This window comes from Panthera onca, chromosome C2 (assembly GCF_046562875.1).
Source record: "Panthera onca isolate mPanOnc1 chromosome C2, mPanOnc1 haplotype 2, whole genome shotgun sequence".
NCBI classification, from domain to species: Eukaryota; Metazoa; Chordata; class Mammalia; order Carnivora; family Felidae; genus Panthera; species Panthera onca.
The window spans coordinates 158,493,835-158,637,703 of NC_138347.1; the positions used below are offsets into that span (position 1 = coordinate 158,493,835).

At 42.7% G+C, this 143,869-nt stretch overlaps 4 protein-coding genes, 1 long non-coding RNA gene and 1 other non-coding gene across 13 annotated transcripts; 3 read left to right on the top strand and 3 right to left on the bottom strand.

Annotated features, from left to right (window-relative positions):
- Positions 1–257: 257 nt before the first annotated feature.
- Positions 258–13,694, bottom strand: ZNF445 (zinc finger protein 445). 3 transcript variants are annotated; one of them, XM_078432546.2, is made up of 6 exons: positions 13,260–13,694; positions 10,642–10,810; positions 10,213–10,289; positions 9,804–9,930; positions 9,201–9,311; positions 258–7,683 (listed from the first exon to the last, which is right to left on the bottom strand). In XM_078432546.2, exons 1-6 carry the CDS (start codon positions 13,692–13,694, stop codon positions 5,525–5,527), a joined length of 3,078 nt encoding a protein of 1,025 aa, XP_078288672.1. In that variant the 3' UTR covers positions 258–5,524. The 3 variants fall into 3 exon arrangements, with proteins under 3 accessions (XP_078288672.1, XP_081646268.1, XP_078288673.1); XM_081790142.1 differs by lacking the exon at positions 10,642–10,810 and having other exon boundaries at positions 13,260–13,387; XM_078432547.2 differs by lacking the exons at positions 10,213–10,289; positions 10,642–10,810.
- Positions 13,695–13,747: 53 nt separating this feature from the next.
- LOC132682842 (zinc finger protein 852-like) lies at positions 13,748–88,697 on the bottom strand. 2 transcript variants are annotated; one of them, XM_081790143.1, is made up of 6 exons: positions 88,475–88,554; positions 81,965–82,056; positions 81,535–81,661; positions 78,737–79,468; positions 43,918–43,974; positions 13,748–13,834 (listed from the first exon to the last, which is right to left on the bottom strand). In XM_081790143.1, exons 2-6 carry the CDS (start codon positions 81,977–81,979, stop codon positions 13,821–13,823), a joined length of 945 nt encoding a protein of 314 aa, XP_081646269.1. In that variant the 5' UTR covers positions 81,980–82,056; positions 88,475–88,554; the 3' UTR covers positions 13,748–13,820. The 2 variants fall into 2 exon arrangements, with proteins under 2 accessions (XP_081646269.1, XP_078288678.1); XM_078432552.2 differs by lacking the exons at positions 13,748–13,834; positions 43,918–43,974 and having other exon boundaries at positions 77,288–79,468; positions 88,475–88,697.
- Positions 88,698–94,486: 5,789 nt separating this feature from the next.
- LOC132682843 (uncharacterized) lies at positions 94,487–107,296 on the bottom strand. Of its 2 annotated transcripts, XR_013549971.2 has the most exons (4): positions 107,187–107,294; positions 103,928–104,052; positions 102,090–102,238; positions 94,487–94,807 (listed from the first exon to the last, which is right to left on the bottom strand). It is a non-coding gene; the product is annotated as an uncharacterized LOC132682843 (long non-coding RNA). The 2 variants fall into 2 exon arrangements; XR_009611883.3 differs by lacking the exons at positions 102,090–102,238; positions 103,928–104,052 and having other exon boundaries at positions 107,187–107,296.
- LOC132682839 (zinc finger protein with KRAB and SCAN domains 7-like) lies at positions 107,215–134,231 on the top strand. 4 transcript variants are annotated; one of them, XM_078432549.2, is made up of 8 exons: positions 107,226–107,574; positions 107,862–107,943; positions 109,098–109,638; positions 113,976–114,144; positions 115,610–115,701; positions 116,005–116,131; positions 118,198–118,929; positions 134,121–134,231. In XM_078432549.2, the coding sequence occupies exons 3-8, from the start codon at positions 109,216–109,218 to the stop codon at positions 134,168–134,170; spliced, it is 1,593 nt and encodes a 530-aa protein (XP_078288675.2). In that variant the 5' UTR covers positions 107,226–107,574; positions 107,862–107,943; positions 109,098–109,215; the 3' UTR covers positions 134,171–134,231. The 4 variants fall into 4 exon arrangements, with proteins under 4 accessions (XP_078288677.2, XP_078288674.2, XP_078288675.2 ...); XM_078432550.2 differs by lacking the exon at positions 134,121–134,231 and having other exon boundaries at positions 107,227–107,574; positions 118,198–118,425; positions 118,749–118,858; XM_078432551.2 differs by lacking the exons at positions 118,198–118,929; positions 134,121–134,231 and adding an exon at positions 117,235–117,889 and having other exon boundaries at positions 107,215–107,574.
- Positions 125,596–134,112, top strand: LOC132682838 (uncharacterized). Its single transcript, XR_013549970.2, has 5 exons — positions 125,596–126,273; positions 127,392–127,495; positions 128,905–128,995; positions 130,551–131,047; positions 132,198–134,112. It is a non-coding gene; the product is annotated as an uncharacterized LOC132682838 (transcript).
- Positions 134,232–134,298: 67 nt separating the features above from the next.
- ZNF660 (zinc finger protein 660) lies at positions 134,299–137,161 on the top strand. Its single transcript, XM_060638036.3, has one exon. The coding sequence runs from the start codon at positions 134,299–134,301 to the stop codon at positions 135,292–135,294; it is 996 nt and encodes a 331-aa protein (XP_060494019.1). The 3' UTR covers positions 135,295–137,161.
- The last annotated feature ends 6,708 nt before the right edge of the window (positions 137,162–143,869 follow it).

Here is a 143,869-nt window from a genome sequence, read left to right on the forward strand (position 1 = left end):
ATTCCCTCTGGTAGCAGCAATTGGGTCCAGCTTGCGGTTCTGTCATCATAAGGTCCTCCTTTTGATTCAGACCAACACCAGCCCCAGCACTGATCTCTGCATATATCTGAATTCAGCCCCACAGGTGCTCTCTTCCAATGTCCTACCTTTTTATAATTCTGTTCCTGCTTTGTAGCTTGCCCTGTGTAGGTGGGATAAATACTGTGCCCCCAAACAGATTCAGATGTTGAGACAGAGGGACACCACACACATCAAGATGTTATGAGAAAGTTTATTATTCACATAATGTGGCTCTCTGGGAAGAGCAAGACAGGCACCCCAGCCAGTCAGTTGGCCTTGATTGCAAAGAAGGGCAAGTGACTCTGATTTTTATTGTGGTTAGGGGTGTGGGTTTCCAGGGCAATGGTTTGCATAAAGTTCACCTCAAGTGTTAAGACAGTGCCTGGGTTTCCTTACCAGGTGGCCCAGATGTGAGGCAAAATGGGGAGGGCTTGAAAGCTGTCAGTTGTCAAACATCAAAAATGGGGTCGGACTCCATTACAGCCCCCCCTCCCTCCCCGTCCTGGGGTGGTACCAGGTTTCAAGTCACTACCTCCATGAAACATTAGCTTTTATTATTTTTTTTTTTTTGGCTTTTTACTTAGATATACCTACTGAACACAATTCTCTTTTTCTTAAAATAATTGGTATGGTTTTTGACTCCTGACTATAACCTGGGTGATACAAGTTTCTTTGCTATTCTTAACAGGGTTATTAGGATTAACGTAATATGCGTGGCAGTTGGGCATAAACATTTACTCCCCTTCCTTCATTTACCTAATAAAATGGAATGGCTAAGCATCTCCACCCACAGGATCCCATTTCTTAAACTTTTCTTTTTTTCATTTCCTAAACTCTTGAGTCTAAAGCTTTTGACCTCACTCGCTAGACTTAGGCCAAAAAGGTTAAAGAAAACAGACCTTATAATTTCCTATAAACTGACTGTCTTGGAGACGTGTCAATACATGGAGAGCATCCTCCTTCTTTTTAACTGATGTGTAGTGATTCCATCACAGATGGGACCAGAACTGTTCGACCTTTCCTTTACTAGTAGCCATTTGCGTTGCTACAGAGTTTTGTGGGTAAGGAAACGGGAGCCCTTGAGAGATTAAATGGCTCACTCTAAGTAACATTTCATAAACGGTAGGGCCAGGATTTCTATAAAGTCATGAGATAACAGAGCCCGTGCTTAAAAACACTTTTATTTTTAAGTATTTTAAGCAAACAGTTAAAAAAAAAAAAAAACCCACACTATCCTGTTAATCAACATGTTGACCCATCTACATCAATATTTAAAATGAAATAAAAACACAAGTGAAACTTCCATGTACCCTCCCTGATTCTATCTGCAAATCCCACCCTGGAAAGGCAGAACACGATTTTCACACAACATTTTAATACATGATTTTATACTCATCATATAATTTGAATCCACAGGAATATATTATTGTGCAAAACAATAACAACATTGTTTACCATATGCCAACAATGCTTACATGCCAGCCACTAACCAAAACACTTTACATGCATTATTTCATTAATCATCCCCCCTCCCCAAATTACCTTGTGAGGTTGGCAACTACTATCCCATTTCATTAAAAAAGTGAAACACAAGTTTAAATAATGTGCCCACAGATACACATTTAATTTGACATAAATGGGGTATACTGTACATAGCTTCTGCAACTTTCTCAGCATTTTTGATTTACCTATGTTGAAAGATGTAACTAGCTCTTTCACATTCACTTCCCAAAGTGGCAAGAACCACCCCTTTTATTTTATTTTGCTTTTCTGTTGAAGGAAATTTTGGTTTTTCCCACTCTTGCTACCTAAACAGTACTGCAATAAACAGTTTTACACAGATGTCCCTCCCCATGTGAAGTTCTTCTAGGATTTGTCCGGGAGTGAAGCTGCTGGTGACACACACAACTTTACAAGGTTTTGCAAGCTGCCTGGTACAGGAGCTGTTACAATTTCCACTCCCACCACAGTCAGGTCCTGCTGTCCCACACACATGCCCATGCAAGGGCTTACAGAAACCTGTCATCTTGAGGCGTGTGAGATGGTACATATCAACTGACACTTCCTGTGCTTTCCTCTCTGTACATGCCTCTGTGTGGGCTGATGGTCTGTCAGTGAGGCCGGGATTAACCACACTGAACAACCGATTCAAAGACTTTCCAATACCTACTCTTTTCTGGGGGTTCCCGGCCCTCTGGCTCTCCCCAGCCCCAACTTCACTTCTTCCCAGGCAGTAAGAGAAAGCAAGGCAGGGTTCAAAGAAGACTGCATGTTCTCTAGGGCGAGACGGGGTTCGACTTGAGAACTGGTGGCTGGGCAGTCAGAAGCTGTCAACGGGAACTGCGCCGCTGAGCTGCTAACTGCTGTGCCGGTGGGGGACCTCCAATCAACACTGCTCACGGTCCCTTCAAAACACTCCAATTCTGACTTAGCTGAACTAAACTCGGTCCCATATTCCTTAATAGAGGTAATTCTGTGCAAAATCTCCTCGGCATGGCAAACAAATAAGCACCCAGCTCTGGACTCCCGAGTACCCTGTCTGGCTGCAGTGGCAGGCATAACTCCTGGAAACTTGGACAATACTTGCAGAGTAAGATACAGGCACAAGGAGAGGTGGGACCAGGGGAGAGGCCTTAGATGGATGAGGGGTAGGGAGGGCCGGGCCTTGAAGGGTGAGGACCTGGGAGAGCATGGGTAGGGTCTACACTCGTGGAGAAGGGAGTCAGCACAAAGCAGGCTGGTCCAAGGGTGTTCAGGGGCACGCAATGAAGTTAAATCCAACACTGATTACACCAAAATGTTTAGCAGTTAGCTCTAAGTAGTAAGACTTTTCTCCTTTTCCTTTTACTTCATCTGTATTTACTAATAATTCTAGAATAATCATGTATTACTCATATAATTAATATTATTTAAAAACTCAGGTTATTAAACAGACTCCATCAGCACAACCCCAAGATATTAAAGTCTTACCTCAGCATACAGGATTTCTGTTGATTTTTACTTCTTTGAACATTTCAAATTGTGGTGTGAATGTTTAAAAGTAAGTATGTCTCACTTTATAAAAATGGCAGTAGAAAACCCCTATTGGGGCATGAACTCTATGAGGTGACAGTGGCACAAGGAGTTGGGGGAGGGTGGTGAAAATACGAACAGAAAAGGGTATTACCTTGGTTGTAGCACCAACTGATTTCAAGCTGAAACTGATATGGAGCTGCAGTTCTGGGAGGGCTCTGGTTCCAGATATCAGCTACCTAACCCAGAGCCCCGTATACCAAGTCCTCTTTTGCCACTTCTAGGATCAGGGAGCTTGATTACTCTAATTTTACACACCCGACAGTAGATGAAGATGTTCAGTGACTTGTCCAGGATCATTTTGCCAAGAAAAGTCACACTGAGCCTGAACTCAGATCTGATAACTCCAAGGCCCTTCCCATGACCCTGGGCCCTCAGTACATGGGTCTCTGGTCCCTGCCCAGCCACTTCTAGAGCCAGTTTTTGCTACTTTACCAGTGATGGGACACCCAATTCCAGGCCAGAGGCAGCTGCTGCTGTAGGAAAAGGATGAAGAGCCAAGATGACCAAACCTTCCTGAATACAAAGCTGAATGGGGACCAGAACACAAAACAAGGATCTGCCGCAGTTATCTCCCTCTTCCCCACCCCTGCCTATTCCATGTGACATCACCACAAAGCATCAAAGCCTTCATTTTCACCCGCCTACGACAATCCAGAAAGGATAAGAGTACTTGTACTGTACTGAAAGTACATTTTTTAGGTTCGTTTCTTCTTACTATAAGAAATGGCCTGTCCACCAGGTGTACCCTGACACACAGCAGTAAAACATAGTCTGGGATGGTGCTCTACTATCAAGTGAGATATTTTATTCTTATATTCATAATGTGAGCTCTTCAATAATCAGAAGTAATGGCTACCTACATACATTTTAGAAAAATCAGTCCTTTACCCTTACACCACCAGCTGATTCTTGCTATGTGCTTCAAGTCAAGTTGGCAAATGAGATGGGGGTGCCTCCCCCCACCAGACCACCTTTCCTCCAGAGGGCGTCAGTCATGTGAACTGGTACCTTTGGGTTGAACCTCATGCCAGCACCGGATCTGACATGAGAAGAAGGCTACATGAAGGTTAGAGGGTCCCGTAGTGTCCCGTACAGATGCAAGTGCAATAATTAAACATTTAGAATTGTTGATGAGAGCTGTAAGTCTTGTAGAAAATTCAGACATTTTGAGGGGAAAGGAGATAGTCCCATTCATGGAAACTGGCAGCAGGGATAACTAACTGCATGAGTCCTCGGGTCTGCGGTTAACCCTTGTAAATGTTAACTCACAGAGTACATTACTCCTCAACTCAAAACTGTCCCAAAGCTCCCGACCTCCATACCTCCCTGTGAAGCAGCTCCGGCCCCTGGGGGGACTCCATGGTGCTCACGCCACTTGGCCCACCAGCTCTCTGGGGCCCCTTCTTCTGCTGGTTCCCTTGACTCTAGCCCAAGGGCCTCCCTACTATTCTCCAAGATACCAGACAAGACCCCACCTCCTGTGCCTGGACCAAGTTTCACCTCTTCAGTTGAAGCCCTCTCTAACTAGCCTACTTAAAATCGCAACCCACCTCCTAATCCAGCACTGCCTCTCACTCTTCTCTGATTCATTCTGTCCACAACACATATCGCCATCCAAAGCACTATGTATCTCATTCGTTCATTGTCTGTAAAGATCCAAGACAGCAGATTTTTTGTCTATTCCAGTCACTGCTGGGTCTCTAGCACACACAACAGTGCCTGGCATATGGAAGGTGCTCAGCACATTTCTGTTGGAACACATGGCCCATTGCTGACCCTGCAGACTGTGGGTAGAGACAGCAACGGGGCACTGGGAGAGCCCCATTCTCCAGGTGATTGAGTCCAACCCTGCTCTCTTCCACGTGCCACTGAGACAACTGTATGCCCGTGGCATATCTCCAAAGCCAGGCGTGAAGGCCAAAGCTGCAGCCAGAACTCCCAGGAGGCAACTGGGGAGACTAGGAGTTCTTGCTGTTGCTGCTGCTGCTGCAACTTGTGAGATCAAATAGAATACACACCACCACAGTATCCAACTGGCCCCTTCCCAGCAGCTGCAGCCCATCACACCATAGACATTTCATCAAACAACACAGGGCAATGGTATCTGCCTTTAGACTTATACCTAAGTCTGGGGGAGCTCCAGGCCACTGTGCAAAGGCCACTCCTGGGGCCCAAGCCTCCAGAAGGGCCCCCCAAAACAGGTTGCTGCTCTTCCCCAGCAGGTAGGAAAGGAAATGCCTTGAGTTTTTGACCTCAGGATTCTCTGCCACCAGCTTCAAAACCAGAAAGGGCTGGACCCTTTGTGAAGGCTTTTTCCACACTGCCCACAATTAAGGGTTCTCTGGCAGGGCAGCTAGGAACCCCTCTCCCCCCACTGTCAAAACCCAAGCTAATCTCTAATATGGTTTTTCATATGCCGAGCCAAATTTGAAGACCACCTGAAGGTATTCCCACACTCTCTGCATTTGAAGGGCCTCTCTCGGGTATGAAATCTCTTGTGGCTAATGAGCTGTGAGCTTTTGTTAAAAGTTTTCCCACAGGTGCTACATTTGTGGCACTTTTTCCCAATGGGTATGTTCTGGAGTCCGGTGAGCCTGGAGCTCTGGTCACAAGCTTCCTCAGAATCTTCAAGTGGCTTCTCCCCACTTGGTTTTAATTCCTGTAAAGTCACCCCTGTGTCCTGGCAGGAAGATAATGCAGCCAGGCTGCATTCAGACTGTGCCACTCTGGTGTGTTTTCTTTGATGAATGCGGAGAGTATGTCTTCCAATAAAATCTTTCCCACACCACTGACATTTAAAAGGTCTCTCTTTAGTGTGGATTCTCTGATGATTAACAAGGCGATGTTTTCTATCGTAAGATTTCCCACACAGATTACACTTATAGCGCTTCTCTCCACTATGTATTCCCTTATGATCTACAAGACTTCTTTTGCGTGTAAAAGTTTTCCCACATTCTTGGCACCAAAAAGGTTTCTCACCAGTGAGGATCTGCGGCTGCAGATTTGGAGTGTTTTCACTTTCGTGGCACTCGTACCGTTTCTCCAAAGAGTGAATCCTCTGATGTCGGGAGAGGTTAGAACTCCATCTGAAAGCTTTCCCACATTCCCTGCACTTATAAGGCTTTTCTCTGGTGTGAATTCTCTGATGGATGAGGAGGAACGAGTGATTGCGGAAGGCTTTGCCACACTGGCTACATTTGTAGGCTTCCTCTGTACTGCTCGGAGGAACCTGGAGCACTGTGTCCTGACTTGAAGACGGCCCATCCTCGGGTCTTCTTTGAATGGCATGCTGCTTCTTATGAGCAATAAAGGCTGACCGATGGGTAAACTCTTTTTCACATTCACTGCATCTGTAGGGCTTCTCACCTGTGTGAATTCTCTGATGATCAATGAGAGATTTCTTCCGAGTGAATGTTTTCCCACACTGCTGACATGGAAAGGCTTTCTCCCGAGCAGGGGCACCCTGGGGCTGACCGCAGCTGGAGGCCAGTCTGAAGTCCTTACGTTTGTCTTGATCATAGAACTTTTCTTCCTGGTGCATTCTCATATGACGGGTGAAATTTGATCTCCACCTGAAGGTTTTCCTACATTTGGTACATTTATAAGGTTTCTCCTGAGTGTGGACCCTTTGATGTTCAACAACATACGATTTACAGTGGAATGATTTCCTACACTGACTGCAGTCAAAAAGCTTCCCCCTACTCTGGTCTCTCAAATGATGATCAAATCCTGAGCCACAGGTGAGAGCTTCCTCATACTGATTAGACTCAAGAGATTTCTGCTTCGCATGGGTTTCCTGGTGTAGGCGGTAGGCAGACAGGCGTCTGAAAGCCTTGTCGCATAAACTGCATTTATAAGGTTTCACTCCAGTGTGAATCTTCTCGTGTCGCACACAGTTTGAGCTCCACCTAAAGGCTTTCCCACACACCCTGCATTTAAATGGTTTCTCTTGAGTGTGAAGTCTCTGATGACACGCGAGATGAGAGCTATGACTGAAGGCCCTCCCACAGTCACTGCACTTATACGAGGTCTCCACCATGTGAAGATTCTGCCCACGCTGGTGATGTGGGCTAAGGCTAAAATCTTTCCCATGTACATCCTTTGCATTCCCTTTTAGTCCAGCATGAATTCTCTGATGGAGGCTAAACCCGCCAACGATGCGCCTGAGCCCTTTCCCATATTCCTTGTAATCATAGTGGTATGAACTCCCTCTGAAGTGTCTGCCACAGCCATGTTTTAGGGATCGCTTTCTTCTGGGAACCCTCAAATACGTAGCATGTTTTAAATTAAGACTAGCACTTCTTCCTGACTCTTCAGATTCTTTTGCTGTCCTGTGACTGAACTTGGTCTCTTCCTTCTTAACTCTTGATTGTATGGGGCTTCCACACTGTTGCTTTAGCCTGCTCTTCTTTTCAAGAGATTCTCTGAGCCTGATTCCCTCAGAAACACTCATCACACAACATTCTGATGGCACAGCAAAGGTTTCTGCTTCTTCCAAAGGTTCATGTTTTAAGACGAACTTGTTTGTTTTAATCTGGAGCTCACCTCCTGACACAAAATAAAACAAACGACAGTGTACTTTTTCCCCATACTTGGAACTGCAGAAAGCACCGAAGGACAAAAAAAAAAATGCCACAATCTTGGGTGGTGAGGCTTTTGCCTGACTACCAATACCTTTACCAAAGAATCAGGGAAGGCAAAACATGGAAGAGTATTCCAGATGACAGGGAAGGGAGGAGAAGCAAGGTGGGCACAGAAGCTAGACATATGCAGAAATCACATCTAGTTGAAAAACAGAGCTGAAAAGTGAGTGTTAAACAGCAAAAGAGGGGAGAGGAGTTCTGGCATAAGAGGGTAAGAAGGTCCACAAGAGCCCAGGGGAGGGATCCATGGAGGACTGGATGAAAGAACTGAATGTCAAGCCTATCGCAGGGGCAAAGAAGAGAAGCTGGAGTGGAATCAGGGCTCTTCATAGCACAAAGGGACAGGCACGGGCCTACGGGCCAGCAGGAGTGCAGCAGAGGAAGAAGGAGGACCATCACTGACTGGAAAAGACTGCAACAGTGAAGCCCTCCAGTGGGCAAGAACACTTACTGAAAGGGTTTCTGGGGAAGGAGCAGGGCCAGAAACAAATGTCTAATAGGCCAGTCTGGAGGGGGGGAAGCCCAGAAACCCAGCATTCCTTAGCATCACTGTTAAGGATCTTCCTTCTAGCAAACATCAAAGTTCCCTCTGACTTACTTGGTATAAAAGACTTTAAGAAAGAGAAGAGTTGGGGCACCTGCGTGGCTCAGTAAGTTAAATATCTGACTTGATTTCAGCTCAGGTCATGATCTCATAATTTGTGAGTTCAAGCCCTGTGTCGGGGATTCTCTCTCTCTCACTGCCCCTCCCCCACCCCTGAGATAAATAAACTTGAAAGAAAGAAAGAAAGAAAGAAAGAAAGAAAGAAAAAGAGAGAGAAAGAAAGAAAGAAAGAAAAAGAAAGAAAGAGAAAGAAAGAAAGAAAGAAAGAAAAGAAAAGAAAAGAAAGAAATAAAGAAAGAAAGAAAGAAAAAGAGAGAGAAAGAAAGAAAGAAAAAGAAAGAAAGAGAAAGAAAGAAAGAAAAGAAAAGAAAAGAAAAGAAAGAAAGAAAAGAAAAGAAAAGAAAAGAAAAGAAAGAAAGAAAGAAAGAAAGAAAGAAAAAGAGAGAGAAAGAAAGAAAGAAAGAAAAAGAAAGAGAAAGAAAGAAAGAAAGAAAGAAAAGAAAGAAAGAAAGAAAGAAAAGAAAAGAAAGAAAGAAAGAAAGAAAGAAAAAGAAAGAAAGAAAGAAAGAAAAGAAAAGAAAAGAAAAGAAAAGAAAGAAAGAAAGAAAGAAAAGAAAAGAAAAGAAAGAAAGAAAGAAAAAGAGAGAGAAAGAAAGAAAGAAAAAGAAAGAAAGAAAGAAAGAGAAAGAAAGAAAGAAAGAAAGAAAGAAAAGAAAAGAAAAGAAAAGAAAGAAAGAAAGAAAGAAAGAAAGAAAGAAAGAAAGAAAGAAAAGAGTAGATGTGAGAGAAGCAGGATCTGGAGGGTCTCTGGAACTCACCTTCAGGGGCAACACCTGGATTCCCCTTGGGCTGAGCTCCTTGGACATTCAGGCCCCATGGCTCCCTTGCCTCCAACCAGGAAATCAGAACAGGTTTGGTGAATGGCCCCACTGCAGAAGAGAAGGGAATGAGATGAGATGGAAGGGTGGATGAATCACACAGAATTACTCTCCAGGACCCTCTCAGGCCTCAGGTCCTGGCAAGGATGAGGGAAAGGCCAGGGAAGCTGGTGGAAGAAGCTAGGACAGGAGGCCCAGGCAGCCATTTCCAACAGCTCTGAACAGAGATAAAAGAGGCTGAAAGAAGTCACAGCCAAAAGGATCATTAGGATTCTCTGGAGGTGGGAGCCACGTGACAACTCACTCAGTTAAATCAACCAACATTTTTTTGGATGTCTAACTAGGAACTGGACATATATGACTTTTAATCTTAACAATAATCCTGCATGACAATCATCATTATCACCATGCTTCAAGAGAAGAGACTGAGGTGACAGCGAGCCAAGATCTAAGTCCAGGTCAGGCCCCTGTCTAGGCACCATAATAAAAACTAAGAAGGCAGAAGTAAAAGTGGGTAGAAGTATGGGGAAATTAATGTCTTACCCAGAGAAACCATGTTCCCATAATTCTCCAGCATCACATCCCTATATAAGTTCCTCTGAGCAGGGTCCAGCCATCTCCACTCATCCTGGGAGAAGATCACTTCCACGTCCTTGAATGTCACAGCCTCCTGAAAAACACAGTCCTATGTCCAAGAGCCGGTCTACAGCTCCCGGCTTTTGTAAAGGGGGAGGCTCTGAGGGAGAACAAGATGGATCTGGTAAGGGTGAAAAAGAAGAGCATCACGCAGCAGAAGAGCTCTGGGCTCAAGGGGGACAATCTGGTCTCTAGGACATAGGTCTCTGGATGTGAGGTCACTGGACACAGAGACTCAAGATGAGGGGGAGCCTCAGCAGCTCCATTAGGCAGCAATGCTGGGATGTCACGAAGGACCAAAGGTCCTGTGGCTCACCTGAGGCTGGGCTGTCAACAGGTCTCCTGGGCACCCCTCTCTTTGGGAAAGAGCAGGAGCCTGGGCAACAGGAGGCTCTGAAGGAGAAGAAAGAGCCATGAGAGAAGGTAACCCAGCTCTTGGCACCCCACTGAGTAGGCCTACTCTTCCCCCACATAGAGGACTCCTGGGCCCACGAGCAGGTATGGACTATTGTTAAATATCCATTTCACATTTCCCCGATGTCCACTGAGGGCTGGGGGGTGAGCAGTGCGGGGTACAATGGGAGGAGGAAAGGCTAGGTGGACATGGGTCACAGAAGGCAAAAAGGACACAAGGCTAAGGGCCAAGATAGAAAGGGATTCTCATGTGAGGACAGATGGTGAAATGACAACACTAATCTGGGATGTGTGGCATATGGCTGGGGTCTTAGAGCCAGATGGCGAGTACCGGATTGCCCAGCCAGGAAGTCACACACTCCTATTTCATAGGGAGGCTCCAGGTGGTCCCCAAGAGTAGAGCTGCTCCTGAGAGGTGAAGCAGGGGGCCATATCTGTGAGGCTCGCAGGGTTCCTGTACCCATCCAACGCACATCTGGGCTCTGGGCAAGGGCTGGGTCCTGGTGAGAAGAAAATGTTGTGAGAGAATCCCCATGGGAATCAGAAAGCAAACTCAGAGAAGAGGCCACATGGCCAATCTTTAGGGGCAGGGACCCAGGGAAGGGCAGGCCAGGCCCTTTCTTATCTGTAAGTAGAGGGAAAAGGAGGAGGAGAAAGCCCAAGGGGGACCTCCTCACCCCTCAGCCTCCCTGGCCTCTAATGTGGACCATGAGGGAGACAGGTGGAGTCAGATTCCAGCTACAACATAGGAAACACCCAGCAAGGCAATGCTGTCAGGCCTCAGGTGCTGCAGTGACTCCTCCCCACTAACCCTCAACCCTACCCCTGGTCTGGAACTTAGAAATGAGAGAGAAGAGATTTATCCCTGAGTTAAATTGATAATGGTTCACAAGAAAGATGCAGACAGATAACATCTCCCAAGTATCAGGGACTGTTCTAGGCAGTGATAAGCAAAGTGACTTCAAAGGACAGCTCCCAGACATTAATCTGATTGAGATGGTAAGTAACACTACCAGTGAGGCAATATTACTTGTGAGGGTCAGCCATGGGACCATAAAAGAAGAAGTCTCAGATCCAAAAAATGACAGTGCCCATCCAAGCAAACACTTGGAAAGAGCCAATTTGCCCTGGGACTTCAAATGGCTCCAGTCTCTGAGGCAAGGCTATCCCTGATGGAGAAATGAGGATAGAAAGCTTATGGCTAATGCACTGTAAGTTTTTTCTGGTTCTCTGGCCAAGACACTGACTACACTGCTACAGACGAATCTTAGCCTGAGGCTGTTAAACATCTTAAAGATGATGAACCTGGTCCTCCCAAACCCTACCAAAAAGAGAATAAAGAAACAATACAACGATGGAAGCACACAGCCCAATGAGTTTAAGGACAAACATTATCGGGCCCTAGTTGCTCAATTCTTATGAACCATAGGGTGATTCTGTAATTTTATGTGCATCTTGAGTTTTTCTGCTCACTTTTCAGAATTTAGAAGGTGTTCTCCCAGCCTGTTTTGTTTTCTAATTTCTAACTACTTTCAACCAGGCAGACCCTGTCTGCACATTTGGCAATGTTTTCATGGATTTTCGAATTCTAAATGAGTTAAATGTAACCAAGCTACAATTATGTACCTACTATGAACCTTATTTGCTTTAATAAATTATTTTTCAGTCCTTTTGAACATCTTGGTGTTTCAGCAAAAATGATAAATGCTCTTTTAGATTTTTAAAAATAGTAACCAATGTTACGCAAAGAGCTTTCTTTTTTAATACCTTGTATTGATTTATTACCATTTACTACTGGTAGATGTTCAGTCAGATGTGTTACTCAACTGACTTAATTTTCATATTATATTTGGGGGAAGAGTATGCCAAATACGTTTCAAATATCTTAAAGGTGGGGTGCCTAGGTAGCTCAGTCAGTTAAGTGTCCGGTGCTTGATTTCTACCCAGGTCATGATGACAGTTTGTGGGATTGAGCTCCACGTCAGGTTCTGCACTGTCAGCTTGGGATTCTCTTTCTCTCCCTCTCTCTGTCCCTCCCCCACCTCTCAAAATAAGTGAATAAACATTTTAAAAAATCTTAAAGGTAACTTTCATTTATGCATGCATCATATATGTAGACTTACACATATTTTTACTGAAAAAAAATTTTAAAGCCTATAAAAATGATAAATCCTCTTTAAAAAAAAAACCCTCAAGCTACAGGAAGCACTGAGAGGCTTGCTTGTGTGTAGCACAAGGGGCACACAGAGCTCACTTTAACTGACTGGCTGCTCTATTGCCAGCCCTAGAGCTCTGTTTCCCAGGTCTCAGGCTGGAACTGGGGACATGGTAGGCACTCAAACAGACACTGAACAAATTTGTTTGCATATCCTTTTCAATAAAGTGAGGCTCTGAAAGAATGTGAGCAAGAACAATGAGGCTGTGGAATAAATCTTCCAATTTCCCGGCCCTGGGCTGACCCTCAGTACTCTTCTTACCCTTGACCCCTGCAGAGAATAAATCCTCAAAATCTTACTAAGAAAGAAGGAACAATGTTATGAGTGCACTGCATTTATAGGTCTTAAAAGGCACACAGAAGCCAAGAGTCCTGACTCTAACAAGCAAGAGACATCACCCCCGCTTAACCGGTCAGTATCCAGTCAAATTGGGTCTGTGGAGATAGACTCCCATAATCTAAGTTACTGTGTCCAAAAACTCATCGCTGTTATCTCTGGATACTTTCTGACCCTCTTCCTGGAGCTAACTGTCCTCTGGAAGGGCGAGAAGGGCTGCTGCTAAAAGGTCCTTGGACCAGAGCCCAGTTCTCTGCTGCTCAGGTGCCGTGGGAATGAGAAGGGAAGACTTTCCCTGCATTCCTCAGTGCTGAGCGTTCAGAGGCCCAACCCAGTCCCTCTAGACAAGCTGGCTCACTGACAGGCAGAGTTCACTGAGTACTATACACTTGCTCACCCTCAGCCTCCATGGTGTCCCATCGACATCCCTCTGCAGCTCTTCCAGCAGGGCCACGGCCTCCCCACCACTCTCAGGGTGATGCAGCTGTACCCAGGTCCGGAGCTCCCCAGGCAAGATGCTAAGGAATTGCTCCAGCACCAGCAGTTCCAGGATCTGGGCCTTGGAGAGAATGTCAGGCCTCAGCCACCAGCGGCAGAGCTCCCGGAGCCGGCTCAAAGTCTCTAGGGGCCCAGAAGATTCATGGTAGCGAAGCTGTCTGAAGAGCTGGCGGAACAGCTCCTGGCCAGAACGGTTGAGTGTCTGTGGCCTGGCAGCCTGCGCTGAAGTGTAGCCTTCATCCTCTTCTTCCTTCTTTACCATCTGAAGCCGCCCTTGTTCCCTTGAAGCCCGGGCCTGAGCTGGATGGACAGCATACCACCTGCCTGGAGGCATCACTCCTGTTCAGGGTCTACCCAGCAGAGTGCAAACCAAGTCTATGTTAGCTGTGTCGCTGCTGGGACCTCAGGAGTAGTTTTTCAGCACAGTGGTGGGCAACGTCATTTGCTGGGGCATCAGACATCACTGGTAAGAGACTAAAATAACAAATATTAATATTCAGGAGGATGAGAATGATGGTGCAGTTAGATCCTGGTAGCCAGGATCATTTTTGGATGTGCAAAAAGAGGGCACATGACCGTTTGCATACTCGTGCCTGCCCATATCAAGCAGACCACAGGGCTAGATTGTCACATTTTGGGGTAAACTAAGATAATAACCACACTGATGAAGGAAAAAAAAAAAAAGACCCAAATATGGAAATGAGAAATGAAAGAAGAAACATACTACTGACTACTGGAATTTTTAAAAGATAATTTTTGCCAATAAATTAAATACATTACATGAAATTGACAAGTAGTTACAGTAGTTATAAAACACAAACTACTAAAATTGGTTCAAGAAGAAACACAAGATCTGAATAGACCTGTAACAAGTAAAGAGATTAAATTAGTAGTCAAAACTACCCATAAAGAAAAGCAAAGACCCAAATGGCTTTATTGCTGAATTCTCCCAAATATTTAAAGAAAAAAATAATACTGATTCTTCATAAGCTCTTCAAAGACACAGAAGAGAAGAACACGTCCCAGTTCATTCTAGGAGGCCAGTATTACCTTGATACCAAAACCAGACAGACAAGTATCTCTTATGTATATAAATGCAAACATTCTGGACAATATACTAGCAAAATAAAATCCACTAACATACGAAAAGAATTATATACCATGACCATGTGAGATTGATCCTAGGAATGCAAGATTGTTTAACATATCAATAAACACAAAACAAAAATCACATAATGATGTAAATAGGAGCAAAAAATTTTTTTTTACAAAACCCAAACTTTTCATGACAAAAGCAATCACTAGAAATAGAAAGGAACTTCTAATTCTGGCAAAACACCTCTATGAAAACCCACAGTTAACATCAAACTTAGTAGTTAAAAACCAAATGTTTCCCCCCAAAAAGTGAGAATAAGACAAGGATGTCCATTCTCAACTCTTCTCTTTAACACTGTCCAGGAGGTTTCTTAGGCACTTAGGTAAATAAATAAATAAATTAATTAATTAATTAATTTTTAAAAAGGGGGGTGGGGGGAAGCTTTCAGGGAAAATGGCTGGAAATAGGAGGATCATGGGCTCACCTAGCCTCACCTCATCCCACAGATACACCTGATAACACCCATATCAGTGTAAATAACCCAGAAAACAACTGAAGACTAGAAGCACAGATTCTCCACAGCTAAATGTATAGAAGAGGCCACAATGAAGAGGGTAGAAAGGGCAAAGACATGGACAGGAGGGAACATGTGGGGTGGACAAAGGACAGGAACAAACCCCAAACCAGGCACCCCAGGTACAGAGGACCTGTACTGGGAAGACAAGTCTGCACAATATTTGACCGTGAAAACCAGAAGGGCTTAATTTCTCAAGTTCTTACAACCAGTGGTACTTAACACCTGGAACTTTAAAAATTAGCGGGATCAACTCTGGGAAGGGCAATGGGAAACTAAGTCTCTGCCCTTAAAAGGAAAGCACAACAAACAGCCCCACTGAGATTCGGCAGAGAAGCAGCAGTTTGCAAAACACCTCGGGTATACATGAAAGAGATTTATTTACTAATCTCAAAAGCATGTGCTGGGGGAGCAGGTATCTTTAGGAGGCTTCTCCAAGAACAAAAGAGCTGGTAGGAGCCATTTCCCTCTCACTCCCCACAACGTACATACAGGGACACCTGCCGGAACCAGCACAGTGTGAACACTCTCCACCTAGCTTGTTAACAGTGCCGCCATCTCCTGTAACCTACCCCCTCCAACAAGCCCTCAGCACCATTACATCCAAAGTGGTACCACGAGCCTGGCAGTGTGCAAGCACCCCCAAGGGGGGCCAGCACCAATCCAAATTGACTCCTGCCCAGCAGAAAGGGGAAAACAACCACACACATTAGTCTCCAGGGCCCCAGCAGTGGGCCGGGGGCAGACATTTGTCTGGCAGCAGGCCTCACCTACTGATGAAAGCTTCTCAGGGAACAACACAGGGAGAGTACCCTGCAGTTTGGTGCTACCACAGCTCTGGAAAACACATGGTCTAACTTAATTCAAGCCCAAGATGGCCCTTGACAGGCCCACTAACAACACAGGATACAAACCGTGCCCACAACAGGCAAAGAGAGCCATTGCAGATGCTGGATAGAAGGCAAACATGGCTCAGCGACAACAGTAGGGAACATCTAACACACGTAAGAGATATATTTACAATGCCAGGCTCTGGTGAATAAGGTACACTGTGCTGCAGGGTACTATAGGACCTCTTCTGTATAAGGCCACTACTTCCAACAGGAAGAGACATAGGTGACTTTACTAATATACAGAAACAGACACAGACACCTAGACAAAACAAGGAAATAGGAATATGTCCCAAATGAAAGTACAGAACAAAATATCAGCAAAAGACCTAAACAAAATGGAGATAAGTAATACGCCTGATAGAAAACTAAAAGTAATAGTCATAAAGATACCCACCAGACTTAAGAGTGGAGGACCTCAGTAAGACCCTCAACAAACAGATAAAAAATATAAAAATGAACCAGAGATGAAAAACTCAATAACTGGAATTAAAAATACACTACAGAAAATAAAGAGTAGACTAGAGGGAGTAGAAAAATAGATCAGCAATTCTGAGGATAGAGTAATGGAAAGTAACCAAGTTGAACAGGAGAGAGAAAAAAGAATAATTAAAAATTAAAGTAGATTAGGGAATTCAACAACACCATCAAGCATAATAACATTTGTATTATAGGGATCCCAGAAGGAGAAGAGAGAGAAAAGGGGACAGAAAATGTATTTGAAGAAATAATAGCTGAAAACTCCCCAAATCTGGAGAAGGAAACAAACAAAAAAATCCAGATCCAGAAGGTACAGAGAATCCCCCCCAAAATCAACCCACAGAGGTCCACACCAAGACACCTAATAATTAAAATGGCAAAGACTAATGATAAAGAAAGAATTTTAAAAGCAGCAAGAGAAAAGAAGACAGTTACATACAAGGGAAACTCTGTAAGGCTATCAGTGGATTTTTCAGAAGGGAGTGACATGATATGGTCAAAGTGCTGAAAGGAAACACTATGCAGTCAAGAATACTCTATCCAGCAAAGCTATCATTCAGAAGAGAAGGAGAGAGAAAAAGTTTCCAGACCAACAAATGAATTCATCAACTAAATCAGCTTTAAAAGAAATGTTAAAAGGCACTCTTTGAGTGGAAAGGAAAGACCATAAGCAGGAGTAAAAAGAATAGGAAGCAAAAACGCAGTAAATTAAGTGTACCTATAAAATTCAGGCAAGGGATTCACAAAATAAAATGATGTGAAGTATGGCACCATATACTTAAAACATGGGTTGGAGAGGAATAAAAATTTAGTGCTTTTAGAATGGGTTCAAACTTAAGCAACCACCAACTTAACATACAGCACTATATACATAAAATGCTATATATATACACCTAATGGTGACCACAAATCAAAAACTGACAATAGATATGCAAATAACAAAGAAAGGGGAATTCAAGAATATCACTAAAGAAAGCCAGCAGACCCAAGAGAGAAGAGAGCAAGAGAAGAAAGGGACAGGGAAGAACTGCAAAAAACAACCATAAAACAAGTAACAAAATGGCAATAAATACATATCCATCAGTAACTACTTTGAGCGTAAATGGACTAAACGCTCCGATCAAAAGACACTGGGTGACAGAGAAGACAAAAACCCAAGACCTGGGTTTATATGCTGCCTACAAGAAGACTCACTTCAGACAAGAAGACACATGTATATTGAAAGTCAAGGGATGGAGAAGCATTTATCACCCAAATGGAAGTAAAAAGAAAGCCAGGTAGCGATCCAATGCAATGAAATAACATCCATATCATAGGAGTCCCAGAAGAGAAAAAGGGGCATAAGGGTTATTTGAACAAATTATAGCTGAGAACTTCCCTAATCTGGGGAAGGAAACAGATATCCAAGTCCAAGAGACACAGAGAACACCTTTCAAAATCAACAAAAACAGGTCACCACCATGATATATCATAGTGAAACTGGCAAAATACAAAGATAAAGAGAGAATTCTGAAAGCAGCTAGGGACATACGGGCTTACCCTACACAATAGACCCATAACGGTAGTAGCAGACCTGTCCACTGAAACTTGGCAGGCCAGAGGGAGTGGCAGGAAATATTCAATGTACTGAATAGGAAAAATATGCAGCCAAGAATCCTTTATCCAGCAAGGCCGTCATTCAGAATAGAAGGAGAGATAAAGGCTTTCCCAGACAAATAAAAACTGAAGGAGTTCATGACCACTAAACTAGCCCTGCAGGAGATCCTAAGGGAGACTCTGAGTAGAAAGCAGGAAATATTACAAAGGACCAGAGACATCATCACAAGCATGAAACCTACAGATAACACAGTGGCACTAAATCCGTATCTTTCAATAATCACTCTGAATGTAAATGGACTAAATGCCCCAATCAAAAGATATAGGGTATCAGAATGGATAAAAAAAACAAGATCCACCTATATGCTGCCTACAAGAGGCTCATTTTAGACCTGAGGACACCTGCAGATTGAAAGTGAGGGGATGGAGAGCCATCTACCATGCCAATGGATGTCAAAAGAAAGCTGGAGTAGCCATACTTATAACAGACAAACTAGATTTTAAACTAAAGCGTATAACAAGAGATGAAGAAGGGCATTATACCATAATTAAGGGGTCTATCCATCAAGAGCTAACAACCGTAAATGTTTATTGTCCCCAACCTGGAGCACATATATACATATCAACTAGTCACAAACATAAAGAAATGTATAGATAATAATACCGTGATTGTAGGGGGCTTTAATATTCCACTTACAACAATGGACAGATCATCTAGGCAGAAAATCAGTAAGGAAACAATGGTTCTGAATGACATGCTGGACCAGATGGACTTAACAGATATATTCAGAACTTTTCATCCAAAAGCATCAGAACACACATTCTTCTCGAATGCACATGGAACATTCTCCTAAATAGATCACATAGTGGTAACAAAACAGCCCTCAACAAAAATAAAAGGATTGAGATCATACCATGCATATTTTCAGATCACAATGCTATGAAACTTGAAATCAACCACAAGAAAAAATTTGGAAAGTCCCCAATACATGGAGGTTAAAGAACATTCTACTAAAGAATGAATGGGTCAACCAGGAAATTAAAGAAGAAATTAAAAAATACATGGAAGCAAATGAAAATAAAAACACAACAGTCCAAACCCTTTGGGATGCAGCAAAACCAGTCCTAAGAGGAAAATACATTGCAATTCAGGCCTATCTCAAGAAACAAGAAAGGTACCAACTACACAACATAATCTTACTCCTAAAGGAGCCAGAAAAGGAACAGCAAATAAAGCCCAAAGCCAGCAGAAGAAGGGAATTAATAAAGATTAGAGCAGAAATCAATGATATAGAATTGAAAAAACAACAAAAGAACAGATCAATGAAACTAAGAGGTGGTTTTTTGAAAGAATAAGCAAAATTGATAACCCCCTAGCCAGACTTCTCAAAAAGAAGAGGACCCAAATAGATAAAATCACAAATGAAAGAGGAGAAATCATAATCAGCGCCACAGAAATACAAATAATTATTAGGGAATACTATGAAAAATTATATGCTAACAAACTGGACAATCTAGAAGAAATGGACAAAATCCTAGGCACCCACATACTACCAAAACCCTAATGGGACGCAACAGAAAATTTAAACAGACCCATAACCAGTGAAGATATGGAATCAGTTATCAAAATCTCCCAACAAATAAAAGTCCTGGTCCAGATCGATTCTACCAGACTTTTAAAGAAAAGTTAATAACTATTTTTCTCAATCTGTTCCAAAAAAATTAAAATGGAAGGAAAGCTTCCATACTCATTCTTTAAAGCCAGCATTATGGTGATTCCCAAACCAGACAGAGACCCCACAAAAAAGGAGAATTACAGGCCAATATCCCTAATGAATGTGGATGCAAAAAATCTCAGCAAGATACTAGCAAATCAAATTCAACAGTATATTAAAAGAATAATTCACCATGATCAAGTGGGATTCATTCCTGGGCTCTAGGACTGGTTCAATATTTGCAAATCAACCAACGTGATACATCACGTTAATAGAAAGGATAAGAACATATGATCCTGTCAAGAGAGGCAGAAAAAGCATCTGACAAAATACAGCATCCTTTCTTAATAAAAACCCTCAAGGAAGTTGGGATAGAAGAAACATATCTTAACATCATAAAAGCCATATATGAAAGGCCCACAGCTAATATCATCCTCAATGGGGAAAAACTGAGAACACTCCCCCTGAGACCAGGAACACAACAGCGATGTCCACTCTCACCACGGTTGTTTAACAGTGTTGGAAGTCTCAACCTCAGCAATCAGACAACAAAACAAAATAAAAGGCGCCGGAATTGGCAGCGGAAGAGGAGGAGGAAGGGGAGGAGGAAGGGGAGGAGGAAGGGGAGGAGGAAAGGGAGGATGAGGAGTGTTTAACATAGTGTTGGCAGTCTCAGCCTCAGTAATCAGACAACAAAACGAAATAAAAGGCAACCAAATTGGCGGCGGCGGTGGTGGTGGCGGCGGTGGCGGAGGAGAGGAAATAGGAAGAGTAGAAGGGGGCGGAGGTGGAGGAAAGAGAAGAGGGGGAAGATGGGGAGGAGGGGGAAGGGAGGAGGAGAGGAAGAGGAAGAAATATGCAGAAACTGTTAGAAAAGGAGGATCAAAGATGTGGCGCCTAGCTGGCTCAGTTGGTAGACACTCGATGCTCGGTTATAAGTTCGAGCCCTGCATTGGGTAAAGAGATCACTTAAAAATAAAATTAGGGGCGCCTGGTGGCTCAGTCAGTTGGGCGACTGACTTCACCTCAGGTCATGATCTCATGGTTGGTGGGTTCGAGCCCCGCATCGGGCTCCCTGCTGACAGCTCAGAGCGTGGAGCCTGCTTCCGATTCTGTGTCTACCTCTCTTCACCTCGCCTGCTTGTGTTCAGCCTCTCTCTCTCAGAAAATAAATAAATGTTAATAAAAAAATTTTAAGAAAAATAAAAATAAAAAAAGTAAGTTAAAAATTTTAAAAGCTACTATGACTCATGAGTGATATAAACATCCATCTAAAAGGTCTAAGAGAATCAACTGAAAAACTTAAAATATGATAGGTAATTAAGAAGCTGAATGTCGGGGCACCTGGGTGGCTCAGTTGGTTAAGTGTCCGACTTAGGCTCAGGTCATGATCTCATGATTCATGAGTTCAAGTCCCGCATCAGGCTCTGCACCGACAGCGTGAAGCTGTCTGCTCCAGATCCTCTGTCTTCCTCTCCCTCTGCCCCTTCTCAGCTTGCTCGCTCGCTAGCGCTCTCTCTCTCTCTCTCTCTCTCAAAAATAAACAAACATGGGGGCACCTGGGTGGCTCAGTCAGTTGAGTGTCCAACTTCGGCTCAGGTCATGATCTCGCGGTTCATGAGTCCAAGCCCCACGGCCGGCTCTGTGCTGACAGCTCAGAGGCTGGAGCCTGCTTCAGATTCTGTCTCCCTCTCTCTGCCCCACCCCCGCTCATACTCTGTGTCTCTGTCTCTCAAAAAATGAATAAATGTTTTAAAAATTTTTTTTTAATTTTTAAAAAGCTGAATATCAATGTATAATCAATACTTTTCAAACATAACAGCAACAACTATTTAGAAACAGAACAAAATACCAACAACAACTAAAACATAAAATACCCAGAAATAAAGCTCTTAAAAAAATGTACACAACTTTAATGGGGGAAATAGTAAACTACCAAATGACAAAGTATATCTGAAAAAGTCTTAAGCATATGAAATCTAGTATTTCCAAGACATTTCCAAGACATCAATTCTTCTTAAATTAATTGAAAAGTCTATAAAATCATAACAAACCCAATATAAACTTTCTTCACAGCTGATAAACATCTACAAATTACAAAAATTAGTAAAGGTCAACAATAGTGAAGACAACCTTTTATTTTAAAGGTGGGAAGATTTGTCCTACCATACAATTCAGCTTATTATAAAAATATAACAATTAAAAGTGAGTTATTATTGAAGGAATACACAAACTGCAAATAAAAGGAATAGCACAGAATCCGAAGACCTATATGCACACACTGATCTGGTATATGACAGTAGTGGCATTACAAGACAGTGGAAAAGGACAGACATCAATGACTTGCCTAGGGACGACTGGCTAGGGAATAAAAATAAAAGTACAATTACACACAAAATGAATTCCAAAGACTTAACTTCAAAAACAAAAGAGTAAGAACCTCAGAGTAAGCAAGGATTTCTTAAGAAAATAAAAGGAAAAGTGTGATATATGACTACAATATTTGAAACCTCTTGACCAGAAAAAAGAATAATAACAAAACAAAAAACAAAACAGTGATAGAAGCGTAAATGCATACAGCCACCAGGAAAGGTAGTGTGAAAGTCTATAGCAAAACTATGAAGTCCCATTACTTCGGCTACAGGAATTTCACTTCTAGGAATCTCCCTGGAAAAACACTTGCAGAGGTAGATATACAGACATTCGCACAGGTGTTCACTAGAGTACTCTTTGTAGTAACACAATATTGGAAATAAATGACTTGTTCATCAATAGAAATAAATAACAGTGTGGCACTTCCTAGGATGAAATATCTAGTACAACAGTTTAAAAGACTGTACTGGACCCTTAACATTACTGTTTCACTGTCTGCTGGGTGCTCAGACTGTGTGGCCAAGGTTAACAGGCAAGTAAATGCTACTCACACAACAGGCCAGAGCACGATTCTAAGTTGCTAAGAAGAAACAAAATACACACCTGACTCAAGTAGTACAAAACTTACTCACAAGAAGAGAAAAGAGAAAGAATGCACAAGATTCAACCTCTTGCAATCCATTGCCTTCCCCATGCGCAGCAGATCACTTTCGCAGGCAACGTGTTTAGGACAGTGTGGAGACAAGCACTACACCTAATGCTGCAGTAGGACCCTCAACCCCTTGCCGGTGGGGTCTGAAATAAAGAAAGCAGGGGTAGGCCTGAGGGTCACTGACACATGCAATAGGCAGAACAAAGGGGTATACATTAAGCAAGAACAGAGAAAGATAGTCCTTCAGAAGGCAATAAGCCCAGAATGCTCTTTATCTCTGGGGGCAAGGAAATGTCCCCAGCTCAAGGCTACTCTAAACGCTGTTATGCAAGAGAGGAGAAGCTGCTCTTGACCGCCTTGCCCATCAATAACAAAACATGTTAAGATATTAAAAAAAAAAAAAAAAATCTTAGGTATAATTGTAGAAAAAATCTAAAACCATATATACGTCTAAGTGTAAGTACGTGTGATGTACATAAGTACTCAAAGGAATTTAAGATGGCTTGGGCGATTCACAAAAACTCTTACTGAATACAGGAGCGGAGAGTTTGAGTAGTAGTTAAAGGAACCTTTAGTTTATGTGTAGTTATTTCATTTTTCAACATAACATTTGTGTACTACGCCTCTCTCTTTTCTTTCTTTTAAGAATGCATGTAGAAAATGACGATTACAGGGGTGCCTGGGTTGCTCAGTTGGTATCTGACTTCAGTTCAGGTCACAGTCTCATGGTTCATGGGTTCGAGCCCCTCATCAGACTCTGCTGTCAGCTCGGAGCCTGGAGCCTGCTTCAGATTCTGTGTCTCCCTCTCTGTCTGCCCCTCCTCCACTTGTGCTCTCTCTCTCTCAAAAATAAATGAACATAGAAAGAAAGAAAGAAAGAAAGAAAGAAAGAAAGAAAGACTGCAAAAATGCCAAAATGTTAGAAGTGCTTAAACTGGTGTGTCTGAAATCTGCCTCCCTGTTACTTTACTCATTATATATTTTGTCTTGTCCCATTTTCCTAAAATAATAAGTAAATTATGGGACAAGGTTTAAAAATTATAGTTATTAACTAGTTAAGACTTAAAATAAAAATAAAGTACAGCTGGAATATGCACAAAAACTTTCTTAGCCTTGCTGCCAGAGTGTTCTCACCCATTATCTTCTCCAGAAAGTGGGATAAAGGCTTTCCCTTCCTATTAACCAGTGTTCCGTGAATTTCTACATGTCACTTTTACGATCATCAAAGTAATCAAGAATTCTCTGTACCAAACACACTAAATGAGTATCAGGCAGCTCCCAGGACACAGGGACAGGCACTGAGGGGGAGAGGCAGCAAGCCTTGAAGGGGTACTGAGAGCAAATGGTGGCTGCACTCAAAAACTGCAAATGGAAAAACCAACCAACGTGACCTTAGATCTCCTAAAAATTACGAGACCAACCTAAGACATGACCCGGCAAATAAGAGAATGAAAAGAGCAAAATGCTACCCCTAAACACAACATGCAAAAGAAAAAACAAAGACCAAGAATGTTAAGACAAAGAGACAAAACAAAAAGAGTCGACAAAAAAGGTGAGATAAACAGCCGGCCTAGGTACCTCTTGTAAAGGGTCCCATAACTGAGTGCACCAAGTCACAAATGATGTTCACCGTCCCCTGAAACCATCCTCCATCTCCTGCGACCATTAAATACATTTAAAGAAATCACTCCCTTCACTCCGAAGCCATCCCCTACTTGGTTATAAACCAATACCTATTCGCTATCTCCCAGACTCAGCCAATGCTGTCAGGACAGAGAAAAAAGAGTGACTAACCACAGACGGAAAGAGCTCATGCCAGAAAGCAGGCTGCCATCCAGCTAACACACAAAAAAACTACACTCCTGTTCTCAGGGCATGAAGAGTCAGTCCAGTCAAGAACTACATTAGGGATCATGCATGCTGAGGAGTCAGCTGAAGTTCTGGCAGAGAAGTGAAGCTTTGATGTGGAAAAACAGTGGAGAAAAAGAAGTAGTACTGGAGAAAACAAAAGCAAAGGAAAAGGAGGGAAATGATAAAGTAAGTGGCTGAAGGCCTACAGACAGACCTGAAGACCAGCAACAACAAAAGAAGGCTGAGCCGAGCAAGAGGGACAGGCTCCAGCCGTGCTGAGCCCCAGCAGCAGAAACAACTGCTCAGAAGGCAGCTGAAAGTCAGAGGAAGAGGGACAGAGACTTTCCCCAACAAACCTGCCGAATAGACTGGAGAAGAGCAAGAAACCCAAGTAGGAAAGGACTAGAAAGCCGCTCACAGTGACCAGAAATCTGGCAGTGAGGCTAAAGAGAATGAACTTGAGCCCAGAGACAAATGTTCTGAAGGAAGGCACCCAGCAGGAAATAGAAATGGCAAGACCGATCTCAGGAAATGGAGATCCACAGCACAATTAGCGCCAAAAATAAGCCTCCAAGCAGGCCTGTTCTAAAGCAGCTGCTACAGAAATGTCCAAAGAGGCCAGCGAAGTATCTGGACACAGGTGATGAGAAGACTAGCTGACAGGAAAATGAGGGCGAAAGCCTAGGAACCTGGCGAGGGGTTCCAGGCCTTCAACTGGGGAGGAAGGGTTGGCCCAGCCTCTGCAACCATGAACACGGACAAAGCTAAAGACCTGGAAAGACCCAGGGCACAGTAGAGACATGGGGGCCAGCGAGCTGAAGCTGCCCAGTTAAATTCAGGTTTCCTAATGCCTCAGGGTTTCTCCACGTCCCAACCAGCTTTTTTTTTTTTTTTTTTTTTTTTTTTAAATTTTATTTATTTTTTTTTCAACGTTTTATTTTATTTTTGGGACAGAGAGAGACAGAGCATGAACGGGGGAGGGACAGAGAGAGAGGGAGACACAGAATCGGAAACAGGCTCCAGGCTCTGAGCCATCAGCCCAGAGCCTGATGCGGGGCTCGAACTCACGGACCGTGAGATCGTGACCTGGCTGAAGTCGGACGCTTAACCGACTGCGCCACCCAGGCGCCCCGCAACCAGCTTTTGAGAACAGAAATAAAACTTCACCCATCCCAGGCCTAGGAGGCAACCTGAGTTGATCGGGCCTCTTCTCCCAGAGCTTCATACCTTAGGCCCAGTCTCAATCCTGCAATGAAAATGGCTTTGTAAAAACGGGAAATCCCAAACAATTATCTGGGCATTTTTCAGGGACAGTTTCCTTTTTTGTCATTTTGCTTCTTCAGCTCATACATGACGTATTTCGTTTTCTTTTAAAATCCTCATTTATGGGGCACGTGGGTGGCTCAGTCGGTCGGTTAAGTGCCGGACTTCGGCTCGGGTCATGATCTCACAGTTGGTGCGTTTCAGCCCCGCGTCGGGCTCTGTGCTGACAGCTCAGAGCCTGGAGCCTGCTTCAGATTCTCTGTCTCCCTCTCTCTCCCTCTGCCCCTTCTCAGTTCACACTCTGTCTCTCTCTCTCTCAAAAATAAATAAATGTTAAAAAAAATTTTTTTTAATCCTCATTTAGCAGTCTCTTATTCCCGTGTTTTTCCTACCAGTGTGAGGGCACATACGCTTCATTTTATACGCTGATAAGGAAACAAGAAAGACTGCTTCCAGTACATACCTAGAGTGTTACAGTATACTTGAACCCGTACATCAGTTAAGAAGTGAGCTCAAACCTAGCGCCCAAAACTTGGTTTCTCAGTATCATTCTCCAATAAACCGTCAACATGGAGAAAGGAACGAGGGGTCTTTGGAGAAGTGGTGGTCTCGGGGGCTGGGGAAGGGAAGATACAACAAACACAATTAACGTATGGGGCCAGAAAGTCAGGGAGAGACACCAAAAAGGATGTGGACACTTTAAGGGGAAGCAGGAGCCACTGCAAAGAGCCCCCAAGGGCCAAAGCTGGAATAATTTAAGCAACGAAATAAGTACCGTTAGCACCGCATCATAGCCCAAAGGATATGTATCCGACATCACACAGATACAAATAATTGAAGAAATAAAACAAAGGGAAAGAAGGCACAACTCTTCCTCAGGAAATACTCCAATTATTACCTGGAGAAGGAATAACAGAAATCAAAGTCACCACTAGACCATTACAGTGATAAGATCCACCAAGAAGGCTAATCCGTGGGTGAACAGTAAAGAAAAGCAGGATATTGCCACGCAAGGTCTCAAAGTATCTTCCCCCAAATAATCACTGGTTACAAAGGGAAAGTAATCACTCTTTACAGTGGTGACACATGGAAGACACCACTAGGTCAACATCAGTATCGACAGTAGTAACACACAGCAACATCATCCTCAATTGAAGCAGGAAAAAACATCTGACAAAACCAAAGTGAGAGTCATTCTAAAAATACCCATACAACGTACTTGAAAAGTGTCAACGTCATGAAAAACAAGGAAAGATGGAGAGCCTGTCACATATTGAAGGAAAACAAGAAGACAGGGCAACTACAAGGAATGGTGGAATGAGGGATTCTAGATGGGATCCTGGAACAGAAAAAGGTCATTAGTGAGAAACTGCTGGACTCTGTAAGTCAAGTCAGCAGTTTAATGAATAGCATCGTACACTGTAAATTTCTGAAGTTTGAGGACTTGTACTATGGTTATGCAAGATATTAACTCTAGGCAAACTGACCAAAGAATATAAGGGAACTCGGTACGGTTTCTGCAACCCTCTCTAAGTCCACAACTATTCAAAAGAAAAAGGGTTTGGTTTTTTTGTTTTTTGTTTTTTTAAATATATACTTATTTTTGAGAGGGGGGCAGAGAGAGAGAGAGGGAGACACAGAATCGGAAGCAGGCTCCAGGCTCTGAGATGTCAGCACAGAGCCTGACACGGGGCTCGAACTCACGGACCTTGTGATCGTGACCTGAGCCAAAGTTGGACGCTTAACCATTTAGGCCACCCAGGCGCCTCAAGAAAAAGGTCTCGGAATGGAAGAACTGTTATCACTTTTTTCTGATGTATTTCTATCTTAGGTTAAAAAAAAAAAAAAAAAACAAAACCGTGGCAATCAAAGATATTAAATATTGTTATTCTTATCTCCAATTTAGATTCATTCTTTTATTAACAGTATTTACTGGGTACCAGCTATGCCCCAGGCACTAAGGACTACATATCGAATAAGGATACCAAAAACAAAACACCACAAGAAACCAAAACAAATAAACAAAAAACACCACCGCCTTGCAGAGCTTACAGGAAGACAGAAAATGAAGAAAACACATGGCATGTTGGATAGGCATGTCTGGTCCGACACACTGTAATAAAACAAGGAAGGAGGGTAAGAGGTGTAAGATCAGGCAGAAGTTTGAGCTCAAAAATCCAATCTTGTAGAGCATCTCATGATTCACCTGGGGAGTTCTTTCAGAGCGTTTCTGATACAAAAATCCTGAAGACTGACAAATAAGGTAAGTTATGGTTACTATACGTTATGTATTTCTACTCCCAAGCAACTCTCCGACATCACCGAATGCCCTTGCACTGATACAGCCTGGACACGAGGAGCCTCAGAAAACTTCAAGTGGCAGACTTAGTATTTGTGATGCTGTTGTCAGTTTCCTTTCTAAGTATATACTGAGGGTTTACCTTCAAAACATTCCCGTCATTTCGACCTACAGTAAGGACTACATTTTTAACCAAAATTTGTCTGCCTTTCTTCAGCATTAACACGACAGGTAAGAGCACCCCCATTCATCAGACCCTCAACACACACACACACACACACACACACACACACACACACACACACACACATACACACACGTGTAAGCGGATGCAAGTTCTCCGAAATCCCTTCATCAAATTATGACTAAAACCACTCACTGACATTTCCTTGCAAATAATGTACTAATACTAATGCGTTTTCACTTCTGCACTACATACAGCTCGAAACAGGGTGTTCTTTCCTGGCCACCACTTGTAACTTAGAAGGGGACCGACCATTCTCTGACTTCTTAGGCCTATGCAAGTCAGAGACAGTACGGTGGTTTTAAGAGCTGTACCTTATCTTTAAAAAACCCTTTTTGTTAAAAATAAAATCTTTAAAAATGTATATTGAAACAATTAAAACTCCCTTTTATATGCTACACTTTCATTTTGAAAAGAGGCAATCACCCTAATACACAAGATTCTGCTATTTTCCTGCACAAGCGTCACTTTGTGAGCATTACAGCTTTGTGTAGTGTGTACTAACTACGGAAAATAAACTGCAACGAAAACGTTTCCTTTTAATTATCCTCCCAGAAATTATGTCTCGGTGGCGTCCTAACTAACGCTAGCACCAATTTTGACCGCTATGTGAACAAATGCATTCCGCCGGTTGAAGGTATCATAATTTTCAAAACGCAAGGGTATGAATGTACTTAATGCCGCTCAATTTTGCCACACTTGAAAATGGTTAAAGTGGTCGATTTTATTGTGCCCTCTGGTAAGTATTATGTAAATTTTAGCACAGTACTTTTGCATCCCAATAATACTAAGTTTTTAAAGGCCACAGTACGATCCCATTTCGAAATGCACATGCACCCGTGTATGAATGTGCATAATTGTGAGCAAATTTTAAACTGTCAGGAAGCATCCAGACGAAACTATTTGCAGACTGCGGTTATTCTCACTCTTCTGGCTCCCACCCGCGTCATCTAATTGTCCCTAATGAGTACGCTTTGTTTGCATAATTGGGAGAAAGGATAAAGCACAGAAGCCATTACTCCCAACTCTCTGCCCGGGGCTGCAAAGCGCTTCCAGCTACACTCCTCACCGCAGCGGGGACCGGATCCCCGCCCGGCCAGACCGCCCGCCCCGGGCGCCGCCTCCAGGCCGGGCCTCAGCCAGCACCCCCGACCCCTGAGTCTCACCCCGGGCGGGGCCGAGCGTCCCCGCCGCCCTCCCGAGCCGTGCACCCTCACTGCCGGTCGCCACCCCCCCGCCGCCTCCGCCGCCCCCGCGCCCCGCCCGGCGGCTCACCTCCCCAGGTCCCCGGACAGCCAGTCCTCCAGCCACACCACCCGCCCAGAACCCGTCGCTCAGAGACCAGCTCTCCGTCGGCCCAGGTCGCGCAGGCGCGCCGCCGCCCCGCCTCTCGCGGCCGCTCTAGGAAGCTGGGAGGGCCAACGTCTCGCCTTCTCCCTGGCGCCAGCGCAGTGCTCAGCTGCCTGTGAGCCGCCTGACCTGTCCTCAGCAACCCTGCCTTCCCCTCTGGGCGCCTGCCCTCCACTCTCCAATGCCCTGTCAGGCCCCGGCGCTCTATCAGTCTTGCCCAATTTGCCCACATCCCCTCCAGCGTCTCTGTGAAAAGAACAGCCCTGCCTTAGTTTAAAGCTAAGTTCTCTTTTCTGCTTATTATGGATCTTTGATAAGAAATACAATTGCTGAGAAGTCTGTTTTGCTTGCTGTTTGCTACGAGCATTGTGAAACCTTTCCTGAATGTAACTCACTATGTAATAGAGTAAGTTGTGAAACTTCCTAAATGTAGTCTGGTGTGTAATAGAATAAGTGACTGTACATGAACTAACCGGCATTTCTCGCTTCTGTAAACCTAGTTGCTTAACACATCCCTCCCCTTCCCCCTTCCCCCTTTTTCTTCCCGCCACAAGTAACGGACAAAGCCTTCCCGCCAAAGGACAGTCAAAGGACGCCCAATCAGAGAACAACAAATGTCCTTACTTTAAAACCAACTAATCAGGCCCCTCATAATTTGAAACCTCCCCTGTGCTATTTGTCTCTGTCTATAAAAACGCTGTACCAACCCTGATCAGGGCCTCTTAGCGTCACCGGCAACGAGTGCGCGGAGGTCCAGGTTCGAACCTGCAATAAACGACCCTTGCCGCTTGGCTTTGACTTACGACTCTGGTGGTCTCTTGTGGGATCCACGACTTCGGGCATTACATTTGGAGGTCCCACCGAGATTTCCCCTGAGCCCACCAGACTTCTGGTCAACAGGTCGTATCTGATTCCGATCGATCGGTAAGTAAGCCGGCTCTAACGTTCTTCCTTTTCTCTGATCTGTGTTTCTTCTCTGGAGAACCGGTTCTGTCTGGAAGCTGGTGTGACCCTGGCGGACGCGCTATAGGGCACCCAGCCGGGGTCAGTTGGAGACGTCCACTGACACAGGGGGCCTTTCTGGCCCATCGGGGGGGGGGGGGGCTTTTTGGCCCATCAGGACTCTTTTCTGTGGGCCACTCACGCCCAACGCGCTTGCGAGTTAACCACTTTCACTTTCTCTACGGACTTCCAGTTTCTCTGTATAAATTAGTCCAGAGTGCTAAGAAACATCTCTAGGCGCCTGAAAAACCAGTAGGCATGCCCATTGTTACCCGTGTTCTGATGTGATGTGTGTCTGTGTGTCTGTCTGTTAAATTGACTGGAATGATTGTTGGGAGTCAGGGGCACGCGCCTGACTTACCCTATGTGTAGTCCCACGGCGTAAGCTACAGGATTCGAGTGGGCTCTAACCCGATTTCCGCGGCGATCCTCATATGGCTTAAGGCGGTCAAAATTTTTGATCCAAGCAGGGGGTTTATACCTGCCCGCCTATGCTAAGAGGCACCTAAGTTCCCACGAGGGACACGGACAGGCGAGTACGCGAGTACTTCTGTGTCAGTCTAAATGTATTGTCACCCCTGGGCCCTTGTAATTACCGCCATCCTAATCATAATTTTCTCTGTGGGGCTGGCCGAAACGGCACCAGAAAGTCGGAACCGCTGCGAAAGATTCTTGTTAGTTTTTGTTTTTCTTTCATGGGTCGGATGCTTTATTGGAATTAAGTGTTTTCTCGGCTAATCAGAATTCATTATTCCATCCTTTGTTCCTCTCTCTCCTTCCTCAGCTCCCTGCGGCTTTTCCTCCCGCCCCTCCGCCCGGGGCCCAGCCAAGCCTCCGGGAGTCTCACCCTCAGAGGTCGCCTGCACAAACTCCTCCACTGCTAGTTTCAGCCACTTCAGGGCCCCCTCCGTGCCACCCCCTGGCCAGCGGCACCCCCCCGCATCCGTGCTGCCCGTGCCCCCTTCCCTTCTCCTCTTCCTCAGAATCATAACATGGGCCAAACGCAGAGCACCCCTCTTTCCCTCCTCCTCACCAACTTCAAGGATGTAAGAGCTAGAGGACACAGCTTAAGCCTAGACATTCGCAAAAGAAAGTTGATCACCTACTGCCGCTCTGAATGGCCCACCTTTGGGGTCAATTGGCCTACAGAGGGAACCTTCTGCCTCCCTGTGGTCCTTAAAGTAAAATCAAGGATTTTCCTACCAGGGAAAGAAGGTCACCCAGATCAGAGTCCCTGTATTCTGGTGTGGCAAGATTTAGAGGAAAATCCACCTCCTTGGATGGCCTCTTTCTTAACAGCAGGGTCATGCCAAATCCTAGCGGCTAAACCTATCAACCCTCCCAAGCCGCTAACTCCAACTGCACCCCCTGTCCTCCCCGACAGCCAAGATTTACTTTCTCTCGACCCTCCCCCTTACCAGATTCCCCCCTTTATTTCACAAGCTGCCCCCATCCCTGCTCCTGACCCCACTCCCCCTGCGCCGGCAGAGCCTCCCATAGCCCAGCCGATGGAAGAACTAGAGAATAGGGAGGCTCAACCCGCGCTCATGCCTAATGGGGCGAAATCCAAGGGCCAGCTGGACGCACCCATAGGCGGGCCCCACATGAGCCAGGACTCCGCCTTCCTGACTCCACCGTAGCTTTACCCTTACGGGAAATAGGGCCTCCTGATGATACGGGGAACCCCCGACTTCAATACTGGCCATTCTCTACCAGTGACCTGTATAACTGGAAAACCCAGAATGCCCGATTTTCTGATAACCCTAAAGATTTAATAGCTCTCCTGGACAGCGTTATGTTCACCCATCAACCCACCTGGGATGATTGTCAGCAACTCCTCCGAATCCTGTTCACCACCGAGGAGCGAGAAAGAATTCAATTGGAAGCAAGAAAGCTGGTGCCTGGAGATGACGGCCAACCCACTGCTAACCTTGATCTCATTAATGCAGCTTTTCCCTTGACCCGACCCCCACAGGGTGGCTGGGACTACAACACGGCAGAAGGTAGGGGACGGCTGCGCATTTATCGCCAGACTCTAATGGCGGGTCTCCGGGCTGCTGCACGCAAGCCCACTAATTTGGCAAAAGTGTATTCAGTAATACAAGGTAAGACAGAGACACCTGCCGCTTATTTAGAAAGATTAATGGAAACCTTCAGACAGTATACCCTCATGAACCCCGAGGCCCCCAAAAATCAAGCTGCTGTTGTAATGGCCTTTGTAAATCAGGCAGCCACTGATATTAAAAAGAAACTCCAGAAACTAGAGGACCTGGAGGGAAAACAGATTCAGGACTTACTCCGCATTGCCCAGCTTGTCTATAATAATAGAGAGACTCCAGAGGACAGGCAACTTAAAGCTACCGAAAAAATGACCAAAGTCCTGGCCGCTGTTGTCCAAAAGCCCCTGGATAAAGACCAATGTGCCTATTGCAAAGAAAAAGGCCATTGGGCCCGAGAATGCCCTAAAAAGAAAAAGCCACATCATAATCAAAAACTGTGGCAGCCAAAAACCACACCCACCCTCGTCACTCAAGATGCAGAATAGGGAAGATGGGGTTCGGATCCCCTCCCCAAACCTAGGGTAACGCTACAAGTGGAGGGGAACCCAGTGCAATTCCTAGTCGACACAGGGGCACAACATTCGGTCTTGATCAGACCCCATGGAAAAATTTCTAAAAAATCTTCCTGGGTCCAAGGGGCTACCGGAATAAAAAAATATCCCTGGACTACCCAGAGGACTGTGGACCTAGGAAATGGAAAGGTCACCCATTCCTTCCTAGTCATCCCCGACAGCCCCTGCCCCTTATTAGGAAGAGACTTACTCACTAAAATGGGGGCCCAGATTCATTTTATGCCAGGGGGCCCCCAAGTGACTAGCCCTCACAACCAACCCATGACCATACTTGCTCTAAGATTAGAAGATGAATATCAACTCCATCAGGAGCCACCCTCGCAAAGTCAAAACATAGAGCCCTGGCTCCAGCAGTTTCCGGAAGCATGGGCTGAAACCGGGGGTATGGGGTTGGCTAAACATCTCCCAGCTCTATTCATAGAGCTGAAACCGGGGGCAGATCCAGTTCGGGTCCGACAATACCCAATGTCAATGGAGGCCAGAAATGGCATCACGCCACATATCCGTCGCCCCCTAGACTTAGGCATCTTGCGTCCCTGCCATTCAGCCTGGAACACCCCCCTGCTGCCTGTACGAAAACCTAACAGTGCGGACTACCGTCCAGTACAAGATCTAAGAGAAGTTAACCGCCGAGTCATGGACATACACCCAACAGTACCCAACCCCTATACCCTCCTAAGTGCCCTCAGCCCAGAAAGACAATGGTATACTGTCCTTGATTTAAAAGATGCTTTTTTCAGCCTGCCTCTGGCCCCCAAAAGCCAAGAGCTCTTCGCCTTCGAGTGGTCCGACCCTGAGAGGGGCATAAATGGACAACTCACCTGGACCCGGCTCCCCCAAGGATTTAAAAACTCACCCACCTTATTCGATGAGGCACTTCACGAGGATCTGGGTGAGTACCGGAATCAAAACCCCGAAGTGACTCTCTTGCAGTACGTCGACGATCTTTTAATTGCCGCTGAAACTGCCGAAGCTTGCTTGCAAGGCACCAGGAACCTCCTCCGGACACTTGGTGCCCTGGGGTACCGGGCTTCAGCAAAGAAGGCCCAAATTTGCAGGTCCGAGGTAACCTACTTGGGGTATCTGTTAAGAGAAGGCCAGCGGTGGCTCACTGATGCACGGAAGGAAACCGTCCTCCGCATCCCCCGACCCACAACGCGAAGGCGGGTGAGAGAATTCCTGGGATCGGCCGGGTTCTGCCGCTTGTGGATACCTCGGTTCGCCAAGATGGCTAAGCCTCTTTACCTGGTCACCCGAGAATAGGCGCCCTTTGAGTGGACCGAGGAAACTGAGCAGGCTTTCCAACAAATTAAACTCGCCCTGTTGTCGGCGCCAGCCTTAGGGCTCCCCGATGTCTCCAAACCCTTCCATCTCTTCGTAGATGAAAACAAGGGGGTAGCCAAAGCGGTGCTGATGCAACTCCTTGGCCCATGGCCCAGGCCCATTGCCTATCTTTCAAAAAGACTAGACCCAGTAGTGGCTGGCTGGCCCCCTTGCCTCTGTATGATCGCTGCTACAGCTCTAATGGTAAAGGATGCTGATAAGTTAACTATGGGACAAGAGTTACATGTTACAACCCCTCATGCCATCGAGAGAGTCCTCAAACAACCTCCTGACCGATGGATAAGTAACGCCCGACTGGTTCACTACCAGGGACTATTATTAAACCCCCTCAGAATCATTTATGCTCCCCCCCGAACACTAAACCCTGCCTCCCTGCTACCAGACCCGGACTTAGATACCCCTCTCCATGACTGTGCTGAGATATTGGCACAGGTTCATGGAGTTCGGGAAGATTTACAGGATCACCCTCTACCAGACGCCGAGGTTACCTGGTTCACTGACGGCAGTAGCTTTGTACATCAGGGTCAAAGGTACGCAGGGGCAGCAGTCACAACTGAAACTGAGACTGTTTGGGCAGAGCGTTTGCCAGCTGGCACCTCTGCCCAATGGGCTGAACTTGTGGCCTTAACCAAGGCACTGACTCTGGGAAAAGACAAGAGACTAAACGTGTATACCGATAGCAGATATGCTTTTGCTACGGCCCACATACATGGAGCTATATATAGAGAGAGGGGACTGTTAACTGCAGAGGGGAAAACTATCAAAAACAAAGAAGAAATATTGGCTCTTTTAAAGGCACTCTGGCTGCCTAAACGACTAGCCATCATACATTGCCCAGGCCACCAAAAACCGATCACACCGGTGGCCATAGGAAATAATTTGGCTGACCAGGTGGCTCGAGAGACAGCCTTACAGGTGGACTGTGCTTTAATGACCACCCTACCAGACCCCGGTTCAGCTAGTTTACCAGAAAATCCCGCCTACACTAAAGAAGACCTAAACTGGATCCAAAAATTACCTTTAACTCAGTGCCTTAACGGATGGTGCAGAGCAGCAGACTGTAGCATAATTCTCCCAGAAGAAATGGGAAATAAAGTCTTATCCAAGATGCACCGAGCCACTCATATGGGCACCAGAAAAATGCAGGACTTAATAAGACATGCTAGGATCACCATTAGAGACTCCAGGACAAAAATTGAACAGATAGTTGCTAGCTGTAAAGCTTGCCAACTAACTAACGCTACCAACCACGGGAAAAACCCTGGCTCCAGGACCCGCGGAACCAGGCCGGGAGCCTATTGGGAAGTAGACTTCACTGAGGTAAAGCCTGGAAAATATGGATATAAATATTTATTAGTGTTTATAGATACCTTTTCAGGATGGACAGAGGCCTTCCCCACCAAGCATGAGACTGCGCAGGTAGTGGCAAAGAAAATGTTGGAAGACATCATGCCCAGGTACGGATTCCCTACCCTAATAGGATCAGACAACGGACCAGCCTTCATTTCAAAGGTAATACAAGGGATAGCTCAGTTTACTGGGGCTGATTGGAAACTACATTGTGCATATAGACCCCAAAGCTCAGGACAGGTAGAAAGAATGAATAGAACTCTAAAAGAGACCTTAACTAAATTGACCATGGAGACTGGCGCTAATTGGGTAGTCTTACTCCCCTACGCTCTGTTCAGGGTGCGGAACTCCCCTTACAAACTGGGATTAACCCCCTTTGAAATCATGTATGGAGTCCCCCCCCCCCCATAATTCCCAACCTACAGTCTAATGTGTTAACTGAATTTGATGATCATAAACTTCTTATTTCCCTGAGGGAACTCCAGCACACCCACCAGGAAGTTTGGCCCAGACTGAGAGCCATTTATGAGACCGCCCCCCCCCCCCCGAGCCCCATCACTACCGACCCAGAGACTGGGTATACGTGCGGAGACATAAGCAAGAGACCCTCCAGCCACGGTGGAAGGGACCCTACATTGTGATCCTGACTACGCCCACCGCTCTCAAGGTGGACGGGATTGCTACCTGGATCCATTACACCCATGCTCGACCAGCTGATCCCTTTGCAGTTTGAGAAGACTTCGTGTCGGAAGCCAACACAGCCTGGACAGTTGACCAGAGTAAGACCCATCCTTTAAAATTAACTCTGCGCCGAAGACCCAGACCAGCTCCTGACCCATAATGACCAAAAAAAGAACACTCATCAGCATACTCCTACTCACTTTCTACGGACTGATAAGTATTGCGGGCAACCCTCATATCCCCTATACCTTAACGTGGGAAATTATTAATTTAGAAACACATGAAGTCTATAATACCACCACTAAATCAGATACCCCCTTAAATTCTTGGTGGCCCGACCTATATTCAACCTAGAAGATGTAGCTGTCTCCATGGGATTACTCCCTCATCCCTCTGACCTTATCCTTACCCCAGGGAAACGCCAACGCCGAGCCCCTGCACACGTATATGGGTATAGACCTGGGGAACGAGAAAGTCTAAGCCAGAGGGGATTTTATGCATGCCCAGGGTTCAGACTGAACGCTCGCACCACATGTGGAGGAATTTTAAGCTACTACTCTAAGTCCTGGAGTTGTGTTACTACCAATGATGGAAGCTGGAAATGGAACGTAAAACCCCATTATATTGACATGAAATTTGCTAGCCCCTGCCCCAAACACAAGCTATCCAGAACCTCTACCTGTAACCTTGTCCGCATTAAATTTCTAGAAGATGGAAAAAAAGATACTAGATGGACCTCTGGACTTAGTTGGGGAATCTATTTATATTGGGGGCCACCCTACTATGCAACTGTTATTCAGATAAAACTAAAGGCAGAACCCAAGACTCTACCAACCCTAGTAGGGCCAAACCAATCAGTAGGGCCCCCGAATAAGCCCGATCCTACCCAACAGCCCACAGATAAGAGCACTAATCCTCCCAATTCTCCATCCACTCAAGCAGTCCCTATAGTCAGGACTACTTCAAAAAAAAAACCCCTCCCACACTCCCTCCCACAACCCCTCCATTAACCCCGGGGGCCCGTCAAAAATTCAAACCTCATTTAGAAATGACCCCTTATGGACAATGATAAATTCCACTTATCAGGCCTTAAACCATACGAACCCTAAGGAGACAGAAGCTTGTTGGCTATGCTATTCTATACAACCTCCATTTTATGAGTCAGTAGCAATAGTAGGAAACTATAGCACCGCAAACAACTCAGACTCTTGCAATTGGGGACAGAGAAGACCCGGCCTCACACTACCAGTACTTACAGGAAATGGGACATGTATAGGAACAGTGCCAACAAAATATAGCCACTTGTGCATAAATAACAGAAATATATTCAATACTTCAGAAAATTGGATTATTCCACCAGATAACTCATGGTGGCTTTGTTCTCATGCGGGATTAACTCCTTGCCTCTATAAAGATATGTTCAATCAGTCAGAATTCTGTATAATGGTAATTGTGTTCCCAAAAATCATATACCACACAACTGAGTATGTAGACCAGACGTGGATAGCACCCAAAAGAGTAACTAAGAGATAACTCATCACTGCAGGGGCTCTAACTCTAGCCACCATATTTGGACTCGGGGCCATCGGAACAGGGACAGGGATCTCAGCCTTAACAATACAAAACAAGGGATTTAGTATACTTAGAGAAGCAGTTGATAAAGATATAGAAAGAATAGAGACTGCCATCACTTCGCTTGAGAAGTCCCTAACCTCCCTCTCGGAAGTAGTTTTACAAAACAGGAGAGGATTAGACCTGCTGTTCTACAGCAAGGTGGTCTCTGTGCGGCACTAGGAGAAGAGTGTTGCTTCTATGCTGACCACACAGGAATAGTAAGAGATTCTATTGCCAAGGTCCGAGAAGGGCTAGCCAAACGAAAAAGAGAAAGAGAACAGGAGGCTGGGTGGTTTGAATCCTGGTTCAATGCGTCCCCATGGTTAACTACCCTGCTCTCCGCTTTACTCGGGCCTCTGGCCATCCTGCTTCTCGCTCTCACGTTAGGCCCCTGCATCATAAACAAAATTATTAATTTTGTCCAAGACAGGTTCAATGCTATACAATTAATGGTCTTACGAACTCAGTACCAACCACTCAAGACATTACAAATAGAAAACTAAAGATCCAAGATTGGCTCTTTAGGCACAAGAAAAAGGGGGGAATGAAAAGAACAGCCCTGCCTTAGTTTAAAGCTAAGTTCTCTTTTCTGCTTATTATGGATCTTTGATAAGAAATACAATTGCTGAGAAGTCTGTTTTGCTTGCTGTTTGCTACGAGCATTGTGAAACCTTTCCTGAATGTAACTCACTATGTAATAGAGTAAGTTGTGAAACTTCCTAAATGTAGTCTGGTGTGTAATAGAATAAGTGACTGTACATGAACTAACCGGCATTTCTCGCTTCTGTAAACCTAGTTGCTTAACACATCCCTCCCCTTCCCCCTTCCCCCTTTTTCTTCCCGCCACAAGTAACGGACAAAGCCTTCCCGCCAAAGGACAGACAAAGGACGCCCAATCAGAGAACAACAAATGTCCTTACTTTAAAACCAACTAATCAGGCCCCTCATAATTTGAAACCTCCCCTGTGCTATTTGTCTCTGTCTATAAAAACGCTGTACCAACCCTGATCAGGGCCTCTTAGCGTCACCGGCAACGAGTGCGCGGAGGTCCAGGTTCGAACCTGCAATAAACGACCCTTGCCGCTTGGCTTTGACTTACGACTCTGGTGGTCTCTTGTGGGATCCACAACTTCGGGCATTACATCTGCCCGGCTGCCCTCCAGGCCTCCGCCCCCCAGGGAAGACTAGGATCCAAAACTAGGGGGGCAAAATAGCAAGCGCCAAGATCTAGCTGACCGGTTCTGGCCAAAGGGAAAGCTATTATGGGGGCCGCTCAAGACTCCAGGAGGACCTCTTCTCCCCATCACACCACATCTAGGGATACTTGCTGATTTCCAGCCACAGGCACACAAACCTGTGCCTTCCCATGCCCCCCAGTTATTTTTTCCTGAACAAAATTTTAATCCTAAGTGCATTTTAAAGATCTTTCTGGCTTTCATTCAGCAATTCCCAAATTGGGCAGCATCCAGTATAGCAGATAGAATGGAAAGAGCTGGAAGAACTATACAACTCTAGAGATTTCGCAGGCAGAAGGGAACAGGAAAAAATTAGATGAGGCAAAAAGGTAGATTGGTGATTGCCGCGTTACTTTCCTTAAGGGGATGCCAGGGTTTCATCAGGTAGATTACCCAACTAAAGTAATCAGGAAATTCTTGATTGAGTTGTTAAGGACAGCGAGCCCCAAATGGAGTCCCTTATGCTAAGAAAAATCTTCAGGAGCCCGCCTATGAGGAAGGAAAACCGAGACAAATCTTTATTTAGGTTTGCAAACCAGGAAGGGCAACTCAACTCAGTGGGTGTGCCCATCTGAAGAAGACAAGGGGAGATGGTATTTTTAAGGCTTAAACCCACACTGGGAGAAAATTTTCACTGGGCATGGGCTCCTCAGTGGTTGGCTGACCTTTTTTTGCTCAGTATTGTGATATGGGAGGACTTTTCAGGTGTCTAACCCTCAAGATGCTTATCATGATTCCAAGAAAGTTCTGCTCTTCTAAGGACTCCACAGAACAGTGGCTGTTGCAAGTGGAGTCAACCCCTTCCCTGCCCCCCTCTCTTCTTCCCCCTCATGTCACTGAACTGAAGTTAGTTGCAGTTTTGGCTGTCCCGCAAACAGAATCTGAAACCAATCAGGAATTTCCCGATCCGCATTAGGTAGGTAATCGCTCTGATAAGAACCCCTGCCATCCCCAGAAGAAAAGTAGCCTTGTAATAACCAATCCACCTGTTTGTCTAGTGTAACATTCTTGTTTCTGTTCCCTTCTGTCTATGAAATGTATTGCCTTGTACTGCTCTCTGAAGTTTCTTTCTATCTGCTAGACTGTATGTTGCCCGATTTGTGAATCACTGAATAAAGCCAATTAGATCTTTAAATTTTGAATTTTGTTCTTTAACCAATTGGTTTCAGATTCTATTTCTGGGAGACCAAAATGCAAGTAAGTTACCAAAACTGTTAAGTCTTATTTTGGTGATGGGGGGAGGGAGGAGGCGGCGTAGCATATGCAACTCCATTTTGGTCCTGTTGTCTTTAACAATCACCCCATTTTAGTCAGACTCTCAGCCTAACTGAGAGATGTGAACAAAATTTAAGACATTAATGCACTACTCCCAGCTATACCACTCTGGAGTTCTCACGGTTTTTGTTGAATCTCTGTGTGGTAATCAAAGACCACAATGTCAGGTTCACATTCTTTAAATTGATTATTCTCTCTGTTACTTTTCTAACTTGGAAAAAAATTTTTAATGTTTTATTTATTTTTGAGAGAGAGAGAGATGGAGTGTGAATGAGGGAGGGGCAGAGAGAGAGAGAGAGAGAGAGAGTCAGAGACAGAGAGGGAGACACAGAATCCAAAGCAGGCTCCAGCCTCTAAGCTGTCAGCACAGAGCCCGACATGGGGCTCAAACCCACGAACTGCGAGATCATGACCCAAGCTGAAGTCAGAGACTTAGTTGGCTGAGTCACCCTGGTGGCCTGTGACTTTGTAATATTAGGGAGATGATTTCCTTAGTGGTTAGTGGATGCAAGCATGCCTTTAGAGCTTTGAGTGAACAGAGTGCATCAGGGGGACTACTATGGTTACCAAAGGTAGAATACTTCCCAGTGTCTGGAGTGCACTTTGGAGTCATGGTGCTCAAGACACAAACCAATCAAGGTCAAATAAATGACCCAGTGAGGAAGACCTCACTGAAGGAGTCGCTTTCTTAAACCAATTGGCTGGGCGAGTGATCTTATTGTAGCTGAGACTCACCCCTCCCTAGAAGCATTCGTCCAAGTGCAACCAGTAGTGTTGGCTACAGCACAAGCACCTCCCTGCAAAGCTAAAAGGTAATGAAGGGCTATTCTAGCATGGGAACAACTCTGGCCAGAGTGTTTAGGGATTTTTGTTGGGCAGTTCTGCTTTAGCAGTAGATTCTGGAATATCTTCAAGAGTTAAGTAGAGGTTCATGATCATAGCCTCATCTGCACTCTAGCTCCTAGAGATCCACCAAAAGAAGCAAATTCTGAATCGTGAATGCTTTCTGGCAATTCCTATTTGTTTCAGCAACACAGATTGAGGGAAATTGACCAGTGAGGTGTTCCAGTTTCATAGTTGGCAGTTTAGGGGTTCAATTAGATAACCCCAAAGGCACTGCCCGGTTAAGTGCCAGCCATCTAGGTACTCATAAGCCAAAGAAATATGCTTTTCCTCAAAACCACCACAGACAAAAATAAATGCTGCTGGGACACACGCTGCTCCCATCGAAATATTATTATTAATGAATTTATTCACTAGGACTTTTCATTTGCCCAGTTAAGCCATGGATCAGTTAGGCTTTCACTGCACTTGGGAAGGTAATTTCTTGTTCTAAAATAAAAGATAGTTCTAAGCTCTTTGGAGAGTGGGTGCATGTGGAGAAAAGTGCAGTCCTAGGCCGGGAGCAGTTTGGGTTTAGATAATCATAAGAACGTCATTGTAAAAATGTACCATACTGATGTTTTCAAAGTGTCCCTGTCTGTCTCAGTCCATACAGTTATGGCAGAAGAAAGGTTAAAGCAAAGGCGCTGGATGTTCTGGACTCTGCCGGTGGCTTCGGTTGCAGTTTATGGTTTCATTGGGAATGGAAGAAAAACTGGTCACAGGGAGGACCAGGGGGGCTCCGGCATCAGGGACAGATGGGAGGGTTTTGATGACAAATAGAGCAGTCCGAAAGGTTATCCCCTTTAAGAGTGGCTTGGGAGATGTGGGTGATGCCACCTCTCCAAGCCAATGCCAACATGAAAGAGAGAAAGAGAAAAAGAAAGGCTTTCATGTTTGAGGCTAGTGAAAGTATGAATTCTTGCTCTGGTGTCTTGAAAGGAAACTGGCTACCACATGAAATCATCAGCTTCCTGGGCAACTTGGCTTCAAGGTCACCAGTGCAAGAGGAGGACCAAGTGTCAGGAGGATCTTTTCCAGCTGGGAGATGTGTGCCCCAAAGTTCAGTGCTTTCTAGTTTTTCAGAAGTATTGGTTATCAGGAGCACTTGGTAATGTTCCCTTCCAACAGGGCTCAGGGACCATGTTCCTCTGGGGGCTTTTCCAAAATACCAAATCATGAACAAGAGGATAGTTTGAATTGGGGATATGGAAGAGATTCTGAACCTGGTGTTGAGAGGTTTTAGCATGAGACACTGAAAGAGCGGACCTAGGCCGGCCGACTCCATTTTGTTCTGTGTCCTCCATCTTGAGTGACTATGTCTCCGACATGGCCCCCTTCCCGAGAAAACCGCAGAAAGAAATTCCCGTTCTAAACCTCAGACCACGCCTCCTCCCCTTGAGTAACTTCCCACTCACCCGTTCAAACTTCCCGTTCAAACCACGCCTGGCAACCTGCCTAATGGGACTTGGACCCTTCCTCAGCCAATCGGTTAAGGCCATGACCATTACCCCACCAACTGCCCCCAGATCCCTATAAAACATTTGTGGTTTTAAAACTCTCTCTCTCTCTCCAACATCTCACCGCTGAGTCGGTGCAGGTAGGGGATTGAGCTCGAGCTAGCTCGAATAAAGGCTCTTTGCTTTTGCATTGGACTGGGCTCCCTGGTGGTCTTTGGGGATCACGAATTCTGGGCATAACAACACTAGACTTACAGTACAACAAGGGATCGACAAAAGGTTGTACACCAAAAGACATTGGTCTACTGGTGACTATCTCACAAAGAGGGTACTGCAAAAGTCAGCACGGCCAGAGGCAACACCTCAGGCCAAGGGAGTCCAGCAGTTTCAGTGAGTTTGGCAATTTTTGAGATTGGTGATTCCATTTGTTCTTTCAACTTTGCCTGATGACTGAGAGTGATAGCAGCAGTGACAGTTCCAAGAAGTTTGCAAAGCTTTAGTTACAGCTCATCTGATCTTCAAAGTGAAGTGGGTGCCTCAGTCACTAGATAGTGTGAAGGGTAGACTCCAGGTAGGAACTGCATTTGCCAACGGTTTGTTTTGCCACTGTGAGTGTGAGGGTGTCATCCTTTCAGCAAGAGAAGGCTTCAATCCATCCAGAAATTATATATACAATAAGAATATATTAATAATCCATACCGGGTGGCATTTGAATGAAGGTGCTCAGATGGTTCAGAGGAAGAAGGTCTGAGGACTCTGGAAAGAAAAATAATTTTTCCAGGTTAAGAACCTGACAGGTCAGACATAAGACACTGATAAACAGTTTTTATAATTTTTTAGAAGTCTGTCCACCAGTATTTATTTATGGTTTGAGTCATCTTAGCTGCACCACGGTGGTTAGATGAACGCAAGAACAAGAAGGTAGGGTTTGCCAGGGAGTCAGCGTAGGGGCTTAGGGTAGGCTCCCACAGTGTGCCAATTCGGCATATTTGAATATTTTAGCAAAGGTTACTTAAGAAACAATCAGTTCAAGGACACTTAGACACATCTCTGTCCTCCTGAAAGCAGGAAACAAATCTCCCATATGAAAAATAGCCTCCCTATACTAAGAAGTAGAAAGACACCCTTATCACCATTGATATGGACTTTAAAGTGGAGAAAGCTGTAGAAATAAACCTTGTTACTTTTTCACCAATCTACTTCCTCAGCTCAAATTCATTTTGCTTTGAATTCCTTACCAATTAAAGCTTCCAAATACCTGTTTTCCTTATCCTGTAAATTCCTCACCAATTTATCATGTCTCTTTATCTAAAATGTGTAAAAATTGCCATCTTGGTCATTTCTTTAGGTCTCAATGTCATTATTGGACCGCCAAGCACACACAATAAAACTTTTGGTTTTCTCCTGTTAACCTTTCACATGTAAATTTAATTCTTAGTCCGGCTAGAAGACCTTGAGGGTAGAGGAAAAATTCTCCCCCTCTTCCACTAGGAAGAAACAAGCAGCCATGTTAAGTCTCCCATAGTCCCAACTGTTCATTCCATTTACAAACATTGTTTGCCCATTGTGATTTCTATGACTCGGGAGCACATGTCACAAGACCTTCAAGAGGACAAAAGGCAATGTCGAGCTCAAAGGGTCAGGGTTTGTTTTTTGTTTTTTTTTTTTGTTTTTTTTTGTTTTGTTTTGTTTTTTTGTTTTTTTTTTTGCAGAAGCAAGAATTGACTTCATCCCCATATGTCAAAACCTTTATAGTTTTTGTTGCTACTACATGAAAGTCAGTTGGGACATTTCCCTAAACTCATTTTCAGTCCTCTTTGTGTGAACCTCAAATTGATGACAGTAATTTCAGAAAAATAAGAGAATAGCAGCAAGGAATCATTTGCTTACTGTCCATTTTTCATTGGAGTCCCAGTGGATGTGAGAAAACCTTTTTGTTTCCATTAACATCCAAAAATCATGGTTGATCCTAAAGGCATACCATATTATATCAATAGTTTGTTCTTCAGATAATTGGCATGCTCAGGTAAGGGTGTATAGCTCCGCTTGGTGGGCTGATTTAGCTTGTGGGAGCTTTCCCCTCTCAAGTAGTTCATATTGTGTAGTAATAGAATAGCCAGTTTGGAAAGTCCCTTTTTCATTTTTACAGGATAACCTATTAACAAATAAAATTAGATCGGGATTCATCAAAGGAGTGTGTCATAAATCCAGACTTGGTATCACAAAATGGGACATGATTACCTTTCTGTCATGGGGTTCATTTTCATCAGACAAGAACAGGATTAAGAATGTTGCAATGTTGCATACTAACCTGTATGTTAGTAGCGAGAGCAGAAGGATCTCATAGGAGGTTGGTCTGCATGCAGAGAAATGATGAGTCAATTCAGAATTAAGAAGACTTAGGACGGCATGTGGAGCTTGCGAAATAAACATTATTTCCTAGGACTAAATCCATGGAAATGTTTACTAACTTTGCAGCTTCAGTAAGGCCTTAAGGCAATTGGGATGGGCACGAGCAAGTGAATCAAGTTGTATGATATAATAGGCAATAGGCCTATTCTTATCAGCACGCTCTTGTGTGAGCATTCACAGGGCTTGATTATCTCTCTACTGCACAAAAAAGGTGAAGGCCTTTGAATAGTTAGATAGCCCTAGGGCAGGAGTTCTTATAGTGCTTTTGTAAATCTTATAATGGCCTGCTCACTGCATTTTCAGGAAGGTCAAAGAGTGGAGAAGTTGATAGAGAAAAATCAGGAACCCAGAGTCTATGATATCCAGCCAGGGGTAGAAATCCAGAAAGCTACTGCCGATCATGGGCCTAGAGAATGCTTGAATAAGCTTAAAATTATCTTTGGAGACAATTGGATTCCTACAGCACTTACATTATGACTAGGTAAATCAAGTCATTTCTCCGTACAGACTTCCTGTTCTTTCTCAGCTAACTGTTGCAGCAGATAAATGGAATCTTATACAGATGCTTCTTTGGTAACTGAGCATTACAGGAGATAGTCTACATACTGTAGAAGGGTTGATTTCCCAGGGAACTGAAAGAGACTTAAATCTTGATGGGCCACTTGGGAGAAATAAGGGGCCTCAGTGAACCCTTGAGGCACCACTGTCCAGGTATATTACTGATTATTCTAAATAAAAGCAAACAAGTATTGGTAGCTGAGGTCTACAGAAATGCTGAAGAAGGTTGAACATAGGTCTACAACAGTGAATCATTTTACATCTGGTAGTGTTGCATCCACATGACTCCTGAAACAGAATGCTACGGGCACCAGTGACAGTCACAACACAGTTTATTGCAATTGAGAGGCAAGGCCGACCCATCGGGACTGACACTCTTGATCAGAGTGCGGCCTTGAGCAGCCGGGGTACAGAGTTTTTATAGCCGACCACATCATCTTATCATCACCTGGGAACAGAACAAAGAAATAGTTCCCAGTTGGGGGTGGAAGCAGTTCAGACCTTAAGCCGCAACCAGTTGACCTCCTTGACCCTGCCTCTGGCCCACTTTTTCAAAGTTCTCAACATGCCCTTGCCCCAATCCAAACACCAATCCAGTTGATTTCCTTTGAACTTTTGTTCCCTTGATTGATAGGACAGGCCTGTTATCTCTTAACCTACAGTGTCAAAACAAAGCTGTTATTTCTCAAGGCTACAGGTTAGCCCTACACTACAATTTAACCTTTACAGTAGGACTTGTGACAACAGGGTGTTAGGGTTTGGAACAACTGGGAAAGGGGAATAACTCTATATATTTTTTCCCCTAAATAAAGTTCTGCACTCAACATGGGACTTGAATTTGTGACCCTGAGATCAAGAGTTGTATGTTCTACTTGGGGTGCCTGGGTGGCTCAGTCAGTTAAGCATCTGACTCTTGATTTTGGCTCAGGTGATGATCTCATTGTTCATGAGTTTGAGCCCTGCATCGGGCTCCGCACTGTCAGCATTTAGGATTCTCTCTCTCTCTCTCTCTCTCTCTCTCAGTCTCTTTCTGCCCCTCCCCTACTCTCTCTCTCTCTCTCTGTCTCTCTGTCTCTCTCAAAGTAAATAAATAAACTTTAAAAAAAAGATTTGTATGCTCTACCAACTAAGCAAGCTAGGTGCTCTGGGAATAACTATCTTGTTTAATAGCTCTCCAGTCTTAGACAAATCTCTATCCCTACCTACAATATTTCTGGACTGGCAAAGTTGATATGTTACAGGGGCTGGGGCAGGGAATGATTAGGCCCTGGGCCATTAGGTCTTCTATTAGCGTGAGGTCTTGTATGGCTTCAGATTTTAACAGATATGGAGATAACTTGGGAATAGTTTTCATTAAGTCTCTCTGAATTTTTATAGATTCTGTTTTTTTATTCTCCCAATGTCAGTATTAGAGGTCTCCCACAGATATTTGGACACCTCGATTAAATTAGGGATCTTTTGCTGGAAATTCTCCCCCTGCTTATTAAGCCTGGATTGTAAGGAACATTAAAACATCAGCTTTAGGTTAGTCAGGATATTCTAAGGTAAGCTCTATATTAGGGGCAAAAGAGATCTCTATTTTATAGACTGATGGGAGCTGTATCATAGCAAAAAGGAATGATTTCAGTGAAAGTTCTTAGTCATTTGTACTAGTTGAGATAAAAACTCTCCCTGAATTTAATTGGATACCCATCTATGGAGATTTTTGTCATTGTTGTTGTTTTATATCTTTGTTTCTTTCTTCTTTTTAACTTAATTTAATTTAATATTTATTTATTTATTTATTTATTTATTTATTTATTTATTTTTACTTTGAGGGATTTGTTGGCCTATGAGAGATCAGGTTTCAAGCAGAGTGCAGCTCTGGTATCAGAATTCGGCAAGGTTTTCTATTGATTTTAATTTTAGTTTCCCCTTGGCTGTTCATGAAAATAACTAGCAGCAGTTTACTGGAGAATCCTTCGAAGTCCTGTCACCCCTGGGAGGGGCCCATATAGGGCCCTTCTTCAAAAGCAGATATAGGGGCATTTGAGTTCTTTGAAGGATTTGCACAAAACCTTTGGGGGCAATCTTTTTCCAGTGTCCCAGTTGATTATAAATGAGACAACATGTCTGGGTGTTTTGATGATGGACCCCTAGGAGGGTGCAATGGGAGAAGCCCAGGTATTGTTTTAGGTTTCTGGCCTTACACCTATTAAAACTGTAAGGACACTAACTTAGCAGACCTTTGTTAACAGTCCATTCCAAGATCCTTTCAAAGTGCTCAGCTATGGTCACAAGTTCACTCAGACCTGTGGCTTCCCATCCTATTTTCTGCCTTGTAATCAATCCACTAATCCTAGGAGGTATTACATCTACACATAAGGCAGCTGGAGCAGGTTGGGTAGTATCATCCATTATATAGAAACCAGAATGCTATAGGAAGAGAGTTCAGACATGCTTTAGTCTGCCTCAGATTCAGCTTTCTTTGGTTCACAGGTTTGATAATAGACCAATCAGTGCAGGCAGGGAAGATGCAAGGAATGGCTTTTAAAATATCTGCTGCCATATTTTGCAAGCGTTTTCTGATCCATAAGGAGACCACGATGCAGACTGAGAATCTTGAATATCATTCTTGGGGTTATGTCATTCTGCTTCCTGTCTCCTTTTCTGAGCTTCACTGTATGCACAAACTGGTAAAAATCTGGAAGTCCAGGATCATAGGCCCTAATGAGAACTCTAAATTCTTCAGAAAACTTTAGGGGATCCTATCTGGGTTTAGGAAATTCTTTAGGGCCTTTAGTTCAGTCTTCGACCAAGGAGAGGAGAGAACTGAAAATGATCACCAGTTGGCTCAGTGGTCTAAATTTTATTTTTGAGGTGGGGAGGGGCACCAGGGAGAGGGAGAGAGAGAATCCCAAGCAGGCTCCACTCACAGTGTGGAGCCCAACGCAGGCCTCGATACCATGTTGGTGATCTTATTTTAAAAGATAACTCTTTCATAGTCTCTTCAAAGTGGAACAGCAATTCAAATAGAAGATTAGTAGATTGCGAGTACTCAGGTACAAGTCACATCAGTCTTATAGTCTTTGGTTTCAGGGACCTCTTGTGTCTTTAATTTTTATTAGCCTTTTGCAATGAAGCTATTTTTACATCTGGAAGCCTTTTGGAGGCTTCTACATACCAATCAACATAGGTATTCCATTCTGTTTGATTTGGGAACCCTTGCTTTCAAGTGCTCTTCTTAAAAGAATGACCTAACTGGAATGTTCTCCATAATGGCCATTACAATTCTAGGTTGTCTTTAGTAAGATTTTGCCATTTTTGTAGAAATCTATAGCTTTCGGGACTACAGTTCTTAGAAGCAAAGTAAGCAGGTGTGCTGGAAGGTAGAGCACTCAACTCTTCAGAATTTGAGGAGCCATCTCTTTAGTTAAGCCCCAAATCTCTTAAAGCCAAATGAATACCTAATTTGGATGGGCTGGGAATTTTATGGTGGTAACTTGTAAAACACACGTTTCCTTGAGATTGACAGATGCCCTAATGTCAATCTAAGCCATTCAGTGACCAGCACAGGAGTCTCAGAGTTAGGTGACAGGTGTGCTAAGTGTTCAACCTACACCCACCAAATTTACAGTTTTGGCTTCTAGGATTCCCATAACAATAGATCTATTATTTCTTTACCTTATGTGCACATTAGCTGAAACCAACAATAACCAACGACATACAATTGTGGATACCATCAGTAACCAAAGAAATGGTACTATAGACTAACCAAGGGCTAGGGACTAGTATGCATTGTTGGAGACTCCTGTCAGCCTAAACTAACCCATTAGCCCCAGACTGGAAAGCCATTAAGGCTAGAGAGTTCCAACAGAAGGGAAAGAGAACTCGGATCTGAGAAAAAAATGACTCATGGCCTTCGGAAACAGAAAGATGGAGAACTAATGGTTCACAGGCACCAAAGCCTTTCCCATTGTCCACATGGCCATTATTAGTCTCCTTTTGATCCCATCCTTATTGGCAAAACTGCTAAAGAACAAAATTTGGGGTGCTTGGCTGGCTCAGTTGGAAGATCGTGTGACTCTTGAGAATACTTTTTTAAAAAAAGAAAAATTGATAAGCTTTAAAAGAACAAAACTCAACAGAGTAAATTTTAAAGGTCTTACTGGCTTTTATTCAGCAATTCATAAACTGGACAGTATCCAATCTAGCAGATAGAAAGGAGCTCTGAAAAGTTACAAGGCAAGAGATTTTATAGGCAGGAGGGAGCAGGAAAAGGTAAGTTATACTAGACAAAAAGGGGAATTTGGTTATTCCAAGATTACTTTCCTTATGGGGGATGGGGGTTTATCAGGCAGATTACCTAACCTAATCAGGAAATTCCTCATTAACTGATTTAAGAATCCATTTCTGGGACAGCCAAAATTGTAATTAAATTTGGTTTTGTGAGTTGGGCTTAGCATAAGCAACTCCATTTTGGGCCTGTCATCGTGTCTTCAACATTCCTATAGGTGATTTCTAGGGAGGCTCACCTACTGGATGAACAATGGCATCATATGCCAATATGTGGAATCCTGGGAAAATAGGTTTTGGGGTGGAGTGGCCATGTGAAGAAGAGCTGAAGCAACATCAGCCCACTGCCCAGCCTCTGTTGGAGCAAATGTCTTCTATCGACAGTGCCAGCAACCTGGAGGATGTGTAGGCAATGTCATAAAGGCCATCTGCTGCCTTTGGGGGGTATGCTACAAGCTCCTGTGCCAAGGAGCCAGGTAGCTATTCTGGTTATCTCTGGTATATGCTTTCTAGTGGCAGGCTTCAGCATGTTGCCACTTGATCTTTCAGTAGGAAGGATGTACATCTGTGCCGAGGCTCCACTCCATCCATCTGAAACACCCCAGGATTCTTTTCAATGCTCCAGTCACCAAGGATGGCAACAGAGAATGGAGTCTGATACTAGAGAAAGGGTGATGATGTGGAAGAGAAACAGATGGCATGCTGAAGCAGGGTAACTGAGGAGAGTTCAAAGATGATTTACAAAAGGCAGATGGCTTAAGGAAAGTTGACATGGTGGTATAGAACTCCAGGGCTAGCAACCACTTTCAGGTGCAGGCTAATTGACAGAAGCTGTGGCCTTCAGTGAAGGGGCATAGCCAACCCATGGTCGAGTACAGAGGGAAGTGGAAGAATAAGTATTTTGGACCTGACTCTCCTTCTGATCTCCTGCCAGAGCCTGGCACTGGTTTAACCCAACTGGAAGCTGGAGGGCAGTCCAAGGTCAACCTCCCACATCTCGGGACAGGGTTGGGAAGGACCAAGAATGAATATGGAGTGGCAACTGGAAAATATCTGTGCATTGAAACTGTAGTAGGTGACTGATGTCAGCCTTCTATGACCATCTCGAGTGACCTCAAGGAGAAATCAAGAACAGGAAGAAGCAGAAAACCAGTTAAGCAGAGATATACAAGCAATATTTTTAAACAACCAGATATGATAGAAATATAATGTACTAAGATGACCTAAGGGCCTTTCTCGTGTCTATGTGGAAATCAGTAAACCTTAGTTCTTACAACTGTAGTAGATTACACCTTGTGAAGCACAAGTGTTTGGAGAGCTGTTTACAAGCATGTATACCCCTTTCCCTTTTTTGTATATAATATCCCCCATAGCTAACAAGCTTTGGAGCAGTTCTTCAGAGCAATCTGAAAGACCGTTTCCCAGGCTATAGGCTTCAGTAAAACAACAAATAAAGCATTTATTAACCTACTTTGAGGTTGGCTTTCTTTCAGTCGACATATCCAACATAACTAAAAAAGAAAATGGGAATAACTTACCACTTGTCAATGCCTAATTTCTCTATTACTTTCCTTTTGAAATAATAATCTTAGAAAACTTGACTCCAGGAGGCAGGTGGTACCAGGTGGGGGGCACGGGCAGATTGAATATTTACAACCACCCATGGAATGAGTTTTGAGTTTTGTCTGTTTGAGAATGAAATGTTCCCATCATAGAGGAGCTTGAGAAGGTTCTCTGTGTTTGGGGTGTGCTTACTGGATGTTTTACAACATGACTAGGCAGTCAGCACAGATGACACCCAGACTGATGTGGTGGAACAGATCCATCAGAGTGGCCCCTCCGGCAATGCAAAGCTGGCAGCAGCCACTGGGAGAACAGCTCTGTTTTGAGATCCTGCACAGCGTTTGAAGCTCAGCCCACTTCTGCCAGCACCCGATTTCTCTGAGAGCCACAGCATGGAGCCTGTAGCAATGCCTCCTCTGGTCAGACTCCTAATCTCACAAGCTCTATTTCCTGAGTACTTTACCTCCTTACAGATTGGGTCAGTGTGATTGGTATGAGCTCTAGGTAGAGCTTCTCCAATTTTAATGTGCATATGGACACAAATCACCTGGGGTTAACTGGTTAAACTGTAGATTCTAACTGAGGAGGTCTGGGAGGGGCCAAAGACTATTTCTGACAAAGTCCCAGATGTGTCCATGTTGTGTCCTATACGAGGCTTTGAGCAGCAAGGTACCATGTCCATCATTGGCTCTTAACTTGCTGCCCACTGTATTATATGCCCCTGCAAAGCTTTTATTTATTTTTATTTAAAAATTTTAATTAAGATATTTTACATTTTTAATGTTTACTTATTTTTGAGAGAGAGAGTGTGAGTGGAAGAGGGTCAGATAGAGAGGGAGACACAGAATCCGAAGTGGGTTCTAGGCTCTGAGCTGTCAGGACAGAATTGATGCGGCCTCGAACCCAGGAACTGCAAGATCAAGACCTGAGCCAGAAGTTGAATGCTTAACTGACGGAGCACCCAGGCGTCCTCCCCCCCCACCCCATGCAGAGCTTTTAAAGAAATTGTATCCCATATCAATTAAATCCACAGCATTTTGGGCAGGACCCTGGGAATTCCTAGTACTTTAAATCTCCAGGTGGTTCTCTGAGGCTGAGAACCTCAGAATTTCGGATGCTTCATTTTACCCTGATTCCCTCCTGCATGCAAAAGCCACATGCTGAAGGTTTTGGCTAGTTTGTTTTCAAGTTAAAATGTATCAGCTTTTTGCATCTAAAAATAAGAGGGGCATTTCCCCCTCAAATTTTTTCCCTCCTATTTTGAAATGCGGAAGGAATTTGGGTATGGTGAGTAGGGATGAATGTCAGGATTGTGACCAGAGAAAAAAGAAAAGAATGTAAAACTGAGAATTAGCTGTGGCCAAGTGACAAGAAATGAAATTGTTCTGATGAAATTTTCACTCCTTTTCTGGCCACAAGCTCTGAGACCCTCTTTTGTGGGTGAAAACAGGAAGTAAAAAAGGTGTCTCCTCTTTTGGAAGGTGATCTCTTTTTAAATGAATTTTTAAATTAGTGTGTAATTTATACTTAAAAAAGTACTGATGCTTTAAGTAGTAAAAAAAGGATTTAAAATGGAATTCAGCTTCACCTCTTATTGGACCCCACCTCACCCCCTCCGTCATCCCTAAATCCTCTCCCATAGTTCTGCAAATAGAGTATGCTTTGCCTAGCAGGGGTGGAAAGAAAGGATCAGGAAGCCAAGAAGGGGAGTTTAAATTCCATTTGTAATGGGGTGGAGGGTCTGTCTATCTTTGGGTCAGGCCATAGCCATGGGGAAGAGATTATGGAAACTGTTTTTTGTTGTATCCCAAAGTACTCAGAACAGGATTTAGCATATAGCAGGCGCTTAGTTAATAGTTGTTGAATAAATAAACGAATATTCTCTAAACCTAAGCCAGGTTTAGGTTTAGGTAGGCCTTTTCTCTCGTGACACTTTTTATATTCAGCCTATACCTTAATTATGTTTTTATAGAACCTATGCCCTTTGCTGGCTTCAGCTATCTTGGATGGAAAGGACCAATTCTGATTTTTATTTTTACATGTCCAAATTGAGATTTCATACTGTTTTCCAAGTAATACCAGATTTGTCATTCAAATAGTGTATTTCGAGCAATAGTGTATAATGGTTTCCATGGTTTTATATCCCTCTAATACAACCAACACTTGCTACTGTTAAAAGATAAGTTGTGACTTGGGGCACCTGGGTGGCTCAGTCAGCTAAGCAGCTGACCCTTGATTTCGACTCAGGTCATGATCTCACAGTTCATGAGTTTGAGCCCCGCATATGGCTCCGTACTGATGGTGTGGAGCCTGCTTGAGATTCTCTGCCTCTCTCTCTGCCCCTCCTCTGCGTGCACACTCTCTCTCTGTCTTTCAAAAGAAATAAACTTAAAAAAAAGATAAATTGAGGCATATTAACATTTTTAAAGAGTTTATATGAGGAAACATTGCTTTGGACTGAATAGCACTAAATTGGAACTGGTTAGGAGGACCCCATCAACAGGAGCTAAGGACAACACTTTTATAGAAAAGATTGGTAGCAAAGCAAGGACGTTATTTGATTGGCTATACCTTAAGCAGTTTGCGTTCTTTGGGAAAGCCCAGTTGGCTGCTGGTGATTAATTGTTTTTCTTACCAGAAAAACATTGAGGCATTACAGGAATTGACTCTGACTTAGATTTTGGCTTCCTTATGAGGCTACCAAGGCATTAGAGCTACCTCAGTCTAATGGTCTCCTTGTTTGATTTCTTTATCAATTCTCACCTTAAGGGTGACCCCAAATCTGGTATTAGTGCCACTCTTGGTCACTGTCATGTTTTAATTGTTCTTGTCTTGTTGTGAGAAACCCATGAAACTTGTGATAAGTCATGCTATCAGATTTGTGGAAGGATTGTTTCTGCTCTTTACTTCTTTGTCATTTGTTTATCTTTATCCAAGCACAGTGAGACCATTTGATATATTGCTGATGTCTCCAAACATGTATTTGAGATTCTTGAGAGAATACAGAGCACCATGGAGACTACAGTGATGGCTATGAGGGGGATATTACTAAGAGACTGAAGTATATCCTTTAGCGAGGGCCCCCATGAACCAAGCCAGTTATCAAATAAATTAAAGAATGTACCTACCTACAGAGGTATCAACCTACTTTAGCCTATTTTAGTGGCTTGTTAATTTCTTGTATTTGCTATAGTACCAGAGGTGTTGATCCAAGTACAGTATGAGGTATTAGCTAAAGCAGAGACTCCTCCTTGTTCAGCTAATAAGTAATTTAAAGCAATTTTATTATCTAAAACCATCTTAGCAAGAAACCCTAGGGACTTTTGTTGTGCATCTATGGCCTTGGTGCTAGCTTCAGTGATAGTTGCCAGAATTGAGAAGCATAGTTTTGCCATACGTTAGCAGAGAAAAAGCAAGTATCAAAAAAGCAAAAGGAATAAAAGATTTCATATTGCTTGGAGATGAAGATCTTGATCACTGATTTTGGGAGAGTCGTCCACCTCAAGATGCCATCTGCTTCTGTTGAGAAACCTCTCTAGTCAATTTTAATCTTAGATCTCTAGCTGGCATGCAGGTCCAAGAGTCTGCAAGGGCCCTTTTAAATTCTTTTCAATGTTTTTTTGTTTGTTTGTTTTTTAATTTTTGAGAGACAGAGCACAAGTGGTGGAGGGGCAGAGAGAGGAAGACACAGAATGTGAAGTAGGCTCCAAGCTCCAAGTTGCCAGCACAGAGCCCTGCGCGGGGCTTGAACTTCCCAACCGCGAGATCATGGCCTGAGCCGAAGTCGGACACTTCACCGACTGAGCCACTCAAGAACCTCAGGGGCCTTTTTAATTAGGAGATGTGGACCCAAGATTCAGGGCCCTGAAATCTGGCTATTGTCTTTGTAGTGAGGAGGACCTGGTATGGTCCCTTTCTATGAGGTTCAAGGGCAGTCTTTCTTCTTAGTGATTCCAAGTCAGAAGAGTAGGAGCGGGGGCACCTGGGTGGCTCAGTCGGTGAAGCATCCAGCTTTGGCTCAGGTCATGATCTCATGGTTCATGAGTTTGAGCCCTGCATTGGGCTCGGCACTGATAGCTCAGAGCCTGGAGCCTGCTTTGGATTCTGTCTCCCTCTCTCTGCCCCTCCCCCACTCACATCAGCTCTCTCTCTCTCTCAAAATAATAAGTTAACATTTTAACAAATAATAAAAAAAAAAAAAAGAAGAGTGGGATAAAGTTGGAGAGTCAAAAACAGATATTTGGGAACCTAGAGAAATTCAAAGTCTAGACCAGTTTACAGGTAGTAGCAAAATCTCAAAGACAATGAACAGGACAAGAATCTGATATTCACAAGGGTGTGTAATAGTTTTTTACTGCAAGATAATTTTTCTGTTCACAATTACTCCAATTTTTAGAAAAAATAATCACAGACTAATTTGCATATTAGTCTAGTATTATTAAACTTGGTTTTATTATTCACACAAGTGCAACAAAAATATGATTGACCAGACTTTTTAAAAGTCTCTTTTGCTAAAACTTCTTACAAGGACTCTTAGATTGGACTTTTAAAAGCCTCTTGAGGATAGGAAGCCAACCCAGTGATTTGCTAGATGTCACGTGAAATACCTATAGATTTGGGTGAATTTTTTATTTCTTGAAGTTTGGAAATAGCTTGATATTCCTGGGGCTGCCAGGTATGACCTTTCTTACTCAATTGGTAAGACTGGGAACGCTGTAAGAAAAATTCGAGGAGATTTTTTCGAGGGCCTTTACTGGCTCCATAACGCCAACCTTAGTTTCTTCTTTTTCCTCTCCTTCTTTTTTTTCTCCCTCTCCTTCTTTTATTCCTTTCCTCCCCTGCCCCTCCCCTCCTCCTCCTCCTCCTTCTTCAATGTTTATTTACTGATTTTGAGAGAGTGAGAGAAGGGGTTCATGGGTGTGCAAGCGGGGGAAGGGCAGAGAGAATCCCAAGGCTGAATCTCGCCCTCCCCTGCTCCCCACCCCCCCCCCACCGCTGTCAGCATGGGGCCCAGTGCAGGGCTTGATCTCAGGAACCATGAGATCATGACCCGAGCCCAAATCAAAAGTCGGACTCTTAAATGATTGAGCCACGCATGTGCCCCGATAAACTGTCTGGTTATATTGAATTCTGTGCACATCATTTCAAACTATGACATTCCATTCAAAGTTGTGGCTATAAAACCAATGTGTCCATTGTGTCCTCTTACAAGGAGAATAGTTTTTTGTTGAATTTATGCAACTCAGTAGAGTCTAAAAAAAAAATACTTCGTAAGAGTTTCAAAATTCTGAAGGGATTAGGTAGGTAGGAAAAAAAGGTAAATTAAACCTTTAATTCTGTCTACAAAGTTATAATTTACCAAATTACTGTAGGGTATATATATATGTAGCTGAAGAGAAAAAAGTGAAAGATCTTAAATCTGGAAGACAAAACATTAAAGAACTAGCAATGTTTCAAACAAAAAAATATATAATCACCTTTATCAGTTATTTTTCTTATATTCAGTCACTTTACATTCATTTGTTTTATCTAACAAATTTTTCTTTTTGGGGGAATTATTGGAGGGTATTATTTATTTTTCAAAATTTTATTTAAATTCTAGATAGTTAACATATAGTGAAATATTGGTTTCAGGAGAATTTAGTGATTCATCACTTACATATAACTCCCAGTGCTCATCCTAACAAGTGCCCTCCTTAATACCCATCACCCATTTAGCACATCTCCCATCCACCTCCTTCCTTCAGCCCTCAATTTGTTCCCTATCATTAAGATCTCTTACAGTTGGTTTCCCTCTCTTTTCCCCATTCCCATATGTTCATCTATTTTGTTTCTTAAATTCCATATATGAGTGAAATCATATGGTATTTATCTTTCTCTGATTGACTTATTTCGCTTAGCAGAATACACTCGAGCTCCATTCACGTCACTGCAAATGGAAAGATGTCATTCTTTTTGATGGCTGAGTAATATCCTAGATATATATATACCACATCTTCTTTATCCATTCATCAGTCAATGGCCATTTGGGCTCTTTCCACAATTTGGCATTGTTGATAATGCTGCTATAAACATCAGTGTGCATGTATCCCTTTGTACAAAAACCTGTATTTTTGTATCCTGTGGGTAAATACCCAGTAGTGCAATTGCTGGGTCACAGGGTGGTTGTATTTTTAACTTTTTGAGGAACCTCCATACTGTGTTCCAGAGTGGCTGCAGCAGTTTGCAGTCCCACCAACAGTGTAAGAAGGTTCCCCTTTCTACATCCTCACCAACATCTGTTGTTTCCTGTATTGTTAAGTTTAGCCATTCTGAAGGTGTGAGGTGGTATCTCATCGTGGTTTTGATTTGTATTTCCCTGATGATGAGTGATGTTGAGCATCTTTTCATGTGTCTGTTAGCCATGTATACATCTTTAGGAAAATGCCTATTCATGTCTTCTGCCCATTTCTTCACTAGATTATTTGTTTTGGGAGCGTTGAGTTTGATAAGTTCCTTATAGATTTTGGATACTAACCCTTTATCAGATATGCCATTGGCAAATGTCTTCTCCCATTCTGTAGGCTGCCTTTTAGTATTGTTGTTTCCTTCACTGTGCAGAAGCTTTTTATCTTGATGAGGTGCCAATAGTTCATGTTTGCTTTTGTTTCCCTTGCCTCTGGAGATGTTTCAAGTAAGAAGTTGCTATGGTTGGGGTCAAAGAGGTTGCTGCTTGTGTTCTCCTCTAGGATTTTGATGGCTTCCTGTCTCAGATTTAAGTCTTTCTTCCATTTTGAATTTATTTTGTGTATAAGAAAGTGGTCCAGTCTCATTCTTCATGTTGCTGTCAGTTTTCCCAACACCATTTGTTGAAGAGAATGTTTTTTCCATTGGATATTCTTTCCTGCTCTGTTGAAGATTCACTGACCATATAATTGTGGTTCCATGTCTGGGTTTTCTATTCTGTTCCGTTAATCTATATGTCTGTTTTTCTGTGAGTACCATACTGTCTTTAGGAGTACAGCTTTGTAATATAGCTTGAAGTCTGGAAGTGTGATGCCTCTAGCCTTGCTCTTCTTTTTCAGGATTACTTTAGCTATTCAGGATCTTTTGTGGTTCCATGCAGATTTTAGAATTGCTTGTTCTAGCTCTGCAAAAAATGCTAGTGGGATTGCATGAAATGTGTAGATTACTTTGGGTAGTATAGACATTTTAACAATGATTGTTCTTCCAATCCATGAGCATGGAATATTTTCCTATTTCTTTGTGTTCTCCTCAATTTCTTTCATTAGTGTCCTATAGTTTTCAGGGTACAGATCTTTCACCTCTTTGGTTAGGTTTATTCCTAGGTATCTTATGGTTTTGGTGCAGTTGTAAATGGGATTGATACTTTGATTTCTTTTTCTGCTGTGCCATTATTGGTGTATAGAAATACAACAGATTTCCATAAGTTGATTTTATTTCCTTCAACTTTGCTGAATTCATGTATTCTAGAAAATTTTTTGATGGAGTCTTTAGATTTTCCATATAGAGTATCATGTCATCTGTGAATAGTGTAAGTTTGACTTCTTCCTTGCTGATTTGGATGCCATTTTTTCTTTTTGTTGTCTGTGTGCTGAAGCTAAGACTTCCAGTACTATGTTAATGAGTAATGGTAAGGAAAGAGCAATGGGGAGATTGGACATCCCTGTCTTGTTCCTGACTGTAAAGGAAAAGATCTCAATTTTTCCCCACTGAGGATATTAGCCATGGGTCTTTTGTGTACGGTCTTTATGATGCTGAGGTATTTCCATCTATCCCTACTTTGTTGAGGGTTTTTATCCAGAGTGGATGCTGTAGAGGCGCCTGGGTGGCTCAGTCGGTTGGGCAGCCGACTACAGCTCAGGTCATGATCTTGCAGTCTGTGAGTTCGAGCCCTGCATGGGGCTCTGTGCTGATAGTTCAGAGCCTGAAGCCTGCTTCTGATTCTGTGTCTCCCTCTCTCTCTGCCCCTTCCCTGCTTGCTCTCTGTCTCTCTCTCTCAAAAATAATATTTAAAAAAATTTTTTTAAAGAATGGATGCTGTCTTTTGCCCAATGCTTTTTCTGCATCTATTGAGAGAATCATATGGTTCCTATTCTTTTTTTAAAAAATTGATGTGGTGTATCACATTGATTGATTTGGAAATATTGATCCATCCCTGCTGCCCAGGAATAAATCCTACTTGATCATGGTGGCTAATTCTCTTAATGAGCTGTTGGATTTGATTTGCTAATATCTTGTTGAGAGTTTTTGCATCCATGTTCATCAGGGATATCAGCCTGTAATTCTCCTTTATAGTGGGATCATTGTCTGGTTTTGGAATCAAGGTAATGCTGACCTTGTAGAATGAGTTTGGAAGATAAAACTGTATGTTAATTGTTCTTCAATTAAAAAAAAATTCCTGGGGTGCCTGGGTGGCTCAGTTGGTTGAGTGTCCAACTCATGGTTTCAGCTTAGATCATGATCTCATGATTCATGAGTTTGAGTCCCACATTGGGCTCTGGCACTGGCAGTGAGGAGCCTGGTTGGGATCCTCTCTGCCTCTCTCTGAAAATAAATAAACTTAAAAAATATTCCTAATATTGCAAAAATTAAAATAGAAAATTATCTTAAAAATGTTTTTGACATATGATTTTATTTTTATATTTTTAAGTTTCTTTTAATTCCAGCTAGTTAATATATATATACACAGTGTTGTATTACTTTCAGGTGTACAATATAGTGATTCAACAATTCTATACATTACACAACATGTGTAACGTTTCTCCATCACAAGTGTACTCCTTAAACCCCATCACCTACTTAGCCCACACCCCACCCATTTCCCCTTTGGTAATCATCAGTTTGTCCTCTATATGAGTCTATGAGTCTGTTTCTTGGTTTGTCTCTCTTTACCCTTAACTCATTTTTTTCCCATAAATTCCACATATGAGTGAAATCATATGGCATTTGTCTTTCTCTGTTTTATTTCACTTAGTATTATACTCCCTAGCTCAGTCCATGTTGTTGCAAATGGCAAGAGTTCATTCTTTTGTATGGCTGAATACTATTCCATTGTATACATATATACACTTGTTCTTTATCCATTCATGAATCAATGGGCACTTGGGCTGTGTCCATATCTTGGCTATTGTAAATAATACTGCTATAATCATAGGGGTGCATGCATCCCTTTGAATTAGTGTTCTTGTACTCTTTATGTAAATACCCAGTAGTGTGATTGCTGTATCATGAAGTAGTTCTAGTTTTAACTTTTTGAGAAACCTCTATACTGCTTTCCAGAGTGGCTGGACTAGTTTGCATTTCCACCAACATTTCAAGAGGGTTCCCCTTTCTCCACATCCACCAACATTTGTTGTTTCTTGTGTTACCGATTTTAGCCATTCTGACAGGTGTGAGGTCATATTTCATTGTAGTTTTGATCTGTATTGCCCTGATAGTAAGTGATGATGAGCATCTTTTCATGTCTGTTGGCTATCTGTATGTCTTCTTTGGAGAAATGTCTGTTCATGTCTTTCCCCTATTTGTAATTGGATTCATTGTTTTTTGACTGTTGAATTTTAGAAGTTCTTAATATATTCTGGATACTAGTCCTTAATCAGACATGTCATTTGCAAATATCTTCTCCCATTCTATAGGACATTTTTTGTTTTATTGATTGTTTTCTTTGCTGTGCAGATTTTATCTTGATGTAGCCCCGTAGTTTATTTTTGCTTTTGATTCTCTTGCCTTAGGAGACGTATCTAGTAGGTAGTTGGTACAGCCAATGTCAAAGAGGCTACTGCCTATGTTCTCTTTTAGGATTTTCATGGTTTCAGGCCTCACATTTAGGTCTTTCATCCATTTGAATTTATTTTTATGTATGGTGTAAGAAAGTGGCCTAGTTTCATTATTTTGTATGTTGCTGAACAGTTTTCCCAACACATTTTGTTGAAGAGACTGTGTTTTTCCCATTGGATATTCTTTTCTGCTTTGTTGAAGATTCACCATATAATTGTGGCTTTATTTCTGGATTTTCTATTCTGCTCCATTGATCTATGTGCCTATTTTTCACTGGTACAATATTGTTTGGTTTACTATAGCTTTGTAATAAAACTTAAAATCTAGAATTGTGATGCCTCCAGCTTTGGTTTTCTTTTTCAACACTGCTTCAGCTACTCAGAGTCTTTTGTGGTTTCATATAAATTTGGGGGTTTTTGTTCTAGCTCTCTGATTTGATAGGGATTGCATTAAATGTATACATTGCTTTGGTAGTATAAACAATTTAACAAGATTTGCTCTTCCAATCCATGAGCATGGAATGTCTTTCCATTTCTTCATGCCACCTTGAATTTCTTTCATCAGTGTTTTATTGTTTTCAGAGTAAAAATCTTTTACCTCTTTGGTTAGGTTCATTTCTTATGGTTTTTAGTGCAATTATAAATGGGCTTGATTTCTCAATTTCTTTTCTGCTGCTTCATTATTGTTGTATGCAAATGCAACAGATTTCTGTACAATGATTTTGTATCCTTCAACTTTACTGAATTCATGTATCTAATGAATTGTATTCTAACAATTATTTTGGTGAAGTCTTTTGGATTTTCTATATAGTGCATCATGTCATGCAAATAGTGAAAGCTTGACTTCTTCCTTGCCAATCTGGATGCCTTTTATTTGTGTTGTCTGATTGTGGCTAGGACTTCCAGTAATATATTAAATAACAGTGGTGAGAGTGGACATTCTGTCTTGTTACTGACCATAAAGGAAAAGTTCTGTTTTTCCTCATTGAAGATGACACTAGCTGTGGGTTTTTCATAGATGGCCTTTATTATGTTGAGGTATGTTCCCTCTAAACATACTTTGTTGAGACTTTTCATCATGAATGGATGTTATACTTTGTCAAATGCCTTTTCTATGTCTGTTAAAGTGATCATATGGTTTTTGTCTTTTCTGTTATTGATGCATCATGTTGACTGATTTGCAAATATTGAATCACCCTTGCAATCCAGGAATAAGTCCCAATTCATTGTGAATTTTTTAAGGTATTGTTGAATTCAGTTCGGTAGTATTATATTGAGATCTGCATTCATCAGGGATATTGGCCTATCATTCGCTTTTTTAGTTTTGGTGTCAGGGTAATGCTGGCCTCATAGAATAAATTTTGAAGCCTTCCTTCCTTTTCTACTTTTTGGAATAGTTTAAGAAGAATAGGTATTAACTGTTCTTTAATGTTAGAATTTGCCTGTAACACCATCTGGCCCTGGACTTTAATTTGTTAGGAGTTTTTTGATTACCGATTCAACTTCTTTGCTGGTTATCAGTGTGTTTAAAGTCTATTTCTTTCTGTTTCAGTTTTAGTAGTTTATATGTTTCTAGGAATTTATCCATTTCTTGCAGGTTGTCAAATTTGTTGCCATAAAGGCTTTTTTTTTTTTTTTTGGCTTTTTTGGCATACACTTTTTAATAATATTCTCTTATGATTGTATTTCTGCCGTATTGGTTATTTCTCCTCTCTTGTTTGTGATTTTACTTTTTTGAGTCCTTTTTTTTTCTTGATAAATCTGGCTAAAGGTTTATCAATTTTATTGGTTTTTGCAAAGAACCAGCTCCTGGTATCATTGATCTGTTGTCTCTTTAGTTTCTTTATTATTTATTTCTGCTCTCATCTTTATTATTTCCTTTCTTCTGCTGGTTTCAGGTTTCATTTGTTGTTCTTTTTGTAGCTCCTGAGGGGCATTATGTTGTTTGAGATTTTTCTTGTTTCTTGGAACTAGGCCTGTATTGCTATAGACTTCCCTCTTGGAACCACATTTGCTGCATCCCAAAGGTTTTGAACCATTGTTTTCATTTTCATTTGTTACCGTGTACTCTCTTATTTCCTGGTTGACCTATTAATTGTTTAGTAGCATGACATTTAGCCGCCATGTATTGGTGGTCTTTCCAGAGTTTTTCTTACAGATGACTTCTGGTTTCATAGTGTCGTAGTCAGAAAAGACGCATGGTATGCAAGGCTGTGATCTACTTGAATTTACTGAGGCTGGTTTTGTGGGCTAATGTGATCTATTCTAGAGAATGTTTCATGTGCACTTGGAAAGAATGTGTATTCTGCTATTTTAAGATAGAATGTCCCGAATAGATCTGTTAAATCCATCTGGTCCAGTGTGTCATTTGATAAGGGAACTATCAATTAGTTCCCTTATGTTTGTTTTAACTGTTATATATATTTTGGTGCTACCATGTTGGGTGCATACAACAAATTGTTGTATCTTCTTGTTGGATCGCTCCCTTTATGATTATATACTGTCATTCTTTGTCTCTTATTAGTCTTTGTTTTAAAATCTAGATTGTCCAATATAAGTATTGGCACTCCAGATTTCTTTTGACATCCATTTGTATGACAGATGGTTCTCCATCCCCTCACTTTCAATCTGCAGTTGTCTTTAGTTCTAAAATAAGTCTCAGGAGTTAAGATGGTGGAGAAGTAGGGGGACTCTAGGCTTTCCTCATCCCTCAAACACAGGTGCATTGAGGTCAAATGACTTGGAATACCCAGGAAGTCAATTTAGGAACTGGCATAAGGATCTCCACAGTTGTTAGGACACAGTGTGGCAGGTGTGAGGTGTGTGGAAGTGAATTGAGGGGAGAGAAAAACAGTGGTGTTGCGGAGGAGAGGGAACCCTTTCTATAGGGAGAGAAAGAGATAAAGGTTGAGAGAGTGAGGCGTTTTGCACAAGATGAAAACCTCTCCAGACCATGGAGTAGGGAGTGAGGGGTACTGAGTGTTGTGCACTATTTGCAAACAGCATGTGCAGCTCAAATTCTGAGGTTTTGAAAGTGCAAGACTTTCTCTAGGTTGGAAATGTGGTGTGCACTCCTGGGAAGGAGGGAACTGGCCCTGGAGTGCAGAGAGTGGTGGGTTGCACTGGTAGACAACATTCCCCTTGGAGTACATTTGGAAAAGGGTATACTGCCTCTCCGAGGACAAAAGACCCTGCAGGGACCAGCAAGAGGCCCCTCATTGGCAGAGGACAGAGGCGCACACAGAGGGCAGATAACCTGGTTGCTGCTTTTCAGGGGGCTACACCATATATTCTGCACAGTGCACAGGTGTGGGACTGTTCTTCTGTGACAAAGGACATGAGACAAAGCACAGAGAAGGGTGGCAGTCTGTGTGGTGCTGGGTCCTTTAAGATTTGAAGTTTTGAATCCCAGCTGCACATTAAACATAAAATGCAGAAGGGCTGTGGTGCAGAGCCTGACTGCCCTCTTTATTATGTGAGGGCTTACTGAACAGTAGGGGGTTTAAGAACCCCTGTCCTGGGACAAGAGTAGGGTGGCACAATTTTCCCACTCACACCCAATACAGTGGGACTTCAGAGAGCAGCACAGCAGCCCCAGTGGAGGCAGGACACCCTTACGCCAAACCCCACCCCACTGTGCCTGGCAAGTGCATATTTGCTGGGGCAGGTCTCACTCTGAATCAGTGTAGCATGTCTCTCCTCCAGAACACCACCACAGGCAGTACTCTGTATGAACCAAATCTACTATCATAGAGTGCTTCAAAGCGTCACCTGCAGTTCTGGAGGAAATAGGAAGGCTTACTTTTTTTCCTTTTGTTTATTTATTTTTTTGGAATCAATCTTACAGTTTTTTGTTTTAGTTTGGTTTTATCATTTCCTTTTCCCTTTTGTTGGATCAGCCTTCTTTTTTTTCTTTTTCTCCCCCTCCCTCCCCCATTATTTTTCTTTGGAATCAGGTGTATAGCTTTTTGATTGTCTGTTTGTTTCTTTTTCATTTCTTCTTTTTTCCCGTTTTTGGGGGTGTGTGATTAGCTCCCCCCCCCCCCCGGCTTATTTTAACAAACAAATCAAAGCATGCCTAGTTTATTCCATCACTGCAAGCAAGGAGGAGCTCTGTAGAGGACTGAGCAGTGGGAAAGAGCAGCCAAAAAGCAACACTAGAGTGCACACAACATACACCAGAAACAATTCCTGAAGTGCCAAGTCCTGGACAATGTATGACCCCTTTTTAATACAGCAGTACTGTCAGGTGCAGGAAACAGGACAAGATTTCCAACATGCAAAAGACAGAGACTTAGCCAAAATGACAAGATGAAGGAATTCTCCCTAAAAGAAAGGTTAAGAAGAAATCACAGCCAGTGACTTCTTAAACCAGATATAAGCAGGGGTGCCTGGGTGGCTCAGCTGGTTAAGCGTCTGACTTTGGCTCAGGTCATATCTTGTGGTTTGTGAGTTTGAGCCCCATGTCGGGTTATGTGCTGACAGCTCGGAACCTGGAGCCTGCTTCAGATTCTGCGTCTCCCTCTCTCTCTGCCCTTCCCCTGCTCATGCTCTTTCTCTCAAAAATAAATAAACATTAAAAAAATAATAATAAATAAAACATATATAAGCAATATGTCTGAACAAGAACTTAGAACAAAAGTCATAGGACCACTAGCTGGGCTTGAAAAAAAAAATGCCTAGTCAGGCTGAAATAAAAATGCTATAACTGAGATGCAAAACTGAGTGGATACAGACACAAGGATTAAAGGAGCAGAGGAGAATAGGTGATATAGAAGATAAAATTATGGGAAAAAATGAAGCTGGAAAGAAGAGGAAAGAAAAGTATTAGGTCATGGAGGTAAACTTAGGCAACTCAGCTATTCCATAAAGTGAAATAATATCCATATCATATGAGTCTCAGAAGAAAAAGAGTGGGAAAAAAGGGGCAAAAGGTTTATCTGAACAAATTATAGCTGAGAACTTCCCTAACCTGGGGAAGGAAACAGGCATTCAAGTCCAAGAGGCAAAAAGAACTCCCCTCAAAATCAAAAAAAAAAGTCAGCAACACAACATATCATAGTGAAAACTTGCAAAATACAAAGATAAATAGAGAATTCTGAAAGCAGCTAGGGACAAAAGGTTCTTAACCACAAGGGTAGATACATAAGGTCAGCAGCACACCTGTCCATTGAAAATTGGCAGGCAAGACGGTTGGCAGGGAATATTCAACGTGGTGAATGGGAAAAATATGCAGCCAAGAATTCTTTATCCAGCAAGTTTGTCATTCAGAATAGAAGCAGAGATAAAGAGTTTCTGAGACAAAACTAAAGGAGTTCGTGACCTAACTAACCCAGTGTGCAAGAAATTTTAAGGGGGACTCTTTGAGTAGAGGAAAAAAAAAAAAGATCAAAAGCAATAAAGACTGGAAGAACCAAAGAATATCACTAGAAACACTACAAGGAATACAATGGCACTAAATTCATATCTTTTACTAATCACTCTGAATGTAAATGTACTAAATGCTCCAATCAAAAGACACGGGGTATCAGATTGGATTAAAAAACAAAATCCACCTACATGCTGCTTACATGAGACTCATTTTAGACCTAAAGACACCTGCAGATTGAAAGTGATGGGATGGAGAAGCACCCATGTTGTGAATAGATATCAAAAGAAAGCTAGAGTAGCCCGACTTATATCAGACAAACTAGATTTTAAAGACTGTAACAAGAGATGAAGAAGGGCATTATAATCATAACTAAGGGGTCTACACCATCAAGAATAGCTAATGATAATAAATATTGATGTCCCAACATGGGGGTACCCAAATATATAAATCAATTAGTAACAAATATAAAGAAACTCATTGATAATAATACAGTAATAGTAGGGGACTCTAACACCCACTTACAACAATGGATAGTTCACCTAAGCAGAAAATCAACAAGGAAACAATGGGTTTGAATGACACGCTGGACCAGATGGACTTAACAGATATATTCAGAACGTTTCATCCTAAAGCAGTGACTTATACATTCTTTTCCAGGGCCCATGGAACATTTTTAATAAAAGGTGAAAGACTTATTTGATCTGAAGAGAAACCAGCGTATTGGAACATTTTTAAGATTATATCACATACTGAGTTACACATCAGCCCTCAACAAGTATAAAAAGATTGAGACCATGCCATGCATATTTTTGGATCACAACACTATGAAATGTGAAGTCAGTCACAAAAAAAGATTTGGAAAGCCCTCAAATACATGGAGGTTAAAGAAAATCCTACTAAAGAATGAATGGGTTAATCAGGAAATTAAAGAAGAAGTAAAAAAAAAAAAAAAAAATACATGGAAGCAAATAGAATTGAAAACATGACAGCCCAAATCCTTTGGAATGCAGCAAAGTCAGTGCTAAGAGGGAACTATATTGCCATTCAGGCTTACCAAGCTTCTTAAAGCTAGAAAGGTCCTAAACACACAATCCAACCTTACACCTAAAGGAGCTAGAAAAGGAACAGCAAATAAAGCCTGAAGTACAAAACATTGTAAGAGAATGCTATGAAAAATTATATGTAACAAACTGGGCAATCTGGAAGAAATAGACAAATTACTATAAACTCACAAACTATCAAAACTGAAACAGGAAGAAACAGAAATTCTGAGCAGACCCAAAACCCGCAAAGAAATTGAATCAGTGATCAAATATTTCCCAATAAACAAGAGTCCTGGGCCACATGGCCCAATTCTACCAAACATTTAAAGAAGAGTTAATACCTATTCTCAAATTGTTCCAAGAAAGTAGATGTAAGGAAAACTTCCAAACTCATTCCACAAAGCCAGCATTACCTTGATTCCCCAACCAGACAAAGACCCCACTAAAAAGGAGAGTTATAGGCTAATAACCCTGATGAATCCAGATGCAAACATTCTCAACAAGGTACTAGCAAATTGAACTCAACAGTACATTAAAAGAATAATTCTTTTAATTCTTATCAAGTAGGATTTATTCCTGGGCTGCAGGGATGGTTCAATATTTCCAAATCAATCAATGTGATATACCACATTAATAAAAGAAAGGATAAGAACCATACGATCCTATCAATAGATGTAGAAAAATCATTTGACAAAAGACAGCATCCATTCTTAATAAAAACCCTCAACAATGTAGGGATAGATGTAACATACCTCAACACGATAATGGGCATATACAAAAGACTCACAGCTAATTGCATTCTCAATGGGGAAAAACTGAAAGCCTTTCCCCTACAGTAGGGAACAAGACAGGGATGTCCACTCTCACCACTGTTATTTAACATACTACTGGAAGTCTTAGCCTCAGCAATCGGACAACAAAAAGAAATAAAGGAACAAATAATAAACAAATCAGCAAGGAAGAAATCAAACTTTCACTATTTGCAGATAACATGATATTCTATGTAGTATCCAAAAATTTGCTAGAATACATGAATTCAGCAAAGTTGTAGGATCTAAAATCAATGTGCAGAAATCCATTGCATTTCTATACACAAATAACAAAGCAGCAGAAAAAGAAATTAAGTAATCAATCCCATTTGCAACTGCACCAAAAACAATAAGGCACCTAGGAATAAACTAAATAATCAGGTAAAAGGTCTGTACTCTGAAAACTATAGAACACGTATGAAGGAAATTGAAGAGGACACAAATAAATGGACAAGCATTTCATGCCCATGTACTGGAAGAGCAAACATTGTTAAAACGCCTATGCTACCAAAAGCAATCTACACATTTCATGCAATTTCTATGAAAATACCACCAGCATCTTTGGCAGAACTACAACAAATGATTCTAAAATTTGTATGGAACCTTGAAAGAGCCGAATAGCCAAAGCAATCCTGAAAAAGAAAAACAAAACTGGAGGCATCACAATTCTGGATTTCAAGCAATATTACAAAGTTGTAGTTATCAAGACGGTATAGTATTGGCACAAAAACAGACACATAGATCAATGGAACAGAACAGAAAACCCAGACGTGGACCTGCAACTATATGGTCAACTAATCAACAAAACTGGAAAGAATATCCAATGAAAAAAAAGACAGCCTCTTTAACAAATGGTGTTGAGAAAACTGGATGGCAACATGTGGAAGAATGAAACTGGACCACTTTCTTACATCATACATAAAAATAAATTCAAAATGGATGAAAGACTTAAATGTGACACAGAAAACCATCAAAATCCTTGAGAAGGACAAGCAGCAATCTCTTTGAGCTCATCCATAGCAATTTCTTATCAGACACATCACCAAAGCCAAGAGAAACAAAAGCAAACATGAACTATTGGCACCTCATCAAGATAAAAAAAAAACCTTCTGCACAGCAAAGAAAAATCAACAAAATTAAAAGGCCGTCTACAGAATGCAAGAAGACATCTGCAAGTGACATATTTGATACAGGGCCATTATCCAAAATCTATAAAGAACTTATCAAACTCAACACCCAAAAACCCAACAACCCAGTTAAGAAATGAACAGAAGACATGTATGGACACTTTGCAAAGAAGAAATCCAGATAGCTCAACATCACTCATCATCAGGGAAATTCAAATCAAAACCATGAGTTACCACCTCATACCTGTCAGAATGGCTAAAATTCACAACACAAGAAACAAAACTATTACCCAAAGAATACAATATGGATTCGAAGCAGTACATGCACCCCAATGTTTATAGCAGCACTATCACCAATAGCCAAACTATTGAGAGAGCCCAAATGTCCATCCACTGATGAATGGATAAAGATGTGGCATGCATATATATATATATATATATATATATATATATATATATATATATATATATATATAATGGAATATTACTCAGCCATCAAAAAGAATGACATCTCACCATTTGTAATGATGTGATGGAGCTAGAATGTATTATGCTATGTGAAATAAGTCAATCAGAGAAAGACAAATACCATATGATTTCAGTCCTCTGTGGAATTTAAGAAATGAAATAGACAAACATATGGGAATGGTTGGAAAAAAAAGAGAAGGAACACAGGAAACTATTTATTTTATATTTATTTTACTGTTTATTTTTTATTTTTGAGACAGAGACAAAGCATGAACAGGGGAGGGGCAGAGACAGAGAGAGGAAGACACAGAATCCGAAATGGGATCCAGGCTCCGAACTGTCAGAACAGAGCCTGACGCGCGGCACGAACCCATGAACTGTGAGATCATGACCCGAGCCAAAGTCGGACGCTTAACCGACTGAGCCACCCAGGCGCCCCAGGAAACTCTTAAAGATAGAGAACAAGGAGTGCCTGGGTGGTTCAGTTGATTAAGCTTCTGACTTTGGCTCAGGTCATGATCTCACAGTTCATGAGTTCAAGTCCTGCATCAGGCTCTCTGCTGTCAGCACAGAGCTCACTTGGAATCCTCTGTCCCCCTCTCTTTCTGCTCCTCCACCCCTCATTCTCTCTCAAAATAAATAAAATTTTAAAAAATAAGGAAACTGAAATCTCCATTAAAAAAAAAAAAAAGAACAAAATGAGGGTTGATGGAGGGAAGACGGTGGGTAATGGACTAGATAGGTGATAGGTATTAAGGAGGCACTTGTTGGGATGAGCACTAGGTGTTGAATATAAGTGATGAATCATTAAATTCTACTCCTGAAACCAATATTGCACTGTATCTTAACTAAAATTTTTTTTTAACTAAAATTTAAATAAATAAAATGAGTCTCTTGTAGGCAGCATATAGATAGGTGTATTTTTTTAATCCATTCTGTCACATCTTTTTATTGTAATGTTTTGTCCATTTATATTCAAATTTATTATTGATAGATAAGTATATCTTGCCATTTTATTACTTGTTTTCTGGCTGTTTCTGAAGATTTTCTCTGATTATCTCTTTCATGTTTTGCTGATTTTATTCAGTAATATATTTGAACTTCTCTCTCTTTATTCTCTGCATATATATTATTGGCTTTTCATATATCGTTACCTACATTTAATAATCTATATTTACTTGATGATTGTTTAAGTTTGAACCCATTTTTTTCTCCTCTCCTCTCCACATTGTAAGTACATGTTGTTATATTTTATATCCTTTTCTTTATGAGTTCCTTGACTGATATTTTACAGAAGTATTCATTTTTACTGCATTTGTTTCTTACCTCTATACTGTCACATTTGGTCTCTCCTTTCCATTCAACGAGTCTCTCTTAATAATTCTTGCAAGCTGGTTTAGTGGTCACAAATTCATTTAGTTTTGTTTGTTTGGGAAACTCTTTATCCCTCCTTCTACTATGAATGATGACCTTACTGGATAGAGTATTCTTGGCTGCAGATTTTTCTCATTCAGTACTTTGAATTTATCATGCCACTTTCTGACTTGCAGAATTTCTGTTGAAAAATCTCCTGTCAGCCTTATGGGTTTTCCCTTCTGTTGTCTTGCTGCTTTTATCATTTTTTTTTTTCTGTATTACTGTATTTTGTAAAGTTCATTATAACATGTTTTAGTCTTCTTTTGTTGATTCTGTTAGGCATTCTTTGTGTGTCCTGGTCTGGATATCTGTTTTCTTCCCCAGATTAGGGAAGTTTTCAGCTATCATTTCTCCAAATAAGCTTTTTGTGACACTTTGTTCTTCTGGGATTCCTATAATATGAATGTTATTGCACTTGATGGAGTCAGAGTTCTCTAAATCTATTCTTGTTTTGCATAATTCTTTTCTCTCTTTTGTTCAGCATGATTCCTGTCCATTACTCTGTTGTCCAGGTCACTAATTTGTTCCTCTGCTTCTTTCATCCTGTTGTTCATTCTATCAAGTGTGTTTCTCATTTCACTTATTATGCCCTTATCTCTACTGTTATTCCTCCCATCCAAGTACTAACCAGGCCCGACCCTGCTTAGCTTCCGAGATCAGACGAGATCTGGCGCGTTCAGGGTGGTATAGCCGTAGACTCTACTGTTATTCCTTATTCCTATCTTAATGGTCTCACTCATGTCTTCCACTCTTTTCTCAAGTCTAATGAGTATCTTTACAATCACTTTTTAAAATTTCCTATTAGACATGTTACTTATATCTGTTTTGCCTGGATCTCTGGTTTTGGCCTTGTCCTGTTCTACCATTTGGCATAAATTTCTCTGTCTCCTCAATTTGTCTGCCGCTCTGTGTGTTTCTCTGTGTTAAGTCAACTGTATCTTCTGTTCTTGAGAGTAGTGACTTTATGAAAAAGAGTTCCCAGAGTGCCCTGGAGTGCAGTCTCCCCTGTTCACCGGAACCTGGCACTTCAGGAGAATATCCTATGTGTGTTGCTTATGCTCTGCTGCTGTGTCTAAATCACTTTTCCTTTCAGTGCAGTTGTCTGCACTGACTCTCTGCCTGTTGTGGGGTGTGCTTGCTGTGGTATTAATGGTACTCAGGCAGGTGAACTCAGTGGGGGTGGGAGGTGTGCCTGCTGGGAACCTTGGGAGGGGGGCAAATGGTGTTAGCAAAATTTGCGGTAGGCCACTAGTCCTATGCAGGATCCCCTGAAGCACTGCTGTGACTGGGGATGCACAGCTGGGTGCGATGTGGCAGCTGGGCCTGGCACAGTGTCTGGGCTAGGCTAGAACTGTGTACCTGGTGGCTGGGCAAGGTAGGCAACTGCAGCAGGGGTATGCAACTGGGTGTGGTGTAAAATGGTGTCTGGTGGTGCCTGGCCTGGGGGCACATGGCCAGCCACACAGGCACAGCACACAATTGTGGCCAGCGTGCAGCTGGGTGAGACACATGAGGGTGGCTGGGGGCACACAGCTGGGCAAAGCATGGCAGATATGTGTGACATGTGGTGGCAGCTGTGTACCTAGCAGCTGGGCACCCACACAGCTTTAACAAAAATTTCCCGGGGCCCAGTGCACTGCTAACAGGTTAGGTAGCAAGTGGCTATGCTACTCTGCCTCCCGCATGTATTTCTGTGCTTCTACTGGGGGGTATGGGAAGAAAATGGGACTGCCAACTCTGTTTTTAAACTTGAAAACTCTGTTTTCAAGGTCCCCCAACAGACTCCAAAATCAGTATGAACAGATTCATCTCCTGTTTGCTCATGGTGTTGCACAAACTGCCGTTTTTATGTCCCTTTCCATGCAGGCCACTAAGGGCAGCAACCCAGCTATCACTTGCCCTCCTGGCTTGCCTAGTGCTTCATCAGCTGACCTCCAAAGCTCCACGTTCCCAGACTCACTGGTTTTAAAAACTCACAGAATTCAGCCCATCTAATTTTTTTTTTTTTTTAAATTTTTTTTAACGTTTTATTTTATTTTTGAGACAGAGAGAGACAGAGCATGAACGGGGGAGGAGCAGAGAGAGAGGGAAACACAGAATCTGAAACAGGCTCCAGGCTCTGAGCTGTCAGCACAGAGCCCGACGCGGGGCTCGAACTCACAGACCGTGAGATCACGACCTGAGCTGAAGTCGGAAGCTTAACCGACCAAGCCACCCAGGTGCCCCCATCTAATTTTTAAAGCCAAATGCTATGGGGATGTCTTCCCCATGTGAGTTCCCTGGTTAAAGGGCCAGTTCCTCATCCTTTTTGTGTGTGCAGCTCCCTCCCTCCTGCAGGCAGCCTCTTTCTGCCTTTCTGACCATTCTAACCTTTCAGATGCAACTTCTCTATATTTACTTGTGGAGTTTGTTCTGACAGTCTTTGGATCACTCTCTGGTTTACTGACTTGGATGTGGATGGTATCTAGCTCAGAATGCGGGATGTGGTGAGTTCTGGGTCTTCCTACTCTGCCATCTTCCTAAGCTCCCTAATTACTGTATCAATATCATATGATGATGGCCCAATTATGTCTTTGCCTGTTTATGTTTCAGAAATTATGTAGGCAGATAGATATGATTCAGTTATCATTACTAGATATCCTATCTTCCTAGATTTACTTCAATTTGCTAATTCTTTCCACCTTAAGGCACCAGTACTACCCAGACCCTCTTAACAAACTCCTCTCAAGAATTCCAACAGCCTACAATGTTCTGGTGACCCTAGTCATACCCATTCCCCCAGACCTTCACAGAGGAGCTGAGGTGGGGAACCCTGGAACATGCCAAGCACCTTCCCTGGCTTTCATTAATAGAGATATACCCATTTTTATAAAACTCTAAAAAGGTAAACAAATCTACAGTAACAAAAAGCAGATCAGTAGTTACCTGGGGCCTTAGCCAGAATAGGAATGGGCTATAGGAGGTCTCTTTTGGGGACGATGCAAATGTTCTGTATTTCAATTGTGGAGATGGATTCCTGCATGGAGTTTCCTATCAAAACTCACTCAATGGTATACTTTAAATAGATGTAGTTTGTACACCTATTTTATGACTCAATAATGTGATTTTTAGAATGCAAAAAAAAAAACCAAAACCTGAAAAATAGAAAACTTACCAACCAACCTAATAAAAACTCTAAGTATTGTAATTATTACAGTGGGTACCATTATTATAGTGTCAAGTACCATTTTAAGTGTCTTACACTTATGAACTAATTTTATCCTCACAACCTTATGAGGCAGCTCCCTTTTACAGATCAAAGAACTGAGATACAAAGAAGCTAAGTAACTTGCCCAGCGCCACACACCTAAGAAACTGGTGGAGCCAAGACTTGAACAAGGGTGCAAGGTACAAAGTCTGTGCTCTTAACCACTATACTGTATTACTTCTTCTAAAAACAATGGGAAAAAACTTCCTAAACACAAGAATATTTAGCAGCAACCAACAAGAGTGAACACTGTATGCAATTTCAAAATGCCAAAACATTTCCCCTGAAAGTTACAAACAAGACATGGGATGTCCGTTGACCACTATTCAAAAATTTGGGGGGGGGGGGCACCTGGGTGGCTCAGTAGGTTAAGCATCCAACTTCATCTCAGGTCATGATCTTGCAATTCAGGAGTTCAGGCCTCAAGTCAGGCTCGTACTGTACTCACAGCTTGGAGCCTGGAGCCTGCTTCAGATTCTGTGTCTTCCTCTCGCTCTGCCTCTCCCCTGCTCACACTTTGTCTCTCTTTCTCTCTCAAAAATAAATAAACATGAAAAAACTTTTTTTTTATTTTTAAAATTTTTGCTAACACACAACTTAAGTGACATACAGATTGGAAATTAAGAGAACACTAACCATTATTTATTGTATACTTACAAAAGCTAGGAAATGAAACAAAAAAACTATTAAAACTAAAAATAATTTAGCAAAGCAATTGGATCCAAATAACATTTTTAAAACTCAGTAATTTTTTTTAATACTAGCAATACCAAAAGAAATTGAGGTATGGCTTTCATATATAGCCCATCTTCCTCCATGCAAGAGCCTGAGTACTTTTCCAGGAGGTAAGGACATTCATTCCTACTGAACACCTATACCAGATTGGTAGTGGGGAGTAATATGAATAGTGCTGGATTTCCCCCTCCAGAGAGACTCATGATGATAACAAGATGAGCACACAACAAACAGTTACAGCATCCAATAGTCAGGGTTTTTTACTGAAGACATGACCAGTGATGGGCAAATCACAGAGGAAGGATGGGCCCATGTGCTATTACAGAGTCAGGTTCCTTCCCAGCATCTGGGCACTCCTAAGATAAAACACTTTTAAGAAAGTCCTATCTGCAGATTTTATAAAGGAAAATGGAAATAAACACCACAAAGACATCTTAAAACAAAAATCTAATTTAAAAGTTACAGATGGGAAATTTCTAATTGTGTCTTTGGTTCAGCAGTTTTTATAGACCTCTCCAATAAATATTCTTTTGACTTTTTTCTGAGATGCCTCCCCCCAAATGACATGTATTTTGTATTTTCTTGAGACTCAATTCTCTTTCCTTTCTTCTCCATTGTCTGACAGAAATCACAGCTCACAAAAATCTCTCCCCTCCAGGCTACCTATCTAATATTGCCCTTCTAACCTCCTCCTCCTCCTCCTATACCACATTATTAATCCTACTGCCCTAAGAGGAAAGGGTTGGACACCAGAGGCAACAGCTCCCCAGCACTGGGGCCTTCCTGCGAGACTGGGAGAAGATGTTCAAGCTAATGTCTCATATATGACCGTAAGACTCTAAAAAGTCTTACTGTTTCTTATCCTTATAGGGAATTAAAGATGACCCAGAAGATAATTACAATAGTTAAGTGTACTCCTCTCACCTTGAAATTAGATGGCAGTTGCAGGTAGAGAGAACTACCTGATAGGGATATCAGAGTCACTGTGAATTCCAATCACAGAAAACAGGGAAAAGTATGTTATCAGGGGAAATGAGTGCTGACTCCATCACCTGGACAACACGTATACACAAGGACAAACAGAGGGATGCTCTAGCACAAATCAATAGCTCTTTGAGGCTGAGGTAATAGCAGGAAGACTTCCAGAGGTATACTCAGATAATATGAATGAGGCTTTTGTATGTGGTATCCTATGATATTCATCTTTAAGTCTTTGGTCCAGTGGTGGAAGGGGAGTTCATGCTCAGTTAAAAAGGGCTGGAGAGATGAATTTTTAAAACTTATTTATTAAACAACTAGTATATGAGAATTGTCTATGTGCTAAAAGACAAAGATCTCATACCCGACCCCAAACAGCCTACATTAAATTGGTATGAAACTATACACATATGCATTGAGAATAGTTGTCAAGACAATTTAATAACAATTGCAAATTACAGCACAAAGTAAGTTGAAGCATGAGGTCAAATCAACAGAAGTTTAGGAGGAAGGAAAAGCATTTCAAAAAGAAAGTCTTTCTGAGATGAGCTGGATCTTAAAGGGTCTGAGAGGCCAACATTAACAAATAAGAAGAGCTTTTCTAGGTAGGGAATGCAAATGATGAGGATCTAGATCACAACAGAACTTTTGAAAAGGCCATGCCCAAGATAGGTAAGTATCAGAGCACTGGAGAGTAACTTTATGTAAATGTGAAATGAATTAGCTGCAATAGAAAAGAAGCATGTAATCACTGTCTTTGACAAGCACACAATCTGACTATGGGATTCAAAAACCAGAGCTATATTTTTGGAGAGAGAGAAGGAAGGAAACCTACAACTACCTGAAATCTGTCGTTCTTACTTCCCTGATAGTGGGGAATGATGGCACTGTGACTCTCCCAACTTTATGACCCAGCAGAATGTAGGGAATGGCTGTTCATCAGTGATACCAAGAGATCAGGGTGAGCATCTTTCTTACAAAAACAATGAATTTAACTCAAGTTTCTGGCTTTGTTTTGGAGAATGTCTTAACTAACTGAGCGAGCCAGAACTGAGTGCTTCTCTCCAGTGTGAGTTCGCTGGTGGTGATTGAAAGTGGAACGCTGACTAAAGGCTTTCCCACACTCAATACACTCGTAGGGCTTCTCTCCAGTGTGAACTCTCTGATGCACAGTGAGCTGTGAGCTGTCACTAAAAGCTTTCCCACAATCATTGCATTTATAGGGTTTCTCCCCAGTATGGGTTCTTTGATGAACCATAAGGCTAGAATTATGACTAAAGACCTTTCCACACTCATTACATTCATAAGGCTTCTCACCAGTGTGAATTCTCTGGTGTATAATGAGGTATGAGTTCTGATTGAAGGATTTTCCACACTCGTTGCATTTATAGGGCTTTTCACCTGTGTGGAGTCTCTGATGTCGAATAAGACATTTACTGAGACTGAATGCCTTGCCACATTCATTACATTCAAAAGGTTTTTCTCCAGTATGAATTCGCTCATGGTCAACAAGTTGAGAGATCTGACTAAAGGCTTTCCCACACTCACTGCATTTGTACGGTTTTTCCCCAGTGTGGAGACTCTGATGTCGAATAAGACATTTACTCCGACTGAAGGCCTTGCCACATTCATTACACTCATAAGGCTTTTCGCCAGTATGGATTCTCTGATGATCAGTAAGATTTCTATTAGAACAGAAAGCTTTCCCACATTCACTACACTTGTGAGGTTTCTTACCAGTGTGAAGTACCTGATGTCGAACAAGATTTTTACTCCGACTAAAGGCAGCCCCACACTCAGTGCATTCATAAGGTTTCTCTCCAGTATGGGTTCTTTGATGGTCAAAGAGCTTGGAACTCTCGTTGAAAGCTTTTCCACAATCATTGCATTTATATGGCTTCTCACCATTATGGAGTCTCTGGTGTTGAATAAGATGGGAGCTGTGTCGGTAAGTCTTTCCACACTCACTGCACTCATAGGGTTTTTCCCCTGTATGGGTTCTGAGATGAACTATGAGCTGAGAGGTCTGCCTGAAAGTCTTCCCACACTCATTACACTCATAGGGTTTCTCTCCAGTATGGATTCTCTGGTGCCCAATGAGATGTGAACTCCAATTAAAAGCTTTACCACATTCATCACACTGGTAAAATTTCTGTCCCTTGAGAACTCTCTGATGTTCTGTAGCACTAGAGGACAGTCTTGGACCCTTATATTCATCACATCCATCTTTTGTGGATTTACCTTTATCCTTGTGTGTTAGTTTGAAGAAATCACTTTCCAGTCTGCTCCCTTCCTCATCTGAGGGTTGCCCTTCCAGCTTCTCTAAAGCACCTTCACAGGCAGTTCCTGCCTCTGGTTCCCCAGAAACCACCCCACAGAGGCCTCCTGATGTCCCATCAGATGACCCCAGTCCTTTAGAAACTTCCTGCTTTGCAGGCAAATCTGGACACTCCATCCTAGCCTCATTTGCTGCCAAAAGAGAGAAGAAAACAACTTTTATTCATTTTGCATCCTATTAAGGAAACAGAATCATCAGGATCTACGTATCTGAAAAAACCTTCACATTAGGGGACACAGTAAGAGGCGACACAGTAAGAACAGGACAAAAGTGGGAACTAGCTCAAGTTTTTCTTCATGGACAGAAAGATGAAGAGGGAAAGGACGATGGGGGGGGGGAGAGTGGACAGAGCTCTGTCCTGATAGCTCTTAATTGCTCCAATTAATTACCCAATTCAAAAGAGCAATCAGGGGCACCTGAGTGGCTCAGTCGATTAGGCATCTGACTCTTGATATCGGTTCAGGTCGTGATCTTGCAGTCGTGGGATCGAGCCATGTGTTGGGCTCCACGCCGAGCAGAGACTGCTTGGGATGCTCTCTCCCTCTCTCTCTGCCCCTCCCCAACTTGCGTTCTCTCTCCCTCTCAAAATAAATAAATAAACTTAAAAGGAAAAAAAAAAAGAGCAACTGGAGGGCAAGAGAACAGACTGTACAGACGGGTGATCTTACAGAAGTCACTTAGTAAAATGATGAACTCTAACATCCTTTCCAACCATGCCATTGTCTGCTTCCACGGTTCTCAGCAAAGATATTGAGGGGAGAAAGGAGTGGCAAATACCTCAAGTCAAATATGAGAAACAGTGTAGGCAAGCACAATTAGGAAACAAACGGACCAAAAAAAGTGATTCTCACGTGTCAGGACAATGACAAGATTCAGAGAAGCCATGCGTTCAGAAAAGCATGCAGGGGACAGCAGAGCTCTAAAAGTGGGGGTCCTCTAGTCCCTGGGGCACTGAACTGGTAGAAGGCAGTACTGCATTCCTACGAAAATTAAGAAAGGGATCGATAATTTGAAATATGACTCAAAATATGTCTTTGGTATCTTGGTCATCTGGAATCATAGGAAACTGAACAGTTCAATCTTTCCTTTGGAATCTAGAAAAGATGGGAAGAAGCAGGCAATCAGTCATGGCTAACCACAAAAATGTTGGTTCCTTTTAATCACATCTTAAGCAGGGCCACAACCCATCATGGCATTTTAGCACACGGAAAGTTATAGATATCGGGCTCCTTGGCTCCTAAGCCCACCCACCCTCTTCAGATTTGGCTACTGTCCTAGACTTGCCATCCAGAGAACCTGCCCCCAAAACATCCCCCTCCAGGAAGCTGTCCCGCCTCCGTCGTTCCTGAAGGGGAAGCTGAGGCAGCCGTGCTTTGTGCCTCATGACAACTGGTCTCATTACATCTCAGACCACGACTGACCAGGGCACCAGGCCCAAGGGTAGCTTCTCCGTACCTTACACATCAGCCTCTGCTCTGGCCAGGAGCAAAGTTTGCCCAAATAGAGATGATACTTAATGGCTGAACCACCCTTGGAGTCCCTCTCTAAGTAAATCTGCAACTGGAAATGGGGCAAAATAAAGAAAATAAAAACAAGTAAGAGCTCTAAGCTGAAATGAGGCAAGGAGAGAAGCCAAGCCATTAGGAGCCACGGCATGCAAAAATTATGAGGGAACAGAAAGTCTAATCAAGAAGATGCCACGAGAGGACAAAAGGTTCGGAGTGAAGAAAATAGGTAGCCGTGGAAGGAGAAAACAGGTAAGCAGGGAGCAACTACTACATTCCCTGGCATAAAAATTATTTGCTGTTGTTGCTGAGGACCCTGTGCTGCTCTGGGTCAGGGCCCAGTTTCCATGGGCCCCATTTCCCAAAGGATGGTCTAGCTGGCAGGTTTGATCAGGGTTTCCATTCCTTCAGCCTTACTGAAGTAACACAACTCAGGACTTACAATAACACGAGTGGTTCCCTATTCCTTACAACTACAAATTCTAACCAAACCACCTAGCTCAATTAAAAATGAAATAAAGACACTGCTTATAATTCGAAAGCTGAGTGATGGGTGCGTGACAGTTCATTACACTGTTCTCTGTACTTTGTCTTACGTTTGCAGCTTTCTGCAATAAAAACTTGAAAAAGAAGCACATAGCAAAGAAAACGTATAGAATGCAGACTACGTTACTGGGGAACAGAATCATTACCCAATGAGGCCACTCTGCGATAATTTTCCGGCATGAGGCTCCGGTACACGGCTCTCTGACTGAGTGCCGGACCTTTCCACTTCCTCTCGGTATAGTCCACAGACAGGAACTCGTACGCTGCAGAGCCCTGGAATGACAAGCTTCTATTGCTCAGGGATATTCCCGGCAATACATCAGGGCAGAGACATCAGGGTACCCAGAGCCCAGGGTGGGGCCCTGGTGGGCAAACGGGTGCTGGAGGGAGAGAAGCTGGGATGAAACAGAGTTCGTGAACTCAGCAGGCAGGACCCAGTTCCAGAGGGTGCGATCAGGCTGGGAAACCACAGGAGCACTTTCAGAATGGGCCAGGGCCAGGGCCAGGGCCCGGAGATGAGTGCTAGCTGTTCCTGCACCACACACGGGAACTCAGGGAAGACAGACTCAAGCTCACCTGGGGCCTGACCATCCGAAGCACAGTTGCTGCCGCCTGGTCTCCTGACTTCCCGGCTTGGGAAACGGCAGGCACCCGGGAAGCACACTGACCTGACGGAGGAAAGAAAGCTATGAGGACAGCCCTGCCTTGGCTCCAGTAAGGTCTGTGTCCCAGTGAGTGGATTCGAGAGAACCCAGGCGGCTCCACACACTGCCTCTCATCCCTCTTCCAGGCAGGCGTTTTTCTGAGGGTGCAGAGGGTCCTTGGTCAAACTGAGAACTGGCCATTCCTCCCAGCCCTCACTCGCTTCAACCTCTCTGAAGGAAGCTATACTTCTGCCCGCTTTCTCTCCCCATGGCTTCCCTAGCATCAGCCCAGCCTGCTTTTCTTCTCACATCTCTGGCCCCTCGTTCTGGTTTCACTTCCTTCTCTTGCCTTCTCGTTATGGACACTGGAGGCTCTCAGACCTCAGAGCATCTCTTTTTGCTCTGTCAGAGATCTCACCGACTATCAATGCTCTAATGCTGCTTTCGCAGTTCCTAGCTCTTTCCTAGACTCCTATCAGAAGTTTCCAGTTACCTACAGGACGTTTCCTTTGGGTGTCCCTCATCACCTCAAATTCAAAATCAAAAATGGACGTTCTGACCATCTTCCTTTCTACTTCCCAAGTTTGTCCATGATTCTAGACATTTCTTATTCTCTCTCTCTTTTCCATAAACTCACATCTAATTAATATCCCCCTATTAATCTGCAGTGTCAATATGGTCTCTGATTGAGCCTCTTTTAGAAACTGAAAATTTGATAATAAAATTCATATGGAATACCAAGGAATTCTAGCATACCCCCACCCAAAAAAAATTGGGAACAAATTAGTTGAGGGACTCATAATTCCAATGTCAAGACTTACATTACAAAGAAGCAGTCATCAGAATGCTGAAATGCTGGCATAGGGATAGACACATAGGTGATTATAATAAGAGTCCAGAAATTAACCAATACATCGAATATTACTTATTTTTCAGAAAGGTCACTAGAGCACTGAAAGGGGAAAGAAGAGACTTTTCAACACATGATGCTGGAAAACTAGTAGTTCATACAAAAAACAGTAAAATTGGACTCCTACTATGGAACAGGTATGTAAATTATATGGAAAGCAGGCCTCGGTACCTCTTGTAAAGGGTCCCATAACTGAGTGCACCAAGTCACAAATGATGTTCACCGTCCCCTGAAACCATCCTCCATCTCCTGCGACCATTAAATACATTTAAAGAAATCACTCCCTTCACTCCGAAGCCATCCCCTACTTGGTTATAAACCAATACCTATTCGCTATCTCCCAGACTCAGCCAATGCTGTCAGGACAGAGAAAAAAGAGTGACTAACCACAGACGGAAAGAGCTCATGCCAGAAAGCAGGCTGCCATCCAGCTAACACACAAAAAAACTACACTCCTGTTCTCAGGGCATGAAGAGTCAGTCCAGTCAAGAACTACATTAGGGATCATGCATGCTGAGGAGTCAGCTGAAGTTCTGGCAGAGAAGTGAAGCTTTGATGTGGAAAAACAGTGGAGAAAAAGAAGTAGTACTGGAGAAAACAAAAGCAAAGGAAAAGGAGGGAAATGATAAAGTAAGTGGCTGAAGGCCTACAGACAGACCTGAAGACCAGCAACAACAAAAGAAGGCTGAGCCGAGCAAGAGGGACAGGCTCCAGCCGTGCTGAGCCCCAGCAGCAGAAACAACTGCTCAGAAGGCAGCTGAAAGTCAGAGGAAGAGGGACAGAGACTTTCCCCAACAAACCTGCCGAATAGACTGGAGAAGAGCAAGAAACCCAAGTAGGAAAGGACTAGAAAGCCGCTCACAGTGACCAGAAATCTGGCAGTGAGGCTAAAGAGAATGAACTTGAGCCCAGAGACAAATGTTCTGAAGGAAGGCACCCAGCAGGAAATAGAAATGGCAAGACCGATCTCAGGAAATGGAGATCCACAGCACAATTAGCGCCAAAAATAAGCCTCCAAGCAGGCCTGTTCTAAAGCAGCTGCTACAGAAATGTCCAAAGAGGCCAGCGAAGTATCTGGACACAGGTGATGAGAAGACTAGCTGACAGGAAAATGAGGGCGAAAGCCTAGGAACCTGGCGAGGGGTTCCAGGCCTTCAACTGGGGAGGAAGGGTTGGCCCAGCCTCTGCAACCATGAACACGGACAAAGCTAAAGACCTGGAAAGACCCAGGGCACAGTAGAGACATGGGGGCCAGCGAGCTGAAGCTGCCCAGTTAAATTCAGGTTTCCTAATGCCTCAGGGTTTCTCCACGTCCCAACCAGCTTTTTTTTTTTTTTTTTTTTTTTTTTTTAAATTTTATTTATTTTTTTTTCAACGTTTTATTTTATTTTTGGGACAGAGAGAGACAGAGCATGAACGGGGGAGGGACAGAGAGAGAGGGAGACACAGAATCGGAAACAGGCTCCAGGCTCTGAGCCATCAGCCCAGAGCCTGATGCGGGGCTCGAACTCACGGACCGTGAGATCGTGACCTGGCTGAAGTCGGACGCTTAACCGACTGCGCCACCCAGGCGCCCCGCAACCAGCTTTTGAGAACAGAAATAAAACTTCACCCATCCCAGGCCTAGGAGGCAACCTGAGTTGATCGGGCCTCTTCTCCCAGAGCTTCATACCTTAGGCCCAGTCTCAATCCTGCAATGAAAATGGCTTTGTAAAAACGGGAAATCCCAAACAATTATCTGGGCATTTTTCAGGGACAGTTTCCTTTTTTGTCATTTTGCTTCTTCAGCTCATACATGACGTATTTCGTTTTCTTTTAAAATCCTCATTTATGGGGCACGTGGGTGGCTCAGTCGGTCGGTTAAGTGCCGGACTTCGGCTCGGGTCATGATCTCACAGTTGGTGCGTTTCAGCCCCGCGTCGGGCTCTGTGCTGACAGCTCAGAGCCTGGAGCCTGCTTCAGATTCTCTGTCTCCCTCTCTCTCCCTCTGCCCCTTCTCAGTTCACACTCTGTCTCTCTCTCTCTCAAAAATAAATAAATGTTAAAAAAAATTTTTTTTAATCCTCATTTAGCAGTCTCTTATTCCCGTGTTTTTCCTACCAGTGTGAGGGCACATACGCTTCATTTTATACGCTGATAAGGAAACAAGAAAGACTGCTTCCAGTACATACCTAGAGTGTTACAGTATACTTGAACCCGTACATCAGTTAAGAAGTGAGCTCAAACCTAGCGCCCAAAACTTGGTTTCTCAGTATCATTCTCCAATAAACCGTCAACATGGAGAAAGGAACGAGGGGTCTTTGGAGAAGTGGTGGTCTCGGGGGCTGGGGAAGGGAAGATACAACAAACACAATTAACGTATGGGGCCAGAAAGTCAGGGAGAGACACCAAAAAGGATGTGGACACTTTAAGGGGAAGCAGGAGCCACTGCAAAGAGCCCCCAAGGGCCAAAGCTGGAATAATTTAAGCAACGAAATAAGTACCGTTAGCACCGCATCATAGCCCAAAGGATATGTATCCGACATCACACAGATACAAATAATTGAAGAAATAAAACAAAGGGAAAGAAGGCACAACTCTTCCTCAGGAAATACTCCAATTATTACCTGGAGAAGGAATAACAGAAATCAAAGTCACCACTAGACCATTACAGTGATAAGATCCACCAAGAAGGCTAATCCGTGGGTGAACAGTAAAGAAAAGCAGGATATTGCCACGCAAGGTCTCAAAGTATCTTCCCCCAAATAATCACTGGTTACAAAGGGAAAGTAATCACTCTTTACAGTGGTGACACATGGAAGACACCACTAGGTCAACATCAGTATCGACAGTAGTAACACACAGCAACATCATCCTCAATTGAAGCAGGAAAAAACATCTGACAAAACCAAAGTGAGAGTCATTCTAAAAATACCCATACAACGTACTTGAAAAGTGTCAACGTCATGAAAAACAAGGAAAGATGGAGAGCCTGTCACATATTGAAGGAAAACAAGAAGACAGGGCAACTACAAGGAATGGTGGAATGAGGGATTCTAGATGGGATCCTGGAACAGAAAAAGGTCATTAGTGAGAAACTGCTGGACTCTGTAAGTCAAGTCAGCAGTTTAATGAATAGCATCGTACACTGTAAATTTCTGAAGTTTGAGGACTTGTACTATGGTTATGCAAGATATTAACTCTAGGCAAACTGACCAAAGAATATAAGGGAACTCGGTACGGTTTCTGCAACCCTCTCTAAGTCCACAACTATTCAAAAGAAAAAGGGTTTGGTTTTTTTGTTTTTTGTTTTTTTAAATATATACTTATTTTTGAGAGGGGGGCAGAGAGAGAGAGAGGGAGACACAGAATCGGAAGCAGGCTCCAGGCTCTGAGATGTCAGCACAGAGCCTGACACGGGGCTCGAACTCACGGACCTTGTGATCGTGACCTGAGCCAAAGTTGGACGCTTAACCATTTAGGCCACCCAGGCGCCTCAAGAAAAAGGTCTCGGAATGGAAGAACTGTTATCACTTTTTTCTGATGTATTTCTATCTTAGGTTAAAAAAAAAAAAAAAAAACAAAACCGTGGCAATCAAAGATATTAAATATTGTTATTCTTATCTCCAATTTAGATTCATTCTTTTATTAACAGTATTTACTGGGTACCAGCTATGCCCCAGGCACTAAGGACTACATATCGAATAAGGATACCAAAAACAAAACACCACAAGAAACCAAAACAAATAAACAAAAAACACCACCGCCTTGCAGAGCTTACAGGAAGACAGAAAATGAAGAAAACACATGGCATGTTGGATAGGCATGTCTGGTCCGACACACTGTAATAAAACAAGGAAGGAGGGTAAGAGGTGTAAGATCAGGCAGAAGTTTGAGCTCAAAAATCCAATCTTGTAGAGCATCTCATGATTCACCTGGGGAGTTCTTTCAGAGCGTTTCTGATACAAAAATCCTGAAGACTGACAAATAAGGTAAGTTATGGTTACTATACGTTATGTATTTCTACTCCCAAGCAACTCTCCGACATCACCGAATGCCCTTGCACTGATACAGCCTGGACACGAGGAGCCTCAGAAAACTTCAAGTGGCAGACTTAGTATTTGTGATGCTGTTGTCAGTTTCCTTTCTAAGTATATACTGAGGGTTTACCTTCAAAACATTCCCGTCATTTCGACCTACAGTAAGGACTACATTTTTAACCAAAATTTGTCTGCCTTTCTTCAGCATTAACACGACAGGTAAGAGCACCCCCATTCATCAGACCCTCAACACACACACACACACACACACACACACACACACACACACACACACACATACACACACGTGTAAGCGGATGCAAGTTCTCCGAAATCCCTTCATCAAATTATGACTAAAACCACTCACTGACATTTCCTTGCAAATAATGTACTAATACTAATGCGTTTTCACTTCTGCACTACATACAGCTCGAAACAGGGTGTTCTTTCCTGGCCACCACTTGTAACTTAGAAGGGGACCGACCATTCTCTGACTTCTTAGGCCTATGCAAGTCAGAGACAGTACGGTGGTTTTAAGAGCTGTACCTTATCTTTAAAAAACCCTTTTTGTTAAAAATAAAATCTTTAAAAATGTATATTGAAACAATTAAAACTCCCTTTTATATGCTACACTTTCATTTTGAAAAGAGGCAATCACCCTAATACACAAGATTCTGCTATTTTCCTGCACAAGCGTCACTTTGTGAGCATTACAGCTTTGTGTAGTGTGTACTAACTACGGAAAATAAACTGCAACGAAAACGTTTCCTTTTAATTATCCTCCCAGAAATTATGTCTCGGTGGCGTCCTAACTAACGCTAGCACCAATTTTGACCGCTATGTGAACAAATGCATTCCGCCGGTTGAAGGTATCATAATTTTCAAAACGCAAGGGTATGAATGTACTTAATGCCGCTCAATTTTGCCACACTTGAAAATGGTTAAAGTGGTCGATTTTATTGTGCCCTCTGGTAAGTATTATGTAAATTTTAGCACAGTACTTTTGCATCCCAATAATACTAAGTTTTTAAAGGCCACAGTACGATCCCATTTCGAAATGCACATGCACCCGTGTATGAATGTGCATAATTGTGAGCAAATTTTAAACTGTCAGGAAGCATCCAGACGAAACTATTTGCAGACTGCGGTTATTCTCACTTTTCTGGCTCCCACCCGCGTCATCTAATTGTCCCTAATGAGTACGCTTTGTTTGCATAATTGGGAGAAAGGATAAAGCACAGAAGCCATTACTCCCAACTCTCTGCCCGGGGCTGCAAAGCGCTTCCAGCTACACTCCTCACCGCAGCGGGGACCGGATCCCCGCCCGGCCAGACCGCCCGCCCCGGGCGCCGCCTCCAGGCCGGGCCTCAGCCAGCACCCCCGACCCCTGAGTCTCACCCCGGGCGGGGCCGAGCGTCCCCGCCGCCCTCCCGAGCCGTGCACCCTCACTGCCGGTCGCCACCCCCCCCCCCCCGCCGCCTCCGCCGCCCCCGCGCCCCGCCCGGCGGCTCACCTCCCCAGGTCCCCGGACAGCCAGTCCTCCAGCCACACCACCCGCCCAGAACCCGTCGCTCAGAGACCAGCTCTCCGTCGGCCCAGGTCGCGCAGGCGCGCCGCCGCCCCGCCTCTCGCGGCCGCTCTAGGAAGCTGGGAGGGCCAACGTCTCGCCTTCTCCCTGGCGCCAGCGCAGTGCTCAGCTGCCTGTGAGCCGCCTGACCTGTCCTCAGCAACCCTGTCTTCCCCTGTGAGCGCCTGCCCTCCACTCTCTTTATCAGATATGCCATTGGCAAATGTCTTCTCCCATTTCTGCAGTCTGCCTTTTAGTTTTGCTGATTGTTTGCTTCATTGTGCAGAAGCTTTTTATCTTGATGAGGTCCCAATAGTTCATGTTTGCTTTTGTTTCCCTTGCCTCTGGAGATGTGTCAAGTAAGAAGTTTCTATGGTTGGGGTCAAAGAGGTTGCTGCTTGTGTGTTTGGTCTTTTCACTGCAGCCCTCTATCCTATTTCTTTAGTTCCATCTGCATTTATAGGAAGAATATGGGTGGCATGGCTCTGAGCTTGGAACCCAGAGGCAGGTGGAAGGAGGTTGTGGACATGGTTGTAAGGAGGGTTATAAAGACTGAAGTGCAAGTTTCCAAAGAAAACTAAAGACCTTGTCTGAGAGAGGGCATTACCAGTGAAATAGGGATGATCCAAAATATGAAGGTTAAGCGTGTTCTCAAAGATCAACAACAGCAAGCAAAGATGAGGTCAAATCTTACACCAGAAAGTCAGAACTGACTGGTTCCTGGACTATAACCTGAAGAGACTTTGTGGCATTATAGCTTGAGAAGCAGACACAAAACAGTATAAAGTTTAATTTGTACATATGGTTATGAAGCTGGGCATCTGGTTCCTGGACCTGCTTTGAAAGCATAAGCTGAACTATAGTTATATCATTGCATTATTAATTTAGCTCCATGTTTCGTTTGGTTCTCCACCTAATTACCTCTTAACCTCCTGCACAGTCATTAACTTTGCCCTTTTCACTTCTACTCCTTGTTTACCTACTGATTTATTCTGACATACCTGACATACCAGGTCACATATGTCACCTCATTGTTCAGAAGAACACATACCTCCAGATTATTTCAAGGCATCCCCGCTCAAGGCTTCAAGGAACCCCTCACCCTCCTCTCATGTATTCATCTCCTTCCCCAAACATATGTAAGCTATCCCTAAGCTCAACAGGGTGAGGCAGCTTTGGGAATGATCCTCTGCCTTCTCATTGGGTTGCCCTTCTGATAATAGTTTTCTTTGCTTCAAAACTGGTGTCTCAAACATTGTCTTACTAGGTATTGATTGGGTGCACAGCAAAATTTGAGTTCAGTAACAGTTATAGCAATTATGGTTTTTACCATTTTTATCTTACCTTTTTCTTAAGAGTCCATATACCAATTGGTAAATAGCTACCCTGACCCTCCCTCACCCAACTGCGGTCCTCCTGAATCATTTACATGATCCAACAACTAAAGGGTTAATGCCATCAAGGGTCCTTCAGACTTACTTTCGTCCACTCAGGCTGGTACAAATTGTTAATATTCTAAATATCACCCCTGTTGCGACCGGCGCAACAAACACCGAGATCAGGGTCCTGAAGGTAGGGGAATGTAAGAAAAAAAAAGAGAAGAGAAGCCAGTTTGGGAACAGGAGGGTCCCCTGGGCTGATGGCCCAAGTGACGGCTTTATTGTTGCTGTACACAATCTTTTATATCAAGACTCTTATGGATCAGGTCATTCTAAGAATAAACAGGTTTCACATGATCGCTGCCAGCCAAAACATTTAGTTCTGTGTACCTTGTGAACTTTCTAAATGGGTCACAACAAGACCTTGTTGATAGATTGCTAGCAAAACACAGTTCCCATATTTGTTTCTATTTGACCCGGGGTAGAAAAAGGGGGGTAACATTACTGCCAACACCCACAGACCACAGGCTTCAGGAATTAGATTTCTCAGCCTTGACAAGGCTTTAGTATGCCTTTGTAAGTGGGGGAATGGGAGGGGGAACCACCGGGTTGGCTGAGTCAACAGGGAGCCATTGCTCGACCCGGTCTCAGCCTAGCACTGGGTCCGGCCTCCCACACACCCCTGAGGGGAATAGAGACCTAAGTAGCCCTTTCAGTTCTGTCTGTGGACTGGGAGTCATTGAAGGGGCCAAAAATCCCTCCATCCCTGCAACTGGTAGAATGAGACCAGGTAGAAGAGACCTCCTTCAGCTCCTCTCCCCATCCCCTAATTAATCCTTTCATTTAGATCATATATATGATTCAGTGTTGGCATGATTATCGAGCATTGAAAGATGAGGTGGATTCACAAGGTATGGCCAGCTGGTTTCAGAGTGCCATGGTGTTAAGGACCTCTTCCATTCTTAACAATGTTCTCTGCACGGGTGGGAGATGTAGCAGTGCATGCTAGGATAGCTGGATGTGTTTCATGCTCATGGCCTCCTACATGACCCGGTTCTGGTTATCTTACTTTCTGGACCAGCAGAAGGTATAGATTCTCTCGTGTGGCCTGGCTGCCAGGGTGTTTGCAGGGCTAAGAGTATATAGAGCAGGATTATATAGTAGCCATAATTGTTCTGTTGAGCATGCTGGAATATAAGAAGTTGGATGCAAACTTGCACGAGGCAAGATGAGAAGACCAGGGGACTTATTAGGAAGATGTTCTCAAATATACAGTTGATACTTCATACACAAGAGTGTACAGTGTGGTCATTGATCAGTGGAAAGTGGGCAGAGAATGGGTAAATACATAGTCAAAAGGCCTCAACTCTTTTTTCCCAAATCGGGAGATAGACTGCAGACAGTAGTCAGAAATCAACTGGCTGGGGAGGTAAGTCATGAAGGCAGAACATCTCCATGATGAACAGGTGGGCCATAACTGATGGGGACAGGGGACTCATATGAAGAGTGTCAATGCTACCTGCTGTCACCATATGAGGGACATAGGTCAGTGATGAGGTCTGGGATAACCCATCTGAGGTTGGTTTGGGTTCTGGAAGAAGTGTTATAATCCCTAAGGGCTTTCAGCCTTAACCATGGCCAAGATGCACATTTCATGAGTGGAAGAACATGGGTGTGGGGTGCCTGGGTGGTGCAGTTGGTTAAGCACCCAACTCTGGATCTCAGCTCAGGTCATGATCTCATAGTTTGTGAGTTCAAGCCCTGCATTGAGCTCTGAGCTGATGGCACAGAGCTTGCTTAGGATTCTGTCTCCCTCTCTCTCTGCCCCTCCCCTGCTTGTGCACATTCTCTCTCTCTCTTTCTTTCTCTCTCTCTCAAAATAAATAAATAAACAAAATAAATATATGGGTGTAATTCCTGACAGGAGTAGTGGGTGCTAAAGGCTGACATCAAGATCTTCAAAAGAGGCAAGGGTGGAATGGTGGTATGGATGGAGCAATGGGGCTGCTGCTGTCTTTACAGTCCATGGAGGAACAACACAGTGTTGTGTTTCTCAAGTATGTCCACAACTTTTTGCTACTCCTCCCTTCAAGAGGTAGAACTTAATTCCCCTCCCCTGGAGTGTGGGCTGGATGTAGTGACTGTAGTTTTCCTGCCCTACAGGGCCAGTGATGATGGGAAGAGATATCCAGCTGAGGGAGCAGCATGCAAAGGCCCTAAGGTGGCCATGAGTTTGGTATGTCTGCACACTGAAAGATGGCCAACATGGTAGGCAACTTCCAGAGAAAAACAAGTCTAGACTTCGTAAGGAGAGACTCTTATTCAAAAGAACTCAGAAGGGGGACTATTGCAACAGGGAGAATGTGACCATAAGGCCCACAAGTGTCTCAAAATCAAACAGAAAACAGGCAAGTATCTTCTTGTGGTCAGCCGATGCCCAGGAGAAGCTGAAAAGGGGACATGTTCCACATTTTTGTGCTTGCTCTACTTTGGGGGCAAGCAGAGTTCAGGGAAGGTGTATAGGGAAGAGAGAAGCCTGACTAAAATTTGGCTAACAAGCATTTTGTTCCAGTTGATCACTAGGACAAGCAGTACAGCTAATGGGGTACAGAATGGACATTTAGACAGGCTGTGTCTGGTTTTGTTGTAAATGAAAAAGGAGGGCACCTGCAAATCTTATCTAAACCATATGGGGAAGGGTGGTTCTTTGCAGTAAGCTGTTTTCTTGAACACAAAAGAGTAAGGGGATTTCTTAACCATCACTGTTTACTAGGATCACAGGTCTCAAACAAAATTCAACATAGCCACAAAAGAAAATAACCATGGCTTCACAGAGGCTATTACAAATCCAGGAGCTGTTCATGAATGACACCTTTACAGATTACCTTTCTTGGGCAGGAGAACAGAAGAGTTAGAAAAACACAATTTAGTTATAGAAATGCCTTGCATTTTCATACCAATAGCTACTTTTTTTCATATTTGTTAAAGATATGTTTAAAGGAAGATTAAAATGGTACAAATTTAACTTGTACTTTGAAATTACACTTTATCAGTCTCTGCTTAACTCAGTACTGGTTTTCTTTTCTTGCTTTCTGAAAAACCTTGGGCTTACTACATTGGTGTCACTTGCCCACAGCTTCCAGTAGCTGCCTATTTCTGCCTGTTTCAGCTGCAGAGTCCTGTCCTCTTACTATCCATTTGCAGGTTATTGCAGATGCAGGCAATTATGTTGCATTTCCTGTTCTCAAAGAAATGTTGGACAGAAAAACTTCCCAAGGAGGCAAAATAGGTAAAGTTAATCAAATAGAGGTTGAAGGCTTTAATTAGCTGATGGGCATCTGGGAGCAACTCAAAAGTAGGTAACTCCCTAAGCCAAAGAAATATTGGAGTTTTTATAGACAAGGAGAAGAAGTGGTACATGTGTGTTCCTGGCTACAGTTTTCTCTGTAACTGCTATAAAACTTGTGGATGGAATAGTAGCATGTATTTGGTTTTTCATGTTCTTTCTCAGGATCTTTGGTGCAATCTCATTTTGGCAACTGTCAGAACGGTTATTTGGAGAGCTTTCTTTGTAAGTCTTGTAGGTTATCTGTTAATGTTTTTAGGTTCAGGGGAGGAGAGGATGGAAAAGAAAAATGAGAGAAAAAAAGAGAGAAAAAAGAAAGCAGGCAAAGATCTGAAGCAAGGAAAACTGAGTCTGTTTTTGTTCTTCTACAAAACAGAGACATTCTCGAGAGGCATGTTGGGCCATTTGGCCTCTGTCACTGCTGAATGCCAGCCACCTGAAGTGCCCAGCTCCAGGCTCTACTCTGTTCCAATGTGGGGACATACAAGTGGGGGGTGGGGGTGGAGGGGCCACGCGGGGAACCATCCCCTAGTGGCATTATATTGGTGGCATGGACACCCACACCATTAGGGCTCCATGGTATAAATGTAAAATAGGGTTCAGGAATAGGGGAATGGGGCACAAACACACAGAGGAATGGAGCTTACACAAATATCCTGTGGAGCTTACACAAATATTCCTATCATTCCCCACAGAGCAGGGCTTAAGCAGAGAAATACCATGATTTCACCTGTCATAGGAAAGGTTCCCAGAGAGGTACCCTGCCACCACAATGTGCTATGTATGAGTAGAGACCAGGGAGATGACTATGTGAATGGGAGCATCCTAGGAGAGTATGGCTTTTGTTAGAAACAGAGCCTTACATCCCAAGGCTAGTGTCAGCCTGTTCTTTGCTAAGTTGATTCAGACCTGCTGAACCATTTCTCTATGAGGGGAGGAAATAAGCCCCCTGAGCCAAGTGGATTTCTCTCTCCATATGGATTTGTGAAAGAATTACCACTGACATGTCAAAAGGAATGAGGGGTTGATAAAGGGCTGGCAATTCAGGTCCAGGTCTCACTGAAGAGAAAATGGATATAAGGGTAATGAAGGGGATGGGGGGTAGCATAAAAGAGTTTCTTTATGGTAATGGAAGTTTTATATACTGATCATGGTGGTATTTACATGAATTGATACATTTAATAACATTTCATACTATACACTGTGGGACCCAGAAAAGAGGAATAACTGAAATACAACAAAAGCATTTATTTGATTTCTCAGAATTGAAATTCAGGGAGCACTGATTTGGGTAGCAACCCAAACTGTGTCCCACTGAGGAGTAAAAGCCAGGCTTATTTATCAGCAAATTGCAGAGGTATCAGGAAACTTACACAAGTTGTTTTCCAAAGACTGTGATTGGAAGGTACAATTACATTTGGCCATCCATTGGTTTTCTGAGTACAGTGTGACAGTGACTAGGAAAACATTTTTTTGCAGAGTGTCCAATTTTTATCCAGAATGTGAGTGTAGCAGTCCTCTGTTTAGTCATACGGTTTTGTCCAGTTCAATATCCTGTTTCAAAAACAGAAAGAAGTTTTAGCTCAAATATAGTCTCTCACGCTCAGAGGTTTTACACAGGTTCACAACACCTGATATTAGTTTCTTGTGGCTGGTATAACAATGTATAACAATGGCTTAAAACAGAAATTTATTCTTGGGACACGTGGGTGGCTCAGTCGGCAAAGCACCGACTTCAGCTCAGGTCATGAACTCACAGCTGGTAGGTTTGAGCCCCACGTTGGGCTCTGTGCTGACAGCTCAGAGCCTGGAGCCTGCTTCAGATTCTGTGTCTCCCTCTCTCTCTGCCCCCACCTCCCCTGCTCACACTCTGTCTCTCTCAAAAATAAATAAACATAAGAAAGAAGGAAAGAAAGAAAGAAAGAAAGAAAGAAAGAAAGAAAGAAAGAAAGAGAGGGAGAGAGGGAGGGAGGGAGGGAGGGAGGAAGAAAGAAAATTTATTCTCTTACATGTAACTTCCAGACACTAGAAGTCCAAAATCAGTTTCACTGGACCGAAATCGAGGTGTTAGCAAGGGCTGTACTCTCTTGGAGGCTCTGAGGCAAACTGTTCCTCGCTTCTCCCAGTTTCTGGTAACAGTCATTATTGGTTTGGTGGTTTGTACCACTGGCTTTGTGGCTGCACTACTCCAATGTGCCTCTGTGTTGACATTACCTTCTCCTCTTCAATATGTGTCAATCTTCTGTTGTCTTTCTCTTAAAATGATATATGTGATTCTATTTGGGGCCCATGTGAATAAACAAGGATAATCTCCCTATCTCAAAAATCCTCAATGTAATGGCATCTGCAAAATACTTGTTGCCACATAAGGTAATATTCACAGGTTCCAGAGATTAGAATGTAGATATCTTTAAGGGAGCCATTATTCAGGTTACACCCAAAACCCTCCCATAAAAAGATCGTATGTAAAATCTGGTGAAATCCAAATGAGATTTCTGCTTAGTTGATGGTGTTGTGTCAGTGTCAATTTTCAGGTTTTGACAATGAATTCCAACTATACAGGGTGTTATCACTGGGGGAAGCTGGCTGATAGGTCTATGAGAACTCTCCATACTATTCGTGTAACTTCTTATGAATGTTAAATTCTTTCAAAATGGAAAGCTATTTTTAAGTGGTATCTGTTGACATAGGAGAATGAAAATTACTGTAATTGTCTTCCAATCTATTTACTTTTATAAATAAACTTCTGAAGGTACTAGACTACTAAGATTGGTCAGTGAAATGTTGAAATCTGATGAAAACAGAGAACTGAGGATTGGAAACATTGTGGGTGAAAGATAAACAGAAATAGTTCTTTTAACCATTTCAATTTTATTCTATAAGGATTTCTTTCACATGCCCATTATAAATAGTCAGAGATAAACAGACACCCTGCTCTGAAAGTGTTTGTTTGCAAAATGACTATTTGTGTACAAAGTTACAAGAATGTCAAAAATGGCAAACTGACAGCACAGATGCTGCCCCCTGCCCATCCTATGAATGAGGCTGATCGTGGCAATTCATCACATGTTCTTTGTTCTCACTTGGTTCAGGGCTTCAGCTGCTCCTGCATCTCTTCTAACATACTCTTTGCCATAGTTTCCTCAAATATTTTTGATATTTAACTTGGTTAGGGAAAAACATTTTTGCTGGCTGATTTCACTTTTGATGGATTTGGCACATGGTAAAGTAAGATATTGGCTTTCCATATATACTCCCACGGGCCTCTGAAAAATAGGAGTCCAAACTCTCTCCTGAAGCCTCCCACACACTTTTTCTTATTTGCTGGACAATTTACTTGGATGTCCCTCAGCACCATAAAGTCAACGTCTAAATTTCATCTTCTTTTCCTATAAAACTAATCCTCTTTCCTCATGCCACAGTTCCAACGTTGGCATCCTCACAACTACCTCTCACAACTGTGATCCCCCCCTCCTTCCCACAGATTATTCCTTGAGAATGCCTCTTATATCCTCCCTTTACTTCACGCCACTCCAGTCCAGGCAGTAATTGTCTCCTATCTACTCCACTGCACTAGCTTCCTACTAAGCTTCCCTGTTTTTGGTTTTCTTACCAACTTTTACTATATCAAGGAGCAGAAAGGAGGAATGTGGGAGAAAGCATGGGGTGTAACAGACGCTAATGTGGTGGCACAAATTCCAAAGGTATCAGCTGATCTTAATGTATGTAAGTACATTAGAAGATATTGTAGGTTGGCTTACTCATCTTTTCCAACCCCTTTTCTCCTTGACTTCTTTTATTTTAAAGCTGTAGCTATACAACATGGTAGCCACTAGGCATACCTAACCACTAGGTAATTTAAATAAAATAAAATTCAATTCATTTCTTCAGTCATACTAGCTAGCTACATTTCAAGTGTTCAGTTACCACATATGGCTGGTGGCTATCATATTATTAAAACAAATATAGAATACTTCCATCATCACAGAACCTTTTATTGGATAGAGCTACTGCTCTAGAGGCAAGAAACTGAGAGTAATCAGTCTCCTCACTTCTCTTAGAATTAAGGGTGACCATATGCATAGTTCTAAGATATAAGAGAAAGTTCTGGTGAAGTTGTCTCTTATAACATAGTTTTTTGAAAGCCTCCTGGGCCCACAATATATGCTCAACTAATCTTAAACAAAGCAGGAAAAATATCCAATAGAAAAAAGATAGTCTCTTCAACAAATGGTGTTGCGAAAACTGGATGGTGACACGCAGATGAATCAAACTGGACCATTTTCTTACACCATACACAAAAATAAATTCAAAACGGATGAAAGCCCTAAATGTGAGACAGGAAAACATCAAAATCGTAGAGGAGAAAACAGGCAACAACTTCTTTGACCTTAGCTGGAGCAACTTCTTACTAGGCATGTCACCAAAGGCAAGGGAAACAAAAGCAAACATGAACTATTGGGACTTCACAAGATAAAAATCTTCTGTGCTGTGAAGTAAACAATCAACAAAACTAAGAGACAGCCTACAGAATGGGAGAAGATTTTTGCAAATGACATATCTGATAAAGAGTTAGTATCCAAAATCTACAAAGAACTTATTCAACACTCAAAAAACAAACAACCCTCATAAGAAATGGGCAGAAGACCCTCAACAAATACAAAAAGATCAAGATCATACCATGCATATTTCCAGAACATAATGCTATGAAACTGGAAATCAACCACAAGAAAAAATTTGGAAAGATAACAAATACTTGGAGACTAAAGAACATCTTACTAAAAAATGAATGGGCTAACCAAGAAGTTAAAGAGAAAATTAAAAAACTCATGGAAGCCAATGAAAATGATAATACCACAGCCCAAAACCTCTGGGATGCAGCAGAGGTGGTCATAAAAGGGAAATATATAGCATTCCAGGCCTTCCTAAAGAAAGAAGAAAGGTCTCAGATACACAACCTAACCTTACACCTAAAGGCTCGAAAAGAGCAACAAATAAAGCCCCAAACCAGCAGAAGATAAGAAATAATAAAGATTAGAGCAGAAATCAATGCTATTGAAACCAAAAAAACACAGTGGAACAGATCAATGAAACCAGAAGCTGGTTCTTTGAAAGAATTAACAAAATTGATAAACCACTAGCCACTTTGATCAAAAAAAAAAAAAAAAAAAAAAGGAAAGGACACAAATAAATAAAATCAAGAATGAAAGAGGAGACATCACAACATAGCAGAAATAAAAACATAATTAGAGAATATTATGAGCAATTATATGCTAGTAAAATGGGCAATCTGGAAGAAATGGATGAATTCCTAGAAACATATAAACTACCAAAACTGAAACAGGAAGAAATAGAAAATTTGAACAGACCCATAACCAGTGAAGAAATCTAATTAGTAATCAAAAATCTCCCAAAAAACAAGAGTCCAGGGCCAGATGGCTTTCAGGGGAATTCTACCAAACACTTAAGGAAGAGGTAACACTTATTCTCTTGAAGCTGTTCCAAAAAATAGAAACAAAAGGAAAACTTCCAAATTTTTTCTATGAAGCCAGCATTACCTTGATTCTAAAACCAAAGACTCCACTTAAAAGGAGAATTATAGACCAATTTCCCTGATGGACATGGATACAAAAATCCTCAACAAGACTAATATCTTAATAAATATCATTAAAAAATTATTCACCATGACCAAGGGGGATTTTTACCTGGGATGCAGGGCTGGTTCAATATCCACAAAACAATCAATGTGATTCATCATATCAATAAAAGAAAGGACAAGAACCACATGATCCTCTCAATAGATGCAGAGAAAGCATTTCACAAAATACAGCATCCTTTCTTGATAAAAACCCTAAAGAAAGTAGGGATAGAAGGAGCATACCTCGAGATAATAAAAGCCATATATGAAAGACCCAACACTAATAACATCCTCAATGGGGAAAAACTGAGCTTTCGCCCTAAGGTCAGGAACACGACAGGGATGTCCACTCTCACCACTGTTATTCAACGGTATTGGAAGCCTTAGCCTCAGCAATCAAACAACACAAAGAAATAAAAGGCATCCAAATCAGCCAGGAGGAGGTCAAACTTTCACCCTTCACAGATGACATGACAACTGTATATGGAAAACCCAAAAGATTCCACCAAAAACCTGCTAGAGCTGATCCATGAACTCAGCAAAGTCGGAGGATATAAAATCAATGCACAGAAATCGGTTGCATTCCTATACACCAACAATGAAGCAACAAAAAGAGAAATCAAGAAATTGATCCCATTTACAATTGCGCCAAAAATCATAAAATACCTAGGAATAAATCTAACCAAAGAGGTGAAAAATCTATACACTGAAAACTATAGAAACCTTATGAAAGAAATTGAAGAAGACACACAAAAAAGGAAAAATATTTTATGCTCCTAGATAGTAAGAACAAATATTGTGAAAATGTCAATACTACCCAAAGCAATCTACATATTCAATGCAATCCCTATCAAAGTAACACCAGCATTCTCCACAGAGCTAGAACCAACTATCCTAAAATTTGTATGGAGCCACAAAAGACCCCTAATAGCCAAAGCAAACTTGAAAAAGAAAACCAAAGCAGGAGGCATCACAATCCCAAACTTCAAGCTGTATTACAAAGCTGTGATCATCAAGACAGTATGGTACTGGCACAAGAACAGACACTCAGATCAATGGAACAGAATAGAGAACCCAGAAATGGGCCCAGAAACGTATGGCCAACTAATCTTTGACAAAGCAGGAAAAAAATATCCAATGGAATGAAGATAGTCTCTTCAGCAAGTGGTGCTGGGAAAACTGGACAGCGACATGCAGAAAAATGAACCTGGACCACTTTCTTACATCATACAGAAAAATAAACTCAAAATGGATGAAAGACCTCAATGTAAGACAGGAATCCATCAAAATCCTTGAGGAGAAAGCAAGCAAAAACCTCTTTGACCTCAGCTGCAGCAACTTCTAACTGAACACGTCTCCAGAGGCAAAGGAAACAAAAGCAAAAATGAAGCATTGGGACTTCATCAAGATAAAAAGTTTCTGCACAGTGAAGGAAACAATCAGCAATACTAAAAGGCAACCGATGGAATGGGAGAAGATATTTGCAAATGACATATCAGATAAAGGGTTAGTACACAAAATCTAGAAAGAACTTACCAAACTCAACACCCAAAAAACAAATAATCCAGTGTAGAATTGGGCAAAAGACATGAATAGACACTTCTCCAAACACGACATCCAGTAGGTGAACAGACACATGAAAAAATGCTCAAAATCACTCATCATCAGGGAAATATAAATCAAAACCACAATGAGATAACCACCTCACACCAGTCAGAATGGCTGAACTTAACAACTCAGGCAACAACAGATGGTGAGGATGCAGAGAAAGAGGATCTCTTTCGCACTGCTGGTGGGAATGCAAACTGGTACAGCTACTCTGGAAAACAATATGGAGGTTCCTTAAAAAATTAAAAACAGAACTACCCTACAACTCAGCAATTGCACTACTAGGTATTTATCCAAGGGATGTAGGTGTGCTCTTTCAAAGGGGCACATGCACCTCAATGTTTATAGCAGCGCTATCGACAATAGCCAAAGTATGTAAAGAGCGCAAGTGTCCACTGACAGATGAATGGATAAAGAAGATGTGGTATATATATAGAATGGAGTATTACTCAGCAATCAAAAGGAATGAAAACTTGCCATTTGTAACTACCTGGATGGAACTAGAGGGTGTTATGTTAAGTGAAATTAGTCAGAGAAAGACAAATATCATAGGACTTCACTCATATGTGGAATTTAAGATACAAAACAGATGAACATAAGGGAAGGGGAGCAAAAATAATATAAAAACAAGGAGGGGGAGAAAACATAAGAGACTCTTAAATACAGAGAACAAACTAAGGGTTATTGCAGGGGTTGTGGGTGGGGGGATGGGCTAAATGGGTAAGGGGCATTAAGGAAGTTGTTGGGATAAGAATTGTTTGTTATACATAGGGGATGAATCATTGGAATCTACTCCTAAAATCATTATTGCACTATATGCTAAGTAACTTGGATGTAAATTAAAAAATAAATAAACAAAAATTTAAAAATTAAAAAAATATTAAAAATAAATAAATATTAAGATATAGTTGGGCTATTGGGAACATAAACTCAGACAAAAGGGAAAATTTTGATCCAACATGTCTTTCTATTCTCAAAGGAAAAAAAAAAAGTGCTCTTATTGTGGTGAGCCCTGAGCAATGTATAGAAATGTTGAATCTTATATTGCATACCTGAAACTAATATAGCACTGTATGTTAATTATACTTTAATTTAAAAAAAAACCCAAAAATATTTTTAAAAATATTTTTTTAAAAAAGAACAGGATCAAGAGACATTATATTATGGTGGTTTAGGGGCATAGAGATTTTACACATAAAAACTAGAGATTGCATCACTTTTTTGTTAATTTTCTACAGCTTATAACAGGAAATAGCCTGAATGGAAATAATGATTACCCCCCTCCTTAAAATGTGTCTCTCTCAACATTTGATCATGTTGTCTCCTCTCCCTCAACATCTGTCCAAATCCAACTTCAAGGCTCAACTCAGTGCTGTTTCCTTTGAGGCTGTCTGTGATCCCTTTCAAGATCAAACCTTCCCTTGGCTCTCTGCATTTCTCCTATGTTTGGTTTCACATATTGCCTTTTGCTAGTCATCTCTATCTGCCTTGATATTTTCAAGGTCCAGTCTTACTCCCCTATCTCCCTCCTAGAATCTGACGTTTCTTACATAGATGTTTGTATAGGACATGCCAAAGCTCACAACTTACCTCACTTAATCCTCCTAACTTGGAGATGTCAGCAGGCATCGATTTTTTTTTCCATTTCACACATAGAGACTTAAGACTAAATGGATACATAAGTTGTCACAAATCCCAGATGGTAAGTGGCAGAGCTTAGGTCCGTCATACTCACAGGGCTGGAAAGAAATTCCAGTCTATGTTTGAGACACTTCTGGAAGAACTTGGATTTCAAATCTGAGGTCCAACAAACTCAAAAACTGAAATATTATAACCAACAGTGTCAAGTTTATTATTTCCAAGACCAAATGGTGCTTCAGGAGAATCAAGGTCATGGACATTGGCTCAGAAAAAGAGACATCTTTGGAATGAGAGGCAGGAAATTTTGGCTCATATCGCTTGTGGTCCCATTTCCCCACCTGTAAAATAAGAAGGTGGTGGCTACACCCCCCCCAAAAATAATCCAGTGAAGAAATGGGCAGAAAACATAGACACTTTTCCAAAGAAGACATCCAGATAGCCAACAGACACATGAAAAGATGCTGAACGTCACTGATCATCAGGGAAATACAAATAAAACCACACTGCTATACCACCTCACGCCAGTCAGAGTGGCTAAAATGAACAAATCAGGAGACAATAGATACTAGAGAGGATGTGGAGAAACAGGAACCCTCTTGCACCGTTGGTGGGAATGCAAACTGGTGCAGCCACTCTGGAAAACAGTGTGGAGGTTCTTCATAAAATTAAAAACAGAACTATCTTATGACCCAGCAATAGCACTGCTAGGAATGTATCCAGGGGACACAGGAGTGCTGATGCATAGGGGCACATGTACCCCAATATTTATAGCAGCACTTTTCAATAATAGCCAAATTATGGAAAGGGCCCAAATGTCCATCAACTGATGATTGGATAAAGAAGATGTGGTTTATATATACAATGGAATACTATTTGGCAATGAGAAAGAATGAAATCTGGCCATCTGCAGCAATGTGGATGGAACTGGAGGGTATTATGCTGAGTGAAATAAGTTGGTCAGAGAAAGACAGACACCATATGTTCTCACTCCTATATGGATCTTAACAGAAGATCATGGGGGAGAGGAAGGGGAAAAAAAAGTTACAGAGAGGGAGGGAGGCAAACCGTAAGAGACTCTTAAATACTGAGAGCAAACTGAGGGTGGATGGGGGATGGGGGAGAGGGGAAAGTGGGTGATGGGCATCGAGGAGGGCACTTGCTGGGATGAGCACTGGGTGTTGTATGGAAACCAATTTGACAATAAATTATATTTTTAAAAAAACCACTTTTTTAACAGGAAAAAAAAAAAGGTGGTGGCCAGACTACCGACTCCAAGGATCCCTCGTGCAATCCATTGGTCCTTGCCAACAACTTTGGTGACTGGGAGCTGTGGGTAGGATGAGACCTGAAAATGCTCTTTGCACTTTGCAGATTTGCAGCAGGAAGGGCCAGAGGGTGAGCTGGAGGTAGGCTGAGAAGGCTGAGGTCAGAATGACAGGCCTGGAGCAGGGATTTAGCCAGAACAGAGTACAGGGGGTATAGCCCCTGCTCTCCTAAGACTACTGGGTTGGATTCCCAGAAAGGAAACACAGTGAGTTGGGATGGTACTAGGCATGGAGGCAGAGGTCAGCATTCCCATTAAATGCCTTTGCTAATGTGCTGGGATCCCTGCATCGTCCCCACCGCTTTCTGGGTGGGTATCCCCATCTATGTCAGTTGTGAGGGTCAATATCAGCACCAAAAAATGGGTGGACACAATCCAAGACTGCAGCTCCCACTGCAGGGCTCCGAAATGGCACACCCAGCCCAGCCCAGCCCAGCCCAACCACCACACTACCAGCAGCCACCTGGTTAGAGTCCTGAACCAAGGAAGCACCGGGAAGTGATCCCTTCATGTTCTTCGGGCCCCTGAAGCAACTTCCAGTTCCATGTAGGCAGCTCAGAGACCTGCTCATCTCCTTGGTCTTCCTGCCTGGGATTTGCTTCCGGTAAGTAGGACTGTGGGCCTCCCTGAGGCCTCTACTCGAGGAAAACAGTTCATGCAGCGCCCCTGTGTCTACCTCAAAGCTATGTTTTGTTACTGTCACTGCCCCCCCCCCCCCCGCCCCCCACCATGCTCCTAACAGGACCTGGAACTCCATTAGCAGGAAGGAATAGAGTAATAAAGAACAGGAATGAATGAGGGTCAGAGAAAGATAGCATCTTGCAATAGAAAGAGGAGGGGATGGCTATAGACCTGAATTCAAAGTCTTCCTTGCCCTTTTTAGCCGGTAAAATATTTCCCAGATAGCAGGATGTTTGCCAAGCCTCACCTGCAAACTAACGATTCTATCTTACAAAGGCACTGGAATTGCAAAGCAGATATAAGGGATGTTCCTGTCTCTTTCCCTCTAAGCCTCTCAGTATAGCTGGCAATCACAACCCAGCCCTATGATTTTCCTTCTCTGATTAAAAAGTCTTCCACAGCAAGCCAGATCAAGGACATATTTCTTAGTGGTTAGACCAGGCTCTGTGCTGGACACCAGGGAACCAAAGGTGGCCTGACCTTTTCTTCCAACCAAGAAGACAAATACTAAAACCAGCCAAGCCTGGAGTTTGTGCCTGGGGACTCAACTATGAACATGGTATCAGCTCACATAGGGCTTACTGTACAGTGCAGGAGGCTGACAAGTAAACAGTGTTAACACAGTGTTACAAATATATGGCAGGCCATCACAGGAACACAAAGGAAGGGGCACCTAATCCAGGTGGAGAGATGGGATATAGGGGAGTCTTCCTGGAGAAAGGGATTTCTCGGGCAAGTCTTGAAGAACAAGTAGAAGTTTTCAAGGTAATAGGAGAGTCTCTCTGCTCTTGGGCCCCATCCACTCCCATTCAAGCACAGTAGCTGGATGTTCCTGCCCATGTTTCTAGGGACACACCTTATTTTTAAGATGTATAAGAGTTCTTGGCTATTGAAAAGGAGACTGTCCACATAGATAATGTGACAAGGTCTGAGCAGTTTAGGGACAGAGAATCTCCAGACCTGACTGTGCTCCTCTTTTTGTGGTCTCCTTAAATCAAAAGGTTGTTATTGTCATCGCTGTTGTTGTTGTTACATACAAATGGATCAAAGACTCAGCAGGCCTTGGCAGTAATCTGGATACAGTGGATGAAGAAGTGGGAGGAAACATACTAGAAAACACCTATTATACCTATAATCTGCCAGGCACCATTCTAAGTGCTTTTTATATGTTATCTCATCCAGTCCTGTTATTAACTCTATGATTTAGCTACTGTTATCTTTATTTTAGAGATGAGGAAGATGCAGCACTGTAGCACAGAAAGGCTAAGTAACTTGGCTATGGTCACCTAACCCATGGTATGGCATCCAGGGTTCTGGTTTGGGGTTCTGGGTGAATGACAGTGTCTTTCACGGTGATGGGAACATGCGTGGAGCTTCAGAGATGATGAGTTCTGCTTTAAGCATCTAGAATTTGGGTTACATTTTCTGTTAGCTCTCATAACAAAGATAGCGTGATGGTTTCTCAAAGAGGTCAGGGTAGTGTTCCCTCAGATCTCCCGAGTTTTTTGGCCCAAATGCAAGTGTCCAAGATGCTATATGGGAGGCAGCATGGAGATGTCTTCCTCACTGGGATTCAATCCAGTCATGGTATATCAGTCCCACACTGCTGGCTACAGAGGGACCTATGAAGTTTAGACACACTGTCCTGATAAAGCTGACTAGGAAAGCCAACCACCTGGGCATGAAACAGCTCTGAGGAATAAAAGAACTCAATCTTGTTTTCCAGATTCTTGAGTCTCCTACACACTCCTAAGCAGCCAGAACTGCAGGACAACACATGGTCAGGGAAACCTGAAAACTGAAGCTGACGCATTTGGTCTGGAATTAAGAAATTTCTTGTTTAAGAACCCTGAGTCTCTGAGGACTTAATGGACCAATGGGCCACATCCAATGGCAATGCCAGGCAGAAGCTAGGATGAGATGGCCAAGTCCTCCCTGTGAGGTTTCCAAATGTAGAGGATGATCTTGATATCAGAAGGCCACTCTAGGCCAAGTGGGCAAAGACTACTTCAAAAGACTTCCTTTAGACTTTGCAAAAACTCTGCAGTAGGTCTTCTGATGTCTTTTTCTGTCCTGGCTTGTTCATGGAACTGAGGGACTCATATCGAGTCCAGACATGGGCCCAGAAACTCTTGAGATATTGGTGACGCTTGGATAGCCCAGGAGACTGTTACTTTGCACCCTGTAAATGACCCACCTGTTGGGCTACAATAAGCTACATAAGATATAGCTAACTATATGGGAAAGGGCCTGATCTTATCTTCTGCCCCTCACCCATGGCCATTACACCTAGAGATTGTGGCTTCAGGGCCTACTCAATCATGTTAGCAGCAGGACCTGTTCACAACCTGCTTCTATTGCAAACCATTCTTCCATGTGAAGACCACCTGGGTAACTCCTGCCTCCCAGATGCTAGACTAGAGAAATGCATCTATATTATGTTGTCTCCATACCTTTCCACCTTTTACCTGCTGCTCCACACTCCCTAAGGACCTTTCCATGGACATAGATTGCCAGGACTGTTTTAGGAAAGATTAACCACTTCCATAGACCAAAATATCATTCACTGGGCCTGTTTCTTCATTAGTAAGATGGAGATGCCCTGTTGCTCACATCAGTGAAACTCAGATTGGGTGAAAATGCCCTGGGTATCACATATAATGTAATAATAACTGAACGCTCAGGAAACGCCAGGCCGTTTGCTATGTAGTATCTGTATGTTACTCCCGTCAGCACTCCTAGCCCAGTGAGGCACACTTTACGCTCTACATTTTTCGGATGACAAAAAGTCTCAGAAGTTGGGTCTATTTCCCAAGGTCAGCAGAAGGGGTAGGGGCAGACCCGGGATGAATACTCTGAGAGGAGCAAGTGCGCAGCCTGAGCCCTCATTTGAGTCTCCGCCCTCTCTCCCTTCTAAGGTGGCCCGGCCTGGCCCGGGAGCAGCTTGTACTGGCGACCACGGTCCCGCCACGCCTCCCCCCCCCCCCCCCCCCCCGACCCTTACCAGCCCCCCTTCTCCGAGGGCAGGGAAGCGGGCCCACCTTCGCCAGAGAGATTTCCGGGATCCTGGAGGGGCCGGAAGTGGGCCTTGTTCTCGCTTCCGGCTCTGCCATTGTTTTCGCTTCTGCGGGCCACGGCTGTGTCCCGCACCCAGGGGTCACCGCCACGCTACCCCGGTGAGCGGACCAGGGACGGGGAGGGAGGTGCTGCCCGGGCCGGGGTCGCTGGGTTGGAGCCGCGGCCGCCCGCAGCACTGATCGGCGACGCCGGCCCGGCCCACGCTTCGCCCCCGCGGCCGGCGGCGGGTCCCTGTGACGGGAAGCCGCCGGTTATAGAGCCTCCTCTTTGTCCAGTGCCCTTGATCAGCCGTGCCTGGCCAGGAGCCGGGCACCTGCCGGTACAGCGGTTGAAAAGGGCAGACGTGGCCAGGTGAGCGGCGCCGCAGAATCCCTGGTTTAACGCGAAATGTAGGTGGATGTTTTCCCAACCTTGCATTGAAAGACAATAGGAAGCGTCAGAAGTGAGAGACAGCCTCGAAATTTCAAACGTCAAGTGACACTTGGAGACTCAAAAGTGCAGACGAGATTAGCTGCTGAGCATTCGGAGCTGTTAGAGAAGTAGGAAAATGATCAGAACTTTCTACAGGTGTGGGATTTCAGAGCGGAATTAACGGATTATTTTAAAGTGTTTTGTTTGTGTTTGTTTTTTCCTTACAGGAACTGAAGCCTAGAGAGAAGTAGCTTACCGAGGTTCCTGAGTTGCGTGGTGACTAGCCTAGACGCTCTGGTTACAATGAAGGTGCTGATTCTCAGAGTTTTGCATATATAAACTGGATACAACTTTCCCCCCCACTTCAGTATCAACTGAATGAGTCACATTCATTTGTCTAGCAAATGTTTACCACTGTATGCCCTGTACGCACACCTATATACAAAGAAGACTGGGAAACAGCCTTGCCGTCTGAGTCCTTCCACAAAGTGGGGAGACAGCAATGTAAACCACAAACACAGTGTGAGAAGTGCTCTAGCAGAGGTTTGAATGAAAAAGGTGCTGTGGGCCCACTGAGGCAATAACCACACTTAAGCCTCGAGAGATCAGGAAGGTTTTCTAGGGGAGGTGGTTGAGTAGAAAAAGGTCTGGCATCTTCTGACTCCGTTCGGTTCCTTTCCTTTGGTGGCTATCTAGCAGGAGGGTGTGAGTGACGAGTTGTGCATAAACTAAAACAGCAGTGTTTCAGTGAGAAGTAGAGAGAGGGAGGCTTCCAGCTCTCTTCCTGCATGGGACAATCAGGAAAGCACTCAGGAGAAAATGGTATTTGTTTTGGGTCTTGACAGATGAGCAGGAGTTTATCAAAAGTTGAAGAAGAAAAATCCAATCAGGGTAAGAGTATATGTGATTCTAGCTGTGTCTCTGGAGCGTTAGTCTCAATCTATGTTGTGCATTTCTGTCACAATAAAGAAGAGATTTGAGCATTCACTTCCAACATAGGTTCATTTACTTCCAACATAGGTTTACTTACAAATTAAATATAAGTACTGTTTTGCGAATTTCAGTACACATAAGACATATGCTAAATAGGAATTAAATAGCAACTTACTATGTTCTTATATACTCTTTGCATCACCTTGCGTATTCCTCATTTGGAGATCATTACAGCCTTTCTAGTCTGGGCATTGGAGAGAGTGTTAGAGGGTGTGGCTAGAAAAGAGGCCCAAGGCCAGGTGGTAAAGGGCCGTGAATGCTAGTCATAGACATTTAGGTTTTATCCTGTAGATGATGGGAGCCACTGAAAAGTTTAAGAAGGCAAGTCACTTGGAGAGATGCTTAGAGAGACTGCCCTGATTGTGCCCTTTTTTTCCCCCCGGAGCTTTGGGTTTTAACTGTGGATGGTCTGTCATCAGCCTGGGACTGAACACTTTGGGACTCTGATTTCTCTCTTGGTGTTTCTATAGGTGACACCCCATCACCCTATACCCCCAACTCTGAAAAACAGCTCCTGAAACCTGAATTATAGAGCATCATTTTAATTGGAGAAACTGCAGCTGAAACAAGCTTCTCTTTGAGGTCACAATGGCCACCCAAGGCAGGGGAACTTTAGGCCTCATCCCTAGGGGTGCGGTTCTGCAGAAGCAGGAGTGGCGCCAGACCATGAAGCAGGAGCCAGGGAGCCAGACCTGGGGTCAGGCCTGCAACCTCCAAAAGAACCACCCTCCCGTCTGTGAAATTTTCCGGCTCCACTTCAGACAGTTATGTTACCATGAGATGTCTGGGCCTCAGGAGGCGCTGAGCCGGCTCCGGGAGCTCTGCCACTGGTGGCTCATGCCAGAGGTGCACACTAAGGAGCAGATTCTGGAGCTGCTGGTGCTGGAGCAGTTCCTGACCATTCTGCCTGGGGAGCTCCGGACCTGGGTGCAGCTGCATCAACCTGAGAATGGTGAGGAGGCTGTGGCTGTGGTGGAGGATTTCCAGAGACACCTCAGTGGACCAGGAGAGGTGAGCGGATGAGTCTAGAATGGCCTCTGGAACCATTCTTTAGTGCTTGGGCTAACCTGGGAATAGTAATTCTCCATTCCCTAAGATCTAGGCTGGTTTGCCCAGAGGATTCCTAAGCTAGTTCCATGGATACAGAGGAAATAGTTTTTGTGCTTCAAGCCAAAAAACAAAAATGCACATCCCAGCCAAGTTCTGTGCATCAGTTTGTGAAATACTGTGTCGTGAGCCTAGCTTCAGCCTAGAGATCCACACAGTACTCCTGGCAGGTAGAAGATCAACACGCTGGTTAGAGTGGGGGAGTACGGTAGGGAGAGGTAGTTTTTGGGGTGCGTTGATCACATGGGCCTTCATTTGATAAGTTCTCACTGCTCACTTCCTCATACTTTTCAGAGTCTGTTATCTCTCTTGCTGTCTTTTTTTTTTTTTTTTAACGTTTATTTATTTTTGAGACAGAGAGAGACAGAGCATGAACGGGGGAGGGTCACAGAGAGAGGGAGACACAGAATCTGAAACAGGCTCCAGGCTCTGAGCTGTCAGCACAGAGCCCGACGCGGGGCTCGAACCCACAGACCGTGAGATCATGACCTGAGCCGAAGTCGGACGCTCAACCGACCAGCCACCCAGGCGCCCCGACTCTTGCTGTCTTTTAGGTTTCTTATCAGAGGTGATATTTCAGGGCATCATAATCATTTATTTCTTTTCTAGCTTTCCAAACCCAACTGAGGTCTCTCTCTCCTTTTTTTTTTCTTTCAATTCTAATTTTGGTTTATCCTGTTTCCTAGGCTTCTTTCAAATTTAAAGCCAAAGGAATTCAAATCAGAGGAAAAGTTGGAGAGTCAGCAGTGTGTCAACAGTGGAAAATCTGGCTTCTAGGACAACAGAGGGAACTAACTCTGTGACCATGTGTATCAGTCAGGGTTTAGCCAAAGAAGCAAAACCAGTAGGAAGTTATATATATTATATACTTACATTTGTGTATATAGTTACATTATTGCCACAAAATGGCTTATGTGGTTATGGGGACTGGCAGGCAAGTCTGAAATCAATAGAGCAGACCATCGGGAAGGGCCAGCTGGAATTCAGGCACAAGCTGAAGCTGCTGTTTACATGCAGAATTACTTTTTCATGGAACTTCTAGCTGTGATTTTAAGGTTTTGCAACTGATTGAATCAGACCCATCCAGATGATCTAGGATAATCTCCTTTACTTAGAGTAAACTGAGTGTGGATTTTGATCACATGTACAAAATACCTTCACAACAACACCCAGATTAGTGCTAAACTGACACATTAAAAGACTATCACACATGGTAAGTTAGCTCTTATGAGTCTAAAATTGCTCTTATAACTAACTGAGTGGGGTGGATTAGGTTCTCCTCTACTTTTACTCCTTTGTACTTTACCAGGGAAAACCAGTATATGAAAATTCCCAAGTACCCAGCATATCATTGTATTCATTGCTTTAAAAAAAAAAAATAGTTACAATACTTAGGCCTAGGGAATCAATTCCAGTTGATTGGAGTCTGAGGACTAGACTTTTTCCCAAGAGTACTGGCCATGCCCATTTGGCATTAAATCCATTGTCAACCATTATTTCTTTGGATACGGAAGTAAACGCAGGGATAAATCAGCCATCACCAGGGTCTAGAGAGCAACTAGGTTCAACCATGGGCAGAGACTAGTGGCTGAAATGTTCTGAGTGCCATTTAGTGAGGAGGGTGGAAGGAGATTTTCCCTCTTTCCCACCTTCATATGCTTAAGCTGAAGAGAATGTTCCTTCCATCAAAACTTAATCTTTTATCCAGGGAGCCTCAGAAAAAGGTGACTAAGTCAGAAACTCAAGAGAGCAACTTAGAGTTGACAGGGCAGCTGAACACTCTTGGCTCCTGCCTAGGAGTAGGCTCTTTGGACTCTTATTTCTTACAGCCATTATTGTTGGCTTGTTCTCTGACAGGGAGGACATGAAAACGGGACTGTCTTGGGGTGCCTGAGTGCCTCAGTCGGTTAAGCATCCGACTTCGGCCAGGTCATGATCTCACAGTCCGTGAGTTCGAGTCCCACGTCAGGCTCTGTGCTGACAGCTCAGAGCCTGGACCCTGCTTCAGATTCTGTGTCTCCCTCTCTGCCCCTCTCCCTCTCCCACTCATGCTCTGTCTGTCTCTCCTTCAAAAATAAATACTTAAAAAATTTTTTTAAAAAAAGAACATGGGTCTGTCTTTCCTAGCATAGGCTCAGAAAATGTATTTATGGCTAAATGAGTAAACAAGCTTTTTCATGGCAGTTTGCCAGGAGGAGATTAAAGAATATCAGGGCAGATCAGAGTCATTCTGCTCAGCAGGAGTGAGCATGTGCAAATGTGCACTTTGAGGCTGAAGAGGGTTGTAGGGTAGTCCTTGCTGGGCTGTAGAATCGTGCAATTTACAAAATGCTTCTATATCCTGTATCTTATTTCAGCTCCTAGCAGGCTTAAAAAATATGCAGAGAGTAATCATCTCCATTTGACAAGTGATGCAAGGACAGAAAAGTAATTGATTCATCTAAGATGGCAGAGTTAGTGAATGTTCTCTTTGTCCATGAGATTTAGGCGAAGTGTGGTTATTGCTAATTACCATCGAGTGTGGGAATCAGAATTTTCCAGCTCCCTAGGTTCTAAGCCACTAGTTTTTCCCTAGTATCTTGCTGTTGAATGCCATCTTAGAATGAAAATTGGAATGGGGTTTTCTTGCCTACAAAGAAAAGAAACTTAGGAGTTTCTGAGTCCTATATAATAAACAGGAACTGGACCAGTATTTTATTGTTGGTGAATTTCAAGACTGTGTTATCACAATGCAGTTAGGTTCTGTCTTCTGCCAGTACTCAGCAATTGTATGTAAGAGCTGGAACTCCCATTTATAAGACTGCCCAGTGGAGAACCTGGGCACCACAGACTCCAGGGAGCCTCTTGGTTCTGTCACTATGCTGGAGAGATATACAATAAAGGAATGGGTCCCTTCATATTTCAGCAGATGTAACCCAGTGGGGCAAATCCAGCAGGGTTTGTGAAGAAGTTATTTGCACCTATGCACCTAAGCTGTACTATGTACGTGTTAGTGCAAGCAGGTGAACCTATAAACGTCATTCATTTAGATAGTGTCTTAGGTTTTCTGCCCCAAATGCTGGTGAAAAAGTAACCGTGAGACTGTGCGGAGATGGTGTGATGACAATAAGCAAGGGTTAGAAATACCTATGATCTGAGGTATTTTCAAGGTCTCTAAAGATTGGTGCTATCTGATCTTATTTGACTTTTTATATAAATTATTTTGGAGGCGTAGTACATATTGACAACTGGGTTTGCAGGTAACTTTAAAAACTAGTATTAAGTATTGAAAGGGAAAAAAAAGTATTAAGAGACGGTCAGCAAATATTAACACCATCATTAGGCCAAGAATTGTTCTAGGGGCAAGTGATCAACACAAAGTTCTTACCCTCAGACAGCTTATATTTCATTGGGGGATAAATAGGCAATAAAGGCATAAATAAGATAATTTAAGGATTAAGACATATAGAAAATGTAACCAGGTTATTTGAGAGATAGTGACTACCCTTGCTTTGTCAGTATGGTCAGAGATGGCCTCTCTAAAGAGGAAACACTTTCACTGAGAGAAATTAGAAACACTGTCATGGTTTGTCAGCACTGTTTTGGGCCATTGCTTCTGCTGTCAGCTTCAGTAGTATTATATATGCACATATATGTACATACATCTATCATTTTTTATTCTCTAGGTACTTTTTTTAAGTTTATTTGTTTATGTTGAGAGAGAGAAAGGGAGCAGGGGAGGGGCAGAAAGAGAGAGAGAGAGGGTCCCAAGCAGGCTCTAAGCTGTCAGTGCAGAGCCTGACGTGGGGCTCAAACTCAGAAATTGTGAGATCATGACCTCAGCTGAAACCAAGAGTTGGACACTTAACTGACTGAGCCACCCAGCGCCCCAATTTCCTAGGTACTTCTGATTGGCCTTTTCTGTAGGCTAAGGTCACAGGGAGTGTACAGAATTACTCTCCTGGCTCCTTTTTCTAGATTGTTCTTCGTAAGCAAATTTGTGTGTGAAGAATTGACAAAATGGAAATGGTTTTATAATCTGGTCTTCAAGCTCCTACTGACAGGTTCAACAGAGGGATAGCAAGCAGAATTGCATGCTATAGATTGCGCTTGGACAGTTTTTCCCCCAGAAGGCTGTACTGTTGGGGCTGGAAGGACATTGGCTGTTCTTTTCCTGGCTTTTGGGGATGTTTCTTAGAGGTTTTGGGTTCCATACCTTGAAGGGCACTGTTATGAATCCAATTATAATACTTTGTTCCTAGGTTTCAACTCCTGCACAGGAACAGGAAATACATTTGGAGGAGACCACAGCCCTGGGCACATCAGAAGAATTTCTTCCTACCTCGCCCCTCAGTGAGGGTTCAGCCCCTGGAGCCCACCTGGCGCCTCCTCAGGACCCAGGGACACACCTCCTCCACAATGGGCACTCTGGTACTCAACTCCCCAGCTCTGGCCTCAAGTGCTGCCTCCCTTTTCTCCTCAAGTCTCCTTTCCTTTATTTCCCTATCTCCCACCCTGTTGGAATCCCTCAATGTCCTGCCCTCTGTCTTTCTTCCCTAGTAACTTTGTCTGTTCCTATTGCTTATTCTCCAATCATTCATGTATTTAGCAAGTTTCAGTCAAGCACATGTCATAGGTTAGGCACTGTTGGGGACCAGAGAGATATAGTACACAGTCACTGCTTTCACAGAGCTTGTTATCCAGTTGGCAGAGAGTGAGTCATAACTGCAAGAAGAGGCATTTTGTAAGATACGTTGAGTGACATCTATCCCCGGGCATTTGATGCCATGAGAGTGAACACAATGGACATCATAAACATTGAGAAAAATCGCTGTGGGCTGGAGCAGACAGGAGATGCTTATTGGAGAAGGAAGCAGTGGGATTGAACAATGAAAAATGGGGTAGCATTTGAAGGGGAGGGAAAAGTGAGAGGCACCAGAGCAGAGGATATAAACAAAAACTGTAAATGAGGGTTCCTTGGACCCCAGTGAAGTGTAATGAGGAAGGACTATTTTTCAGCGCCCAGGGTCTGCTTATACAGGGCCTTAGGGTTGACGCTAGGAAAATTTTGGTGGGCAAGAGTTGATGTGTTAGAAACAGTATTTCAAGAGGACTATTCTGACATGTAACCATTGTGGATTGAATGGTAAGACCAATGGCTTAGAGCATCTGTAAGAGGCTAGTGTGCCAGAATGGATGTGAGGCAATTATTGTCTGAGCAATGTTGAGTGGAATAGAAATTGACTGATGTGACACACATATGAAGGAAGAATCCAAGAGACAATGGAAAGGAAGAATTAGGGGGTTTGGCCAGTGTTTGGATTCATTGACAGAAAGAGGGAAGTCAGGAAAGGAAGATGGTCAGAACGTCCATTTTTGATTTTGAATTTGAGGTGATGAGGGACACCCAAAGGAAACGTCCTGTAGGTAACTGGAAACTTCTGATAGGAGTCTAGGAAAGAGCTAGGAACTGCGAAAGCAGCATTAGAGCATTGATAGTCGGTGAGATCTCTGACAGAGCAAAAAGAGATGCTCTGAGGTCTGAGAGCCTCCAGTGTCCATAACGAGAAGGCAAGAGAAGGAAGTGAAACCAGAACGAGGGGCCAGAGATGTGAGAAGAAAAGCAGGCTGGGCTGATGCTAGGGAAGCCATGGGGAGAGAAAGCGGGCAGAAGTATAGCTTCCTTCAGAGAGGTTGAAGCGAGTGAGGGCTGGGAGGAATGGCCAGTTCTCAGTTTGACCAAGGACCCTCTGCACCCTCAGAAAAACGCCTGCCTGGAAGAGGGATGAGAGGCAGTGTGTGGAGCCGCCTGGGTTCTCTCGAATCCACTCACTGGGACACAGACCTTACTGGAGCCAAGGCAGGGCTGTCCTCATAGCTTTCTTTCCTCCGTCAGGTCAGTGTGCTTCCCGGGTGCCTGCCGTTTCCCAAGCCGGGAAGTCAGGAGACCAGGCGGCAGCAACTGTGCTTCGGATGGTCAGGCCCCAGGTGAGCTTGAGTCTGTCTTCCCTGAGTTCCCGTGTGTGGTGCAGGAACAGCTAGCACTCATCTCCGGGCCCTGGCCCTGGCCCTGGCCCATTCTGAAAGTGCTCCTGTGGTTTCCCAGCCTGATCGCACCCTCTGGAACTGGGTCCTGCCTGCTGAGTTCACGAACTCTGTTTCATCCCAGCTTCTCTCCCTCCAGCACCCGTTTGCCCACCAGGGCCCCACCCTGGGCTCTGGGTACCCTGATGTCTCTGCCCTGATGTATTGCCGGGAATATCCCTGAGCAATAGAAGCTTGTCATTCCAGGGTTCTGCAGCGTACGAGTTCCTGTCTGTGGACTATACCGAGAGGAAGTGGAAAGGTCCGGCACTCAGTCAGAGAGCCGTGTACCGGAGCCTCATGCCGGAAAATTATCGCAGAGTGGCCTCATTGGGTAATGATTCTGCTCCCCAGTAACGTAGTCTGCATTCTATACGTTTTCTTTGCTATGTGCTTCTTTTTCAAGTTTTTATTGCAGAAAGCTGCAAACGTAAGACAAAGTACAGAGAACAGTGTAATGAACTGTCACGCACCCATCACTCAGCTTTCGAATTATAAGCAGTGTCTTTATTTCATTTTTAATTGAGCTAGGTGGTTTGGTTAGAATTTGTAGTTGTAAGGAATAGGGAACCACTCGTGTTATTGTAAGTCCTGAGTTGTGTTACTTCAGTAAGGCTGAAGGAATGGAAACCCTGATCAAACCTGCCAGCTAGACCATCCTTTGGGAAATGGGGCCCATGGAAACTGGGCCCTGACCCAGAGCAGCACAGGGTCCTCAGCAACAACAGCAAATAATTTTTATGCCAGGGAATGTAGTAGTTGCTCCCTGCTTACCTGTTTTCTCCTTCCACGGCTACCTATTTTCTTCACTCCGAACCTTTTGTCCTCTCGTGGCATCTTCTTGATTAGACTTTCTGTTCCCTCATAATTTTTGCATGCCGTGGCTCCTAATGGCTTGGCTTCTCTCCTTGCCTCATTTCAGCTTAGAGCTCTTACTTGTTTTTATTTTCTTTATTTTGCCCCATTTCCAGTTGCAGATTTACTTAGAGAGGGACTCCAAGGGTGGTTCAGCCATTAAGTATCATCTCTATTTGGGCAAACTTTGCTCCTGGCCAGAGCAGAGGCTGATGTGTAAGGTACGGAGAAGCTACCCTTGGGCCTGGTGCCCTGGTCAGTCGTGGTCTGAGATGTAATGAGACCAGTTGTCATGAGGCACAAAGCACGGCTGCCTCAGCTTCCCCTTCAGGAACGACGGAGGCGGGACAGCTTCCTGGAGGGGGATGTTTTGGGGGCAGGTTCTCTGGATGGCAAGTCTAGGACAGTAGCCAAATCTGAAGAGGGTGGGTGGGCTTAGGAGCCAAGGAGCCCGATATCTATAACTTTCCGTGTGCTAAAATGCCATGATGGGTTGTGGCCCTGCTTAAGATGTGATTAAAAGGAACCAACATTTTTGTGGTTAGCCATGACTGATTGCCTGCTTCTTCCCATCTTTTCTAGATTCCAAAGGAAAGATTGAACTGTTCAGTTTCCTATGATTCCAGATGACCAAGATACCAAAGACATATTTTGAGTCATATTTCAAATTATCGATCCCTTTCTTAATTTTCGTAGGAATGCAGTACTGCCTTCTACCAGTTCAGTGCCCCAGGGACTAGAGGACCCCCACTTTTAGAGCTCTGCTGTCCCCTGCATGCTTTTCTGAACGCATGGCTTCTCTGAATCTTGTCATTGTCCTGACACGTGAGAATCACTTTTTTTGGTCCGTTTGTTTCCTAATTGTGCTTGCCTACACTGTTTCTCATATTTGACTTGAGGTATTTGCCACTCCTTTCTCCCCTCAATATCTTTGCTGAGAACCGTGGAAGCAGACAATGGCATGGTTGGAAAGGATGTTAGAGTTCATCATTTTACTAAGTGACTTCTGTAAGATCACCCGTCTGTACAGTCTGTTCTCTTGCCCTCCAGTTGCTCTTTTTTTTTTTTCCTTTTAAGTTTATTTATTTATTTTGAGAGGGAGAGAGAACGCAAGTTGGGGAGGGGCAGAGAGAGAGGGAGAGAGCATCCCAAGCAGTCTCTGCTCGGCGTGGAGCCCAACACATGGCTCGATCCCACGACTGCAAGATCACGACCTGAACCGATATCAAGAGTCAGATGCCTAATCGACTGAGCCACTCAGGTGCCCCTGATTGCTCTTTTGAATTGGGTAATTAATTGGAGCAATTAAGAGCTATCAGGACAGAGCTCTGTCCACTCTCCCCCCCCCATCGTCCTTTCCCTCTTCATCTTTCTGTCCATGAAGAAAAACTTGAGCTAGTTCCCACTTTTGTCCTGTTCTTACTGTGTCGCCTCTTACTGTGTCCCCTAATGTGAAGGTTTTTTCAGATACGTAGATCCTGATGATTCTGTTTCCTTAATAGGATGCAAAATGAATAAAAGTTGTTTTCTTCTCTCTTTTGGCAGCAAATGAGGCTAGGATGGAGTGTCCAGATTTGCCTGCAAAGCAGGAAGTTTCTAAAGGACTGGGGTCATCTGATGGGACATCAGGAGGCCTCTGTGGGGTGGTTTCTGGGGAACCAGAGGCAGGAACTGCCTGTGAAGGTGCTTTAGAGAAGCTGGAAGGGCAACCCTCAGATGAGGAAGGGAGCAGACTGGAAAGTGATTTCTTCAAACTAACACACAAGGATAAAGGTAAATCCACAAAAGATGGATGTGATGAATATAAGGATCCAAGTCTGTCCTCTAGTGCTACAGAACATCAGAGAGTTCTCAAGGGACAGAAATTTTACCAGTGTGATGAATGTGGTAAAGCTTTCAATCGGAATTCGCACTTCATTGGGCACCAGAGAATCCATACTGGAGAGAAACCCTATGAGTGTAATGAGTGTGGGAAGACTTTCAGGCAGACCTCTCAGCTCATAGTTCATCTCAGAACCCATACAGGGGAAAAACCCTATGAGTGCAGTGAGTGTGGAAAGACTTACCGACACAGCTCCCATCTTATTCAACACCAGAGACTCCATAATGGCGAGAAACCATATAAATGCAATGAATGTGCTAAAGCCTTCACTCAGAGTTCCCAACTAATTGACCACCAGAGAACCCATACTGGAGAGAAACCTTATGAATGCAATGAGTGTGGTGAGGCCTTTATTCGGAGTAAAAGTCTCGTTCGACATCAGGTACTTCATACTGGTAAGAAACCTTACAAGTGTAGTGAATGTGGGAAAGCTTTCTGTTCTAATAGAAATCTTACTGATCATCAGAGAATCCATACTGGCGAAAAGCCTTATGAGTGTAATGAATGTGGCAAGGCCTTCAGTCGGAGTAAATGTCTTATTCGACATCAGAGTCTCCACACTGGGGAAAAACCATACAAATGTAGTGAATGTGGGAAAGCCTTTAATCAGAACTCTCAACTTGTTGATCATGAGCGAATTCATACTGGAGAAAAACCTTTTGAATGTAATGAATGTGGCAAGGCGTTCAGTCTCAGTAAATGTCTTATTCGACATCAGAGACTTCACACAGGTGAAAAGCCCTATAAATGCAATGAGTGTGGAAAATCCTTCAATCAGAACTCACACCTCATTATACACCAAAGAATTCACACTGGTGAGAAGCCTTATGAATGTAATGAGTGTGGGAAGGTCTTTAGTTATAGCTCCAGTCTCATGGTACATCAAAGAACCCATACTGGGGAGAAACCCTATAAATGTAGTGATTGTGGGAAAGCCTTCAGTGACAGCTCACAGCTCATTGTACATCAGAGAGTTCACACTGGAGAGAAGCCCTACGAGTGTATTGAGTGTGGGAAAGCTTTCAGTCAGCGTTCCACTTTCAATCACCACCAGCGAACTCACATCGGAGACAAACATTCAGGTCTGGCTCGCTCACTTTCTTAAGGCATGATTTTCCAAGGAACTTTGAATTAAGCTTTTATTTATAAGAAGGATGCTCATCCTGATCTCTTAAAACTGCTCCTCAAAATGTGCCATTCTTTGCATACTTTCTGGTGGGTCATGAAGGTAGAAAAGTGGGAGTCACGTGTAATCCTTTCTCAGTCTTGGTAAAGTAAGGACTACACATTTCATGTACTTATAAGTTCATTTATTTGTTTGTCCATTCTTTCATTGGATTTGTTGAGAAATCCAGTTTCTTAGTTATGTATCCCATAATCAGATTGTATGCTTCTCAAGGACAGAGATTCTATGTTTCTTAGTGTGCTACATCTCCTCCATTTTACCATCTGCATAAGTCACTTTCCAAGTCAGATTCATCTTTTCCTTTACTCTTGGCAAAGGTTCTCCCTATATAGATTTTAATTTTTTTAATGTTTATTTATTTTTGAAGGAGAGAGACAGGGCATGAGCAGGAAAGGGAGAGGGGCAGAGAGAAAGGGAGACACAGAATCTGAAGCAGGCTCCAGGCTCCGAGCTGTCAGCACAGAGCCTGACGACGCAGGGCTCAAATTCATGAGCTGTGAGATCATGACCTGAACCGAAGTCGGGTGTTTAAGCAACTGAGCCACCCACGTGCCCCATCCCTATAGATTTTAAGCTTCCACAATAATCCAGACCTTCATCACCTGTGTTCCCTATCTATAAAACCTTTTCTTCCTGTTTGCTAATGTATGTCCCTTAGATCCTTTCAGATCCCTCTAATCACTAAAAGGCTTTCTTGAAATCCTCCGTCATCCTTCTTAAACATCTATTTTTTTGACCTTACTGCTTCCAATTAGCTGGTGCTACAGCTGGTACAACTGTTGTTAAACTACCTTGTCAATTATTCTCAGTGTGTATGTGTATACTTTCATATCAACTTATTGTAGGCCCTTTGAGGCTAGATATGATATGTATTTCTTTTAGCATATAGATAATTTTCATATAGTAGTTGTTTAATAAATAATTTTTAAAAACTCTGTTCTCTAGGTGGACCATCCTTAAATTGGGCCTGATATCCCTGTTCTCACCCCAACTAGAGTAGAAGCTTCTAAAGATGGAAGCAGCATCTCATTGTGGAATATCACAAATGGGGGCCTTATCGAGAACTTCCCCATGTATTCTGGACATCTCACCACCATTACTTCCTTGTTGGTTTCTGGCACTTTATTGTGTTTAGGAAGTTTCCTTCTATTCCTGTTTTAGAAGAAGCAAGATAGTACAGTAGTATCCTACTCAAATCCTAGTATCCTAACTCAAATCCTGGCTTACCACTCATCTAGGGTATGTGGCCCTGGCCAAGTCACTTAGCTTCCTTGTGTGTCAGTCCTTCCATCTGTAAATTAAAGCTATGGTTGTGAGGATAAAATTAGTTCATTAGTAAGTATAAGGCATTTAGAACAGTGCTTGGCACATAGTACCCACTATAGCAATGATTACACTTAGAGTTGCTAAATTCTATCAAGTTTTTTAAAAATGTGTTGGTGTATGTCATCTATTCTTTTTGTAATTCATATTTTTTTGACAACCTTCCAAATAATTGAAGTTTCCTGGAAGTCCTGGAATAAAATCCATTTGTTTGTGATGATTTTTTTTTTTTTTAATGTAGAGAACTAGATTTAATTTACTAAGGTTTGGCTGGCTTTCCAAAATGTATATGGAAAGTTTATTTCTCTTTTGTTTTCTTAAATAGTTTGCATAATGTGGGAATTATTCATTGAAGGCTAAAAATAGTGGCCAGATCCTTTTTTGAGGAGGAGGTAATTGGGAGGGACATATCTTTAGCAACATTTTGATTCTTCAGTGGTTGTACTCTTTAGATTTCTCCCTCTGTAAATTTTGGTAATATATATCCAGAAATCATTTTTACTGGACTGTTAAGTAGTGGCATAAAGGACCCCCACTTTATTTTTAAAAATTAGTGTGAATTTATACCCAGGAGATAGTTTAAGTGGTCAGATATGACAGTAAAGGTGCTAGGAGCTGGACACTTAATCGTCTTACCTCATATGCACATTATCCTCTTACCTCTTATGCACAGAAAGAAAATATTCCACACCTATACTCTACATCCCCAACCCTAATTGTTCTGCTTTTAAATCTAGTAGGAAAGGTCAAGAGACTATGGGTACTAAAAAGTTACTGAGTTAGACAATACTCAGTACCCATTTCTGTACTAAATGGGAAACATTTCTGTCAAGGCATTGACCTCCTGCTATGAAGGATACTTTCATGAAAACTTTCACTTCATGAAAACCTCTAGTTGTTAGGGACAAATTGTGAGTATTCACAAGGTAGCTTTTGCTTAATGGAAAATATCATCCTCTGATTCTAACGTTAGGACATTTTCTAGCCTGATGGGGCCTCATGGAAGCACTTGTTCCAGCTGTATAAAGAGAAGTGTCATGTCAGCTGGCTCCAGGTAACTAATGGTACAACTATTTGATCTAGAATAGGACAATGTAGATACTCCTCACTGAACCACAATAGTCTTCCCATTAATGTATGCACAGGGCTACGTAAGATGAGGTACAGACCCCCTGTTAAGGCATGTGAATGCTTTACATGAAACCACAGTAGGAGAGAACTGTATGATGACCCACCCCTTTTCTGACCTGTGGGTCTTCCTCAAGTGTTGCTTGGTTAGGAATTGTTGGCTCATTAAAAACAATGATAATCTGATAATCTAACAGGCTTTTCCCCCAGATCCCTTCCAGTTGCATTGTCTTCTATATGGATGATACATTTACAGATACTCAGTTTCCCAACTGAATGCCAACTTGGTGCCATATGGATTGTGGATGGAGATGAACAGAGTCAATAGTTATCCAATATTTGGCTATGGTGAGATTATTAGACAAAGTAATCACAGGACAATATATATTCCCCTTAGACTGAAGAGGGAGTGGTAACCATAGCTGCATGCTCAGGGCCATGGGGCACAAATGTACATGGTCAGTCTTTAGATTGTATACATTAATTATATACTTTGAGTCCCATTTTGGAAAAAATTGAAAAATGTTATATCCCCTTACTGAGACTCTATGTTGCTGTCTATGTCTGTGACTGTCTATGTTGCTTCCCAAGGGTGGAGGGGCCAAAACAAATGCAATTACATCATAACTGTAGCAGCCCTGGCAAGTCATAGAGCATGTCCTGATGTCAAGAAGACACCACCAGTGAAACTCTCCAGTCAGCATTCAGGCTGCTTTGGCAGTGAGCAAAAATTGCTGACACTCAAGCTTTTCCTTGGGAACCACCACACTGGTGCCCTTAGGATTTGGGATGTATGCGGTCTATTACAAGGGCCATTTATGGAAAAGGTGGTCATGGCAGCTGCCATGGTGCTAAATATTAAACCACTAACAACTGTATTCTCTGAGCTGTATGTTTATTATGGACATCTATCCTAGTGAGCACTGGAGCAATGATAGTTGTGGTTTTTCTTTAAGAGACCTTAGAGAGCCACGTGGGAAAAACTAGACAATTCACCTCGTCTCCGGGGTTCCCTAAGTTTTCTTCTGAGAGTGAACATGTGGGATACTTGAACAGTAGGATCAGGAACAGCTGGGCAATTCCCAACCGTCTGCAGGAATAAGAGAAGTTGCACATCTGGTCAGGGGCCTCTGATTTGTCCAGAGCAATATGCTAGAGTCAAAGTTAATGAACAGCTTGTATTGGGGCAGAGGTAAAGGTGTGCCCCTACCTGCCCTGTCCCAAACAAGAATCTTTATGCATTCATCTATCAATAGCACGTTTATTCATCTATCAATGGACACAGATTGCTCCCATATCTTGGCTATTGTATATAATGCTACAATAAATATAGGGGTGCATATATCACTCGAAGTGAAGTATCTTGATCCTTTCTAACAGCCTGAGAGACCTATATTCAAATAGGCTGAATTTCCAAAGGGAAGCATTGCATTATCACTATTTTGACCAATAAAGTAAGACCTGAAAAACTGGATATTGACTTCATTTACCCAAATATGAGTTGGAATTTCTTTAGCTGGCAAATGTCATGATAAAGATGGAAATGCTGAATATTTAGGCAATTGTAACCCTCAAAATACCCTGATTCTGAACAGTGATGTCATTTTGGACCGAGTGAATAGATTTTTGTCGGAAAAAAAGAATACGCTTATAGATAAAGGCAACAAATTGAATGAGGGGCACTGAAATTTGTATTTCTTTTAAGTTTATTTATCTTAGAGAGCACACACTAGCAGGGGAGGATCAGAGAGAGAGAGAGAATCCCAACCAGGCTCCACACTGACAGTACAGAGCCCAAGGTGGGGCTTGATCCCATGAACTGTGAGATCATGACCTGAGCTGAAATCAAGAGTCAGATGCTTGGGGTGCCTGGGTGGCTCAGTTGGTTAAGCATCCAACTTTGGCTCAGATCATGATCTCATGGTTCATGAGTTCAAGCCCTGCATCAGGCTGCCTGCTGTCAGCACAGAGCCCACTTCAGATCCCCTGTCCCCCTATGTCTGCTCCTCCCCACTTCTCAAAAATAAACATAAAAAAAAAAAAAGATGCTTAACTGATGGAGCCACCCAGGCACCCCTGGAACTTGTATTTTTAACATGGGTCCAACTGATTCTTATGCTTTCTAAAATTTGAGAACAACTGGGCTAGAATATTAAGGAGAGTAATCATTACCTCCTGGGACCAAATGTAGAGTTACCATGTTGAATCAGAATTAATGACCCCTCCCTCAAATAAAAGAATACATGAAAAGTTAGACTTAATTGGTCATAACTGTCTTAATGTACATGAATATTTTTCTTAAGTGTTTCTTGATATTGTGACAATAGTGTCATGGACCTGAGTTTTTCGTCCAGGATCAACTAGGGGGCATGAACTTGTGTAAGTCTTATCATTTCTCTGAATCTCTGTTTCTCAGTCTCCTTCTTGAAATGTGGCAGGGTTGCTGTTTCACCTACATGAGCTAATGGATAAGAGAGCTCCTGGTACACTCTTATTCCAACTGCCTGTTTGACATTTTCACTTGGATGTCTAGTTGACATCTTTCACTTAACACATCCAAAATAAAACTATTGATCCTTTTCCCTAAAACCATTCTTCTTTCAGTCTACTCTATTTCTAAAAGGCAAACTTACTCTGGTTGCTCACATCAGTGACTGTAGAGTCATCCTTAACCAACAACCAATTCATTAGCAAATCATGTTGACCATGCCTTCAAAATATAGTTGACCCTTGAACAACACAGGTTGGAATGGGTCCATTTATATGTGTTTTTTTTTCCCCCAGTAAATTTACTGGAAAAACTCGGAGATGTGGGCAATTGAGAAAACTCACAGAAGAACTGTGTAGCCTGGGAATACAAAAAAATGTTAGGAAAAAATTGGTATTATTGTAAGAATTCAGTACATAATACATATAACCTACAGAAGTATGAATTGACTTATCTGTAAGGCTTCTGGTCAACAGGCTTAACACTAGCTAAGTTTGGGGGGAGTCAAAAGTGATATGTGGATTTTTTACTGCACAGGGTCAGTGACCCTAACCCCTGCATTGTTCAGGCATCAGCTTTATACGCAGAAGCATTTCTCATCACCTCTATCATTTCTAAACTAATCCAAGCCTTCATCGTTTCTCATCTGGAATACTACAATAGCCTCAACCTCCCAGCTTCTACTCTCACCCGCCTACAGACTATTCTCAACAGAGCAGCTAAAGCAAAATTTTAAAACGTTATGCCATCTAGTGAAATGTCCATGTCAGGTTTTTGTCAGAATGACCAGGGACTACCAGCAAGAAATTTGCAGAATTTGTGGGAACAAGTTTCTTGGCTTCTTTTGTATCTAATAGCTAATAAACCTGGAATATGTGGCAAGAAAAGAAAAAGGTAAGATCATGTCACTCCTTGGTTCCCAAACCCTCCAATATTATTTGTGGCACATCCAAAGTCCTTATGGTCTATAAGGACTGAAATGTGTGCCCCACCTCCCTCCTGATTACAAGGCCTTTGCTCCTGATTGTTCCCTTTGTTAGGAATACTCTTCCCCCAGAGGTATTTATTTATCATTGCATCCCTTGACTCGAAAGTAAGCCTCACGAGGCAGCGAGTTCATTTTCTTCGCTACCTCATCTGCAGCGTCTAAAACAGTGACATAGTAGGCACGCAATACGTATTTTTATACGCTGCGGGTAAGCGGTAACTGCACCTGGCTTGGAGGCTGAAAGGCACGGGATCTGTGGAAGGAAAGATGAACGTGACTTCGGGGAGCCTCTCGGGTAGAGAAGGGCTTCCCAGTTGATTGGTTCCTCTTCCCGCCCTAACCAAGTCTCTCCCTGGCTCCACCCCTTTTGGAGCCCTCGAGAGTTAATCTTCCGCACTCCCCCAGCCCTTGCATCCTCCCAGCCAATGCCCGGGCAAAAACTGCGGGAGGCGGGGCAAGAGGTCTCCTGAGGGGGCGGGAGGCTCCAGCCTCCGGGACACAGAGATGCGGAAACCTCCAGATGCCTAGAAGGGCCGGAGGGTGAGGATGGGGGTTAGTGGGGAGTCCGTGACGCAGTTCCTTCTCCGCTGTGTTCCAAGATGTGGGTCGGGCGCTTTCGGTGAGGGGTATGTGGCAGGCTGGCGTGGGGGCTCGGTCCGCGTTCTGGGAGTGGGTGGGGCCACCGCCCGGGAGCCGGGCCTCCTTGAGGGCAGCACGCTCGGCGACAGGGAGGAGGTGTCTACTTGGGTCGTTGTGGGCCTCTCCCTCCCCGCGTTCGGTGCTGCCCCTTTGTCCGGGGTCTCCTTTCTCACTCCGCGTAGCTGCTCGCTCTGACCGAGCTCATAGTGGTGACAGAACTTTGTCATCCCCGCCCCTAGTCAGCAGGCTGCCCTGGTCACAGCAGTCGAGATCCCAGCCAGGCCCAAAGGACTCCACCACCCGTCTTCAACACCGGTTTGAATCGGAACACCGGTCCGTTCCCCGCTGTGTTCCCAGGAAGGAAAGGAACTCAGGAGGACAGGGTTTTCCCGAAGGTTGCTCGCTCATCCATTCATCCATTCATCCATTCATCCATTCATTCATTCATTCATTCATTCAACAAATCCTCAAGTACCTACCACTAGATGCTAGGTCCTGTGGTTACAGTTGTGTACAAAACAGAGGTATTTTCTGGTAGGGAAGAGATGGAAGAAGCTTGAAGGGTTAGAAGCAGAGTCTGGGAATCTGGAGAGGTTGAAAACAAAACGAATTGTGAGGGCCAGTAACTCTCAGAAATAGGTAATTGTTAAAAAAACAAGAAACAAGAAAACATTCTCCTCTTATCCTCCCTTTAATTAAGGGCTTAGTTTTCTCTTTAAAGATATTTGACTCAGCAAGGTTCCCTTCTCATCCCTCTGCTGCAGACGTCTGCTGGAAAAAGTTGGGTTGCAGTTGGAATTTATTTTGCGCTTAGAGAAGAATATGGGAATTTTTAGATATCAAACAGAACAAGTGAAAAGCAGCAACTGTAGTTTGATAGAATGAGGATTACCTTCAGACGCAGATTTGCCTCTCACCTGCTGCACAACCTTTGTCAAGTCACTCAGCCTCTGGGAGCTTCATTTCCTCATCTTCAGAGTGGGAATTATCACCCTTACTGCTCACAGTTCTTTGGGAAAGGAAGGTGCCCAGTATGTGACACTGCCCTGAGTGTCCACTGGGAGTTGAGCTCTCCGAGAACTCAATCATTTCTGTCTGTTTACAGTGATTCAGCATCCCATTAGGAACTTCCACACCAAACTCAAGGAAGAGATCAGGCAAGATTTGTGCTGGGCAGATCTTTGGAGTGAGGCTGTCTGTGCTGGGCAGGTGAGACCTGTGCTGTGAAATTTGTTATCTGGGGACAGGAATCCTACATGCTAGAGAAAGGGGACCACAGCTGAAAGGGAGCGTTTCTGGATGGCTATTTACTGAGCAGGAAAGAATCAGAGAAGTGGGAGTGGGGCCTCTGGACCTTGAGGAATAGAGTTTGGGGATGGGAGGAAAGGTAATATAGTTGAACTCAAATTTGGGCGTCAGGAGACTTGGACTTGAGCCGCAGCTTTCCTCTAAGTTTCGGTCTCCCCATCACGGCATTTTAATATAGGACACCAGGAGGTCTGGACGATCTGTTCTAGCTCTGACATTCTGAGAATCTCTGCCTAGGTCAGTTTCTCAGGGAACTGGGGCCCCTGGATGGCCCCGTTGCGACAGCATTGCTGAGATTGCAAATATACTGTCACGGTGTTCAGACAAGTATGAAGGACTAAAGGGATGAACAAGTGGAGGTCAGATGCGATCCTCACCGTCCCTACACCCAGATTGAATTAAAATCTTAAATTTGTTTAACATTTCAAATCATACAACATTTACTTAGCCCTCTTTGTGCTAGGAACTTTGTGGGATCCACATATGAATACCATGGGCCTTGCTCTTTGGGGCTTAGAGCTGAGTGTGTACTTGTGAGGCAGAGTGACACAGGCATACACCCAATTAATTCTAGTATAAAGCAACTCTAGTTTATATTACAGATTTGTTAAGGTGTTTCCTCGAAGTACAGAGATTTCTATATGGTAAAATCTATCCAGTTTGGCCATGACGTCAGGCTTTGTTTTATGTTTAAGGCACAGGCCTTTTTCTTCCTGAGGTCAAGTAGTTCCTCTGATATTTTTTCCCAGTTCTTTTATTTTTTTTCCTTTCAGTTAAAAAAAAAATTGTTTTATTTATTTTTGAGAGAGAGAGAGAGTGGGGGAGGGGCAGGGCAGAGGAGGACAGAGGATCTGAAGCAGGCTCTGTGCTGACAGCAGTGAGCCTAATGCGGGGCTCAAACTCACAAACCATGAGATCATGACCTGAGCTGAAGTTGGACGCTCAACTGACTGAGCCCCCAGGTGCTCCTTCCTTTCGATTTTTTTGAAATTTATTTATTTACTTATTTATTTATTTGAGAGAGAGGGTGCAAGTGAGTGAGAGGCAGAAAGAGAGAGGGAGAAAGAGCTAGACAGAGAGACCCATGAAGGGCAGAGAGAGAGATGGGTGGGGGGGAAGCAGGGCTCACCTGAAGTGGGGCTTGAGCTCACTGGATGTGGGACTTGAATTCATGAACCGTGACACCATGACCTGAGCTGAAGTCAGATGCTTAACTGACTGAGCCACCCAGGCACCCTCATTTTTATCTTTCATTCATCTGTCTGTCTGGAATATTCAGGTGTTCCCTCTTATTCCTCACCCCATTGCAGCCAATCAGTAACCAAGGGCCATGTGACCACTGCTCAGAGTGACCTGAACAGGCAGGTGATGTGGCGAATTAAGGGAATACAACATCCCAAGGTAAAACCTCTTTCTCTTTCTCTTTCTGCTCTTTGTGAATTTCTCACAGCCTGAACTGAATGGTGGTCCTGAGATCAGAACACTCACCCATCCATCTCAGGGATTTGTGGGTCAGAAATCTGGGGGGGCCTCATTGGTTCTCATCCGTTTACCAGTTGTCTGAGAGTGTGCTTTTATGCACAGTTGCTTGGGTATCTCTAGTGTCCTGCTGGCTCTGTGGTCTCCTCTATCCCTGCTCCTACTTCTCCAGCCAAGAGTTCACTTTCCCTCCTAGTTTTCTGAGGGAATTTTCCATCCAGTCAGGCAGAGGACAAATAGTTAGGTTTCCATTTGACCAGTTTCTCCTCGGATTGGCCCTCCCTGATCTGATAAGTCTTGCTTCCTTCTCCGGTCCCCCAGAACTGCCCTGGGTTTCCTTATGCACATCCTTGTGCATTTCTCTTTCTCCCTTCCTACTCTTCTAACCCAAATCTCCATCTCAGTGAGCTTATACTTTCTCATGACTTCCTCTGTCACCTCTTATTCTTAAATTTGCATTCCTGACATATTCTTCCTCTTCTTATCTGAAGTGTTTTCCTACATCTTCATCTTTCTCAGTGACACTACCATTATAGATATTTAGACCTGGATCTGATAACCTTGAATTCTCTCTTTTAGTCATCCTCTGTATCTAGTCTGATAAAAGTGTATGCTTTCCTGGAAACAGCTGGACTTCATTGTTCTCTATCCTGTATTTATCCTGGACTGGGGTCTGACTATCTCATTCATTTGTTCATTCATTCAACAAACATTTATTGGGCACCTAGAAAGTGGCAGACCCTCTAATGGTCACCCATACTGCATTCCTAAAGTTGTCTCTCAACTCATTTCCCTTCCTCCATTCCTTTTTTTCACCTCTAACCCATCCAGGCTAATCTTCCTAAAGCATTTTTTTTTTTTTTTAAGATTTTTATTTGAAGTGTAGTTGACATACAATATTATACCCTAAAGCATTCTATTCCCAATTTCACTTTTATGTAGGATGATAGAAAACTTACTGTTCAAACTTGGTATACTTTTGTTAGTTAAGGGGGCTGCCGTTAATGATGCTGGAATAGCAAGTATAAACCAGCACTGTTCTGGGACAACCAGGATATATGAGCACCCTACTCCTAGGTAGCGTCTCTTGGATTATTTCTTTTTATGTCCCTCAAATGCGACTCATAGGATACCCAGCTGCCTCTCTCCAGTTTTCTACTTCATGATGCTGAGAGAAATATTAATGTGCTGGGATGTGGAGGGAAGTATGGGGACGAGGGACAATGAATGATAATGCTTGAAAAACTGTATTCTTGACAAGTGAGAGTGAGAGAGAACAGCAAGGTAGAAAAAGAATATAGAATCGGGAAAGAAAATGAGAATGGTTGGTACTCGTTTCAAATTATATATCAAATATATAATATATATTAAATTATATCCATATATACCCCATAATTTCAGCGTTCAGGCTCATATGACTTCAGGCAACGTAATTTTTTCATTCCTTTATTTGTTCGTGAAAAAAAATTTTTTTTAGTGCCTACTATATGCCTGGAACTGTGCTAGATGCTGGGAAGACAAAGGTGAACAAAATGGACAGAATTCCCGCCATCGTGAAGCTATGTGATAGTGTAATCTCCCACCTATTTCTAAGTACACTGGCCCTGTGCAAGTCATTTCCCATTTCCTTCTGAGGAAACAATTCCTTCCTCTTCTGGGGCTCAGCCAAAGGGTTGCCTTTTTAAGGCACCTTTCTCGGAGCATTCCTGGCCCCAATAATCACTCCCTTCCCTAGCCCCCTTCACCTCCTAATTGGGTACTTCATAAATTTTAATTTGGTCTCTTAGTTTTTTGCCATTTATTCTATTGTAAGCTCCTTAAAGGTAGGTGTGATACTTTATGCTTATATTAGTGTGCCCAAGCTGCCGTAACAAAATTCCATAGACTGGGTAATTTAAACAACAGACATTCCTTTTCTCACAGTTCTGGAGCCTGGAAGCCTAAGATTAAGGTGATCACCTGATTCAGTTTCTGGTAAGGACTTAGGACTCTCTTTCTGGCTTATAGATGGCCACCTTCTTACTGTGTGCTCATATGGCTGTCCTCAGTTTGTTGGGGGGAGGGGAGGCAGGAGTGGAAACAAAAGTGAGCTCTCTCTCATGTCTTACTGAAAGGACACACTAATCCTGTCAGATCAAGGTTCCACTCTTATGATCTCATTTAACCTTAATTACCTCCTTAGAGGTCACATCTTCTAATACAGTCGTATTGGGGATTAGCCATGTAAATACCTGGCTATTAACATTTTCCATGGATACCTCTTTCTTGAAAGCCACAACAAGATCTTTTCCATAGCAGCCTTGAACAATAGAATAGTTATGTCACTAGCTAACTGGGAAGCTTCAGATCAGTCATGCCTAGAAATGAGACATACTGGCTTCAAGGCATTGTCTCGTTCTGAATCTCTAAAATCCTTTGTTCTAGTAGTTATGGGAATCCATTCCTCTAAAGTCATTTCCCAACTTTTCCTAAGTAATACTTATAAAAAGATACTTATTAAAAATACAAGGGGCGCCTGGGTGGCGCAGTCGGTTAAGCGTCCGACTTCAGCCAGGTCACGATCTCGCGGTCCGTGAGTTCGAGCCCCGCGTCAGGCTCTGGGCTGATGGCTCGGAGCCTGGAGCCTGTTTCCGATTCTGTGTCTCCCTCTCTCTCTGCCCCTCCCCCGTTCATGCTCTGTCTCTCTCTGTCCCAAAAATAAATAAAAAACGTTGAAAAAAAAAAAAAATACAAGTTAGCAGAACACAGTTTGCTTAGCAAGATTAGAGCCCTCAATAGCAGTAAATATATAAACTTACCCACTTCTTCATCCATCCATTCATTCATACTACCGAGAGTGTGTATTTTCTACTTTTAGTTTGTATTTTTCTCCTTTTCTGCAATAATGCTTTTAAAAATTTTCCCTGTTAGATCCAAAACAGAGATTTGTACAAAGTAGAATGCTCAGTAATTACTACTTTAAAGCGTGTATGAAGAAAAGTTTCAGAGAAGATTACAAATGAAAAAACAACTCAAAAAGAACCATCAACTTTCTCAGAGAGAATTTTGGAAGTGGCTTCACTTACTGTCTGACTCTGCTTTGCAGGCCTCTAGCTTCTTACTGATTTTCTTCCTGTTTGATTAGGAGGGGTAGCGGCAGCTGGATGTGAGTGTGCTTCAGGATCCTGACAAGAGTCCGCCCCCTTACCATCATTTTCTCTGCCTCCCCCTTATATCATCGGCACAAGTTCGTATGTATGTGTCCCTGTATGGCATCAGTGGCACCTATGTTCCTGAGATATGAACTCTAACCTCAGTTGGAGGCTCTCATCCTTCCTCGCTTGTCTTCAGCACTCACCATTGGACATGCTTCTCCTTCAGAGAGTGTGACTCAGTTTATCACAAAGCTATGAGACAATGGAAACTGGTCAAACTTTTATGAAAGGCAAAGGCAGTACTGCAAAACAATTTCATTTCTTCTGACTCAATAACTCACTTGTAGAGCTTTTATCCTAGGAATATATTTCAGTAGGAAGAAAACTTTGTTTAAGTGATCATGATAGGGGCTCCTGGGTGGCTCAGTTGGTTAAGGGTCCAACTCTTGGTTTCTGCTCAGGTCGTGATCTTACGATTTGTGGGACTGAGCCCCAAGTTGGGCTTTGTGCTGACAGCGTGGGACCTGCTTCAGATTCTCTCTCTCCCTTACTCTCTGCCCCTTCCCCATGCTTTCTTTTTCTCTCTCAAAAATAAATTAATAGACTTAAAAAAAAGTGATCATGATAGCATTATTGACAGTGGTTAAACCTCAGGGAGCAACAGAAATGTCTGACACTAGCAAAATTGTAGGTAAATGATAATGAATTCAGTTGGCAGTGTATTATATAGTCATAAAATGATCTTATGATTAAATAGCAATGTGGAAGATTACGTATGAAAACTTGGAGAAGTAGGATACAAAATTATATCTACTATATATTTGTGATTATATGACTATAAATATGGACAAGTCTGGAAAGGAACATAGTAAAAGGAACATTAATTATGTGTTCGTATCATGCAGTCATCTTTCTGTTTTCTTTTTATGACCCAATCTTCTCCATATTTGAGATATGCAAGGATTACCTGTATGTCCCAAGTTTCATGTTAAATTCTTTGGGAAGTTCCTGCTCATTCCTGACATGGGTTTCATGTATTGGCCCCTTTTGGTTGTGCCGTCTCCTACTTTCACCCTTTTGCCACTATTAGATACTTTACCATTGTATCATGCAAGGTCTTATCAGAGTTTCCCGTGCCATATTTTAGCTAATCCTCTTCCCCCCCTCAGCCTCTGAGTTTCACACTGTAGATTTAGTGATAGCTTGTCAGAGTGGTAGCTTGATGAGAAGCGGAATGAGCACATGTGGCTAGATTCAGCTACAGAGCAATCCCTACAAAGTAGGCTATGGTGTGACTAGGCTCCAGTAGGCTCTGGTATTAGAAGAACTGTGTTACCCCTTATTAAGACCGGTCTTAAGAACAGAGATGTGTATAGGGGCCTCATACCTGGACTTAGACCAAAACATGAAATCTTAGTCATACCCCAAGACAATCTCAGTTGCTGATCATTGAAACAATTCTTGAGCATCTGTTTTGTGCCAGCCACTATATCATTGGTATTAGGGGAATCGGTCAGCAAGAACTAAAAGCCAAACTATTTTGAAGAGCTGGTAAACTAAGGATCTTTCAGTTCATTTTGTCTAGGGACCAGATGAGGAGTTAGTTAGATGACTCCAATTCTGGGAGTAGAGTATAAGATAGGAGGAAACCAGGGTGGATTTTATATTACTCATTGCTGATCCTGTTCCTGGACCTGTTGGGTTCCTGTCCTGTCTTCCCTTAAGCCTTTACCTCGGCCTCTGGGTCTACCCTTATTTTTCTCATCTTATTTGTAATCAGTTCTCTCTGACTTTGAACACTTCCTCTTCCTTGTAAGGCCCTGTGATCTACCACATCTTGTTATCTTTGGATAATTCTCCTTCCTCTAGTGTAGAGAATGGGTGATATGTGCAATTTCTCTTTCTCCTGTCAGATGGTGAAACTGGGACTGAGGAGGTGTTGATTCCAAAGTATCATTCCTGAAAAGTCAGAATCTCACACTTTGAAGAGAACTCCACAGAGGTGTTGCCAGGGAAGTCAAAATTTAGAAAGCTCCTCTGAAAGGAAAGAGAAGACTCAAGAGGCCAATGTGATGCTTCAGGCAAGAGAAAATGAGGAGAAAGACCAGAAACTTCAGACATAAGACAGTTAAAGACAATAAAACACTTACAGAAGTGAGTGAGCAAGAATCTGAAAAAGATGGTAGTCAGTGCTTGGATACTGCAACAAACATGAAAATCCATGCTGGAAAGAGACAGTATGTATGTACTGAGTGTGGGAAAGCCTTTAGTCAGAGTGCAAACCTTACAGTACATGAGAGAATCCACACAGGGGAGAAACCCTATAAGTGTAAAGAGTGTGGAAAAGCCTTCAGTCATAGCTCCAACCTTGTGGTTCATCGGAGAATCCACACTGGACTGAAGCCCTACACATGCAGTGAATGTGGGAAATCTTTCAGTGGTAAGTCACACCTCATTCGGCACCAGGGAATCCATAGTGGGGAGAAAACTTATGAATGTAAGGAGTGTGGGAAAGCCTTTAGTCGGAGTTCAGGTCTTATTTCACATCACAGAGTTCATACTGGGGAGAAGCCCTACACTTGTATCGAGTGTGGGAAAGCCTTTAGCCGTAGTTCAAACCTTACTCAACACCAGAGAATGCACAAAGGAAAAAAAGTTTACAAGTGTAAGGAGTGTGGGAAAATATGTGTCTCTAATACAAAGATTATGGACCATCAAAGAATTCACACAGGGGAGAAGCCTTACGAATGTGATGAATGTGGAAAAGCTTTCATTTTAAGGAAGACCCTTACTGAACATCAGAGACTTCACCGTAGAGAGAAACCTTACAAGTGTAATGAATGTGGGAAAGCTTTTACTTCTAATCGAAACCTTATTGATCATCAGAGAGTTCACACTGGCGAGAAACCCTATGAATGTAATGAATGTGGAAAAACCTTCAGACAGACTTCTCAAGTTATTCTACATTTGAGAACCCACACTAAGGAGAAACCCTATAAATGTTGTGAATGTGGGAAAGCCTACCGTTATAGCTCACAGCTTATTCAACACCAGAGAAAACATAACGAGGAGAAGGAAACCTCATAAATGACATGTATTGTGGATAGTAGGCCTAACTGCTACTTTTTGGAAAAACAGGCTTTCATTGTTATCAACCTTAATTCAATTTCTGAGACTCCATACGGGGGAAGTTACCAGAAGTAGACAAAGATTAACAAAGGGATATTCATGCCAGCATCATATATAACTGAAGGAAGAGAACTAGATTTTCAGTAACACTGGGTTTAAATGAATAATGGTCTATCCACGTGATGGTTTTGCAGCCATTATAAACATTTTTAAAGAATATTTAATGCCATGGGGGAAATTATTTGTATAAAATGGAAGATAAAGAAAAAACAAGTTTGATCCAAATTAAAAAAAAAAAAAAAAGATTTACGTATAGGAGAAAAATGAGAATGAAATAATACCAAACCAAAATGTTAACAGTGATTACCATTGGGTGATAGAATTATAGGCGAATTCTATTTTCTTCCATATACTTTTCTATGCTTCTTAAAGACTTTTGTACAATGAGAATGTACTACTTTTATATTCAGGAAAGTACAGTATTTTTTTAATTGCAATGAGTATACATGCTCATTTTCACTCAGCAGTGTTAGGAAGGTGTGTAGAACATAGACCCTAAACTCATGGGATTCCACCTTAATACTGGCACTTAGTAGCAGTGGAACCATGAGGAGGTCGTTTCCTTTTAGAGCCTATTTCCTGTTTATTAAGTCATAAACACTAGATATTGATCTTTTGCAGTTTTAGAATAAGCTGACTTTACAGGCTGTCAACATGGTGTATAATCCACTTAATCACTGTTAGGTTAAAAGAACAGCAAAAATTCACTATATTCTCTCCCACAGTTGTTGAAGGATCTGCAGATAATAGAGGCTTCATTTTTTCAACATATGTCTACAAAACCAGAAAAAAATGTCCTCTTATGAAACTGAAATTGCAAATTGCAGGTTCCTAACCTGTAAAGATGCAGTCAGCATAACCTAAAACTAGGGAAAGACACTGCCTTCTCATGTTATGTACAATTTAGTAGTTAAAAGCACGGACTTTGGGATCAGAGACATGTTCTGATCCCAGATTTGCCACATACTAGCTCGTCAATTTTGGACAAGTCATTTAACTGCTCTGAGCCTTCAACTTATCTGTAAAAAGGGAATAACTACCTATCTCACAGAGTTGTGATGATTTAATGAGATAATGCACGTATTGTGTGACAAGGCTAGCACATAGTAAATGAAAATAGCTTAAGTATGGGACATTGGAGCAGTGTTTCTAAACACGTAGAGTGATTCAGGAAAACCCTTACGTAAGGTAGCATTTAGGACATTTTCGGGTGTAATGAACACAGTATCAAGTACTAGTAGCGAAAACCTTAAGAACATTGATTGTTTACCTATGGGGAAGGCTAGAGGTAAGCAGTTCCAAGTTTGGTTTGGCAACTGAGCAATTCACTAAACTTAAGTCTTAACTCCATAATTTTCAGCACATTGGCTTTCATTTTTGGAGCCTCCTGGTAGTAAGATGTTGGCTATAGCTACAAGCTCTTCTCTTCACACAACTCTGTTTCAAAGTCAGGAAGTGAGGAAAGGAACTGAGGTTTTCTGATCTGTTTGCTTTCTTCCTTTTATCACCGAGAAAAACCTTTCTCAAAAGAAGGGCGGGATGCTATGCAGTCAGTACTACAGGCGCTTGCTAGCTTCCTCTGCCTTTCTTTATGTCTAGTCCTTTGAGAAGGCCTTAATCCATTTTCAACCAATATATAAACCTTTAAGTCCTTAGCTCAAAATCCATCTGGGAATACTTAGAATCTGCTCATTCTTAAATGTGGTCCTCCTCTTTCTTTGTATGCAGTGAATCCCTAAGCCTAATGCCACTTGTCTTATGCACATAGTGAAGTATTGTTATCCCATAACATTTGTACAAGAAAATTGAGCCTCAGTGAGGTTAGGTGACTGCTAGTTAGTGATTGGAATGAGGGTTTGAACTCAGATCTGAGTGTTAAGTCCACGCTTTCTTCATTATACCAAAGTACCTCTGCCTGCCATGGTGGTTCTGTACATGAGTGGGAGGCCAGTTGGGATTCTCCTGAGTGAAAGGTAATTGTATCTGGATAGTTATTTGACCATGGTTTCATGAGGAAGATGCTATCTATCTCCTCTGAGTTTGATTTGTGGTTTATCTCTGCACCTTGTAATTTAGTTTAATGATTATATATTTCTGCCTTTCTCTTACTGGAGAAAAAGAAGCAAAGGTTGTGAAGGGTATAGTTGTGTGAAAATGGATTGTTTGGTTTTGTCCTATTTTGATAGGATAGTGGCTTATGTGCAATTATGTGATGTAATTGTCCCTCTTGGCACAGTTATTCAAAGCAAGGTTTGGAGGCTCTGGAATGGATTTGCTGCATTCCAGGGATAGAACTGTTGTATCACCATTGGGTAGGCACTTCCCTGAGAGTCTGGGCGGACACAAGAGTAGAGTAACCTACATGGAGCAGTGAGTTACACTACTATAGCAGTAAGGGTCCTTCCATCATTTTTCCCTTGTCACATGTCCTTTTAATATTAAAGAAGGTGTTTGTAATTAGTATACTTTGCCTTTTGTCACGTCAGCCATCCTCACCTGCTGATTACCTATGTGGAAACTCCCCATGACTAATGTCTATTGGCTGTCGAAACTAAGAAAACAGGCAGTTGCCTTCTTGTGTGCCTGTCAGAGGTTATTTTTTGAGCACTAATTATTACTGAGCAGAGTTGTTGATGCTTTTTATATGTTACTGAGCAGGTAACCTCTGACCAAAACATTTTCCTATTACTGTGTCATAGTGCCTGAGATTCTTTCGTCCTATAAGCTTTCTTTTTCATCTTAAAAGACTTTTGTGATCTTCAAGAGGAAATGCCTTCTGGAAGGATACTGTGTCATCTCAAACCCAGCAATCTGAATACAGATCTTCACATTTCTTGTCCCAGGCAAGCTACAAGAATAGACCCTCACCCATTTTCTAGGCTGATACTTGTCTTAGGCTGCAGGAGTACATGTTGATAAGCGGTCCCCATACCCTTTCAGATAAATATTCTGCAATATAATCTGAACTGATAATCCACCTTCCTCCAGGGACTTTTTCAAGACTGTCAGCTGTTTATTTCAGTCAGAGTTTAATTATGAAGTTCTTACCACACTTTCAGGCCTTTTCATGATACACTCTAGATTCAGAGTCTGTGTTTTTTCCAGCTTCCGGTACTAATGGAAACCTAGTTGTTGCTTAATAGCAGTGCTTCCTCTGCAGCCCCTCAATTGTTAGTTTTTGTCTCCCTCAATCCATTTACCTGTCTTTACTGCATTTCTTCTCTATTCTCCATTAAAAAAAACCCAGCTGTTTTGAAATATACATCATTAGACTACTGTGTATTACCCATCCCTGTTTTTATTATCTACTGGCTTCCTGTGCACTCACACTTACTCATGTGTTTAGTATCCAGAATATTCCTGAGGAATATGAAGAGGTGATATTTTTAGCCACAGACATCCCAGTTGCGTAGAATTGCTCTTGTGTGGAATTGAAATATATGTATCTCCTTTTAGTTGAGGAAGTATGGAAATAAAGTTTCATTTTATATAGCCTTGGTTAAAGGGAAATGTGAAAGATAAAGAATTCTGCATACAGAGGAGAGAATCTCCCTAGGCTTAGAGATATTTTTTATTGATGGTGTATACTATATCAGGGCTTACTTGGAACAGAGAAGAAAATCAAAACCCAAAACGGCTTTAAATAACTGAACAATTCTGTTGCATTTAAATCTCGTAACACCAAATTTCATGTTTGCTCTATATTCTCAGTGATAAACTTCCTTTTTTAAAAAATTTTTCCACTTAATATAAACAATTCCATTTAATATAAATAAAATAGTATGCTCATATTATTAGATTGTTTTTAGAAACTAGACTGTCTTTAATCACCTCTGATGTTAGAAAACTTTTTGCAGGACATACTTATAATTCCTCCAATAAATCTGTTGTTATTTGCTTGTTTTAAATATCACTGATTTTTTTTTTTTTTTTTCGTGTTGTTTCCTTTGTTCAGAGTGGGAAGAAAACAGTTCAGTTTGCTTTTCTAAGCATCTGTTTTTGGAATGAAGTGATTTGACTTGTGTCTGATTTAAACACAACATGAAGCTTATTATTTTCGTACTCATATTACAGAAATGAGAGCTCTCTAGCCAATATAAAGTGTCCTTTCTCTGGCCTCATCTGTGTTTCAAATCTGTACTATTATGTAGACCTCACGTGGGTGTATAAAACCAGCGATGTTCCTTGAAGTCCATTTCTGCTCCAGAAAATAAGCTCATGAGGTGGTAAAAAGGTGATGGCAGACTCCTTTCTGGACAACACAGATGCAGGACCTGACTAGTTCCCACTCCTACTGACCATGTAAATGCACATGGCACAATTTGACCACAGGGATTGTGGACATGCAAAAGGTGTAACCAGTCTCTGAAACTAAGGCCAGTGAACTCCAAATCCGGGAGTTAACATGAGTTAACAGCACACATACAGATCAGTGTCCCAGGCCCACCAAACCTGGAGCAGAGTCCAGGAATCTATAGGAAATAACACTTTCACAGTGGGAATTGAAAAACATTTTTCATTAGGAGCCTTGACTCTTTACATGACTACTTTTATAATGATTGTCCATTTTTCCTTCAGAAGAACCTATAAATTACACAATGGTTGAGACATATACCAATGTTTGTATGATCATGACAAATTAGCAACCAGTTTACTGAGTATGAAATAAAATGCTGTCACATTTGCAGTGTTTGTTTTACCACAGAATTGAGCAGAGATTCATGTCTTTAAAAAGTATAATAGAACAGTATGGCAAACCAGATAATCATAAAGCCCTTTGGCTACAAAACAAAACCTAGAAATTCTGGGTAGAATTTAAACATCCTTTTAAAGGGCTTTCAAGAAGGTGAGATAAATCCACAGAGCCTAAAATGAAGAGGAAGTGGAAGCCAGAAAAATAAGTGGGTGATGATACCTTGGGTGCTGTGAGGCAGTTTGGTGACCTCAAGGAATGTAGATTTTTATCTGGTTTAAGGGTGCAATTTGAATCTGTGGGGTTGTAAGAGCTGGAGAATTGGCACAGATTTCCATAGGAAGCCCAGATGTTTATAAGTGTACACCCTCAGTGAAAACATGCATTAGAAGTCATGCAGGAGTAGAGGGGCGCCTGGGTGGCTCAGTGGGTTAAGTGTCCAACTTTGGCTCAGGTCATAGTGTCGGGGTTCACGAGTTTGAGCCCCACATCAGGCTCTGTGCTGACAGCTCAAGAGCCTGGAACCTGCTTCAGATTCTGTGTCTCCCTCTCTGTCTGCCCCTACCCTTCTCATGCTCTCTCTCTCTCTTTCTCTGTCTCAAAAATAAACATGAAAAAAAAAAAAATCAACCAGGAGCAGAGAAAAACATAAGTTGTGAGACTTGTCATGGGCTTTAAGTGGAAAATAAAAGTCTCCCTGGGGGCCCCTGGGTGGCTCAGTCGATTAAGTGTCTGACTTAGGTTCAGGTCATAATCTCACAGTTTGTGGGTTCGAGCCCTGCATCAGGCTCTGTGCTGACAGCTCGGAGCCGGCTTCAGATTCTGTGTCTCCCTCTCTCTTTGCCCCTCCCCAGCTCACATTCCATCTCTCTCTCTCAAAAATAAATAAACATTAAACAAACAAACAAAAAAGTCAGGTATTACCTCATGGTAATTTAGGGTTCAAATTTGGGAAACACCAAACCAAGAAAGTAATATAAAATTAGATATGTGCTTTTCCAAGTATTCATGGAACAGTTATTTAAAAATTAACAAATTTTTTAAAAATGAGTTATGTGATTGTTACAGGTTGAGCCTTTTAGGAAGTATACATAGATAAAGAATAACATGCAGCAAATTTGTTGGAGAGTGTTATTGGGATTAACACCCAATAGAGAAGGAGAAGAGAGAGGGGAAAGTAGCGAGAGGAGAGAAAACCAGATTAGTAGTAGGAGAAGTCATCTATGTTGCAGATGCAGTTACCTGTGTTGCCTTATTGCCTTCAGACTTAGACTGGGCTGGACTTTCAGAATGGTCCAGACCTGAGGTGAGAGGTCTGGGCCCTTGTACCCCTTCATCAACAAATCACTGAGTACAAGCTCCATCACACCATCCTAATGGGAACCATGATCTTCAGTGAGGTAGATTTCTTTAGCTGAGGATAGTTGCTGAAGAGAACTGACAGTTGAGGACTTTTAGCCTGCCCCTGTAGTGAGCTGGAGGGCAAGGGGACAATCCAGGGAAATACAGACAGTTTAACAAAATGTCTTCTACACTGGTCATAATGCAATTAGAATAGAAATTAACAAAACCATGTACACTTGGGACTTAAACACAGCATTTCTAAATAATTCATGAATTAAAAAAGAAAACTTAATGAAAATGAGAAAATACCTAGACATGAATAAAACTAAAGGAGAGACTCTCTCTTCTGGCCATATTGGAGTTATAGGGACCAGAACTGCATTCTCACCTGACACAAAAACCCCAGATAAAATATATGAAACAATACTTTTTAAAAAGTTTATTTATTTTGACAGAGAGCCAGCATGAGCAGGGGAGAGGCAGGCAGAGAGAGAGAGAGAATCCAAAGCAGGTTCCACGCTGTCAGTGAGGAGCCTAATGTGGGTCTAAATCCCATGAGATCATGACCTGAGCTGAAATCAAGAGTCAGATGCTTAACTGACTGAGCCACCCAGGCACCCAATGAGACGATGATTTTTAAGACATTGACCTCAGCAACAAAAAACAATGATCCCTGATAGATGGAAACAAGTGAGGTGAGTCCTTATGTGCCCCAGTTTATTGCCTTAAGAAAGTCCACAGGCAGTGACATAGGGAGAGGGAACCAGGTGAAGTATGGTGAAATTGTTGAGTTGAAGAGAGCTGAGAATCCAAGGAGACTAAGGCAGGTAGGGTTCACAAGATAGTACTGGAGGAGAGAGAACTACACAGAATTTTGGGGATCTGTGAATGGTCCCTGCAGGATATTCAGCAAAGTACTGAATGAAGAAACATCTAAGGTTGGGGGGGGGGGGGGCATTCCATAGGATTTATGTGAACACTTCTAGGCACAAAAACAAGACCAGGAATAGTGTCTTCCCACAAACCAGACTGAAAAAAAGCAATTCCTTTGTGCATTGGATAAAGTACTCAAAGGGGCTTACCTCAGCAGTAGAAAATAAGCCATAGAATAAATCTGAAGAAAACTACTCCAAGGTACATCATAAATTTCTTAAAACCAGTCAAGAAGAGGGGCGCCTGGGTGGCTCGGTCGGTTAAGCGTCTGACTTCGGCTCAGGTCATGATCTCACAGTCCGTGAGTTCGAGCCCCGCATCGGGCTCTGTGCTGACAGCTCAGAGCCTGGAGCCTGTTTCAGATTCTGTGTCTCCCTCTCTCTCTGCTCCTCCCCTGTTCATGCTCTGTCTCTCTCTGTCTCAAAAATAAATAAACGTTAAAAAAAAAAAAAAAATTAAAAAAAAAAAAAAAAAAAAAAAACCAGTCAAGAAGAGAAAAATTATAAAAACAGCCAGAGGAAAAAAACACATGTGCACAGGAAGAAGATAGGGATTACAACAGATTTCTCATTGTATTCCATGCAAACATGAGGACAATTGAGCAACATCTTTAAAGCACTGAAAGAAAAACTTGCCATCCTGGAATTCTAGACCAGTCAATATATTATTCAAACGCAAACCAAAACACATCTTCAGACATTAAAAAGCTAAAAGAACTCATTAGTAGCAGACCTGCACTACAAGAAATGTTAAAGTAAGTCCTTCAAGAATAAGAAAAATGACATCAGATGGAAATATGGATTTTTCAACCTTTGTCTTACATTTTTTTAAACTTTATTTAAGTAATCTCTACACCAAACATGGGGTTCAAACAATCCCAAGATGAAGAGCTGCACACTTCCAACTGAGCCAGCCAGGTGCTTCTCTCTTACTGACATTTTGGACTGGAAAAGTCACTTTTAGGTTGTCCTGTGCATTATAGGACATTTAGCAGCATCCATGGCTTCTAGATGCCCTCAGTTGTTTCAAAAATATCTGTATCTATAGATAGTGCCCCCAGGGGAGAACCCCTACTAAACAAGTTGAGAACCACTGTTATACAGAAAGTGGTATAATATCACTTGAAGGTAGACTCATAAAGATACATACTATAAATCCCAAAGCAATCATTAAAATGACAAAACAAAGTTATAGTTAATAACAAGTTAAAGTTGCATAGAATCATATACCCACAAATTAGTATATACAAAATTGGTGAAATCTGAATAAGCTCTGTGGATTGTAACATACAATTTGTGTGGTTGTGATGTTGTGCTCTGGTTATACAAGATGTGACCACTGGGGGAAACTGGGTGAAAGGTACACAGGAACTCACTATTGTTTTTTTTTTTTAACTTCCTGTTATCCCCCTCCCCAAAAAACAGTTCAACAAAGAAAAGAACTAAATAAGACTGATTGCAATTTAATTCCATCCTATATATGTTATGCGCATATATAATTCTA

Excerpts from the sequence above, each read along its gene's own strand:
- LOC132682839 (XM_078432548.2), top strand. The coding sequence starts at position 109,216 with ATGGCCACCCAAGGCAGGGGAACTTTAGGCCTCATCCCTAGGGGTGCG. Across the intron at positions 114,145-115,609 it reads CCTCCACAATGGGCACTCTG|GTCAGTGTGCTTCCCGGGTG; the intron begins GTACTCAACTCC and ends TTCCTCCGTCAG. Across the intron at positions 116,132-118,197 it reads TCGCAGAGTGGCCTCATTGG|CAAATGAGGCTAGGATGGAG; the intron begins GTAATGATTCTG and ends CTCTTTTGGCAG.
- LOC132682842 (XM_078432552.2), bottom strand. Across the intron at positions 79,469-81,534 it reads TCGCAGAGTGGCCTCATTGG|CAAATGAGGCTAGGATGGAG; the intron begins GTAATGATTCTG and ends CTCTTTTGGCAG.
- ZNF660 (XM_060638036.3), top strand. The coding sequence starts at position 134,299 with ATGAGGAGAAAGACCAGAAACTTCAGACATAAGACAGTTAAAGACAAT.
- ZNF445 (XM_078432546.2), bottom strand. The coding sequence starts at position 13,694 with ATGCCTCCAGGCAGGTGGTATGCTGTCCATCCAGCTCAGGCCCGGGCT. Across the intron at positions 9,931-10,212 it reads TGTTGACAGCCCAGCCTCAG|GAGGCTGTGACATTCAAGGA; the intron begins GTGAGCCACAGG and ends TGTGTTTTTCAG. Across the intron at positions 7,684-9,200 it reads TCCAGGTGTTGCCCCTGAAG|GAGGTGAGCTCCAGATTAAA; the intron begins GTGAGTTCCAGA and ends ATTTTGTGTCAG.